General features: G+C 39.8%; 1 protein-coding gene across 1 annotated transcript; it reads right to left on the minus strand.

The window, feature by feature from the left end:
* Nucleotides 1–254: 254 nt before the first annotated feature.
* MBOAT2 (membrane bound glycerophospholipid O-acyltransferase 2) lies at nucleotides 255–93,038 on the minus strand. The gene is made up of 13 exons (XM_074153501.1): nucleotides 92,967–93,038; nucleotides 75,230–75,375; nucleotides 71,524–71,601; nucleotides 34,120–34,215; nucleotides 30,416–30,471; nucleotides 20,370–20,424; nucleotides 19,365–19,548; nucleotides 13,156–13,348; nucleotides 10,074–10,177; nucleotides 9,664–9,728; nucleotides 3,748–3,880; nucleotides 1,068–1,219; nucleotides 255–477 (listed from the first exon to the last, which is right to left on the minus strand). Exons 1-13 carry the CDS (start codon nucleotides 93,036–93,038, stop codon nucleotides 255–257), a joined length of 1,557 nt encoding a protein of 518 aa, XP_074009602.1.
* Nucleotides 93,039–136,404: the final 43,366 nt, after the last annotated feature.

Below are 136,404 nucleotides of genomic sequence, written 5' to 3' on the forward strand. Positions count from 1 at the left end.
TGGACATACGTTGCAAGTCCTGAGTGCCCATTGAAATAATGGTAACATCTTCATATAAGGCGTGACCCACAGGGACATGGCATGGGAGGGGTTAATTTGTTTTGTTTCCAGTCTTGCTATTGTATGTGATTTTCCTAGGTAATGCATTCTTTTCTTACTAAACATCTTTGCAAACAAATACAAACCCCTTTAAAAGGTGCTAAAAATGGGTTTCTGAAAACATACAAAATATATTCATCATAGTATTTCCTCAATCACTGTTTTAATGCTTGATATCTGCAGGTTACTTCTTCTTTCTGACTGAAACTATTATTTGTTGTGGAATAACTGTTCTTTTGCAAAAGATTTTCATCTTCTAGTTTTTTGGACCACACAGGCTGGATGCTTTCGTGCTTTTTACTTCCTTTTTGAGTTCTTTTCAATGGAAATACCAACAACACCAGGATGCTGGCAATATGAAGACAGAAATAGCAGGAGCTAAAAAACAAACAAAAAGAAGAATTCAGTAAAACTCTGTCCAGTCTTACAGGATGCTTAAGGAATAAACTATCAAAACCTACTCACAGTAGTACATAAGACTTTTAAGTCAGGAAAACATTAATTTTTCCTTTTTAAGAAAAGTAATAAAGGGGAAATTAGAAATGAAGTCTTCCCCCAGAGTACTCAGTGCTGTAACAGAGATGTAACGTGAAGAGAAGTCTGCTTTCAACTATTTTTCACAAAAGTTACTTCGGGCAAGTCATTATCTTATATAGCATTACTTGCTATAAAATAGTTCAAGTGCATTTAGTAATCTCAAAGATACCCTCTGGTTTTGTTGTTGTTTTTTTTTTTTCCCCCTGCCCCAGGAAAAAGAATTCTATTACAACAGGAAAACGAGATCCCTTTATGGTTTCTCATACACAACAGAAACTATGTTCAAGCACTAGAGTAGAAATACAGTTTGCCCAGCTAACAAATAAATCTTATAATTATCACTAAAATAGTCTGAGAAATCTTATGCCACAGAAAAATACTTCTATTCCAAGTTAAAGACAAGAAAAAGGGGACAGGTAGAACGTGCTTACCTGTAAAAGGTGACAGAGGGTTTTACGGAGAGCAGTACAAATGGCACGACTGTGTAACTTATTGCTATTTGAGTTGCCATCCATGTTATAATATCATAACATAGTTTAACAGCAGGAGATTCAACAAAATAGTGTCTGATATTGTTTCTTATCTGAAAAAGCAGATGATAGCAAGTTATCTTAGGAATAAACTTTGAGAGCTATCTTACAGTATGGAGTTTGTTGCACTTCCACAAAATTCATAGGATGTATTTAAAAGCTACAGTTTGGTTAAGTATCTTTGAACTATTCAAAATACCCATCAACTTCAACAGGAGTCAGTTCAAGTTCCCTGCTTTTTAGGGCAGTGTGCTTCAACCAGCAAGGGAATGAAAGCATTTAAAAACTTAAGCAGAATTTAAGTAAATGAATCCCCCTCTAAACCCAATGTGACGTTGGACTACTTGTCTGATTGAGGCAGACATTCTATTCTATCAAGCTATTCTGTAAACAGAGTCTTGGAGTAAATGAAAACCAGAATGCTTCTGTTGAAAGCTTCTATATGGTGAGCTGTTTTCATATACTTGCTAGTAAGATGTATTTTAGGACAAGAAGGATATAAACCAGAATACACAAAGTATCAGTTCCAGTAAGATATTTCAGGAGTCTTAATAACAGCTACTTTGAAGCAGGACTGTTATCAAAGGGCTCAGTTTTCTATGCTGAGTCTTCTTTTGCTTGTAAAATTCTGTTCAAACAATGCAATACCAAAGGTATTTAAATAAGTCCAAACCCCACACAGGTTTGGGTTCAGTTTTACAAATCTATAATTAAAGACACCAGTAGATCTTCTCCCCTCCGTCCTCTGACTGAACTGTCATGCTTGCTCACACTCTTATTTGCTGACAAGGGCTCGATTCAGCCCCTGTGTAGCTCAGTATTGCGTTTGCCACCTTCCAATCACCCGCACTGAGGTAGTCCTCTCTGAAAAGCTGCACACCAAAGGACAGTTTAGCTTCTTCATCCTTCAGTTCCCTTACAACTCCTGCTTCTACAGAACGCATGGAGGGCTAACTTGTGCTGATTTCATTCTTTACGTTAAAAACCATTCTTTACCTTTCTTGTCCTTCTTACCCAAACTCCCCTGTAGGTATCACATTCCCATTCAGCCTTTGCTTAGTCAAGCTATGTAAAACAAGTCATTCCAGCCATCTACCCTTCATCCCAGTGTCTGCCATCTCCCCGCAGTTTTCTCCTATGGTCACGTTCAATGGCTAGTTCCCGAGTTCCGTAAAACTTGGATGAGGTTTCACAGAACTTCTTGTATAGAAATCTAGCAATTTAGGACTTGAAGGACAACTTTCAAGATAAATCTATAACTGCCCCTAGTAAACACCTGATTATGAAATGTGTAATGATTAAAGGGAGTAAAACTAGTTGAATACATGCTTAGACATGACAGGAGAAGAAAGTGTGGGCCACAGCTGCCAAACTTTGTGGTCGTAATAAAGGCTAGTAGAGTTAAATAATAAACATGCTAAAGCACGTCTAACATATCTTATCAGTTAATATTAAGTAACTGTTCATAAAGAAACTAACAATACTTTTACCTTGTAGCCTATTGATTGATACATATGAAGTGTGAATACAACGCAGCTTATTAGCAAAGCCCAAAGTGCAGTGAGCACTCCGATTTACGGGACTCACCTTACTGAGAGAACACAACTTTTACCTGTGAACTGTCCCTGATCTTTGGCTTTTGCACCAGTCCCTGGCTGAGAAATGTGATAAATGTCAAAAGTTCACTGTGACACAGTCTGGAAAGGAGAAGGGAGCTATACCTATTGTAAAGAAAGGAGTCAGTTCTGTCAAACAAGGACTATACCCACATCTTTGTGAAGAAAGAGGAGCATCTGTTTTATTACTGTTAGTAACAATCTAAATCTGAAGTACCACTTTCTCCTAGCTATTACAGCAACAAAGAGCAGTCTGCTTCATTTCTCATTGTCCTGGTTCTTTCGACAGAAAAGCGGTCCGTTACGCTGCTCTGAGTTGACAGCTCATTCCCCTTGAGTAACTGATAAACCTGCCTCTGTTCTTCCTCAGTTTTCTCAAGCAGGACTGAGAGATTTCTCAGCAGATTTGCCATACGGTTCTGACAGCAGCTGTAAAAGCTTGTTAATGTGACTGCACTTCCGGCTGGCCAATTTTGAGCAGTAATAGTGATGTGTATCTGCTGGTTGACGGGGAGCATTCTTTAGTTACCATCTCTACAATAGTACTGGACAGAAATTAGGGAGGGGGACAAACTCAAATACATAGCACTGACACCCCCCCCCCCCCCAAATTTTAAGCTAATGATAATTAGTGATAAAGTTGTTTTTAAAATGGTCTTAGATAACATCATCTTGTTTAGCATGGCATGATAACACATGATCAGTTAATACAGAGGAAGGCCTTCCACAAAAGATATGCCATAAAGATGTTACAGGCTGTGTACAGTCTTGCTTGCTTCTACTGACCAACCCCCTCCTTATCAATAACCATTCCCACCGCTCTCATAACTAAAGAAGTAAACAAAAAACTGTCAGAAAGACTGGTTGTGTGTCAACTCTAAATCACATCTTTGGACTACAGAACATGATCAGTTTTCTTTTACAGAACTGCCTATTGTTTAAGAAGATGCTTGGTTGGTACTTACAGCTCTTGCTGCTAGTGTCATTAGTACTCCTGTTAGAAATGTTAAATAATATCCTGGGTAAACTCCATGCCAAATGGCAGAGAGGATGAAGGTTTGGATCATTGGGCTGAAGGTGGCTCGCTCGTAGCACACTCTAGCAAGTCAAAGACAATTCAAGATAAATAACATGAGACACAGATCACCAACAATCTACCCAGTTATCATTTATACTTTTATCAGTTTCATTTCCAACACATCATTTGCAATGCAATTGCAGTTTACTATTATTTAATAATGTTGCCACTATATCATGACTTACAGGAAATACTTAAAGCTATTCACCACTCTTGATTTAATCCCTCGGTGCTAACCTATGCTCAGTGCCACCACATACGGTACTTATCTAGAGTGAAGTGACACAGAAGCATCCGAAGACAGGCGTTGGTGTTAATAAGGGATCTCGAGCCATCCAAGAATGTGTTTGAAAAGTTAAACTGGAAGGCACAGACTATCCCACAAACTCTTGCGATGAGTCAGGTATATATTTTTCATGAGGTGAAAGCTGCTTATAGGAGAAAGAAAAAAGTAACAACTACCTTCAATTTTGAGTAATAGAGAGACTACAGTTGAAAATGTATCTGTGTATGGCAATTAAGTGAGCATGATGAAGAAATTTTAACTAATGACTCTAGGGATGCGAGAACATCAAATAAGGACAGTGCTGGACTCTGCTATTTGAAAACTGAGACTCCGAATTATTAGGCAAGGTCCTACAGTAAGGAATTCTAGAAAGAAGGGGACACTGGAATCCAAGAAAAGTAGTTTCTAGAAGACAACATTAAATGACACAGTGACAAACCATCATGATGTGGAAGAATGATAGGAAACATGGGAAGGTCCTGATATGGCTTCATCAAGAGTTCTTTAATGTCTTTAATGATCTGAAAACCAAAAGCAATAGGAAATATGGAAACAGATGCACACTAACATGAAGCAAAAATATACAGCACAAGCATGCATGAACACAAATCTAAGGCTAACATACAAAAATGAATTTTAATTAAAAAGGGCCATAGACACCAATATGTAAAGAGGTTTTATAAACACATAGCAAGTAACAGAGAAGAGAATTCAAAGAGGAAGACAAGCTAATGATAGAGGGCTGAGACGTTCACTACTAGTGTAACTGCTTTACTACAACTTCCGTATATACCAAAGATTGCCGAGACCAAATGATACAGCCGATGTTAAAGAGCAGAAGGTAAAAAAAGGCAGGATCTGAATAGTGAAAGATCAAAAATGTATTTTGCTAATTCAGTTTATTCCAGTCAAATAGATGTTGTACGTTTTATCTCATGAGGTCTTCAGTGCGGGGTACCAGCAGAGCCTCCTCCCCTTGCCAACAGGCTTCATTAACAATGCCCATTAAGATGAGAACATGGGCGTAAGGAGGGCACAGGGGCACCCATGCGTAATACACAAATCTCCCTGAGGACATTTGCCATAACAGATCACCTTAAAGAGGAAAGCAACACTGGCCAGACTGAACAGGAACCAGGGAATTTCAAAGAGACTTTTGAAACGAAGAAGGTATCCGCCTAGAAAGTAGAAAAGCACTGGGAAAATTTGGAACAAGTCAGGGAGACATCTTGGAGCAAAATACTAGTCATCACAACCTGATCTGACACTGCCAGAAGTAACCCTACCAGCATCTTGACCTCCATCTCAGCCAAGACAGAGGATACTCCCTGGTAGAAACCGAGCAGACCGCATCCAGCCAGGAGACTGTCACTGCAGTGTGCGATCCACAGGGAGCAGTACCTCAGCCCTGTCAGCTGCTTGCATGTGAACTCATTACATGCTTTCCTAATTGGCATGTCAATCAGCAGGTTCACATAGAGCTGGAGCACCCACACCTCCCACAGGTGATGTATACGGGCAGGGGGCCCACACTTCCTGAAGGAGGTGGTTTTGTAACCCACATGTCCTTGGGAGCAGAGGCACGGTTTGCATGTAGCCACGTGTGTGCATGTGCTTTTTTGAACTCTTTGGCATGAGTTCCAAAAGGGTGTTTAGAAATTTGTTTATTAAGTCACAACACTAAGCACTTAGAAAACATCATCTGTTCTAGTACTGAGATTAATTCTGAATGCATATTTCACTGACTGATGGTTAATTATGTCTTGTTAATAAATTGATAAATAGCTTAAATCTTTATTTGGTTTAAACTACTTCAGCTAAGCAGATTTTCCTCTGCAAAGCATTCAGGAGCTAACAAAACTACCTAAATTAACAAATCAAATTTCATCTATATCAATGCAAGTTAGCTAAGATACATACTAGAAAATAAATCATCAGGCTTCAATTTCAAAGAGTTAAAAGTAAGCTTAAAAAATCCTCTATGGATTTGTCAATAATAAATTGTGTTGAAATGCTTCACTTGACATTCCTAACAGCAAACCCACAAAATACGGTCATCACAACAGGCTGAGAAAATCTATTCAAATATGGGTGGTTCAGGTTATCTATGATTTGCTCTAGAAGGGGGAAGATGCGTCAGCTGTTTGGCAAGGTACTCCCCTTGCCCTGGTTCTATACTTTCATTACTAGCTTGGGTGGGAGACTGAGAAGTGTATTTTTCCATCCTGCCTTCCCTTCCTTTTTTGGAGAGCGTGCAGGGTGGGGGAAATGAAGGAGATTGGCGTTATTTTCTTAACAGATAGAGTACTAGAATCCAAAATTATCTTGACACTCGAACGGTGTTCTGAAATCAACAAGATGGAGTCCAAATTCTAAAACATCTAAGAAAAGTGGAAGACACAAAACAGCACCCGTCCCTTTAACATTGCTGAAGAAGGGCAGCTGAGCATGAAAATGAATCAACATCATGAAACACTGAGCATCAGCTGAGCATGAATCAACACTAGATTGCTGCAAAAAGAAAACCCGATGTAATACAGTGATGTATTAGCAAGAATTTTTTAAAGAAAAAAAAAAAGGTAATTAATCCACTCAATGCATTTGACTCTGCCTGCAACAAGCCAGGGGAAGACCTTGGAGGTCTTAGCAGAAGTACTGCATCCCCTGTAAGATGACAAGAAGCCAGAAGAGAGCAACAAGAACCACAGAGGTTTTGCAAACGTGACCAAAGAAAAAAGAACTGGATGTTTTCTTTGGAAAAAACATGAACAGGCTGAGGAGGAACATAACAGCTTCCCCAGTCAGGAAACATTATCATGATATATATTGTTGATATACGCTACTATGCGGATATCTACTTTAGCTTGCATGCTTGTAACAGTAATGCCTTTGAACTGCTGTATTTTGTGATCTACATTAAGCGTTTATTAAACTCCTTTATGATCTTCAGATATCGACATTGGGACTGGAACATTTTAACATCTTTGTTGGTGACATGGACAGTGGGATTGAGTGCACCCTCAGCAGGTTTGCTGACGACACCAAGCTGTGTGGTCCAGTCAACACACTGGAGGGAAGGGATGCCATCCAGAGGGACGTGGACAGGCTGGAGAGGTGGGCCCAGCTGAACCTCATGAAGTTCAACAAGGCCAAGTGCAAGGTCCTGCACATGGGTTGGCACAATCCCATGCAGAATTACAGGCTGGATGGAGAATGGATTGAAAGCAGCCCTGAGAAGGACTTGGGGGTGCTGGTGGATGAAAAGCTGGGCGTGAGCCAGCAATGTGCACTCACAGCCCAGAAAGCCAACAGTACCCTGAGCTGCATCAAAAAAAGCATGGCCAGCAGGGTGAGGGAGGTGATTATGCCCTTCTACCCTGCTCTCCTGAGTCCCCACATGGAGTACTGCATCCAGCTCTGGGGCCCTCAACATAAGAAGGACATGGACCTGTTGGAGTGAGTCCAGAGAAGGGCCACCAAGATGATCAGAGGGCTGGAGCACCTCCCCTATGAAGACAGGCTGAGAGAGTTGGGGTTGTTCTGCTTGAAGAAGAGAAGGCTCTGGGGAAACCTTATAGCAGCTTTCCAGTACCTGAAGGGCACCTACAAGGAAGCTGGAGAGGGACTTTTTACAAAGGCATGTAGTTATAGGACAAGGAGTAATGGCTTCATACTGGAAGAGGGTAGATTTAGATTAGATATTAGGAAAAAAATTTTCACTAGGAGGGTGGTGAGGCACTGGGGAAGTGCCAGTCCCCTGGGGTTGCCCAGAGAAGTTGTGGGTGCCCCATCCCTGGAAGTGTTCAAATCCAGGCTGGATGGGGCTTTAAGCAACCTGGTCTCGTGGGAGGTGTCCCTGCCACTAGAAAGTAGTTCCCTGAAAAGAACAGAATGAATGCTGGCATCTGATATTTCGGTAGTTCATGTGAGAAAAATGCCTAAGATTTTAGATGCTCCCATAAATAGTAAACAGGTGAGGTATTAAAAGTGGATGCTTAAAGCAATACATGAACTTGTCCTCTAGTCACACATTGCAACTAATCCAATTATTGGTAATATAATATACACCTGGGCCAATATTTATGCCTCATATATAAGTATTAAAACAATCTTTTACTTGCAACAGATCTTTAAAGAAAACATCCACCCTTCTCCCTTTCACTGTGGCAAAATCGACATGTATTTAGTCTACCCTCAGATTGTTCTACACTTGTTCTTAAAAAATTTAAGAGCAATTAATCATTCTTGAATTGGACTTATTTTTTTTAAGAATATTTATTAGAGGAGATGCTTTAATTTTTCTTCACATCTTCTTTTAACGTCACCCTCAACAATTGATTTCCATTGTTTTTCAATTCCTTGCAGAACTGGACTCCTCTCCAGCAAAAGGACTTTTAGTTTAACATCATTCAATTTAGAAGCTTTGAAAGTTTGTTGGAACACAACCTTCTGCTATTAAGTTTTAATACCAATATAATTTCTGTTCTTGAACTAAATTAAAATGCATTTTAAAATGGCTTATTTGCCATATTAAATGATACATTTCAATACCTGCAAGCATGCAATTCTTCTGTAATGACTGTCCTAGCAGTAGGTTCTATTGCCTATTGAGCCAACTAGAATAATCACATAAATTTCAATGTCTGTTTTAAACTGGGTCAGAAAAATATTTAGGGAAGAAATTATGGAAGAATACACTATAAAGAAATTTGATGGAAGCAACATCCTGATGCCATCCTAGAATAAGGGATAAAGTTCTCCGAGTGATCCCAAGATGAGGGGGTCTGTTATTGGTATTCATTCCATTATGCATGGTCGCACCCATTCATAAAAGATCATCTATACAGACACTGGGAGAAGGGCAACAACAGCCATGCGCTACTCAAGAACATTTTTTTACTTTCTAGTTACCACAAAGTAGTAGTAAAAGCAGTGCTTTAGTTGACTGGGCACCATACCTGCTGCCCAGACAAGGGAAAAAGCGCATCTGAGGGATACTCATTTGTAAGGTTTGGGGTTTTTTTTGCTAGCAACTTGTAGGGTTTGATATTTGCCACGCTCTCATCACAGAGGGAGTGCAGAAAGTTCTCTCATAGAACGTATGGAAGTTTGTGTATCATTATGGCATATGTGGCTAAAAAAAATAGTAAAATAAAATAGTTTAAAAAATACCCTTTTCCACAGGGTAGCCACCAAAGATGTGCGTTTTGCCTACTGCTCGCAGCAACACACGCTGCTTTGAATGCCGAGAGGGAAAGAGACACCTCCACAGACTAATTCTTTTAGGTTCCCTATGACCAGAGATAAAAAACACTTTGTCATTACCTGATACTTTACGCAGAGAGAAGTGCTACATTCAGTGGCTTTAATTCAAGTATTACAAGAAGAATGTCCCATGCAGTTGCTGAACAACCGTACTGTTTAGTGGGGTTTAGCTTTAAATGTTAAATTATCTTCAAAGACATATTTTTCTAAGAAACTTCATTGGAGAAAAGCTTTCCTTTAAGAAATAAATACCTTTTAAGCCAAAGCGCTGTTTGGATATTCCAGTTATCAAGAAACATCTTGAAACTTGTGGAAAACTATAAAGTAAAAACAAACTAATTATTTCCATAGTTGTAAAACGTTACAAAATATTTCCGAATTCTGACATATAAATCATTAAAAAAGTCCCTACTTTGTGATGAGTTGAATAACATCTTTACTGAACTACTTATAACCACAAAATATTTTGGAAGTCAGCTGACAAGTAGAACATATTCAAAACAGACTTTATTTTCCATCCTTTCCTAAAGATGTGAACACGTCGTTTCTGACTTAGAATATATTCACTGTCTCGAGGAACAAAACGTGTAGGAAGAGTTACTGAAATGACAAGCAACTACCTACATGGGCACGGATTTTATTTGAAAGAGCCATGAACAAACCTCTATTTGCTGGATTCTCAGATTTGATATTAAGTCCCAACGTGTAACTCCATTTTTGTCATAGCCTCTAAAACCAAACCCGGCTGCATTATTAATTGCATCTGCTGCAATGAAACAAAAAGAAACAAGTGAATTATCAACTGCCTGTATTACAAATTGTGCGTCACACATCATGTAGTTTGTTCAAAATATTTATCACATTTTAAAGGCTACATATTTATTGATTCATCACTGTGTTAGACACTTGAACAAACAAATTAATCCAAGCGACACACCAGCTTTCAATTAAAAACTTGTACAAAAGCAGAAGGAAAGGTAGCACTATCGACTGCACAGTACAAACGTCCCCCATCTCTCCCACCACCTACTTAGACTTGCTTGAGCAATTTGACAGAAAACCAAATTCAGTGAGATGCACCAAAACCAGGCAACAGTGGCTGGCTGTAACCATTTGAGATGGGAGCTCAGCACTCAGGTGTGCAGCAGCAGCCGCCACATTTAAAGCATAAAGATAAAATTGCACAGTTCACTCCAAGCGGGTGCACGTTCGCAGCACCACACACACTGCACTGCAAACCGAATGGAAGCAAACGGTAGTTTACTGAGCAATACAGAGTTTGTCAGATTTCCACTAATGGCACAAGGCCACGGCTAACAACACTTCTGAAAGCAAAGTGTTTACAACGCACATCGAAGGTCAGATAGTTCAAAGCAAACAGTATTTTTCTCTAGGAGAAAAAGCTGGTACCATCATCTGGACTACGTAGGAAAGTACAAGGGATCTCAGTCTGAACAGCGCCGGTCACTTGCAGTCATCACCTTTGCCTCAGCTCTATTAGCTCAGACACTACGGCCTCCTCAGCTGTGCTTCTCAAATTAGGATGGCCACTTAGAGGGAAATGAGGGGTTTTTTTCCAAATATTGCCTCTGCCAAGCCAGGTGCTTGGTTGTATGTGCCCAAACATGGACAACACATCCATGAGGCATGAACCCAACCATATACCCACTTAAGCGGACGAATAAGTGACCGTGGGGAGAAGAATGCCAGCTCCTTTCCCAGGTCTGAGGCATCCTGAAGGACTGGAAGCAAGGTAGACAAAAGGCTCTGCAGAAGCAATACAGATCTAGGTCTAGTTACAGAACACGAGCCCTCTCTGTTAGCTCACAATTCATCTAAAGCATTGTCATTAGATTGTCAACTTTCAGCAAGCAAGGCAAGAGAAATCGCTCAGTTTGTATTACCATACTTAAAAGAATTTACTTTATGCAATAGCGACATGTAAGAGAAATTCATATCTTCTGCATTTTCCTTTCCTCTTAAAAACTTTTTCAACATATTATTCCAGTGTATTTGGAAAGTAAAAGAAGCAATTGACTCAAACAGTTCCTTTCCTGAAGTTCAGTTTCTCCAGTTACCTACCAGTCTGGAAGAGGGCTTCTTGATATTTGACTTAATTATTTCATAATATTTTTATTTCCCCATCAACAACAATTTTAAAGAAAAGCTTTGAAAGCAACAAAATTTGCTGCAATACATCCAATGTCACTGATGTCGACTTCAAACATTAGACATTTATTTTATGCTCAATTAGAAACAGCTGAAGACATGAACTCCATAATCTCTTGCTAGAGTAGAAAGACTACGGCAAGAGTAAGTACACATTTTGTTAACTTGCATTTTAATAAGTATTAATTTTAAGTAATTCATTTTAGTAACAGATTTTTTTTCTTAAGTGCGAAGAATAGCACTGTACAACTCAACAGCATAATATCCAGTAAAACTTTTAAGGCCCCCTCATATTCTACTCATACCATCAGAAGTTTAGATGAGGTAAAGTGCAAGGAAGGTCCTAAAAAAAAAAGTTATTTAGCAAACTGAAAGTAGAGTTGATAGAGCTTATTTTCTTTGGTATTTTACCAAAGGAATGCTAGCTCTACACTGCTAGTAAGTGCATAAGGAGAAATCCATCTGAAGTATTAGAGGGAAAAAGAACAAGGAAGATTATTCATTTTTCAGACAACTCCTACTCTTTGCAGACAATGATACTGGTGCATAAGAGCACAATATTCTAAATTATTTCATTCCACAACAAGCCCCAGAATTACTATATCCAGACAAGCTGAAAGCACTTCATTCATTGACCAGGAATGAAACCAGCAGCTGTAAATGAGTCATGCTGCTCTGCTACACTAAGGCTTTCTTTATTGCATTGTTTCCCACAGATTCTCTCTCAAAAGAATTATGAAACAAATATGTAAAACTGGAAAAGAGGAGGAAGCTGATGAAATCTGTTTTGTGAGGCCCTTCCAAGATGTCAGCTTACACAGAACAGCAAATGCTTATCTATGTGTTGGATTTTTTGGTTTGTGTTTTTTTGTTTGTTTGTTTTTTTCCAAATAATGCAAATTGAAAAGCAAAACGTTCTATACCAACCATTCATGTGCCTTAAATCAGTGACTATAGGTGTTATCCTCTTGGTCAATTAGAACTTTTAAGTAAACAAAGACTAGAAACTCAAGTGTCAGCCATCAAACTCTGAAAACACTGCTGTGAATGCCATCTACTATCGACATCACTATGGTGCATCTGAAATTCAGTACATTTGTTTTTCCTTCCTGCTTGAATAACATCAAGCAAATTACTGATAGCTAACCACAGAAAAAGGCTTAGAATACCTTTTCAGATATGCCAGAATAAAAGTATCAAAAAAAAAAAATAATCAGGGATTGTACATCAGACTAGATTAACTGCAAATTTTAAAAAACCAAAAACGTCACTGCTTGTTAAAACATTATCACTCTCCAAAAAAACTTATGTTTCACTCAGATTTGTTCAGGAGACCATGATCTCATTTGCAACACTGTCACAACACCGTGCTTAGATTTATGGTAAGTTTTGTTTCTCAAAACAGAGACACCATTCAATATACTTTGACATTGACAATACTTTGTAATACTTAATAATGTTTTCCTAAGGCCTCAAGAGGGCACTGTCACTTTTTAATACATGCTTAGCGTGCAGCATCTCAAATGAAAGTCAATACATACGCTTTCTTTTATTTTTTTTAATATATGTACTTACCTAAAGTCCATGCAAAATAATACTTGGGTCTGGCAGCCATAAGAGACACGTATAGGTAAAAAAACCTTACAGGCCATGATGCTGTAGCTCTGAAGTTATCATCAATGTTGTATTCCACAGGCAAAGTCTTCGTAATAGTCATGTGGAAGAGTAAGGACAGTCCACAGATTAAGAGTTTCTGTGCCACAGCTATCTGAAAAGTTAAAGATGGGAGACTTTGTAAGCTTTGGTTTTTTGTTAATCTTCTGGAAACAAAGGCAAGTTATAATTGCCCTTCCCTAACAGCTGTGTATGTATGTCAAATTTTCAGTAATATATACTACCAACTGTAAAAGAGTTGGTAACATTTCATAGAGGCTCAAGGAATAATGTTATCTTGATTAAGTTGTGAGCACCACTTCTGGCAAACACAGCAAATTCAATCTGACTACAAGGAGCCTCTAAAAACCCTTCCAATAAATGGGAACATCTCTTGCAACTCCATATCCATCAACTCTTAGATTATTGCAATATCTGAATTATAAGACAACTAAAATACTGAAATAGTTTATGAATTTACAGCCAAAATACCTCAAGTTCTACATAGACCTGTTTTCCCAACTAGAGTGATCAAGCTATAAAGGTGTCAAATATTTTTACATCTCAGTGAGCAGACTATGTTGTTCAGGTTGGACATGGACTCACATTTTCTCAAAATTCATTTTGCCATAATCACCACATTAAAAAGTATGTATTTTTAGGAAAACATTTCTAAGGTTCCATTATAACACACACAGAGCAATAATGCATGACATTGAGTGCTTTAAGTCTGATCTACATCCCAAGGGCAGATACTACCTTCTATGCAAGCTCCTAAAGTACCACACTAACCAAGCACCTACAAAAGAGAAGTTTGAGAGCTCGTTTATTTAAATGTATTTTTCAAGTTTTGATTGTAAGTAATCTCGATATTTAAAGTTAAACATTACAATTTTAATTTATATTACAATTCTACAAACAAACTTGGCAAGAAAACAATCAACCTCGCTGTTTTTCCTCTGAAGCATCACAACAAAAAGATAACCAGAATCCTTTTTCTGTCCATCCTGCTTCCAGTATACCTGCCCAAACTTGCAAAGACAACGTCCTGCTTTAATCAGAGTGCAGCTTCACATACCTAGTTCCAAAATAAAGAGTAATTCTATTCCATGGTACAGAATGGAGCATTAAGCGCCTAACTGAAAATACAGATTTCTGCAAGATGCACAGTAGCAAAGATTCACCCAGTCACGCAGACGTAAGAGGCGGTTACAACCTGATAAAAAATTAAAACTTAGAAGAGTTGTAAAAAGGTGAGGGTAACTTTGGATATTGCGTATATTTCATGTGGTTCATCTCAGAAGATATTTCAGAGAGGATTAGAAAACTCAGCTAATTAAAACAAACCAGCTGGATAATTCAGGAGGCAACTACCTATTAACAGTTAAAGCTGGTGTTTAATTATTGGTTTCTACGTGCTTTCTAATAAACTTGATTTTAATACTTTATTCTACTACAAGAGTTTAAAGGGCATTAATTTTTTAAAAAGCATTCCTTTGTTTTTCTAGCAGCTATTAATCCTTCTCTCTCTTTGCCAGAGCTGAGGGAAAGTTCAGTTGGCTTAACTTCTTTAGGAATTTAAATAGAAATGAGAGTTCATTAAATGAGTTATTATTAATACTAATGAGTCTTTAAATTTGGTATGAAATACCTGATACACGCAAAACTTAGATATTTGTAAATACCAAAAGATATCACCCCAAGGTTCTGAAGACAGTTGCAAGGATTTAACTTCAAAGTCTAAGCACTAATTAAAAGTCATGTTCAATTTACCATGAGAAACAGCATTTACAGACTGGTAACATTAACAGGCAACTTGGAAATATAAGCATAAATGCATAAAATAGCTGTTTTCCATCTGAAGATCTCTACAAAGTCTCAAAATATGTATTGACAACTTATAAGTAATCTAATGTCTGTTTAAAGGCCTGGTTTTTGCCACTGCCACCAGTTTTTCCATTGGTAAATAGAAATCATTAATCTGCATATTCAACCCAAAATATGCTTAGTACCTCTTTGAAGGTTGTTAACAAAGTTCCAACTGGAATTGAAAGCCCTTTTTTTAAGGAAAAGCGTAAGAGTTTTATTAAAAATTTATCTTAAGAAAAAAATAATGAACTTATACAGGGCTCTGCCATAAACTGTACTTTTAAAAAAAGAAACTCTGCAGTTTTCAGTTTGTAGTTGTACAAAAAATATTGTAGGAGGAAGACTCTTATTTATTAAATATTTAAATGATGTATTTCTACAACTATTTTTAGCACCAACATTTAGGTGTAGGGACAAGCATAACTTGTCCGTAGCGTAGGACAAGCATACGTCCAGGAACAGCATTTCTGTTTGTTTTAATTATACTACTTCGCTTAGTAATTATAAATCTCAGAACCCCAACCAAGCTGGTATCACTTTTATGGGTTCAGTATCAGGTATATTAGTGTCCTTAGCAAACAGTGATGGAGATAATCTCCTGCCTCTACAGAGAGCGGGAGCTGCAGTTTCAGGACTGGTTTACACAGAGCTTCTGGAGGACAATCCAAACACAGGCTGCAGTGCAAAGCAGCAGCCCTGCCCTCCCTCCTCGCCTTGGCTGCAGGTTTTTGCTTTTTTCCTTCTAGTGAGTCAGATTCAAGAAGCAGATCAGGTGAAAAATCCAGCCTTTGAGGGTTTTGCCTTTTTTTTTTTTTTTTAATGATTAATTAGTTTTAAAGTGGATCGAGTGATCTGAATCAGACCACGATGCAGCACAATGCGTATCAGCACTGCTACAATAAGCAGAAGACCCAGAACCCACAGGACCTACCCTATTCAGCAAGAGTTTATACTTGGGTTGGCCTAAATTGATTATTAGATCAAAATTGTTAAATTATTAAAGTCTGAGGCATGTTTATAGTACTTAAGTTTTGAACACATTTACAGAGAAATAGAAGTCCTCACCTGAAACCAAAAAAATCTATAGTTCAATTACCTATAGAAATGCATTTGGTAAAACATTAATTCACTTCCTATTGCTTAATTAACTAGGTTATTGATATAAGCTTTTTTGCCAAGGCATAAATGGGTAATCGCTGGATTGCACATTCACAGGAGGGCTTTACAGGGATGAAGTAACTATTCAAAAATAAAAATTCAAAAGTTTGAAGTTTAATTTCATTCACTCTCTAAAGTGTACAGCGTATCAAAACAACTGTTCTGTTACAGAATTAAAAGATCATAAGCCACAGGATAACTGTGACCTCATATGAAGTAGAATATACAATTTCTTTTACAACAAAAAGGTAGAAAAGCCTGGCTCATTTAGTTTTGATGACTAAAACCTGGGCATACCTGTATAAAAATATCAAATATGGCCAACACTGGGAAGGTGAAAAGGTACTTAAGCTAAAAGTACCAGGACAAAAACAAAGCATGCTTTCATCAGATGGGAATATAATTAGTTTGAAAGCTATATTCCTAATCAGAGAATGGAATTCAGGAACAGCTTTCTAGTTGAAGCAATAAAGGTAACACACTCACTGAGCTCAGGAATTTTATAAATATATTATTGTATAAACTTGTATTATATATATAAATATATATATATATACTGAAAAGAAGAAAAGGACCTTTTAACCTTTTATTTGACTGAATCTGTTATTCTTCTTGGTTGAAAAACAATCAATAAGGCGCTCAATACAATATTGAACTATGGTAAAGCCTATTATTTTGGGGAGGTTAGCACCCCAGGTAAAAATTATAGGTAATTAGGCAAGAGCTTTATAACCTGTAGGAAGAGTCTGCATAATAAGCTAGAAAGCAGGTATCTGCTGACAGGAATCTTGTACTTTAAGGGTAGCCATAATAAAAAGAAACTTACAAAGACAGATATTAATTTCTGAGAGTTGACACCACTTTGAGCACCAACAATTGATAGCTTGCAAAAAGGCACAATAGGAGGGATGTAAGAAATAAGTTTTAATATGTTGACTTGATTCATTTAACATGCAATGAACACAGCAAAAATACTAAATCAAGTTAACATCATGCAGTCAACACGCAGTATAGAGGAGGAGGCCGGCATGAACTACTTTGGTTATATAGTTTATATTCAACAAGAAATGAAACTTACTGTAATTCAGCTGAAGGATTTTTTTCCTTTCATTTACTACATTAACATTTGCTGATCCTCATTACATTTCATTTTTTTGTTACCTAACAATTTAATCTTCTTGAAATAAGAACATAAGAATCAAGGAACAAATTTAAAGTATTAATATGAAGTTAATAGTATTTAAACTTTCTTCTGGAACAAGACAACGAATATTTTAATCGATGCAGCAAATGCAGTAAAATTCTATCATCCATATTTCTCCAAAAGCATTACTACTCGCTGGTGTTATAAAATGCAGCCAGATTTCTCTAACACCAGTTGGGAGATGAAGTATCAACAGCATAGACAGCTTCTCTTTATTTTTATTTCAAAAGCCAATGCAGCATAAATCGCAAAAAGTTCCAGGCATCTTAAGAGCAATTCATCTTAAGGAAAACTGCTTACCTGAAAGAAGAATCCATCATAGGTTTGCATTTATTTCTACTGACTGCTCAGATTGCTAGCAAGATTATGTGGTAAAAAGCCAGGAAGTCCTCCCAGGCAATCAGTAGATGCATGTCCAGAAGTACAGATTCCAGCAGATTTGGTTAGTTCCACTTATTTGCAATAATTTTTCTGCAGAAATAGAATTCTAGTACATAAGGTGTGATGCCTTTACTGAGCCAAAACGATGTTTAAAAATAAAAGAAATGTCTGCATCTCTGCCAATACAACCCACCAATGCAGACTACAGACTGAGTTGCCAGTCTAGGCAAGGAATTCTCCCGTGTCTCTTTTGCCCTTCCTAGCTACTTGCTCAAAAGCACACTTCTGTGAGTGGAGGTGCTTTGTAAAGAGTTTAAAGTGTTACCATCCTCCAGCCACCAGTTTACATTCCTGTGGTGCAAGTTACTACAACCACACAAGACGGGTAGACCAGAACGTGCGAAAGAGTCCTCATCCCCATTCAAAGGATGGAAGCGGTTGGAGATGACACAGCTGATTGGGAAGCGCTCCCTGTTAGCCCAGCTGCAGGGATGGCAACCTCTAGATGGTAGGACACGACAAGCAGCCCTGTGTGGGAATGCCTTCATCTGCTCCAGCAACAATTGGTCCACAAGATAAGCAGAAAAGAGGTAACGAGCTGGAATTAGCGAAAGCCATTTATCTGAAGTGTTCCAGTCGACTCCATGATAATTCTCCCTTGTGTGTGTGGTAATAATTATCTTAGGCACACACAAATTTAAAAGGCTGATACACTCCTATTTAAGAGAATGTGAAAAGAGTAAAAAGATAATATTCAGTACCCTGAGCATTAAACTAATTGGGTTAAATTGAAAAAGTTACAAGCTTCGGGAGCTTTTCATTTTAGTTCAGGCCATATAATCTCTCTTGTAATGTACGATCAACTGGACTTTCTTCTGTACACACTTGGTCTCTTCCACAACAGAGTAAAAGAAAAAAGAAATATGTTGTATGGATTACTAGCCATGGTGTTATGGCTAGTCCATCTTTTACTACACCTTCAGATCAAAATCCATCTTTAATAACTCTCTACGTGAATGAAAGCAAGGAAAAAAATGAAACTATTTCTATGAGTGTTTTTCAACTTGTTACATATGAATGTTTTCTACTTGCTGCAAGAAAACATTAAAAAACAGTATAATTTGAAGATGTTCATGAAACCTTGCTGGAACTTTATGTCATTTGAAAACTGATGAGACTTAAATGTGCACTTCATCCTTACCAGGACTTTTTTTGTGCAAGTATATGCTTTGAAGGAAACATGCATCAACTGTTTTAATTTATAGATGACTTTTTACCACATAAGCTTGTTAGGAAACCCCAATTTAATCTGCCTTTATCTGCAAGATCCAGACTGGAAAACACGGAGAACACCTGCCTTAAAAAAGTAAGTATTTAACTTTCTGAAGAGGGAACTATATTGTTGATGAATGACCTCCGGATACAGTTCCGAAGTTATGCCTGTAAGTGAACAGTGCAAACCAAGCTTTTCATGCAATGATTACGGAAGCACCGGCACTGCAAGAGTCATACATCTTACATTGGGAGAAGGATCCGTTTGTTCATATTTTGCGTCTTCCTTCCCATTTGCTTCAGACTGTTGCAGTTGGTATGATCTGCCTTCAATGAAAGTAATATAGTCTTTGTAAGAGCATAACGGGCCTGCCAGGATACCCATGAAATTACAGTTGTAACTTAAATACTCCAGTAGACTTGGCATGCGTCTGTAATTCAAAGACAAGCAACTCGTGAGATGGAATGTGTAGTTCTACAGAATTTCCACAGTAGGAAAAGTCATAATCCATGTCATTGCTTACTTTCTCTGCAGTAAAAACCTCATATAGAAAAGCAGTTTGTGTGTCTTTTGTAATCACAGCTTAAAACATTATACGCATAGTATTTCTTTCCAATCCATACTGAGCATTTCCAGATAGTTCTCCTGATCTCTAGTAATTTTCTCGTTGCCCAGGAGAGGTGTTTGAGCCTGGGGAAGGAGAAGGAAGGGTTTTTCCCCTACATGTTTGTACAACAGTTTACGTTTTCTTTTTTCCTTAATAACTGAGCCAGTAAACAAAGGTTTGTTTTAAGTGGTAATTTCAATCAAGGAAAATGCCTCAAGTCAAGACTGTTCTGTCCAGGATAACATTCTATTTTCAAGTCTCTTGAATAAAAAAAGGAGAAAAGGTAAGCTAAATACTGAAAAACAGAATTAATCAAGCGTGTTCCTTCAGCAGCTTCTTTGTATGTGTCCTAAATGTTAAGGAGTCTCCTGTCTCATATGGCATTAATTTGCATAGACTGCATAGAACTTAGAATGTTTTTCTTAAATAAGTATAAACCTCTTTCTAATGATATCTTCCAGGAGAATAGATCTATGAATTAAGCTACAAATATAAAAAGGATAGATCTGGTTTAGATGACTTTGTAAACTCTCTATATCTTGAGCGTGAACTGTCACAATTCCACAGAGCATTAATAAAGCACACAAAACACCAGCTTCTCCCCGGTCCCAAAACTAGACTCTCAGAGATGTCTGAAAGCCTACCTTACAGCCAAGCACCTCTGTGATGGAGTCAAATCTTCATTTTTCCGAAACATTCCTAGGGAAGACGACAGGAAAAAGGAATAAATAAAGAAAAGCCGAACTTCCACACATTAATAAGCATTTTCTTTACTCGGTAGAGCAAGCCTCATGCTGCAACATAATTTCTTAAGTCCTCATGTGAAATTTCAGAGGTATTATGTCACAAAATTTTTGCTGGAGTTGGATCAAGTGCTTTTTACTGTTGACAGAATTAAACTCTCATATCCTCAGTTATATCCAACAGCACCTAAACTTGAAATCACATGCATTTCAGGAAAGCATTAAGGTGGCTTCTAATAAGTGTTGACAAATACAATTCCCCTACATTGGTTAAGATTTCAAAGTCTGCAGGTTTTAAAATCCTTTATGTCCAGTCCTGAAAACTGGACAAGCCCCAAACCTTTTTCAACATTGCAGTAACCCAGGGACATTACACTAGTCATTGTGCTTCTGATGTATAGTATGAACACAGTCCAAGACAAATTTAAGCAATTCAAGACTTAAGGCAGACCTCAAGAGCACCTTCAGGCTGCAAGTAAAGGTTGTAAACAAGGTCCAGTGAAGCAGGCACAATAGCAAAGGGTGCTGAAATCTTTTTTTCATAAGGGCTAACAAGCAGCCCTAAGCCCTGCTAGCAGAAGGGGGCAGGCCAAGGCTAAGTTCAGCAGCAAGACTGCATTTACCTTCTTGCTACATAACACTTTCTGAAATGCTGGTGGCCTACCTCTGAAAAATAGGCTTCAAAATTTGTACTCCCATAAAAGAGAAAAGAAATAAACATGACCTTCAACACTAGATCATTATAAAATACACTAATTCAAGGGCACGGAAGCAGCAGAGCTCCTTCCTTCAAACAGCCCTGGTTTATACCAGCCAGCACCACTTGCCAAAACGACTGCTTCAGCTACTTCTGCAGCCGCTCCACTGGTTCAGGCATTAGCACATACATCCACTCCCTGCTATTCACATTTGCAAGTTTTCTTTGCCATCACAAGCACTAAAAAAAAAATATATATTATTTTTATGAGCATAGCTTCCTAACGAAAATAAAGTTTATGGAATCTCCCTTCAATTATCTTCCTCCCTAGCAGTGCCTAAACCCAACAGCCAATTTCTAACCAAGTTTGATGAGAGATTAGAGGTAATATAGATATGAAATCCTAATATGCTTTATGAAAACAGGTGATTCTGTAGAAGATCCTCCTCACAGAAAGGTTGCCTTCAAGGGTTGCCATCCCTTGATGCCAGTAAATCCACAGAGGGGAGCCCTTATATTTGATTCAAGCATAAGGAAAGTTTTAACTGGAGCCAATTTTTTTTAGATATCTAAATCAGTCAGGCTTAAAACAAAGATTGGGGAGGGCGAAGTCAAACCTCATTTAATTGTATGACTCATGGAAATATTTGCTATCTAAAGAGAAGATAACTCTGTTGTCTTCATGCAACTCCAGGAACTGTGACCTATACAAACTTACGACTTTAAAACTGCACTTTTAGTCTTCAACAAAGCAGAGAATACAGAGGGGTCTGCAACTTCCCATCTTGTCTCTTCCAATATGACCTGGAAAAATACCTTTTTCGGTCCTGATCCTTCGCAGTGGAAAGTCACCTCCATTTATATCCACCCAAGGCAAGAAACTGAAGGACAAAGCATCACCCCTAACTTAATGCACTTTCTCTTCCCCATCATTACATTTGCACATCTTCTCCTTGGTGCTACAGCAACGATTTCTATGCTGATAACTGTACTGAATAAAAAATGTGGGAGAAGCATTTTGGAAGATCCTTTAACCTTTAAGCCCATAAGATTACAGCATTCAGATAGTAAATCTTGAATTTAACACAAACTTAAATAGAAATTTAACACAAAGACTCCTACGGCTAGATGTAGATCACACACCATGACTAGTGGAGGGAAGTAGCCTTTTGAGAGCCTTCAGTCTCTCATAGCGCATACGATGCAAACTGACCGGCGCAGGAGCCTCCTTCGCTGTCATGTTTCAGATGTGTATTTACCCTTAAGTCAGAAAGTGGAAGCAGTTACCAAGTGTGTCCAAATGAGCTTGCATAAAGCTAGGTCCCTAAGCACTAAAGGTAATCAGTCAAATGAAAGATTTCACATCATTTATGTGGTAATAAAAAGGAGGAAAAACCCTCAAACCTGAAATAGAGGAATCTAACCATTGAAATATGACCTATACTTTTGTAGGGGAGAGGAAGAAAGAATTGGCATATTTAAAATGGTTCAAGTTATACTCATACATACATGAGAAGTCACTTAAGGCCTAAATAACCTGGTGAGCAATACACCTGCTGTCTCAAACACACCGCCCACAAGTAAGCCTCCATTAATTTTTCATTTCCCTATCTCCCTCCAGCCAGCAGCTTCCTTGAGGTTGGTTCAGTGGCTTTACCCGTTTGTTTGGGGTTTTTTTTTTTGTGTCTTCTCAGTGCCTTAAAGGCCCAATTATCATCTTTGCACAGCACACTAGAACAAGGAAACGATCTCTGCCTCTGTCATACTCTTGAAATCTTTCAGGAAGCTACTATTAACTTTTTAATTCACAGAAAATACATATGGATAAGGTGCTCTTACACTGATGCTTATCTGAGATGAATGAATATATATACACAGTCAGTATTTCCCAGGCAGCGTATCTGCCCATGGGAACAGAGGCCTCGCAAACCATAGCTGTTCCCTACCTACTACACATGGGAGATGAAGAAAACCCACTTGAGCAGCACGTAGCTGCCAGGGAACTCGTGAAGTTTGGTAACCTTTCTCTGGGGATTATGAGAATTGTTTTCTCCTGTCCTAAAGCAGGAGACTACTGCAATGGCTGCAGCTTTTAGTTGCTACCAAATCACACACAGTGGGGATTACAGAAAATGGGTTTTATCGAACACCTGTTAGAGAGGTGAAATCATTTGGTCACTCTAACTATAACTCAGTTTTCTCATCTGTAAAGGAAGAAATACTCCTGTGTTCCTTCCTTGCTAAAAGAATTTTGTAAATTACCAGTAACAAAATTTATCCCTAGTGGTATAAGATCATGAGGAAGTTGCATCTTTTCATTCCTTCTCAGGAGACCACATCCTAATGGTAACTAAATCAACATCTTTAGGTACACACCAATATTCTGCCATATAGGCTTTATTAAGGCATACTATGACTCTTACTGTGATAACACAATGTTTACAACGATATCATGCACCACCCCAGCTTTGGAACCTTTGTATTTGCATGAAATCCGGCTAATCAGTAACTCATTAATAATGCTTAGACATAAGATTATATTATATTAATAATACTTAACATGGAGATCATATCACAGGCTCTGTTGTAATTACCGCAAAATTTAATTTGAGGTTCTGAAATGGATCACCAGCTGAGCCCAAATGCATCTTAAACTATTTTAAGAGCTGAAGAAGACAGACAGACAATAACAGTTTCAGTTGTTACTAGCACATCATCAGCAACAAAAGCAAACAGACAGGGATGCCAGCTGAGTAAAATCACAAAGAAACTACAAAAAGCAAGGAAAAAAATCAGAAGTCTTGATATCAAGAGAGCTGCGCAAGCAAACACAGGCCCAGAACAACACTTGAAGACTTAGGAGGGAAGAAATACAATATAATTGCTTTAAACACTAATGACATGTACTGTAATCAAAGTGATTTGGTAACTGATGCTGAAACAATAATGACCATGCTGTCACTAGCACAAGAGGGAGCACTCAAAAAATAATACAGATAGATCAAGAGACAGTTGGAGAGAGAGCATTAAAAGAAACTCCCAGGCACAAGAAGAAAGCATCAAGTTACCAGAAAACTCAAATATACACACGCCCACAAACCACTACACTGTGGCAGTTTCGCTGATATAATTAACAGAGGAAATAGAAAACAACATTCCTGGTTAAACAGCTGCAACTTTTTTGCTTTCAACATTTATATAGTGGAACTGGGTCATGATGACTTATCAAAAATCCTTAAGAGTATTTAGTTCTACATACGTAAGTGCACAATTCTCCATCTCAAGAGCTGTTCAGTTTTCTCTTGCTTATACTTTCACAACTGCAAACGTCAAAATATACTTTTTGACATAATAATAATACCACCTACTTGAAATCAGAAAAGCACACTGATTTATGAGACCATTATTTTCATAAACGTAAGAACGTTCTTAACTGACCACCTCTCACTAGAACAAAAACCACAAACCAAAACCACACTTAATCACAAAAGTAATTTGCCAAAACACAGCACGTTCCCTTTTCCCATGGGGTCACATTGTGACAATCAGTAATTCAGCCTGGTAATCCCGTTCTGGTTTTGTAGGTATTTTTTTAAAATAAATTTGAAACATCACACCTAATGTACAGAAATATGTAAACTGTTCATCACTTCTGTACATCTATATTTCCACCCTTTAAGCAAAAGCAGAGCAATACTAAAGTTGTCTGCAAGCCTTTAGAAAGATGTAGTGTCTTTCTGCTGAATATGGGAATTATTTGCCTTGAGAAAACTAAAAGGCAAAGAAACTAGTTAACTGAAAATAAAGAAGAAATGTTTATATCAACTAAATCGAGAAACATTCTTCAACACTTCTGATACTGTTACATTGTTCAAGAACAGCTAACACCGCTACTATTAAGGTAAGAGCAGGAACTGCAGTTTGGAGATGGGACTGCTCATGAACTGCAAACCAACAAGAAATTTACTTTCTTATTCAAAAACAAACAAACAACATAACAAAAAGCAGCATTGTCAGAAAAACCTCCCAAGTGTTCGGTGTAGTATCACAACCAGGTAGCAATAGATAATAACGACCATAGCAACCAATACAGCGTTTGTGCATAAGTTTCTCCAACATCACCTTTATTTCTTTTTCCTCATCTCCATTTTCCATGCATTTCATCCATCCATTGAAATATCTCTCCTCTCGGGGGCCATTCTGGACAGAGACTGTACTTTCATTATTTTGCAGGGCAAAATAGACTCTAATAGCCTATTTGGAAACCTTACAACTTTGTAATGGTACAGTAACAATTTGAGGAAAAAAGCATAAAATAATTCAGCCATTGCCTAATAGCCTGCTGTTGGAGCAAAGTAAATGAGATCTAAAATACTGGTGTAAGACAAGCCTTTAACTATATTTCACTAATATAATCACTCAAACTAAAAGGCAGAGGTAAAAAAAAAATAAAATAAAATTCCTTCGAGTTGCATATTCACTGTACTCTTTATATCATTTTAGTTCTCACAGTAAATTCAGTGCCTTACCAGATCAGCATCAATGTCTACTCTATTGCTTTTAAAAATGGAGAGCTCCAGATATATAGGAAGAAGTAATAATTAAGAAAAAAAAAAAAGCCAAGCAGCATTCCAGGAAAAGCACATTTAGAAATTAGCAACTACGAGGCTGAAACCCAAGGTATAAGGGATGGGAGATGGGTACACACAGGAACAAAGTTTACTTCTTTGTGGTCAGAAAGCAAGTGAGATAAGCCCCTGGGAACCAAGCAGCAGCTGACAGAAGAGTGTTGTGGTTCTGGTTTCTTACCTGTATCTAGTCACACATTTTTATGGACAATTGCAACGTAGTAATATTAAGAAAGAATTAGATTTTGTTTAGTAGACAGTTATTACATTTTAAAAATGACTTTTTTTTTCTTTAAGTTGTAATGTATTATTTAGTTTATATTAGAGAAAAGAAATAAGAACAAGGTTGGAAGAAGCTGCAAGAATTATTTTTATTTTCCTTTAAAATATCAAATATCAAGTCTAACATTCCCTAGTTTTGCTGGCTGAATCTCTTGGAGATTTAAAAATAAATACATTGTGAGTTCCAGAACTTCAATGGGTTATGAACATAAACATTTGAAGAGACTCTTTCTTTAAGATTCACTAAGCACCAGAATTAAAAACAAGCTGCCAAAGCGCATACAAATTAGTGAGGTTAGATTTGGGTACGGGTCTTTCCTGTGAAGATCCCTGATCTCATACAGAATTGAAGTAAAACGAGTGAGGCTCTGTGGGGATGAGTGGGTTATAAGCAAAAAAAAAAAAAAATGGAGAACGCTATATGAACTCATTGCAAGATATAGAATTAAGCAGTGACAGTATTCCTCTTCCTCTCCCCTGCTTAACTTTTAGTACCTTATAAATATAATTGCAAACACTTCTCTACTTGCCACCATCTCTTATCTAGAAATTTCTCATGTAAGTACAATCCTCTATTTCACAGCCCTTCTAAACCGCACCTGTAGACAAGTCCCCTGCTTCTTGAACAACTGCAGTGCACCTTTCCTTCTCCAAAATATGCTAGCTTTAAATTTGATTATAAAAAGGTACTCCACAGTATAGGATCTGAGGTACAAAAAATTCCTTTTCTCCCTTAACTCCGTCATTAACCCAAAGTGTTGCATAAATAAATCTAAATTTTGCCATAAAGAATGAATATGGACACAAGCAGTCTCCAAATCACGTAAAAACACTTCTACCTTTAGAATATACATGTGTGATGCCAAAGGTAATCAGCAAGAAATACAAAGCAAATCTTAGCATACTGACTACTCATTTCCAGCAGTGCTCATTTGAGTAACGAGGCAAGAACTATCAAGGGCTTAAGTTCAAAATGTAAATCAGCTGTAAATTTGTGATCCATGCAACCTTCTGAAAAATCAGGGTTATACAGCAAGCTTAAGTTAATTCTATGCAGCTTGCATAGAATTTTCCTGCTTAAAAAAGCCCACACTAAGTGCACAGGGTTGTAACAGTTATAGGGGTAGTCGTTATTTATTTATGGGATTCTGTGCTCGTGTTCAACTTGGAACCAAGCATATCTGCTTAGCTAGACAGACTCTTTATAACACGTAGCATGAGTGCATGGCCTTAATGGCATGCAAGCCTCTACAGGACCTTCAAATGTAACACTGAAACCACAGCAAACAGGCTGCCAGGAAAAGATCAGGTCCAGAAGACTTGCCTTTACCACAAAACCAACCTAACTATAACTAGAGTCTTGAAGCTTACCAAGATCTTCTAACACACCAACACCTTCCTTTCAGCTATTTTCATTACCTCTCCTTGGATGTACTGGTAAAAAATGAGCTGGGAGGAATAAAGTAATTGGTGATTAAGATAGCCAAGCTGATGTGACTAGAGGCTCAGAGTGTCATTAACCAGTACAATCAGGGGGCAGTGAGGTGGATTGAGAGCTGGCTGTGTGACAGAACTCAGAGGGTTGCAATTAATGGAGCGGGGTCAATTTGGAGGCCTGTAACCAGTGGTGTCCCCCAGGGGTCAATACTCGGCCCAGTCCTGTTCAACATATTCATCAATGACCTGCACGAGGGGACAGAGTGTATTCTCAGCAAGTTCGCTGATGATACCAAACTGGGAGGGCTGGCCGACACTGCAGAGGGCTGTGCCGCCATCCAGCGTGACCTGGACAGGCTGGAGAGCTCAGCAGAGAAGAACCTAATGAGGTTCAACAAGGGCAAGTATAGGGTCCTGCACCTGGGGAGGAAGAACCCCAGGCACCAATATAGGTTAGGGGTGGATCTTCTGGAAAGCACTACTGAGGAGAAGGATCTGGGAGTCCTGGTGGATAGCAAACTTTCCATGAGCCAGCAATGTGCCCTTGTTGCCAAGAGGGCCAATGGGATCCTGGGCTGCGTAGGGAACAGCATGGCCAGTAGGTCGAGGGAGGTCATTCTCCCCCTCTACTCTGCACTGGTGAGGCCACAACTGGAATACTGCATCCAGTTCTGGGCTCCCCAGTTCAAGGGAGACAGGGAACTACTGGAGAGAGTCCAACGTAGGGCAACTAAGACGATTAAGGGATTGGAGCATCTCCCTTACGAGGAAAGGCTCAAAGAGCTGGAGCTCTTTAGCCTGGAGAAGAGAAGGCTGAGGGGAGACCTTATCTATGTTTACAAGTACCTAAAGGGTGGGTTGAAGGAGGAGGGAGCCGGAATCTTTTCAGTGGTTCCCAGCAATAGGACGAGGAGTAACAGGCACAAGCTGGAACATAGGAAGTTCCATTCAAATATAAGGCAGAACTTCTTTACGGTGAGGGTGACAGAGCACTGCAACAGGCTGCCCAGCGAAGTTGTGGAGTCCCCTTCTTTGGAGATTTTCAAGACCCGCCTTGATGCAGTCCTGAGTAATGTGCTATAGGCAATCCTGCTTCAGCAGGGGAGTTGGACTAGATGATCTCTAGAAGGTCCCTTCCAACTCTGACAATTCCGTGATTCCGTGAATTTTCAACATTATCTCCTCTCCCATCAGTATATCTCAAAGTATTTTCCAGTGAAAGCATGGACCTTTGCACAGTGAACAAGAGCCCATTGACAGCAGCCTTGTTTTCATTAATTTCTGGTGACGGACTCCTTTTAAATTGTATATGGTTAAAAAAAAAAAATCATTGCTTTAATACAATCTGTTTCCCCTGCACATCTTTTCTTAGCATCTCCTGACGCCAGACTAGCAGTTGCTCCTGAATTCACATTGGTCATATCAACTTTTGAGAGTCATGTTCACACTGTGCTCCCAGCAACAGTGATCATCCAACTCAAGTCAAGGACTCTGCTAAACTGCAAATGCCACCAGAGACAAAGTTCTCAAATATATTATCAGCTACCCGCCACGGGCTAACAAAGACTCTAAATGATCTCTTATATGATGTCAACACGGAACAAAATTTCAAGACTGATACTCAGAATTCAATGACACCTACAGACAGAAATTAAGACGGGCTTATGAGGAAAATACAAGTTTTCTGAATTAATTTAAGTAGGAAAAAGATCTGGTTTAGTTTGTGATGAAAGAATAGCGCTGACTAAACAAAACATTTGTTTCAAGATTTCCAGGAACGCTCACATGCTTGTCCCATACCACAACTCCAGTATTTGTGCAAGATGCCAGCAAATGGAGAATAGCTCTTTCCCCTAGCAAAAAGATAGTAGGAGGAAGCATTTATCTTTGATACTGGAATTATTACTTCCTTATAATAAGCTGTTTCCTCTAACTTGTGTACTCTGTACTCTAATGATATTCATGAATGTTGTTGCCTACAGGCTTCTCTAGACAGCGTAACTTAACAAGAATGGAAACCAATGCAACACCAACAGCACTAAAGCTAGGACGCATGTCAGACAAAAGCATATTGAGCTCCATACATAATGTTACTAAAGAAATTTCAGAGAAACAAGTGGCTTGATCCAGGTGTCTGGAGGGCTACACTCCCAAATCTTCAACAGACAGCTGTAGCTCCAAGTGATTCAAGGTAATTGGCTATGTTTATTGGATAATATTTTCAAACCTTAAAAATGAAAATTACTCCTTTGAATTTAAAGGTAACTTAAAATCCAGATATCCCACCCACAAAAGCCAACATTAGGATTCATTTCTGTCACAACTAGGGCCCACTTATCTGATGGATAAATCCGACAGGAGAAGAGACAGAAACATAATTAGATAATCCCCTACTTCACACTGATATGTTAGCAGCAAGTGTAATTATGATAATAAAAGAAATTAAGTGTATACAAAGGTGTTCTAAAAATCAGTATACGTGGCACAAATCAGGGGGAGATTAACAGCATTTTAAAATGAGAGTTGCTCAACAACTGAAATTACATATACTTGGTTCTGTCAGCAACAGTGATCTCTGAATTTGGGAATTACCTAGCTAACTCTCAGGATCAATACCCCAACCCCAAAAAACATCAGTGGTCTTTGGTCACTGGCCCCAGAAGTGTCATTGGTCTTCTGATAAGTAGTATCTTCTGCACAGTGTAAGCATTTTCAGAGCTTTTGCAGTGTCTGAACAACGCTTCTCGGTACTTCCGTTGGTAAGCATCAAAACAATCAACTGAGACACAAAATTATATTTTGTTTTAAAACACAAGCTGGACTAAACTAACTAATTGACTCATGAATAATCGTCCTTCAACTTATTTGGATGGAAAATTAAACACAGTTTAAAGAAATCTTACCATCATGAATCTCAAAAGCCAAACTAGTGATCTTCTGTGTGATTATCATCATTGGACTGTTACAAAAAAAAAAAAGGAAGAAAGAATAATTTAGACAAAAAGTTTAGTATTTTCTTTCACATGTAAATATCAGGGAAAGTTTACACTAAGAGTCCGGGTTAATTATTCTCAACTGGAACACATTTAGTACAATGGCAAAGCGATTAGTTTTTGGAGCTCAAACCACTACAGTCTTCAATACAATGAAAAGCATTTAATCCTTAGTTATAGTATTTGATGACCCATGCCTTTTATTGCTGCATTAGGCTCCACAAACAGTCAAAGTGTTTCACATTTATTTTCTACTAACATAGTTTTTTTGTTGCCTTTTTTTTTTTTTTACAGTCGGAAGAATAAAGAAAAAAGGGTAGTAAGAGCAATTTTGTGCATTGCAAATTACAGCAGCAGTAAGCGAAAGACAATAAAAATACACCAAAGTTGAACAGTACTATTATTTATTTAGATATGCAGACCACTTTCACTGTTTCTACTAACACCTGATCCTATGCTTAATTTTTCCATCTAGAATTATTACTTGCTTCAGGTAAACATATCAGGCAAAACAAGAACCCAGCATAATTATGTTGGCTCCAACAGAGTTTAGTTTGCTAACCCCCTAACTGCGGGGAGGGAGGGGATGGGGGAGAGCATAAAGTAGGCTGCCAGAATTTAGAAGTTTAACTTCAAAAATCAGATCTCAAAAATATATCAGGGACTGCATTTACCTAGTAGTGTCTGAGCTGGAGACAAAAATAAAAATCACAACAAAATAATCATACTATAAGTTGGACACACAGTTTTGTTTAAGTCTTTTGACTACACTTGCCTTTTTTCAACATATTTAAGTTGGCATAGAAAAACAATTCCAAGAGCCATCAAGTCCTCCTCCATTGACAGTACTACACCAGTATTTTGCCAGATGGCTCAGTCTGTCAAATTAATTTTTTTTAGGTTCTTGTTATTTCAAAGCACACAATATTTCCAGTACTTAAAATGCAACCAGGGAAAAAGTTTTTTCTACAATATCAGTGACCCAAAGTCTTGATATCAAGACTAGAGTGAGAGGCAAGAGTCAAGGAGGAAGAAAACTAAACAAGAACAGACAATCTGGGAAATCCCTCATACCTTTCTAGCATTTAATCTGTAGACCTGCCTGGTGCTGGCAGAAATCCCCAAATGAATCTGAAAATAATGGATTTTTCTTCTGTAAGTGGATATGTGACAGCATGGATCCTGCCTGGTGGAAGGATGGAGCCCAGGAGGAGCTCAGTCAGACCTTACATTAATTCTAGCTGATACATCTGTCATTGTTATCATCACAGACCCTGGTATTTTTCTCTCCCCCCCCCCCCCCCCCCCCCCCCCGCCCCCAAGTTGCTAATCCAGTATCTTCAGAGATTTGGCTGAGGAGCAACAATCTAGAGATGAGAAGAGTCCCTTCCTGGATCAGTAAGGCTGTGAACCAGGATTTTAATGATCCCTGTTAGGTGCTGGCAGAGAGGCAAAGGAGGCGGTGGAAGGCTCGCTGGCAGCTGGGATCTGTTAGTACTGAAGCCAGGACCACACAGCTCTGCACAAGCAATTGCCACTCCAGCATGAGGTTTCCTCAGCTTTCTCCACTGTCAGTACATCGATACCTTTCTTCAACACTTTTTACAGATTCCCTGGCCTTGGCTGCTTCAGATGGGCATGGCACACATAGCAGAAATATCTAGATAAACAGATATTCGAAGCTTTTTTGGGGCTAACCACTATATGAATCCATGCCAATGTCTTGGAAAGAACTAGCTGGTGCTGGTGTTCAACAGCTAGTTAGGCAAATGTTGTTATTTTCTTGAGCTTACTCTCTTCCCCTGGAACTAGAGAAAATTGACAGAAAACAGCCCCCTTTGGTGCATTATCTTTCTCCTCCTGTTTTGGAAGTAACCTGTGTCTGAGGCCTCAAGGGAGCAGATGTAGCGTATGCTGGAGATTTAATGCAAAATGCATATATCAAGCTCCCAAACAGGTACATGAAAAGGATGGTTTCAATCAGGCAGCTCAAACATACCATAAGAGAAGTTGGATCTAGTCTTTGGAACAGTTCTATCGAGGGCACAGATCTCCCCAATCTTTGGATGTATTTACACCCAGCAGATATCTCTGAGCTAACACCAAACCAACAGAGCCCCAAAGACAGCTGCTATGCGAGAGCAGAGCAGTCACATTTGTGCAATGCTCAAGCTCTATTAATAGTTTGAGAGCAACAACAAACGAGTACAATTATACTGTTTCCAGAATCATCTCAGAGCTTTGATCACTGTCAAGGTTCTACACCCTGGCCCTACAGTGAACTGGAAGGGACACCATTTGCACTACAGTTCCACTTGTAAAGGTGAAATTTAATTCAACATCAGTAAACCTAGTTTTAAAGTGTCTTTATGCATGTGTCCATGTTGCAAGCTCTCATTATAACCAGTGGGGATCTAGTCAATACAGTCAGGGGCATCTGGCAAGCGACCCAGTTCATGCTAAGGTAGATACTTTGCGGTGGGTCAGCTGAAACGTCCTCCAGGCTCTACTGTCTACTTCCATCAGATCTCCACCGACTACAATCAGAATTCCGATATCTGGCTTGAAGGCAGACACTTGGATGTAGACATAAATGTAAAAAGATGTTTCAGAAGGTAAGACCCAGCTAAAAATGACAGAAAAGATGAACTTAACCATAAAAGCTTTTGGCTTCAGCCTACAAGCCAAGTTTCTGTAATACGTGCTTGTTACCAATGAAGACTAACAAACACCAAGGCTAACAAGCACAACTCTACTACACAACACAGGGAATATTAAACTACAAAGACCACTACCAGTCATAGGATTCCAGAAAAGCATTTAATGCATTCTTTTGAGCAGACTAGGAAACGCTCCCTCGTCTCTTTCTTCCAAAATACATACTCTGCTTTAAATTAAAAAAAAAGCACCATCAGCAGCAAACTTATTTATAGGAGATGTTGTGCCTCGCTTCTGTGTCTGTAGTCCAAAGAAGAATCACCAATTTTTACTTTGCCTGTTTAATTCTGTTTTGCTCCTATAGAGCTTAAGTCAAATACAGGTTTAAGTTCATTATATAAAATGAAAACACACAGACAAAACTTTCTATTTCCGAGGGCTGTGTGACTATTCCACCACACAGGTGCCTCTATCCTTTGCTGCTTCTTCTGGAAGATTTTACATAAAACCAAAAAAGAAAGAAGCCAGAAGATAAATTCCATAAAACATTCAGATTTTCCTCAAAAAGTGATATCAGACTGTGGGAGGCTGGCAAGTACATCATATACAATTCAAGTTTCATCATGTCATCATGGATGGTAACAGAGATTTTAGGGGAAAAAGCAAAAGCAAAAAAATCCCACAGCCACCAAATCCTTTATGCCCTTCAGACAGGAACAGGAGGCAGGAGATAACTCAGTCATGGTTCTAACAGCCACAACTGTTCCTAAAATTCTCAGTTTACATGATTAAGGCATAGGTACGTATGTATTTGTACGTGTGCCAATATGCACACACATGCCCAGCTTTCTGCCAAAATTTAAAAGGTTGACACACTTAACTTGGAAAAAAAAACAACAATAACCGAAACAGTATCACTTAGGAGGAAAAGATGGAAAGATTATTTTTCTCCTTACCCAGAAAAATCAGCAGAATACTGTCCATAATCAAAGATATAGACTCTAGTAATTTGGCACACAGTGAGGTATCCCAAAGCAAAAACAAAGCAATACCTGGAAGGAAAATGGAAAAATAAAAGCTTTTCAATTAAAAGCCATAAACATTTCTCCACTGAATAAACTCCCTTATGTAGAGTTTAATCTCCAGTTATCTCTAGTGAATATTACATAATTGGAGTGTGTAATAACACCTTCATTCTGACTATTTTTTTGGTAATATTTATTCTATGCAAGCACATAGACATATGTTTTTAGAAGTGTGCAGTGCTAACTTACAAATTCTATTGTCATGAGCCAAAATATTTATTCACATTAATAGAGCACAGGATTTATAATTTCAAGCACCACTGTAGAAAACAGAAGTCCTATAAAGAGAAAATGAATCTTTTATGGTGGGTTTTTTTTTTTCACTTCAATGTTAATTTTTGTCTACATGAGTATAGAAATTTGGAAAATTATACATCAAACATAATTTCCACTGCATGTATTTCTATACATTTAAAATTCAGCACCACGAATCCCACTGTTGCTGTTTTCAAAGGAACTGGAAAAGGCAATTAATTTTCATATATACACATTAAAACATATCTGAATGAAAAGGGAACAAGATGCCTTTACACCTCCTGTTAAAGCTGGCCCTCAGCAATTGTAAGAAAAACACCGAAAAGAACCACCTTGTATAAGTATTATAAATTTAATTTCACATATAATTTTTTCAGGTCAGGGTTGGGATTTCCCCCCTCTTTTTAAGATGTACAACAGTAGAATAGTGAGAATGGATTTGCCAATGCACCTCACAAAGTCTGTCAAATATTTGTTGCAATCAAAAAGGATGTTGAATGCCAGCAGGAGCTTAACTAACCCTTCAGGACTTTACATATAAACTTCACAGTCTTGAACATTTCCACATAACTTCGGAAACACTTATGGGAATGAAATTAAGCACTTGTTTCATGTTCACAAGACTAATGTGCAACCCCTACAGCAGGTCATGTTATACATTCAAAATCCAGTTAGAATGAAAATATTCATACACCAAATTGAAAATCATGACTAGGATAGGATTTAGGTGAAACAGCGAGGGACACTACAGGAAGACCTCGCAGCATACTCTTCCTTTCTTTTCCAAATATTGTTGCAAAAAAAGTGTTAACATAATAAATTCTATAGTCTCAGAAAATATTCTTCAATCTGAAAGCGATATCTATTTTTGCCACACAGAACACTTACAGTTTAACCTTTAATTAAGAATTGTGCTAGATATAAACCATTTAATATTTTAAAACACCCAACTTCCAAATTATAGATTACCTTATGTATCAGTAGCTACATTGAACCACACTTGTTACTTTTTAAAAAAAAGGTTTAGGGCACCTGTTTTGGCAATAGTTTATTTTCTGTTTTCATGAATATTAATAATCCAGAAACAATATTATATTGCGTGGCTAATTGGTACAAAAGTGATTATAATAAGAATCAAACAAAATTATTGTATAATTGACTCATAATTATACCAAATTATTTCAGCAAGAAAAACAATTTAACACAATTAAGTAGCATGTAGTGGACTGCAGATATCAAGATTATGATATAATGTAGAACCCATTTTAAGAAGTTTGGAATTAAAATTTTCCTGAGATATTTTAAGAAAAACCACCCACCCACCCCCAAATAAACAAACATCCAGGTTTCACATGAATGAGCAGTATGTGGGTTTAGTTTGCCCATGCTGAGATCAGTCCCAGTTCTTCCATTTACTAAACAGTCAGTATGATTTTCAGCTTTAACAGCCTCTTGATTTACGTACTAAACAATCCCAAATCAAAAGTATCATACCCACCCATAGAAACTACACTAAAAAGCCACGAAAAATTACAAGACTGTAGTTTTATTTAAGAGAATCTCATCTTATCCCCACTGGCAAGATTATGTATTTATCAACAACAGTCTATTCACAGGATATTGGATAGGTCTAGCGAAACAGAATTACAAAACTGGCACTAAATACAGCTTTCATAACTTCAAATGCTCTCCATAGCAGCAATACATACTTTGTTAGGACACGAGACACAATACATTTGTGGATTAGGTACACACCCTCAGATGGAAGAAAACACACCAGTTTCTACTTCATATAGTTTATGTTGTAAAATATTTTAGCATCAGGGAATGTGATAACCAGGGCTGTCTGTAAAGCCCTGCTGCAGAGTCTCGTCTACGTACATTAATGCAAATTTATGATTGGATTATGTAAGGATTGCAAAGAATAGTAACCTGGATGTTGATCAACATTTAAGAATGTGAAAGGTGAGAAGTACTGTTGTCACCGGACACTTGTTTAAGAGACTCACAGAACGGTTGAGATGGGGAGGGACCTCTGGAGGTCACGGGATCCATCCCCCCTGCTCAAGCAGGGCCATGTCTTCGTGCATCTCCAAGGAGGGAGACTCCACAGCCTCTCTGGGCAAGCAGTGCCACTGCCCGGTCACCCTCACAGTAACCAAGTGTTTCCTGCTGTTCGGACAGTTTGATGCTGCATTAAGTGAAACTCACTGTTTCAAAATCATATTTGCTTTATGTACAGGTGAGAAATACGCCTTTCTAACATGACACAACCTGGTATTATTACGTCAAAGCTTGACGTTCAAATCTAAGTAGGATAATTATACGTTGCCATGTGGAAGATCAACGAGTCGATGTCAAACAGGAAAACACTATTATACTCTTTGCAAAGGCAGAGCAACAATTAAGTACAGCTTGACATGGCTCACAATAAAACTAGGCTTGTTTCTGGACTGAGATACAGCTGTTTTTACCACTAGCAATGTCAGTAAAATAAATCACAAGAAACATATGGCAAAACTTAGGAAGTAAGTGGCCAAAGTAAATATAAATAATTACCTAAAAGTTTACTACAACAATAAAAATTAAAATCGGCATCAGGTCAGGGTAGGAGAACCACAGCAGTATGGTAGATCAGGTGGTATTTTCAAAACAACACCAAATGAACGCAGATGTTTGTCCACCTTTAAAAAATACCAAACCCCACAGAACTTTTGCTTTCGCTTCCTTTACGCATTTTGAAAATACCCCCAGTCTACAATATGTAACGTACTATCATTTTGTAATAGGATTTTACCTGACAGTTAACTTCTGATTATTTCTAAAATATTTTATGATTTTTCATCTTATCAATGAATCAACTTTAATTCCCCTGTTAGTACTTGAGAAGAGTTTGGGGGGTGAGGGTAGGAAGTTTTAAAAGTGTTCAATCCTTTTAACAGAATAATAGATGACATCTTGTTTGGGGTGAGACAGAGCTTTCCCAACATCTTTAAAAGGAGAAAACATCATTTGCTATGACACTTGAGGAGGAGCCCACTGGCACCTTGCCTTGAGGAAAGCCAGAAACATCTATCAGATCCAGCATCTGCTATCCTTCCCAATACTCCCTTCCAAACCCAAAACTTTACTATGAAAAGTCCATTTAGAAAGAACAGCAACAAAACAAAAGACATCCTTTCTTGCCTTCATGTTTATACAGCATTTCTCTGGTTTAGGTATCTGTTGGCCAAACTGTCAGTCACCTGGGTACTTCCAGATACCCTTCAAAATAGATGTTAATCATCACGACCTAGATGAGTGGATTTCTCACAACATTCAGTTAATATCCACACTGAGGTTACAGTGCAGAAATGGAAGAAAAAACCCCACCTTAAAGTTCTTGCTGCGATTCCAGATTCCATTCTACAATCTAAACCAAAAGCTGTCTTCCCACAGAGCAGTGAAACTCACTGATATGTTGCGTTTAAACACAACTATGAATTTTAACTGTCTTCCAACTATGTCATTCACCAGCTCCAAGTTACACACAGCTTGGAAGACTTCAAATTTTTAACTGATGAGGAAAACACAGGAACTTGCGACTTCCAAGTGCATCTCTGCACATTAGCTGTGCCACATCACATTCCCTGCTGGTGAGAAACATCATTTAAGCAGGGGAAGTACAGCAGCATGTTCTCTCTGAAGGAGATTCAAAAGGTTTATGACAGCTTGCCTCATTCCTGTTGTTACTCCTGCAGGTTTGTGGTGCAACTTCTGATCATCTTGACTCTTGTACAAATCCAGATTTGCTTTAAAAAATTTGAGAGAGCTGAAAATGCTTTGAAAACTTTCTAAAAGTACTCTTACTGCATGTTTCCTACCCTCTTCAAATGCTCATTCACCAAAACACCCCTTTGATCAGAAAAATGAGTAAGATTTTACAGAGCTCAACCACATGAAGTTTTACCCAACTACAACAAAATGAGATGCAGGCTGTACGTGAATGCAACAGCTTTACCCAAGGCTAAATTTTCTCCTCCAGTAGAAAAGCAATTAGTCTTAAAAGTCAATGTTACTCTATACCTGCTACTTAGTGAATAATGTTCTTGTGAGCAGAATGACAGAAGTATTTCACACTGGACATGAACAACCAGAAGCAAGTCACAATATTGTTATTATTACAAATACCTTTAAGACAAACTGACCTGTAATGAACATTGTACTATATACAATAAAAAGACAGAAAGACATTCATTGAGAATATATTTGAGTCTAATTCACAGGATCTTTGTCAAAATGACCTTACTTTATCTATCAACAAATGCAAAGTCAGACATGTCTGGGAGACACTGCAGTAAAAAAGTAGCAGAAAGCAGAACGGATTGTCTGATGTGTCTAAATTCTGCATTAAAGTTTAAAAAAAAACAAACAAAACAAAAAACAAAAAAAACCCACACAAACAAAAAAAAAAACCAGCAAACAAAATCCAACCCAAAATAGATTTTAAGCAAACAATACTGGATAATTATACAGGAGGGCTTTTCTTGTAGAAGTCTACCATATTATGTTTCAATTCCTTACTAATTTGAACTTCCCAGAGCACTAATATTAAACATATATTCTATCCATAAAATTCTACCATTCCTTTAAAAAGAAATGCATCAAGTAAACTAACCAAAAAGTTTTTAAAAAAAAGTATATTCTAACCTATTATACATAAAATATAACATACTATACACACATATATAATATACAGAACACACTAAGTAAGCAGTCCCTCAAAGTAGTACTCTACAGAATGTGCATATCAAGAGAACTTTTGTTTAATTATATTTTAAAAAATGCAAAAGAATCTCATGTTAGCAAAGAAAATACATTGTCCTATATCATTATTTCTTGTCCAGTCATTTTTGTAAAGTAACATTAACTAAATAGGTAGGAAAACCTAACACGTCGATTAAAGCTAAAAAGCTTCCCTCTACCTGTATGTATACATATATATACGCATATACACATGTACAGACATAGAGGCTTCCGTTCCTTAACATTACATAAAGTTTCTTTTGGTTCCAAACATGTTGATGGAATTCGATATACATTTTCTGTTACACTTTCTACTGCTAAACTGGAGTAGGTACATTAAATAGACTTCTGAAGTACCATTTCTGCTAACGCAGAAAGCCATCAGTCTCATCCCTGTACTACCCCCCTTTTTTATCATCCTCACAAGTTTAGCAGAGCTAACAGAACATTCTCACCAGCGCTGCTCATCTACTTCAGTGCAAAGAACAGCTGATTTATTTTTTTCCCTACAGGCAAAGTCTCTTTATCCAGTGTTGCCTTATAAACGCATTTCACATGATACACCTACTGCTCTGCCCACCACAACATGTATATCAGAGAAGGACATAAAGGCCTCACACAAGTGGCAGCGCTACATCAGGTGAAGTCTCCATCTAGCCCAGGATCCAGGACTGTGTTCCTCCCAAAAGCAGCAACTAAAACACAGATGCCCAGGAAAGCAGATGAGCAGAACAAGCACAGAAACTACTTCCCAGCACTCCCCTCGACTCAAATCATAAGCACCTTAAAGACCTAGGTTCAAACATGGCACCCACACATTTAATAGCCCTCAGCATACTGCTCCTCTGTCAACTTTTTGCTCCAAAGCACACCCACATCTTTACCACCCTCTCTTGCTCCAAATACACTTAAGTCCTGGTAATTTCTGCATTTTCAGCATAAATTTGATATTCAGTACAAATTTGATAGCACAGAATGAACTAGCATGAGCTGTTTATATAAAGCTTCCATAGCTTTATATTCTGTGGTTGAACGGCAGAACCCCCAGCTTTTAACTGTGTCCCTCAGAAATTTTGGGATGCTGGCTAAGAAAAAGCAAGAACATCCATAGGTTAATTCTAGAGCTTTGTACCCACGGATGGCCAAGCTGAGCAGCACATAGGCCCAGGGTAACCATAACATACATTAGCTGACTGCGTTTGCATAACCAGAGGTAGGAGTTGCAATTTTGTTTGATTTTACATTTTTGGGGGGCTCAGCTTCTTAGTTATAAAATATTTGGTCAAGTACCTACCATACCTATTTCTGTTAGCACATAACACAGCAAAAATAGAACTGCGACCTTGACAAAGGCAGGCTTTGGGAGATGTCATAACAGCTTCTGTTATTTTAGGCTCTTCCCATGCAGTGGAAGGACACCACCACAGTACGCTATTTTGCTGGAAGAAAGTTAAATAAACCAATCAATGCAGGGCAATTTTTCACCAGTTAGTCGGCACATACTATGGATTTAGCCTTGAAATAAAGGTTTCATATCCAGTCAAGATTCACTCCTTCCATTATGTTAAGAAATAAGTTAAAAACAGAAATGTGTAATTATTCAGTTTCAAACAGCAGGCCTGACCACCATGTAACATTATACTGCTTTGATTTTTAGAAAAGGTGACAGAATAGCCTCCGAGTCTTCCCATGCCTTGTTCTGAAAGCTGCTGCCTGGGTTTGTTTGTTTGTTTTTCCTCCTGCTTGTGCCAACCCAAAAAAAACTAAAAAAAGAAAAATATTAAATTCTTGTTTCTAGGGTCAGAACTGAATTCTTATCAAAATGCAGCTATATTAGTTGTTTTAATTCTAATGAGCATAATTAGTTTTCACTGTTCATATGAAAAAAAATTCAACTCTATGCAGATAGAACAAACAATATTTGTTTGCAAAGCTTCAGAAGGAAAAATACATGTCAAGCAAAAAGGTCCAAAGTGCTAAAGCTAAACATCTATCTAATTCTGTAATCATCAAGTACAAGCCAATAAAAATACTGATTAGAATCAGCTTAGTTTTGACTAACAGTCACAAGGTAAGCTAGCCTGCCCCAACCTGTTGTTTAACACCAAGAAGAGATTCTTATTTACACAATTCCAGTTCAAACTATAGATGCTCTATTGATATGTATCAATATGTCAGCATGCTGAGCTGGTCAGCATGTGTTGACCACACGTCAGGCCCACACCTCCAGATGTCTATAGTGTGTTTGTTGGGTTTTGCTCAGCCAGTAGAGAAAAAGCCACCCAGGCCCATCCAGTTCCTGCATACAACCAGACACACAAAGCCATAGGACACGAGGCTTCGTTAGCTCAAGTGCACCCAGAACCACTTGTGATGGTTTTGCTAGTTTTGTTTACTAGAGATTCCCTGTAGATATTATCACTTGCCTAATGTATTTTGATGTTTTGCTACATAATGGCAACATAATGACTTGGTAAAGTAAATCTTGAAGGAAGCTAAATTAAATGATCATTCCATTTATAGCTACAGGCCATATTCCAACTGCAACATTGATATACGACAAATACAACACAAATATTCTTGTCAAGATTCGTACTAAAAACTTGGTATTTTCCACACGCTGCCTAAAGTTCATATTCTCTCCCTTTCCGACCTCTTGATTTGCTCCCTCCAAATCTGGAGCATCTCAGAATCAGAATCGTAGTGGTTGGAAGGGACCTCAGAGATCATCGAGTCCAACCAACAGTAAAAAAAAAAAAAAAAAAAAAAAACACACACCACAAACAAAACCACCACCCACCACCTGAACACACAACAACAACAACCAAACCAAAAACCATCACCCACCCACACAGCACCCCACCACAAACCAGTAATCTTGGACACTAGAGCATGCCCTGAAGAACCATGTCTACACGTTTCTTAAATACCTCCAGGGATGGTGACTCCACCACCTCCCTGGGCAGCCCATTCCAATGCCTGATAACCCTTTCAGTAAAGAAATGTTTCCTAATATCCAACCTGAACTTCCCCTGGCGCAACTTGAAGCCATTACCCCTTGTCCTATCATCTGTGACTTGGGAGAAGAGACCGACCCCCGTCTCTCTACAGCCTCCTTTCAGGTACTTGTACAGAACAATAAGGTCTCCCCTCAGTCTCCTCTTCCCCAGACTGAACAACCCCAGCTCCCTCAGCCTCTCCTCGTAAGACTTGTGCTCCAGACCCCTCACCAGCTTCGTTGCCCTTCTCTGGACCCGCTCCAGCACCTCAATGTCCCTCTTGTGGTAGGGGGCCCAAAACTGGACACAGTACTCGAGGTGGGGTCTCACCAGTGCCGAGTACAGGGGGACGATCACCTCTCGGTCCCTACTTGCCACACTGTTCTTGATACAGGCCAGGATGCTGTTGGCCTTCTTAGCCACCTGGGCACACTGCCGGCTCATGTTCAGCCGACAGTCGACCAACACCCCCAGGTCCTTTTCTGCCAGGCAGCTCTCCAGCCACTCTGCCCCCAGCCTATAGCGCTGCCTGGGGTTGTTGTGACCGAAGTGCAGGACCCGGCACTTGGCCTTGTTAAACCTCATCCCGTTGGTCTCGGCCCATCGATCCAGCCTGCCGAGATCTCTCTGCAAAGCCTCTCTACCCTCCAGCAGATCAACACTGCCACCCAGCTTGGTGTCGTCTGCGAACTTACTGAGGGTGCACTCGATCCCCTCGTCCAGATCATTGATAAAGATGTTGAAGAGAATTGGCCCCAGTACCGAGCCCTGCGGGACACCACTCGTGACTGGACGCCAGCTGGATTTAACTCCATTCACCACCACTCTCTGGGTCCGGCCCTCCAGCCAGTTTTTAACCCAGCAGAGGGTATTCCCATCCAAGCCATGGGCAGCCAGTTTCTCCAGGAGGATACTGTGGGAGACTGTATCAAAGGCTTTGCTGAAGTCCAGATAAACAACGTCCACTGCCTTTCCTTCATCTCAAGGACGAGGAGATGAGCTTTAGGCTCTCATACAAAGCAGAAACATCATCTACAGCTAAAAGGGAGGCAGGGGGGAAGGTGCTTTCATTTCTTCCACCCCAGGGAAGAAATAGGTTGTGCACTTCATTTTTCCTGTAAGTCTCCAAAGGAACATGGAACCAGGAAGGGTGGGAATAGAAAAATTGATTTTATCCCTTATCAGACTCAGAGCTGAGAGCTGAAGTTGACCCTGTCCAAAATCTTAATGTTAAACTGGGATGAGACACAAGAGGTCACCTAAATTCTCTCTCACCTGAAAAACCGTAGCATCAACCCCTATTTCTGCAATTGCTTGAAAGTATAACAGTAAACAATGCAGAAAAGAGCACCAGATCTGACCTTTTTATTTTAAGAAATAGACAATAGTACATAGCACTTAAAAACACACAAATAAGAAAGCCTAACAGCTTCGCAACACAAAATATGTAAAGGTAGAACTCCCCGATGCTGGAATCCGCCTTATGAAGCCCAGATGAAGGAAGAACATTCCTTCAAATCAGCTGCTTTACTCCACAAACACTTCTATTCTGCTGCTGTGAATTTTCATCTGTTCAGCCATTTTTCTATATATTTGCCTATCTGTATGATGTTTCAGCATCACAGCATGCAAGCAATTTTTATCCTTCCTCTTTCATGTGATACTAAGTAACCTTCTTTCAAACACTAGAACCCTGCCCAATATCTTTACTTTTGCAAACCAGCAGAAATGCATAGAGCACAGCACCAGAAAATGGGTCTCCTTTTAGGAGCTAGGCAGCAACACAACTTCTGTAGAATATTTTTAAGGAAATAAAAATACTATTACGGAACATAGACAATAATAGGATTATTGAAAGTACTATTTTGAAGTACAGCCCTACTAGCCATAATAGTTTAGCAACTGTAAACTAGAACTGCTAAATAAAAAATATTTTGCAAGAGTTTTGTTTCAGTGGACACAAGGCTTCATCCAAGAACTCACAGCCAGTAAAACAGAACAAGTTCTCTGCTGGCAAAAACCATGGTCAGATCAATCATTAAACCCGATACTGCCATAAACTCGGTACTTGGCAAGTATCATCTTGGATAAAGATAAGAGCGAGCTGTTATTTTCATTCATCCACTCATCACCCTGCTCTAGATACACACCCCCCTCATGCCCCACATCCCCAGCTGTGGCTCCTTCCTGGCTGCAGAGCAGAAGACATTCCCAGCTGTCTCAGCCCCCCAAGCTCCGCTGTGACCCCCCCATCCTTGCCTGGAGACACAACACCTGAGACAGAGAAAACAGCGCGACTGCAACACCGCCGGGAGAGGCGGGGGCCAGGGGGGGCGTGATGCCAGCTGGAATTTGTGTTCAGCCAGGCAGGAGACATTTTCTGCATGTGTTAGGGATGGCAGCAGCTGGGAAACATACGGGACGTGATTTGCTGAGAAGGTGGTTGTGCAGCCGGAATCAGCACACGGGGCAGCTAGCAGATTAATCAACAACCCAAACCCCTGCAAGGTGCAATACGCAAAGTGAAAGTCCACAGGAATCAAATTTAGTTACAGGAACGGATATTTGAATGATGCCAATATCAAAGGAAAGCCAGGAGTTTGTGTTAACAACCTAACACATCCGGCAGACAGCTGCATTTCCTTTTAAACATTTCTCCGAACGAAATGCCCTCTTTTACAGAGGTACTTAGCAGAGGGGGTGATAGTACCGTATTTCCCAATCTATTTCTTCTTTTCAAACAATTCTCTGATTTCAACTGGCCACGGAGTCGACTGCAAGACCCACAGCTTGTCTGACCTGCCCCAAAGCTGCAGCCCTATTCCTTCCCGAGCTGCTCACATCATCTTGCAATCAGACACGCAGCTCAAGTGGCACATTTGGAAACAAGCTTTTCTGAAAAAAAAATATCTGATTTTCTTAAAATATAGCTTAAACAAAATGCCTGCTTTGCTTCAACATTTAACATTCCTCTAACCTGGAAAGACCTAGCTTTTCAGATGACTTGTTCACTTCTGTCCAATTTTCTCTCCTCCTCAACTCCCCCTCCCCAAGCTAAGTTAAAGAACCACAATCACACAACAATTTCATATCTTCTACATGCTTTAATTAATGCATTGCACTTGACATTCACATGATGCATCAACTCACCACTGTCACCGTATTTGTCATATGCTCTGGCAGAATCACATGTAGAGATCCAAGTCAGCTGTTTACTGCTCCCAGCCTAGAGAAAAACTGTCGATAGCTCCATTTTCTCTGCTCCATGGCGATTCCTGACACAGGTTACTCCTGACTACAGGATGGCAACTTTTATTTTCATGCAGATTTATTTCCTTCCTCATAACAGAAACACTACCGAGTATTTCCAGGGGTGAATTTGAGATGGTCCATGAAAAGAGTGATACGCAATAGAAATGGCATGGCAAGAAACCAATTCTCAGCAAAAGTGAGCTCTCTGCTTAATGGTTATTTGTGGCATACAATAATCCTACTGTACACTCACAAGGAAGTGCTTTAGTTTGATGGTTGTGAAGAATCAGTACCTGTAGACTATTGCATGCAAGTACACAAGGAACTCATTATGAAAAAAAGCCTTGTATTCTTGTATTTATTTATGGAAATTGTTTCCTTCTTCCAGTTAACAATGGGAAACCAAATAAAGAAATTTAACTACTCAATGACAGCCCAAGTCATGGCACAATCACCTATGGAAATGTCATACATTAACCCCAGGCAAACAATAATTATTCAAAGCTGCATTTATGATCTCTAAGTTAGCAAATAACTGTATTCTCAGAGTATATATTTACATATCACACATATAATTATATAAACTGCATCTTTTTTTAGTTTCTGTTTCCTTGGATACTGTCTTGACCCTGTCTCCGTACACATATGAACTTCCCTGCACTAGCTGCTGAACTGCTTGCACTCTGCTTTGTAGTCTCCCTGCTCTTCAGTAAAGATGTACAAACGCACTGGTGTTTGTGATCTTCTAATGCCCTTGAAAATTTTCCCTCTAAATGCCTAGAGCCATCAAAAGCACTTCTGAGAAGAAGTATCTGGGAGTCCTGGTGGACAGCAAACTTTCCACGAGCCAGCAATGTGCCCTTGTTGCCAAGAGGGCCAATGGGATCCTGGGCTGCATAGGGAACAGCATGGCCAGTAGGTCGAGGGAGGTCATTCTCCCCCTCTACTCTGCACTGGTGAGGCCACAACTGGAATACTGCGTCCAGTTCTGGGCTCCCCAGTTCAAGGGAGACAGGGAACTACTGGAGAGAGTCCAACATAGGGCAACTAAGATGATTAAGGGATTGGAGTATCTCCCTTATGAGGAAAGGCTCAAAGGGCTGGGGCTCTTTTTTAGCCTGGAGAAGAGAAGGCTGAGGGGAGACCTTATTAATGCTTATAAGTATCTAAAGGGCAGTTTGCGGGAGGGGATGAAGTCGGACTCTTTTCAGTGGTTCCCAGCAATAGGACGAGGAGTAACAGGCACAAGCTGGAACATAGGAAGTTCCACTCAAATATGAGGAAGAACTTCTTCACAGTGAAGGTGACAGAGCACTGGAACAGGCTGCCCAGGGAGGTTGCGGAGTCTCCTTCTTTGGAGATCTTCAAGACCTGCCTGGATGCAGTCCTGAGTAATGTGCTCTAGGCAATCCTGCTTTGACAGGGGAGTTGGACTAGATGATCTCTAGAAGGTCCCTTCCAACTCCAACAATTCCGTGATTCCGTGAATTAACTTAAAATTTTTATTTTTTTTTTTAAAATCAGAACTGCTCAGTTTCTTCCAGCCAAAATAACCACATGACCTGTCCCAAACAACGTACTGTACAGTGAACTAGCAGACACTTTTGGGTAGGTTTAATCACAATATATGCTAGCAGAAGAGGCTACATTTCTGTATAAACACAGTTTTCGTGTCAATGCTAAGAAGCATAATGAATGTCAGGTTGTACATCAATTATCCTTTGAGATATGAAATCAAAATCATGAATTATTCACCTATACATACACCCATATTAGTGCCATTTGCCTATCACTCCTCATCAAGGCGTTCCATTACCTTCTCAAATTATCTTCTCTCTCGTATTTCCCAAAACTCACTACAGACCTCAACTTTCAATTCACTGAATTTATATAATTGAAGGAAGTCACTTAAAATTCTCTCAAGGAAATAAATAATAATCTCACTTCATCAATTTCATTCTTCCAGTATTCAAGCCCTTCTCATACAATCTGGAAGTTTCCTCATACTACTGGTTTATTGCAGTTTGTACAAATAGGGATATGACCAAACACAAGGAGCCATTCTTTATGCAAGCTAAGACCGTTTTGTTTTTTTTCTTGTCACAAACAGAGTGCCCAAGCAAATGAACTTCTTGCTCCCACTGACTTATCGATGTACAAAATCTTTTGCTGCCAGCAGGATTGTCTGAAGGCTGCAAGTGACATGCAAGGAAGGTATCTGCAATCATTTCACCAGCTCAAAGCTTCTTTTGTGAAAGTTTTAATTACTTAAATTCCTTTATCTACAGGTAACACAAAAGTCACAAGAGACAGTTCTAGAGAGACACTTAGGAATTTTAAACCTGAACTACAAAAAAAAAAAAAAGAGACTGAGAAGAGAGTTTGTCTTGATTTGTATTTTTCATACTAGTACTAGTCTGAATTAGAAAATATGCTCAAATATCTTTTTAATCAGAATTCTAGACATTATGCAGTGAAAACCTCTGGATTTAGACTATTAAAAGCCAAATATTATCACCTAGAAGTAAGTTTGTTAAACTCACAGCAACAGTCAAAAAAGCAATTTACATGAAATAGCTTATACCTATTTGTTCATAGCAGGAAGTACACCTTACATACATGTAAAAGCAGATTACTATTATTACGGTGGCAAGGGTCCCACTGCACATTAAATGGTTCACCATAACACCGCTCAACAGTCAGCACAGACAGGCAGAACGATCCTGGAAGAGAATTGAACTCTAGCAGCCCGGGAGACCCATCACAGACTCATCATACAATTACAAAAACCAAGATCCACAAATGCAAGTGTTCCTATTTATATAGTTGTTCTTTAGCCGTTCAAATTCCCATTGTATAAATCCACAGAACCCTGCTATTTAGAGCTAAATTTCCAGAGCTGTTTCAATCCTTCTGACTGCCCCATCTATAAAACATGAATAGAAACACTTACCTAGTTCACAAGAGCATTCTATGAGTAAGCGCGTTAAGGATTAGGACTCACTGAACTATTTTATGGTCACTATTACAGGAACACCTAAACACTGAACTTGCCTACTCTCCAAAACAAGTTTCATTAGAAAGCATTCAACATATGTATAAACTCTGTTCAAGTTAATTAAAATCACTATTTTTCAGATAGAAGAGAACTTTAAATTTCATTCTAAGCATGTTATACTCCACACTGTAACCCTTCAAGACTAAAAATAGCGTGATTGCCAGTCAGCCAGAAATTTAGCATGCATCCAGAAGCTCCTACACTGCACTTGCCAGGAATGTCAAGACTTTGAAAAATCACATATATTATAACAATCAAGACAAACTAATCTGTAATACAAGCACACAGTGCATGCTCTCTGATTATTCATTACTGTGATGCCTGGCAGTGTCATTGCAGTTAAGCTTCCTTCTGTGTTTTCATTATAAACAAAATTTGAAGAAAAGTTTCAGCTAAATGTGTATGCCCTGTTCCACGTGCCTTAAGAAAAACAGTTTACCATGTTTGGGGTTTATGACACTTATTAGTGATTAAAGAATGTGAGAAGTGGACTGTATCTTTTAAATGAACAGAATTTCATACTGTTTTGGCCACCAAAATCCATAGGTATCTATATAGTCGCAGACTGGAGTAATGAGAACTACCTCGTAAGGGGTCTGAATCAGTTGTATTCTATTCATGAGGAATATAAACACAATGTGTTTTATTTCAGTTTTTTTGCCTTAGTTATTTGATTATCAATTATGCTTTTGGAATGTGACTAAATGTCATTGCTTGATCTTAAGACCACCAGGCATCCCTCCAGCCAGGACTAAATTTATATTACCACTCAATACTCAAAGTCCTAGCTCTGCAACCATTTATAATGCTCTTGCTCTATTAGTAATCGCTCTCCTCCCACCTTTAGTTGTTGGAATAGCTGAGAAAGCATTATGTAAAGACAGTATTAGCCTGAAAACATATTCTGTTCAGGCCTTTTTGTTACTTAGAAAATTTAAGTGGCATTAGTTTGAGAAAAAAAAAAAGTCAAGATGGAATGTTCTTCAAACTTCTGCTAGGTGTTAGGGGCAAATATGGTTTGCTATAACACCGTTTCACATAGTCTTACACCAGCACACACATTCAAACTAGAAAGTGGCAAGAGGGGAAAAAAAAAAAACAAAAACAACAAACATTGGTGGCAGCTTTGTGAGAAGAGCAGAGAATCAAAAACAAGCAAACAGATTTTAAGATTCATATTTTGCTTTGGTGAGTTCAGCCGAATGCCAGAACCTTGTCATGCTTCATCGCTGGAGATGCAAAGATAACAAGGAAAATGGAGAATGAAAAAGGACGGGGAAAAAAGAATCAACAGAAGTTGTCATGGGAGAAAGCATTCTACTTCAAGCAGCATCGACTGTAAATGACACCTACAAGCTTTATTCAAGGTCCACTTTGATCTTTTATAGCTCTACTCCTAGCTGATTAGAAGCTTGAAGAAGAGCATGGGAATGGGGATGGTTATTCAGACCCAACAGAATAAAGTCTTGAGTAACCTCATCTGACCCCATTGCTTTAGCAGGAGGATGGATCAGAGACCTCTTGAGCTCCCTTCCACCTGCAACTTCTCATTCTATGAATTTATTCAGTTTATTTAACAGTTAATTAAACCGTTAATTTTCTAAGATGAAATGTGGTAAAGAAAATGAGCAACTTCTACTAAAGTTTGCCATCAAATAAGAACATAGCTGCATTCCAAGCATAAAATATCAGTGTCAATAGTAGCAATGAACATAAAATACTAATGTCAAAAACAAGTTAATTTTCCTTAAATAATCAAAATGCTTCATAGCACTTGTGAGAGAGGAGAGCTGCACGAGAAGAGTACCACAGGATGCAGGGTGAAGCAGACCTCACTGAAAGAAGTTGCACTGCAGTGATCAACACTGGAGCACAACCGAGATGTTGCCACATGGGATAAATGCAACAACGATAATGCTTTTGCACATAGTTTCATCTGTATAGTGTCTATACTTCACCATATAGTAAGTTATAAAATATTGCTGTATTTATGGAACTGTACTACAAGCACTGGGCTTTAAAAACCCAGTATTTTAATTTATGTAATAGTAGAAACGTGTACCTCCTATACAAACTTGTAAATTCTTAAAGTGTGAATTTAAATAGAAGATTCTATTGCACAGTAAGCATCACAGTTAAATCTCAGATTTCTCCTACTGCCCTAACTACCACACTATTTACTCCCAAATACACATTTTTAAGTTGCAGAAGTCTGTAACTATGAGAGAAAATGTGTCATTCCAACTTTTAGTATAGGTGGCAGAGATTGTAGAAATATCCACGTTTTCATTAAAGATGCCAAATATTTGTAAAGATACTTTGAAAGAAATAACTGGGGAAGTGACAGGGGAGCATCTGAGAAGCAAGGACTCAAAAAAATTGTTTACTTTAACAATCATATGTTCCACCAGTCACTATGATTTGCTGTGGGAAATTACCATTAAAGAAATCTCTGCATGTGCATGCTCCAAACAACTTTGAGAAGGACAGGAGTTATGCAAAGCACCCAGAATTAGCCACAGTTTTAAGATTACATGTCTGGATCCTCCTCCCATCCCCAACAAAAAGCTTTCCAGAAGTGCTAAAAATGTGCTTTTTATTTGGGGCGGGGGGAACACAACACACAACAAAACAAAACCAATGCACGCGCACGTATTACTAAAACAAGAACTAGAAGTTTAAATTTTAAACAGAAAAATCTGAGAGCAAGTAGGGCAGACAGAACAAAAAGCACATCCCTCCCTCTGTTCATTGTGTCCTTGGCAGACGGATCTGTACTTCCAGCCAATTCTACTATTTTCTGAACGGTGGCAGATTCTGCTCAATTACCCCAGTCCCTCAGAGGCTTTCCCTGTCCCCTCTGAGGTCCAGTCGCCCAGTCCTGGCCCCTCACTGAAGCCTCGCAATTTCTAGATGAGCCGTGGGCATCAGCAGCTCCCTCTGCAACTCTCCTTTCACCACACTTCAGCAATTTCTCAGTCCCTTAATCCCTAAGCAAGCTCTTGAAGGAAGAGGCAATTTCCCTCTCCATACAAAAGATCCACCTATCCTTCTCTTAAAAGGGAGAAACGAGTCATGATGCATTTCGTTCACTGCAATTTATTTTGGTACCTCTTAGGCAATTTTTGTTTTACATAAAGGACCAAACCAATCACTCACTTGACTCAGTATCCTTGTCAGAAGCAGATAAATCAGGAGCAGTTACAAGAACCACATGACGCAGCAGTTCAGACTAGAAAATACCTGGTTAGAAGACAAATGTTACTTTCACAGTGAAAGAATGGGAGGTCCATCAGGAGACCTATTAAAAAGGCGAAAAACAGGTGGGCATAACAAGAAATAATGCCAGGAATATATTGGCAATTTAGAATCATAGAATGGTTAGAGTTGGAAGGGACCTTAAAGATCATTGCCTTCCAACCCCCCTGCCATGGGCAGGGACACCTCCCACTAGAGCAGGTTGCTCAAACCCCCATTTCTTACGGTCTTGGCCCCCAGAACATCCCGGGAAATTAAAATATAGATTTTCACTATGGACTGAGATAGAAGCAAACCCTTGCACCTTTTGGAAGCGGAATTTTAAAAGCAATTTGGTTTTACATTCTTCATGAGAGAAAAGTCAACTTAATATCTAAGTTAAATGCAGCTTAGTCATGTTTAATAATTATCCACTGAGAAAAAAAAAATTTGCATGGATAAGATTTCCTCAAAACTGGAAAAAAAGGGCTAAGGTTCTTTAGAACCTTGTCTTTAAAAGCAGAAAGGGGAGCTCAGAAAATCATAGACCTGGGGCTAAGGTTCTTTAGAACCTTGTCTTTAAAAGCAGAAAGGGGAGCTCAGAAAATCATAGACCTGTAAACTTCATACCAGATACTATAAATGGTTTTATTGTTTTGGTTTTTTTTTTTTACCCAGTATATATTATAAACACCCAGAAGGTAAACAGTGCAGAGTCAAAGGCTCATCCAGAACTAGTACTATCAAAATAGCCTATTTCTAATGACTTGATTAGATGACTACAATTAACAGCCATGATCTGCTGTATGAGGCCACCATGCACACCCAAAGCCTAATGACTGCCGTGATCAAACGCAGCCTATTAGCGGAGGCAGCGCGAGGCAGGGCTACGCACACAGCCAGTTGCGCTGTCTTAACCCTCACCTTCGAGTCGCTGGAGACTACCTGCCAGTATCCAGATTGTACAAAAAAAAAAAAAGGTATTAATGAAACACCATCAAATTATAAGGATGTATCAGATACAGTTCTACTAACTCTAACTTATCAAAACAGCAGGAAATATTTATTATTTTGGTAACAGTAAGTGCACTAATTAAATCTGCAGGTAGACGTTAAATTATAAAAAACGCAAACACTTAGTTAATCAGAAAACCAAGTTACCTGGAAAAAAAATATTAAGAAGGGCTTAAAAGCATCAGATGGCGTTGAATTAAATTGTGTAAAGCACAATTTTGGCTGTAAATAATCAACCATACAAATCTGTAATGGAAACCAACTATTAGGTAGCATTAGAGCAGAAAAGGATCTGTGGAAAGTCACAGCATCGCAGAACAGACAGAATAAGCCTTTTACTCTGCTTCGCATTACAAATACCTCAACCTGTTTTGAAAAGCACATCTCCAAATGATATAGAACAACTGAAAGAAGTCCAAATGCAGCTACATAAAAAATGGAAAGAGGCCTTGAAAACACAACCTGAGGAGAGATTTAAATAGACCTGTTCCGGCTCTACCAGACTGAAAGGAGACAATTTAAATAGAAGACTGCTGCAAAAAGCAAGAGAATACACTTCCCTACACAGATGAATGGGCTCAAACTACAGAAGGCTTAGGCTAAATTTAGGCTAATTTCTAGGACAACCTAACCACAAGTACAGTTAAGCACCTATACAGATTGCCTAACAAGACTGGAAACTCTTTGTGGATTTTTTTTAAATTTTTATTATTATTTTTAAAAGATCTCAAACTGCCTTTGATTAAAGGTCCAGATAAACTCCCAAATCCCTTCCGGCCTCCTCTTCCAGAATGCTATTATCATGTTTTGTTTCCCAAATAAACATTTTTAGAAATGAGAAAAGGAATCTGCCTAAAATATGATCCGGTATGTAGACTTGAAAAGACAGCTGTATTTAAAGTATTTATAATTTAGAGTCTGTTAAGAGCTCAGATGCAATAAAGAGGAAAAACAGCTGTGGGAGCCAGTCAAGATGCTGATGATCTGGCAAGATAAACTGAAGAACAGGAATGAGAGAGACACACCCCTGGGAGTTGTCTGTGTCCCCTAACATATTTTAGTACTCCTCAGATTTCTTTTAAATGTTTCCAACCTTGTCAAACCAAGGTTGCCTTTGCTGCAAAGATGCCACACTTTGCATTATTAGTCACATCTCTTTTTTACCGCATATTCCATACTCTAAACGTTGTTTAAGGAGCTCAGCTGTGCTGTGAGAGCTGGCAGTCTACACCTCTTATCTCCTGATCAATGCCAACAAATATTTTCAAGTGAGAATGAGGCTTTAGCCCAAGTAATTTCAGAAACACTTGTTTGGTAAGAGGGAGGTAATCCACCACCGTTTTTTTTTTTTTTTTTATCTTCTACTCTACAGATTGTTCAAATACTTTGTGTATCAAATTTCTTTGCAATGAGCCACAGAACACATCATGAAATGCAAAAATAAGATGGAAGCAATGTAGAAAACTGAACTGAGCTGAAGTTCTTTCTCACACACTTTTTTCCTTCTATATCTACCTCATGTACTTTACATGCTTTTCTCCTGGAAAAGCCAGATGGAACACTTCTTATTAATACCTTTGGGAAAGCAAGGACTGCAAGAAAAAGGACAAAATCTCTGAAGAAATTAAGAAATCCAAATTCTATGCTTAGAATACTGGATTCCTTAATTTCCTTAAAATTAATAAAAAGGGCAGAAAATATTGAGCAAGATGCAAACATAGTAATAGAACTATGGCATTTGAGTCAATACCATCCTAAATGAGGATATAAAGCTTGTGGCCAAAGTGACATTGACCACAGTCCTCCATGAGGCAAGTTATTCCTAAAACTTTCATAAGAAAAAAAAAAAACAACAAATATGCATATTTACCTCAGGAACAGATGTAAAGAAGTTGTGGAATAAAAACTTGAAAGTTACATTCCATCAAAAACTTTGCTTCTCCTCCTTGAGCAGAGATCTTGGAGTCTGCAGCCGAACTGCACCCACACGTTGATTCTCACAAGACATGCCCTGATCAACACAGTAAGAAGGAAGCAGCCAGAGAATCCCGAAGAAAGGTGAAGGCTTCTTCCTTCAAAAATGGCACTTCCAGGAGTGTTCATCTGTTGACAAGTTTTACTGTTTTTTCTTTTTCAGCAACTGGGAGAAGACAGTGTAGGAAGAAATGAAATATTGTTTCTGGTCTACTGCTGCCTATTTCTGTCGGTCTCCACATCTTCAGACTAGATAGGGTATCCAGTCTGCCAAAGGGTATAAAAATCAAAACTACAGTAATTCACTTAAATACAGAGGCTTTCTTTGCTTTTAAGAAAAAACAAAAACAAAAACAAAAACAACAATCCAAAACAAAACAAAAAAATGAAAAAAGAAAACTCAAAACACACTAAGTTTAAAGTACTTGTAATATTCTTTAGAATATTACAGAAAAAGTAATAATATAGAAAAAGTCTTTGGTTTCCAATTAACATTTTCACAGTGACAAATCATCAAGAAGCAATCTCTTTCTAAAAGTCTAAGCTCATCTGAAAGGAAGGTTTTTACTTGTTTCTTTTAAATGGTAAGCTGCACACTAGTAGCTGGTCGGTAGACTTTCTGCACCCTGAATTTTAGTCAGCTTTGTGTCCTACTGGAATACCCAGGAATAGGACAGCCAGATGTCTGTAATCATTTCTAGGTCATCAAGGAAGTCCAGAAATGCTCTCTTGCTATCAAGAAACATTTCCTATGGATTTGGAGCTCTATATATGCCACATCTAGAAATCATATTTCATTGTATTTATCTAGTTCAAGTAGCAGGGAGATCTGAAGTTTCGTGAATGATACAATATCTTTCATTACCGCAGCCAAATAATCTCTAAAATAGCCTATGACATTTAAACGGTAAAGCTGCTGGTCTCCTTTTAGAACTTAAATCACCCCCTCCCCAAGGTTTAGCTGGAAAACATGATGCAAAGATTATTTTTTTAAAAACCCACAAAGTATATTTGTAGAAAAAAGTAACAGCTACCGAAGCCCATATGTAAACTAAGTAAGACAGAGGACCTTCTCCCAACACTCTCACCTTTCATGTTGTACCTCCCTCTTCTTAGCTTCTGCTGTGCTGAACTATGTCAGACTAAAATGACAAACACACACCCAAGGATTTGTGGGGGTTTATTTTCTTGTTGTTGTTTGTTTTGGGGTTGGTGGTGGTTTTTTTTTTGTTGGGATTTTTTTGGTTTGGTTTTTGAAGGGTTGTGAGATTTTTTTGTTTGTCTGGGTTGTAAAAAAAAAAAAGAAAACAAAAACCATAAACAACTAAGACATCCTAGCAAGGAAGATTATCTCAAAATGATCTGTTAAAAGAACTCTAAAGGGAATGAGATTCTGGTACATACTCTGATAGCATCATGTATTTGGGAGAATAGTTAATCCCTTCGAAAAGAAGAACTGGAGCACTAAAATAATCTGGAAGCAGTTGGTTCTCTAACTAATACTGTCCTACACTTATCACCACAAAAGCCTGGAAAAGACACACAATAACTTCTTTCCTGCCTGAAGCCAAAAAGGCCTTTCCTCTGCCCAAACTTAGGTCAGAGATTGACCTGCAGAAAATGTTTCTAACAGATGTGGATACAAGAAAACACAAGAGCACTAAGTACATACCAGTCAGATAAATATCATCAGTTCGAATTCAAGAAAAATGAACGCACCACACATGAACTGAAGAGCACGGAAAGGCACGGGAGTTCAACAGACAAAAGGTGGAGGCACCACACAGTGTTCTACAGAAGGAGGGGAGAGGCAGGCAGCAGGTGGAAGGAAAACAGCATGGAGCTGCGGAGGTTTACATGAATGGAATGATTAGTATTTCCATTCTGAGAACCCGCCAAAATGAGGACCTGATCCTTGGAATTCTGCAACTGTCTTAAGGTATCGCTCTAGAACTAAAAAGTTAAAACGTAAAAATTGAACATGTAATAAAATAAACCAGTATGGCCACAGATACAGTAAACAGGCAAATAAATGCTGTGGCTAGAAAGATTTGTACAAAAGCAAGTTGGGATTGTTTCAAAACTTTAAGACTTTGGTATCTTAATAGGTTTTCTTAAGTGAAAACAATCGAGCATTTGTTTTCACAAAAGAAAAGTTCCTTCTGCTTAGATAACAGCCCACTTCAGACACGAGCCAGTAGTGTGCCCTTACCACAAACGGTATCCCGGGCTGCATGAGGCACAGCACTGCCAGCAGGTCAAGGGAGGTGGCCCGTCCCCTCTGCTCAGCACTGGTGAGGCCACACCTGGGGGTGCTGAGTCCAGTGCTGGGTTTTCCAGTACAAAGGAGACATGGACATCCCGGAGAAAGTTCAACAAATGGCCATTAAGATAAGGGACTGGAGCATCCATTTTATGAGAATAGGCTGAGAGAGCTGGGACTGCTCAGCCTGGAGAAGAGAAGGCTCAGGGGACCCCACCAACATACAAAAATACCTGAAGGGAGGGTGAAAACACGACAGAGCCAAGCTCTTTCAGTGGTGCCCAGTGACAGGACCAGAGGCAATGGGCACAAACTGAAATACAGGAGGTGCTGTCTGAACCGCAGGAAACACCTTTTTACTGTGAAGGTGACCAAACACAGGTTCCCTAGGGACATTGTGGAGTGTCCCTCCTCAGAGATATTCAAAAGCTATCCACACATGGTCCTGGACAAGTGGCTGTAGGTGGCCATGCTTGAGCAGAGCAGTGACCTCCTGAATTTCCTTCCAAACTCAACCGTTCTCTGATTCTGCAAAGACTTTTCAGCCTATTACAACTAATAAAACAGATTGTTTCAGGTAAGCATCAGAAAATTAGGACTTGCTCTTGTATGAGTCAGTCGTGGAACCCCAAGCACAAAATTTTGCTGTTAGCAAATAAGATGCTGGCAGAACAGACAAAGCAACCAGTTGCTTCAGGGGAAGGTTCACTGTTGAGCCTTTAGCGAGAACTGTCTGGCTTTTGTTGAGGCTACCATTCATTTACTCCCTCTGCCTCCTCAGATCTCTTGGCATCTAAAACATCCAGCAAACAGCATCCATCTGGCAGGAGTCCCATTCTGGAATCTTTCAGGCTCCCTTTAAGAGATGGGGTACTCTGAACTTCTCCGGGAAAACTAATCAATGTTTGCATTTGTAAAAGACTCCCTTTGACAAAGAATCCATAACTGACCACACTAATAGTTCAAGGATTGTCCGCTGAAGTTACGCAATGACTCAAAGATAAGAGACCAACAGGTCAGAACAACAATAAATACACAAAGTCCATAATTCAAGTACTAATTATTCTGTTCAGATTGTTTGGTCCCCTCCTTCCCATCCCATTTTCACTCAACAGCTGAGTGAACCACAGGTTGCAGTAGTTAATCACTCCCTACTGCAACTCCTGAGCACACCTGCACACAGGGACAGGAACACTGCAAGAATCTCACTGCCAAATGACATAAGGAAAGTGACCTATACAGGTTGGTCAGGTATCTGCTCAGTGACTTGATCAGATGCCATTTCAAACATATGTCATCACTGTAAGTGTCCTGCAACATGGAAACTGAGGCAACGTACCCAAAACAAACCAGACAGAACAATTAAGACACAGGAACTTTCTCCTTCACCATCTGCAAATGCACAGGAACATTGTGGCAGACTATCTGCTCATTGCTCACATATTTTCACTTACTATGAAAAAATAAGGAAAGAAAATAAGATACGTGATTATGCAACACTAGAGAAATACACTATGGATAATCAGATAATGGTTTCATTTCACAATGAACACAAGTACGCAGCAGGTCATTACCGTTCTGATAAACAAATACTTTAAACAACTGACTCCCACTGCTGATCCGAAGAGTAAGTTTCCAAAAATCATCTTGGATAATAGCTGTTCCTACATCTGGTTTACGCTTACAGCGGCAGATTCAAAAGATTATGAATTATTTGACTTCTTCATTGATTCTGCTCATAAACACAAGAAGGCGATGCTTGTGAGGAACGGATGTATTAGCCAACACTGGTATTACTTCTACCATTGCCCATTTCACCAATTTTAGAAAGCATCGCTTCCGTCATAATCCAGTGCATTAACTGCTAAAATATGGGGTTTACTAATTCCAGCAAAATGATCTCTTCTACCATAAGAACTGGACAGGGACTATATCTAGAATTCTCGTCTAGAACAGACTAGAATTTCAGTTGAAAGGGACCTACAATGATCATCTAGCCCAACTGCCTGACCAATTCAGGGCTGACCAAAAAGTTAAATCATGTTGTTAAGAGTATTGTCCAAATGCCTCTCAAATACTGATAGGCTTGGGGCATTGACCACCTCTCTAGAAAGCCTGTTCCAGTGTTCGACCACCCTCTCAGTAAAGAAATGCTTCCTAATGTCCAGTCTAAACCTCCCCAGCACAGTTTTTAACCATTCCCATATGTCCTACCACTGGATACCAGGGAAAAGAGATCAGCACCTCGGCCTTCCCAGGAAGCCAGAGTAAGCAATGAGGTTGCCCGTCAGCCTCCTTTTGTCCGAACCAGACAAACCCAGAGTCCTTAGACACTCCTCCTAGGACATTCCTTCCAGGCCTTCAGAAGTTCTGATTTCTGTGTATGTTTTAGATGACTGATGTTGTACTTTCTATCTCAATCCTCATTCATTAGAGGATAGGGTTGAAAAGCAGAAATCATTTCATAGTCTTGAGGTACTTGCAATTCTACACTGCAAAGGGAATATCTTTGCGGGATCTTTGAAAAATGCAGAGTGGCTATAGGAATAGCAAAGCATAGCTGGCACAACAAATTAAACCCAATCTGCTTCTAGGTGCTTTAGGCTCCTTTATTTAGACCCTTCTACTGTTTATACAGATTGTGTCACATACACTAATTGCTCAAACATGAAGTGTGGAAAAATGCCAGAGAAACCAAGCAGCTTCCAAACCAACATCAGAACAAAGCTTTATTTAACTCACTTTTCAGAAGCCACCTATGAACCAAGTTTTGCTTCCACAGCCTTTTGAAAGGTTTAGAAGCTTAGCTACTTCAGTTTGGAGATACCCTGCCTGGATACAGATGTTGTTGCTTCAGATATTTATATAAAACACAGCAAAATCTGCTATTTTGCTCTCCAGAAGCTAGGAAGGACGAAGAAGCCACCAGAGCTCTGACAACAGTCCTCCCATTCTTCTGGAAAGCCCCCTCAGGCCCAGTAACATAACATACCACATGACATTCATGTAGACCCATTCTAATTTTGTTACCATATAAAGTGGTAAGAAGTTACCGTGGGGACAATTCTTAAGAAACTGCAACTACATTGCTTACATGAGTATCTGAGGCAAACCTTCCAGTGAAACTACTGCAGTCAAGACAACTGAGAAACAACACTGTCAAGATCACAGTTTTAGATGAATGTCCTCTGCCTGCAGAAGAATGTGCCCACGGCATTTACTGATCAGCCTTCCAGAGCACCAGGGTCACACAGAGAAAGCAGGACAGAGGAGCCTGAACTTGGAGACAAAAAGTGAATACTGCTCAATGAGATCTACCTCCATCTTGTAGAAAAAAAAGATGGCTCTATAGGTTTTTCTTTTGATTCATTGAAATACATTTACTAAGTTTTAGCTGGCATCTGTATACCTTATATAGGGAAATTACAGAATCTTACTAATTCTCACTATACACATACCACCTCATTCATACCTCACAAGCTATCCTTAAAGCCCTCAATAGATTGTGGGCTGCTTTGAAGATGAAAAGCTTTCTACAGAAGCAATAATACAAATCACAAAAAATTAGCACTTGATATCAAAGCCAGAAGACAGTGAGTTTCCAGGATAAGGGATTTAAAACATCACAGGCACTCCTAGAAAGGGCGGAATACCAAGAAAAAGAAAGCCAGTTACACGACTTTTGTTTAAACATAATTTGTTTAAAATTATGCGTTGCTTGTAGGCATTGTGCATTTCCATGTGATATGATCTATTAATAAAACAGATTATTCACTCTAAGTAACCATAGACTAAAATACCCAGAGCCTTCTTTTGCAAGCCTACTGACTTCACAGTTCCTGTTGTGCCTGTGATTAGTAATGACTGTGCAAACCACTTAGCACTTGGCTATACTAAGCATTTTTCGTTTCATCCCCAGTTTTGAAGATTAACACCACACTACATTGTACAAGCCACTTGCCTCTTTTTACCAGACATAGACACAGCAAACAAGTTACAGTACCATATAGCCAAAATTTCCCAGAAAAAAGAACACCAAAAGCTCCACTATCACTTAAGTCATATTTAAGATGGGAATCATAGAGTCACTTACAGCATCTTTTTTTATTTACCCACTTCTCTTTCAACATAATCAAGTGCAACTTTTAAATAGCAAAGTTTGAAATTTACTGTCATAAAACAGTAAGCTTCATTTACAAGGAAATAGGACTTCTTATACATAGCCCTCTTAAAACTTCCAGGCAATTCATCCACACTGAAGAAAGTATAAGTAAATCCCTTACATATCTTCCCATGGCATGGAAGAAAAGAATGGATTTCCTGTTTGAATACTGGAAACACGTTTGTTTTCAAATGCAATTGAGAAGTGAATTGAAAGTAAAACCAAACTTGAAGTATCAAATACTCCGTTATTTATTACTCACCTGGCTTCCACCTGTTTCTACGTAAAGACACAAGAGTTACATACTTTCTCTTGGCATAGTCTTTGTGTGTTTCACCCCTACGGCCCTTTTTATTATTGATACTATCTCTTATAAAAAAGAAGGGCAGGAAGACAGACTACTACTATTTGTTGCTACCAAAATAATTGTCTCTATTTCACTTTAACTTAAATATATTAGACTCATTTCAATTTAACATTGAAATTTGACAATACCGTGCAGTTATTGGGTGGGGAGATATTAAAGAATAATAAAAGCTTTTGTAGCAAGTCCAGATCAGAAAAATAAGCTGCATGAAGTCACCTCAAATAAATTTCAAGCTATAATAGACACTGAACCAAGACACCGAAAGGAAATGGCTAGCGTGCTTATGACAACTGGAGCTATCCAGGATCATGTTCACATTAAGGAAGACTTGGATTTCACAGAGCAACCTGCTCCGGTTGATCCTGCTTTGAACAAGGAGGGGGGTTGAACTCGGAAACGCTTCCCTCAGTTATTCTGTAATCTCATCTTTGACTTCTAGAAAAGGCATTTGACCTGCAAACCCAATCAGCTTAAAAAGCTATACAAAACTTATTAACATGTTTAACTGAGACACCGGATTTCAAACTGAAGCAGCTTGCATTTTTTAATTATCAATGCTTTTTACTTACATCCACCTTCCCTTAAAGGAAACAAAATACAAACAGATTTGTTTCTGTAACAAAAAGGGTTGTCATCTTCTACTTCAAATATCTTTTAGCTCCAACCCAGACACTTTATACACCCCCTTTCATAATTTATAGCCAACATAGAATCATAGAATGGTTAGAGTTGGAAGGGACCTTAAAGATCATCAAGTTCCAGCCCCCCTGCCGTGGGCAGGGACATCTCCCACTAGAGCAGGTTGCCCAAAGGCCCATCCAGCCTGGCCTTAAACGCTTCCAGGGATGGGGCATCCACAACTTCCCTGGGCAACCTGTTCCAGTGCTTTACCACCCTCACAGTAAAGAATTTCCTCCTAATATCTAATCTAAATCTCCCCTCTTCCAGTTTAAAACCATTATCCCTTGTCCTGTCACTACACTTCCTGACAAAGAGTCCCTGCTATGAGGTCTCCCCGGAGCCTTCTCTTCTCCAGGCTGAACAACCCCAGCTCTCTCAGCCTGTCTTCATAGGGGAGGTGCTCCATCCCTCTGATCATCTTCGTGGCCCTCCGCTGGACCAGTTCCAACAGGTCCATGTCCTTCCTGTGTTGAGGACTCCAAAGCTGGACACAGTATTCCAGGTGGGGTCTCACAAGCACAGAGTTCCATTAAGAACAATGTTTAATTAAGAACAGTTCCATTAACAACAATGAAATGATCGTTTGCCGAGCTTGTCATAATTACTCAAATGAGATTTGTCTCAAATACAAGATATTTCACCAAAGAATAAAAAAAACGGTGCAGAAGCATGCACTCAGAGAAGAAAGTTGACCATATTATACAGAATCTTTGCGTCTAATCTCTCTATCACAAACACCACTGGTTCAGTTCAGTCAAAGCCACGCAACCAGGATTTTTCATCAACTCTTATTAGCAGCAGTCTTTTCCAGGAGCTGAAGAAGAACACGGCTTTCACTGAACTCTTCTAGGTACAATTTATTCTGCCACTTCATTTTGTAGGGAGCCTGATTTATTTGACATCAATAGTTTGTTGAGGTAATAAACCATGCAGCGATGATACCAGGACTCAGAGCTCATTTGCTAGCAGTCAAGTTGCTTGGCAGCATGACAGGCAGAGTAATGTGCCTTGAAGAAATATCTATATAGATGCTACAGTTTCAGAGATTACCAAACAAATACAGAGCCCAGAAAACATGACTTTACTCTCACTATCAATTTTCTTTTGCTAGATTGATTGTGCTCAGCTTCATTTTGAGCACAGAGATTAAAAAATATTGAGATCTGTGGAAGCCAAAAAGCAATAGCTACTCAGTCCCAACAGATACCTAACACACCCAACCATTTTGCACTGCTGCTTCTTTCCCAGACAAGGTTGTCCTCTATATACTTATAGAAACCAAGTACACAGCGTGAAAAGACTACCTATCAATTTAAAGTTTAAGGAAGTAAGAGAACTCTCAGGAAAACATCAATATTCAATAACGTATAGCTACTTCATGAAACAGAAGTCCAGAAATTTTTTCACCTGAGTTCTCAAGTGTGATGATAGAGGTTTTACATGCCAACAACACTGTCAAAATGCCTGTTCTTCTGAGAAGTCCGTTCTTTGACTAACACCAGCAATCAAGTCAATAATAAAATAACATTAAAAAAAAAAAAGGAAGGAGGAAATTTGAAACCAGACTAATTTAGACTCTTCTCCCTGGAAATACAAAATATACACTCTAGTTGTATTAAGACAGCACGTCTCACCTGTACTAAAGCAACTGAAGTGGCTACACTTAAAAAAAAATCCTTATTTTGCATTACTATCAGCCTTCTCTACTTAAGTTCCAGCCTTCACAAAGCTGCAGACACTACATGATTCCTGTCCTTCCTTCTTTATCCCTTTCTTCTTTCTCCACAAGGAGGAGGGAGAGGAAAAAAGGATTAAATAAATGTATTTAACCTTTATTTTAAAATAAGGCAAAAATGAGAGGTACTAAAGATAAGAAAACTCCAGTTTTATTTTCACTCCATTTCTGTAATTACAAAAATTATGATCAGTAAAGGTCTTTAAATTCAAACATTCCAATTTTATGAAGGATAATATATCAAGTTATTTCTCAGCTTATACCTTTATTGTTTTAAGGAATGTATTGAGTTCTATCCAAACACAGCCAAGAGAGTTGCAGGAAGTTATCAAAGTGGATGAACTTACAATAGCTATCTAAAACAAATACTTTCAAAAGAAATTCATAAGGATTACTAGGAAATTCTTTCACAGCTGTTTACTTCAACAAGTGCTCACTTTTCAAGTCACTGAAGACAGCCATTCATATATGTGGCTATTTTTGTAATGGTGAAGTTTTCAGCACACAGAGAACCACTGCCTGGTGCTAGTCAGTGTTTCCATGCACAATCTTCAGTTTACAAAAGTCTGATCTCTAGGTAAGCATCAGAGAAATCAAATATGTAACAAATTATGAAGATAAATAAGTCAATAAAGCACACTGAAGAAAAAAAACCAGAAAGCCTCTAGCACTATTAATCTCAATTTTCAAGCTCCACAGAAGTAAACAGGGATATAGCGGGGTTTGTTGTTGTTTTGTTTTTTAAATTTGGTAGGTCAGTTTTAAACTATATGTGGTTTTGATGAGCAATATGATATAGAAGTGATGCAAAGAGCATGTGGGAGGCAGCTATTAAACTTCAAAGAACTATAGCTTATGCCCCATGCAAGTCCTATCCCCACACATTGCCAAGGTACCAGCAGCAAGATACAAGAATCTGAGTTACACAGAGCTCTCATCTGCACAGTTAACTCAAGACATTCAAGTAGATCATCTGATTTAACCACATAAAGAAGAAACATGGCAGTTAAGGACAAAATTAACCACCATGAGAAATTGTAATGAAAACATGAAGCCTATTTCAGATCACAAGCTTCAGTTATCTGTGATAGTTCTATATTTTAACTCTGGTTTCCCCTTTTTAATATACGTAAATAAGACAAACTACACTCTTGAAGAAAAAAAATTAATGTTCACCTCTGCAAACAAACAAGGAAAGCCTTTGTCATTACTCAAGCAAAACATCAAAAATTTTATTTAACTAGGAAGACCACCTAGCAGCTAGGCCATATGCTTTGCTATTCAAAAAAACAAACCAACTAACCAATTCAACAAGAGAGGTGAAGCACCCTTCTGCATAGAGCCATGCTAGTATTTCTGACAGCAGAAAATGCCATTAACTTTTTGTAATGCTCTGTCTGCTAAAACAGAAGTCCTCTGCACTTTTATCTCCAATATAAATACTTTACTGTCTTGCAGTTCCTTGATAACCCAATAAGGTTCCTAACAATATACTTGGTTTCAGTCCCCAAAATCACTGCTGTGGCTCTTCACATGAGATTCAGTATTTCCAAATCATTCCTCAATCCTGGCTACTAGAATGGGACAAAATTCTGCAGTGTCATCACTACTTTTAGAAATAAAAAGAACATGATGATCTTTTTTATATATTGAAGATTTGCATTAGCTATTTTAGCTACAACACTGCTCATGCTGAGGCAGATACATGTAATGACCATCTACCCTTTCTTAAAGGGAGATCAACAAGCGCAATCCCTTTTCTTTGGGAAAAGACATACCACTTCAAAATACAAAACTGATTCTGTTTAGTTGATAACTATTGAAATATGCTCCTAAATACAGCCATCCATTAGCCTTGGTGTATATTTCTAAAAGGGAAGGATGAGATTTCTATGCATACTGTAGAAATTATACTCCTTAATATGTATTTGATTCTCATCTATACAAAAATTGCTTTTTAATAAAATACAAAGTTTATAATTATACAATTTTAACAAGGGGGTGGTGGTTTGCATTTAACATACATCTGATACAACAACAAAAACTGCTTGCAGTGACAGAACAGTACTTGCTTTTTCAGTCTTTCTGTTATTTAAGGCTATAGAACCAGTAGATCTCATCTTCCTCCATCTTGAATTTATCCTTGGCTGAATGATAAAAGCACACTTAATATTTTTCAGCTCATAATTAGTTTCTTAACTTCAAAGAAGTTTTTTATTTACACTAACTGCAGAAGCAGAAACTCAGAAAAAATGTGTTTGCATATGCAGAACAGTTCACAGTTACTAATACTTCAAATTCTGAATCCAGGTATTGTCAGTGCTATGCCCACTGTCCTTTGGCAGCTACCTATGAACCAGACATTTATTCAAGTTACATAAACAAATTACAGATTTGTAACTGAGCAGTTATATCAGATAGTTTACAGTTGCCTGGATGCCCTTGCGCCTTCAAAGGACTGTAATTATACTGACAGGCTTCCAATCCTAGATTTGCTAAAAATTGTTATTAGAAATTGATAGCATTTCTTAGTCAAACTCTTGACAATTGTTAGATATTCTAATTTCAGTCTGTTGACCGGAGGATGACTAATTTTAGATGTTGCTTCAGATCCTCTTTTGCAGATTAGAAAAAAATGGTTTTTCGTCCCCATCTTGTATGCTCTTACCTTGATCGGGGGCCTCTGGAAAAGACAGAAGTTGAAAAAGCAGCCTAACCCCCATTTTGAAAAATCATTTCAGCTTATGAATGCTCTCACTTCTGAGGATACAAAGATGCTTATGAAAACCTGGCCCGTAACTCACGGGATAAGTGAGAGTAGTTTGCTTGATACACTTTTTATTTCACTGAAACCATAACTTTTAAACAATTTTCACAGCAATCTAAGTTGTAGGCTAACTAGCAGTCAAACTTGTCTATCAACAAGTCATGACATTCAGCGTTATTAAACACCTGACGGACAAATTAAGTGCCTCAATTACATGCTGTCAATTAGTTCACTCAGATGAACAAGATTTATCTGTCTCTTAATCTGAGATTTCTAAGATCAAACCATCAAGTCTCCTCTACCCCTCCTTTGCCAGATTTCCCACTGCTTGTCAAAACCACGGCAAGGAGTGAGGAAAAGGGGAGCAAAGCATTGCTCTGTCCAGGCTCTAGCTGGGACGGGGAAGGGAACTTAACAAGGATTAACATTCCCAAATCTCAAGGAAAAGGACGACCAGGAAGCATCTCCACAGGGCCCAGACCAGTTACAAACACACAAAGTTTATTTACTCAAATTCAAATATCTCTTTACACATTCAAACAGCTCCCGTGCATGACCGTAGGTACAATACAAAGAATTGTATGTGTATCAAAATAGAATAGAACCACAGAACATCTGAGGCTGGGAAGTGCCTCCAGAGATCACCTGGTCCAACCCTCCCCCTGGTTCAAGCAGGGCCATCCAGAGGCAGCTGCCCAGGACCATGTCCAGGCAGCCTTTGAATATCTCTAAGGAGGGAGACTCCACAACATCTCGCACAGTAAAAAAGTGTTTCCTGCTGTTCAGAAAGCACCTCTGTGTTTCAGTTTGTGCCCAGTGCCTCTGGTCCTGTCACCGGGCACCACTGAGAGTCTGGCTCCCTCCCTGCAGGTCTTTATATGCATTGATAAGATCCCCCAGAGCCTTCTCCAAGCTGGACAGTCCCAGCTCTCTCAGCCTCTCCTCATAGAAGACATGCTCCAGTCCCTTCATCATCTTTGTGGCCCTTGTGGCACACAGACATCAGCTCATTATGTATTTACTGCTATTAGTTATCTCAGATCTCTGGGTCCTTCATTAATTTACTTTTCATAACTTAAATATGCCAGAAAACAGTGAAGTGACTTTTTTTTTTTTCTTGTCTAAAGCCAGAAATAACCTCAAGTCTCAGTAGTTCAGCTCCAGACTTCTGGAAGAAGAAAAGTATCATCCTGCAACTTTAAGTGTAAAACAGAAGATACCAGATAGCATGGACATAGATAGCATGTCTATCACTTGATTTTACATTTGTACATTTAAGAAATTTAAGTGAACAGTTTAGAAAATAAATCTGTTATACTGACACAGCTAGGACTTCTAAATTTTGTCAGAAGTCACCGAGGAAACTACTGACTTCAGTGAAGCAGGTGTAATCCCTATAATTAACTTTCCTTTCCCCACAGGCTGAGGGACATTATTTACCAACCATAAAATCAACCATCAAGTCAAAAGAGAAAGAGTTACCTAGAAACCTTAAAAACCTTGTCATCAAATCACCCATGCAAGCACTGCTAACATCGCTCTTAGCTACCAGTAGCCATATGCTTTAAGGAAAAACCTTGTGGTGTTTGGGCTTTTGAGATAAGTAGCAATTTCACAACCATATAAGAAACAGGAACTTCCAAGGGGAAAAAAATAAATAATAAATTAGCACCACATCAGTTACCAAATGCAAATTCACTGGAATCGAGAACTTGTTTAAACACATTTTTCAGTTTCATAATTAATTGAGCCATGAAAGCATTGAATAAATATTAAGATATCTTAGTCACAAATTAAAAGATAAGAGCTTTTGAATCATTCAGGAGAGCTAGTGTTACCACGCCATCTTTCATTTAAAGTACTATCATTTAAGAAAGACTTAAGTATAAAAAAAATAATTCATCAGTTTTAGTTAAACCCAAGGCTCAGGTAACTCATTTTCTGCTAAGTAACTTTATTCTAAAAGTTGCTAAAATAAAAAGATAACATTTCTTTCCTTTTTAATATGGTCAGTTCTTCCTGCTCCCGCCCAAGTTTTACCCCTCAAGGTTTTTTATCTTTTTACCTTTTTCTTTCCCCCCTCTCCCTTAACATATCATGTATTGCCAAGACCAACCCAGAAACAACAGCTGCACAAGCTTCAGTTCCCTCAGGAAAAACACAAAGGTAGGAACCTTGTAGAGCAAAGACTTTTACTATCCAGTGGAAATACATTAAGAAACCGACGGAGGTTTAGATGAGTACCAGCATCAGGCTTGAAAGTCTGATGGAAAGTCTGCTTTGGAAAAGGTAGAAGTTTATCAAAAACCTTTGCTTGCTTCAGATGGTAAGGAAAGCCGGTATACCCAGTGCACAACAGCTGAACTGATAAGCAGCCTAAGAACTTCAGTTGCCTTTTATTTGTTTAAACAATTTTAAGAGAGGCTGAAGAGACTGAGGAACTGTATTAGGGGGTGGGGGAAGCAGGAAGGAGAAGGATAATTGTTTTCCTAATCCATACTTTTATGAAGTCTGCAGTACACCAAGCAGGGCAGAGAAAAGAAGAGGGAAACTTAATTCAGTGAATTAATTTAGATAATAGACAGAAATATTTTGTACAATACACAAGTGCTTTTCCAATACAAAAATCACTTGATTCCATATTTACATAATGTATAAGTATTTGATGTTCTATAGCCTCCAAGTTTAAGAAGCTTATGAAGAATGCAGGTAACCTCTACCTAGGACTGCCAGCCAATGGGTCCTTCTATGACATACAAAGCACATCCCAAAACCTGGGATATACAGGTATATATAAGTACTCTGATTAGCTACACACACAGCGCCTAGTAAAACGTTGATGGGGCCCTTCTCCAGTCCTGAGGCCAGTTAGTACCAGCTGCATCCTACTACACTGCACTTACCGCTAAATCTCCCCTGGGCCCCATGAGACATGTTGGTAGCCTAAAGACAAACATTTAGGTGGGGAGAGGAGTCATTCACATTTGTTTCTGTTCAGACTGCCGAACATAAAGCTGTAAGTGGCATTTTCATAGCAGAAAACTAAGAGTACGTGTGCATTCCTTCAGTAAAAGGTACAGACATACAGGGACGCCAAGAGGCATCACCACTTCTGGGATACTGTGGCAATGGAGGGAGCAAACCTTGTACAGTCTTGCCTGTATCACCCACTAGGAATGGCTCCTCAAGCTTCCCACACAGCACCCAAGCATTGTCTACAACTTGAAGTACCAAATTACTCCATTTGCTACTTTTTTCCTCCGTTGAAAGAAGAGCTTTCTATTTCTGTCCAATGGTACATTCATTCATATTGTGACAGAGCAATATAAGCCCAGTAGTCAAATCTAGGTTTTACCCTCCCACCTGCACGGTAACTAAGAGAAACAGAGAACATACATAGACAGTTGTGTACAGCACAGCGAACATTTTGGCAGATCAGTTGTTAAACCTGCTGGTATGAACTGGGAGGATCAGGAACTGGCAAGTTCCCTTGCTCCAATGCAGGAATGTTAAATACATGCATGTCAACATACCTCTCACTATTAGGAAGTAAACCGCTGCTAAATTTCCTTTTACAAGAAATCTGCATATTTTTTTAAGACCAAAGTATTCCTGCCTGGTACCTCCCTTTGCAGCATTTAACATTAATAATTCCTTTTAAAATACTAAGCCACGTAAGTTATAACTTACATTGTTACATGTCTAAAGAGAAATTGATATGGACAAGTTACTTAAAAGAACTTCTAATCAAATAAGCCATCAGAATATAAACCAGCCATCCAACCAAATGAAGTTCTTTCACATCTGCAGTAGTTTGAATAAATCAGGTTTTGTAAGAAATCCTGTAAATAAGAGCCTAAAATGGCATATTTCAAAAGACAATAAAATTATATTCAGTAACAGAGCATAAAGAAGCAGAGTGTTCTAATAGGCAGGATCGTGAAGTAAGGCCACCCTGGCTTTGCACTTTCGATGTAAAGCAATCTTCCATTTTGGTTCTTTTACCAGCATCCTTTCTGACAGCCCCACATACTTCAGGAACCTATTCAAGCAAGGATTTGCTATTTTACTGAACATTTATGCAGGAATTAACACAGTGGGAACCTAATTTGGTTCTGATGTGGAATAGTAAAACATATGCATATAGTAATAAAATAAATGTCTTTCCCGCTTTTAAGCATGATTGAAAAAGAGAAACAAGTGCCATTCTGTATGGATTCAGATACTGCTAATCTAATCATGCATTCAAGCAAACCTAAAATAATGTCCTATATATGTAATTTTACAACAGTATTTTTAACCTAAGACAGCATTCACACTGCACTATTCTTACAAAACAAACAACAAAAAAGAGGAAATGACAAACAGTACCTAAAAACATTTCTCTCTCAAATTCTGTTCCCTTCAGACACCTTCCTTCTACCAGCACTGGCTATTATCGAATTCCATTGAGTTAACTCATTTGTGAGACACACAGAATTATTTATGATTAAGTAATGACAGAAAAATCAGAACGCTGAAAACACAAAAATATTCCAAAAAGCTGGTAAAATTAGCCAAATAAGCCATTTTCTCTCCTGGAAATAAAATCATGGTTAGCAGAATTCAAATAATGAAATATTATGACACAACCAGAAACATGGCATATGCGCACAGTTACCAAAAAAACTCTAAACAGTAACATTCTTGTAAAAGCAAAAAAAAATATTTTACAATAGAAACTTACTTGTGCATATTTTCCACTCCTATTACGATCATGATATAGTAGGAAATTCCACTTTGTATAACAAAATGTAAGGCATACCTAGGAGGGGGGAAAAAAAAAAAGTAAACCCTCATGGCATTTTCATTAATGACAACAAACTGTATGCATTTAGTTATTTAACATGGATTAAATAGGTTGTCAAATTTTAACTCCATCACTGCTTCCAAAAAACCTTTTGCTCTATTTAGGTTTTCTGCAGCTCTCCCTGCTGTTGAGAGCTTCGCCCTTTAGCACAGCACAGACAGAAATAATGAACAAAAACTACAGACTTAATTAGAATTCTCCAGCTCATAAACAAGAATACAAAGAATATGTCTCATAATACTTCCACTTGGCATTATTTCATATGTAAATAACATGAGTATTTTGTGGTTCAAATTCCATATTCATCTTCTAACCTGTTTGCAACAATAGGTAACTGAGGTAAGACCCAAAATATCTTAGTATCCACAATATTAGTATATGGGAAGATTTCCCAGTCAATAGAAATGGTAACTGTGTCCAGCCAGTCTCTTTGCCCCAGGTCCTCAATAGCTGATAAAGGGATGGTGGTGATGACGGTCTCAAAAACACAAACAAAAAAAGCTACACATCAAGAACCCACAGAGTTATTTCACAAAGGTGCTCTAACCTCTTCTCCTTCCCCCCCCCCGCCCCCAACCCCAGCTCACCACCCAAGCTACCAACCCCACTGTTGGTTTGGGTTTTTTAGCATTTGTTTTGTTTTTTTAAAGGAGTTATATTTTAGTAAGGTAGTAGAGCACTGGTGGCAAAACATTGCCAGTGACTGGGGAAAAGCAGCTGATCTTCAGTAAGTTGATTCTCTTTCACTCTGGTCGTTTAAGTGCCTCAGTAGCATACTTACACGAGCTCAAATGACACACTGATCTAGTTTTGGAGTTTTTCGCATAAAAAGCAGCCTAAAAAGCAGCTACTATTTTGTTACACTGATACTGTTTTCTTTCAGCTTACCAGCAGTTTCCTAATTTCACTCCCATCTATTCATGAGGAAATGTCTTCAGAGACTGTCAAAAAGAAACCCAGTTCTATCCAGCTGAAATCCTACAAAGTCTACACGAGATCAGCTGAGGGAAAACTATTCACTTGGATATTAAATGATCTTGAAAATCTTGTCATTTTATGGAAGATCCAATCTGCACGCGCTCCCATGCTTCACCACTAGCTAGCCTCATCTAAGATACGACTACCTAAAATTCAAATGCACATTTAATATAAACAATTGCCAATTAAAAAAAATATTAACCTTTTCATATTAGTTGTGTATCAGCAACACTGTGTTGCAAAGACAGGCATTAGTGAAATGACACAAAAATTTAAGTTTAAGAGGTTTGTTTCTTAAACATACAGGGACATAATAAGATATCAAAGTCTGAAAACAATCTGGGTTGACGCAGAGTACCATATCAAGATTACAGTCTCTGAAAATATTTCTCTTTCCGAGTTGTTAACACTAGCAATATGATTGATCTCTGTTTCAAAAATTAAAAGGGATTCATTTAAATACAACCTGAAGTAGTAAATTTTAGCTACATACCAAAGGCTGTTCTAGGCCTTTTATGCTATTAATATCAAATAGCGTAAAGAGAATCCCAAGGGAATTATCCCTTCTCTTCCTGTCCCACATCATCATAAGCACTACAAAGGTGACTGACAACTAACATAACCGAAATTGAAAAGCACAACATAATGACTGATAAATATTCTTAAAAGGGTGCAGATTTTAAACTACTGCCCACATTTAGGTATGCATGAGATTTTCTGCAAATCTATAAACACTATATAAGAAAACAGGAACACACATTATAACACAACTGAAGAGTCGCTGAAGGTATGCCAGGAATCATAATCTATACATACACTTGATTCCTTGGGGAGGGGTGAGGGGTATCAAAGAAAACAAAGCCCTCAGAAAACATGCTTGTATTATACATACTTCAGCAACAGGAAAAAGAGTTGGCACAAGTGCAACAGAAGTATCAGCTTTCTGAAGAATGTGTACTTTTTAACATCTCAAATTATGTTTTTCCTTTTGGGCATTTTTAAAAAGCTCTTAGTTCCATAATTGTAAGAAAAAAACCCAAACCTTTTAGTAAAACAGAAATTCATTGCTAAAATAATTGCTTTAAGTATGATCCAAAGCAAGCTAGAATAATCCGGATTTCTACTATGGCATAAAATTTCTCTCCAATTTCTTTTCCAGGGCATATTGCCAATGAAAGGCTTCCACAAATCTTTATGCCTGTTAGGAGTGGAGGTTGTTTCTTTCTAAAGTCTCCCATCCCCAAATTTCAGATATTAATATATCGTCAACACTTCCTAATTACAAGCTACAATTAACGATTTCTGTTTCCAAAGCAATGGATACAGAATGTGCTTTTAAAGCTTACACAGCTCTCACAAAGACCACACAGAGTAGCTCCCATCTCCCCCATCCTCCTCCTCATTTGGTGCTAAGACTTGAGGCCTTTGACATCAGGTCATTCTCTCAAAGTAGAAAACCATGGCCAAAAGTTTAAGAAATACATGGGAGTTATGGAATCATAAATACAAGTGAACTGCATATGTAAATCCAATGATTAAAACTCACTGATTTACCTTTTCCTAGATTTAAGTATTACATATCAAGTAATGTCGAAAAGCCCCTGCAACATGCCAACATAGAAGCCAAACCTGTGGTTTGGAATTTGAAGATTTATTTATACACGCTCTGTGTGTGCAGACACATGCGTGCACATACAGTGTGCATCTTCCCACCTGCACAACAGCTTGATTAATTCCCCCTAGTTCAGTAATACTCTACAACAGTCAGTATAAATAAGTCTTGTATATACTTAAAGCTGAGCAAGCACTTTGTTTACCATGCAGTAAAACAAAACTTGCACTTAATTAATCTTAAACCAGCTTGGGAAGATGAGAGCCATTGAGTAAGCTAGTTTTGATGGGGAAAAAAAAAATTCACCAAACTAAATGCATACCCTTTATTAGCCCTGCTAACATTCTGGCTTGCTGCACTGTGAAAAGATCAAGATGTGAAAACAGCAGACACAGAAAACTTGTGTTTAAAAAAAAAAACAAACACACAACCCCCCCCAAAAAAACCCCTCACACACCACAAACAATCCAAAACATAAAAGAAACACCCCGCCCCACCCCCCCAAAACTCTCAAATCAAGGCCAGGTCCTTTCGAGGTGTTTTGTACTACTAGGAGCATCACCAGTACTGCAGTTCAGGCTACTCTTCCTACAAAAAGTCAGATTATATTCAATATTCAGAAAAAAGATATAGCAAGTTATCTCATGCAGCAAATATTTAAGAGAAATTATCTTAGTCATCACACCTGTGCTGTGCTCAAGAGAATACTTCTCAAGCAAGTTTACAGAAAAACTGGTAAGAGTTAAACAAACTGCACCTGCTCCATTCTCCCAAAACCACAGGAAGACAGTATGTTAGTTACCAGTTTGCCAATGGAAGGTCTTTCAAAATTTGGGCACCGCATAAGCAAATTTAAGCTGATTTCTGTACATTTGCAGCAGCTAAAAGCCACAGAATTAGGTAATAAGGTTCTTTATAACAAAACTTTGCTTCCCTGCAAACAAGAAATAAAAATCTACAAGCCCCTGAGAAGTGAATTTAAGTGCAACTTACCATCCAAAACAAAAAAGTGCAAGATAAAGGCCCAAGAGGGTTGCAACAACATGTCTTATAAATGGGCTAGTTTTGCTTGAATGAAGGTATGTTCGAAACCAAACAGCCGCAAGCAAGGCAAACAGTTGGCACACTACAAAGTTGACCTGCATAAAAAGAAAAGAAAAGAAGCTTCTTACACACTTGTGTATTAAAAATTAACATAAATATCCACACATCATTAGCAATTTACAGAACCTTTGGCTCTACTATGGCTCTTACCACGGCATCTCAGCCTCAAAGAGCTTCTCCTGGGAACTTCTCCCCTCCTAAAGCACAAAACAGTGCTCCCCCGAGCAGCTAAGAAGAAAAGATACACCAGAGTAGAGGCAATCTGTGCATCAATCTAGAAAAAACAATATTTTAAAAAAATATTTTTTCCTCTAAATTGTCTATATACCAAACCACTCTATCAATCATGGAGTCATTTATACTCTCCTAGTAATGTGAAGATCTGGGTTGGGTTTTTACTTGTTTCTTAAGTGAGCATGACTTGGAAATACGTATGAGCTACACAGATCACTGCAATGGCCTGTGCAGAAGCAGGGCTCAACAATGTGCACTTCAGTGGTGAGGATCAGATAAACAGCTTGGCTGCACACTGGATTTTCTTCTTTTACTTTCAAGTAGGATAGTTTCAGAAATTCCTTTTCCCTTCAGGTCATTTATTCTAGAAGATAGAAAAATCTCTCTCGTATATTAAATATTTAAAGACATGAGGGCACTGAAAGGAAAAGTGGAATTTAAAAAAACGGTGAGTAAAAAGAATCATTCTGACTGCGGCCTGAAAATAAATTAACAGTAAGGGCATGATAAAGAAATTTCCTCAAATACAGCAACTGATACTAAAACTGGCTTAAGCTACAAAAGGCAGATGAATTCCTTTTTTTAGAAAAGAACATTTCCCACTACATAGATTTTTTTTTTTTTCTTCCATAGAAAACTGCCAAACAATTGTCTGTGTCTAACAGCAGCATCCCAAGTCATCACAAGCAACAGCTTGGGGACCACTCCTTCAGGCCATAAGCACTCCAACACAAGAAACTTGCACTTACTGCATGCTTGACTAGTCTTTAGCACAACAGCGTTTTAGCCCGTTTGATGTCACTTAACTGAAATATATACTTAATCCTAATACCACAGGGTACAGTGACAACACTATTTTTATGTTGATGACAGCAAGCCTAATATTGATGGTTGCAGCAACACAGTGCACGCCTCCAGTACTATAATTCAGCCAGCCCATTCCTTCCTCATTTTTCAGCCAAGCTTCAGGCAACAACATGTAAGGGTGTGAGAGTATGCAAGTATGGATATATTTAAAGAAGCTAAATAACACCAATCACCTACAGAACTCTCATCTTTGTAACAATTGCGTAGATTCCCTATTTCCAAATCCAAGGATAACTCTTCTTTTTCCGAACCGCCCTAAAGCCTTCCATAACGCCAAGCTACAGAAGCATTAAGTGCCAGCAGGGAAAGAGGCTCAGAAGACAAGGCTGCTCTTTTTAACAGAAGCAGTTCCCTAAACTAAACCATCGTGTACACTTTGCCATCCATTCTCTTACTCCCACATTTACATTATGCTTTTAACAGTATTTGGAAAATCCTAAATGAATGAGGAGATACTCTTTCAGGGCATAACTTGACCTGTTTTCTCTTCCTTTTATAAGCAATGATGCAAATGAAACAGAGCGAGGTTTATAACTCAGGATGAGTCTGTGGATTTAGCGGAAAAGTTCCTACAAAACCATCAAGTTTAATGAAACACTGAAAGGGAAACAAACTGATAGTTTTTTTAAAAAGAGGGCAAGAAATAAAATTTAAAAAAGCCAAGGTAATTAACTATGAATCCAGTATCAACATTTGGTTTTAATATTTATTACAGAAACTATGCTACAAATTCATTAAGCTCCACGGAGTATAGTCCTGACACAAAGAACTCGCAGCCTTTACGGACTAGGAGGAGAGGGAGACAGGAGAAAATTGGGACAAATATGCAGTGAAGCTGAGGTGAGGAGACAGAGAGAAGAAACAGGCATGAAGTGATAGTAGACAAGTTCTCATTGCTGGTTTTACCAGATGTCCCAACACTGCTGCTGTGGCTGCACTACAGATGATTTGCCCATCGGTGCCTCATGATGCCCCTTCTTTGAGATTATCTCTCACAGCAAGCTAGCAAGACATGGGGAAGAAGAATACTCATCACTTGGTTCCTACTATTACCATGGCAAAGGGCAGAAGTGTTTGGCATCTTTGACTTGTACCATCATCTCTATAGGAGCAGACACAAGTTAAACAACAAACCTCGAATTTCACAATTCAGGATGAGCCTGCAGGTTTAGGAAAAAGCAAAAGCCTCATAAAAAACATGCAAAGAGAATCTAAGGAAGGTGCCCTCTCTTCACTCCCTACCTGCTGACTCCTTTCCTGGGTACTTGCTTTTGCTGTAGCTACTTACCTAAATGACCAAATCCATAGCTGAAAAGCAATATCCCATAAAAATAAATTAAAAAAAAAAAAACAAACATAAAAAAAACCCCACACAAAACCCCCACATCAATAAACAAAAAAAACAAACAACGACCAACCACAAACTAAAACATAAAAAAACCCACAAAACACCTTCCCCAATAAGAATATTTGGAGAACAGCAGTAAAATGCAGGTTATCATACCTTTAGACTGACCCCACAAGCAAAACTTCCAGAGATGTCAATTAATGGTACAACTAAATGACTCAAGCAACACAATCTTGTTCTGAAAGTCTTCCTCACAAGTGACTCTGAAAATACCCACTGGTAATTGTGGGCTGCTCTTGCCAAAAAGCGCACAAACGTGTGAGTACTTGGATACATAAAAGACATCACTGCAATGTTCACACACCACCCTGCATTCCTTCTCTTACCAATCCAATCCTTACCCTTGCCTCACAGTGCACCAAAATGCAGACTACAAAGCACCAACGGTTTCACAATTTGTATCACATCAAATCCTCCTAAAGCTTTAAATACATATTTGTAAAACCAAGCTCTGCAGCGGTTAAGATCTGAAAGCTGTGCACCTTCAGTTTAGCCTTTATACTTACCTACTTCTAATAATATTCTTTCTGCTGCTTTATTCCATTTTCCCCAGCAGGATTTCTGCTTCATTCAGCAAATGGACAACTGCTCAGTTTTCACCCTCATCCTTTGACCCGTTAAACGTTTACCATCTGCATCCTACACTGAATACAAAAATCTTACATTTCCCCATAGACGTGTTTATGCAGATCTTTCCATAACATGGGAAGGCTAAATAAAATAAATGTAAGCTTTGCAATAACTTTGAGATATCAGTATTCCTATTCTTGTTCTAGAGGTGGGTGACTGGCATGCAATGATGAAAGCCCAAATGCCCACTAACTTTGGTTGCCCAATTTCAGACACTCAGTGCCTGGTTTTCCAGTCAGGAAACTGACTTTTAACAGAACTTTGACTGGAGCTACACTTTGAAAATATAATTTCAGCTGCTATTTTGAATATCCAGCATGCCTATAAATTAGGCCCAAAGAATCTCAAAATGCAAGCAAAATTGAAAGCCATCACTACAACATATTTTCATTATATTGTTTCTCCAGGTCACCAAAACTCTGTTTACTAGTGATTTGTATTCTGAATAAGGGAGGGAGCTCATATCAAAGAGTTTGTGGCCATTTCTGGGCTGTGTTCAGTCACACAGGTAATCTTCATCTGACACTTCGCACTCTTGAGTGTCTGCTAAGACAGGCTATATATTCACTTAGTAAACATTTTGAATATTTCATTTCCTACATTTTAAAAAGAAATGGAAAACACAACATTTCTACTGCTAAATCAAAGGTTATCCGTTTGCAATTGCCTGTGGCTGCTTCAGCCCAAAGCACAGATTTTACCATTCCAGCTATCAGAAATATGTTCTTTCTACAAGAATTAAAATTAATCCCTTGCCGATACTACAGGAGGGAGAAACAGACTCTCTCAGCTACCAGATTCTATCCCATTCACTTCCAATTCCACCAGTGAGAAAACGCCTGTGTCTACACAGCATTTTAGTTCAGATAAGGAGAAGGCTTCTGGAGCAAGCCTCCCAGTCGTCCCCACTTCAGATGCTTTGGCGTGCATCGTACAGTGGTGTCCAGATACACAAACCTGATTTCTTTTAAGCAAAAATGAACTAGAAGATCTGTTCCAAAGCTAAGTGGACATTTAGCCCATGGACTGACCTAGGCAAAAAGCAGTATTTCCCAAAATTATTACAGCATCAATGTTGGATCCTCACTGCCAACCACTTCATTCCACAGAAACATCCTCCTGTACTGCACTACTTCCCAAAGCAAAGCCAATAAATAATATTCAGCATTTTCCTAATTGCTCTCCCATCTTTACCCACATTGACCATGTATCTCCACACACTGAGATACATGAAGAACTGAAGATACAGAACTTGCCTTAAAATAGAGCACAAAAAATATCTGGCTTCCCTAGAAGACAAACTGAACAGCCATTCAGATAGCAAGTGAGCAGGAACAAGGACAGAGCTGGACATCATCATTATGAAAGCTTCCACAAAAACCAGGCGCTTCACCAAGTGGTTATTTTGTTGGCAAATGTTATATACAGTAACTTCAACATCTGGGAGTGGTATACTTAAGTACTTTTTCAAAGCGTATGTCAAGCTCTTATAACATTGTGAGTACAGGCAAAATACAACTTTTAAACACCTCATGCCTTGGTCAGATGTGAGAACACCACCCACAAAGAACAAAGACGACACATTCCCAAAAGCAGCATGATTCATTCCTCAAACCAAATTCTAGCTTGCCTCCCCGAAGTCATAAAACCTGTTCCAATAAGCAGCTCCAGTTTTATAGAAGAAATAAAAAAAAACCAAACCCAATCCACTTAAAGCTGAGACTTCCTAGGGGAAAAAAATTCTGATGCAGATGCATGGAATGGCAAGTTTCACCCTGAATAGTTATAATTTAGCACACGTATAAGAAAACTAACACAGAATTTTTTGCCTCCTTGGGTACAGGTCATATCAACAGCTCAGCTTTTAATGAGTGTAACACCTCAAAGTCCCATATAGAGAGCAATGTGTAATGGAAAGTTATGTGCACATAAGAATAAAAAACTTAGAATGACAATGCAAATTATCAGCACTGGTTATTTAGCAATGATCAATGCAGATGTGTGTTAAATACCACTTAGACTATGCTATTACAAAACCTGCTGTATGTATTTTAGAAATTTAAAAATTAAATCCACTATTTTGGTGCAAGACCAGTCATACAGGTAGTGCAATTTACAGGCACACTTTGTGCCAAACATAACAGTAAAACATGAGCACAAATTCACAGTTTCAGAGTAGCTACATAAAATGCAAATCCATCATATCATTAACTATGTTAAGCTATCTACATAACAAATTTTCCATTGGCATGACCTGTGAAAAAGTCAATGGAAAGTTTATGACAAAACTTTTAAAAATACATTTATTTTAGACTTTTAAAAATTTAAATGTTATTTATACCATACATTTGCAAAAACAAAGTTGTTTTTTCGGGAAAAAAAAAAAGCTATTTAAGAGATCAAGTCTTTACACAAAGCAAAAGAAAAGGAGGAAAAAGGTCACAGACTGCTACAAGGATTTTCATCATCAAGAGGAAATTTTGGCAAAATATATGATTTGAACAGCTAGAAATCTCCAGTGTTCTGACACAGGCAGCATCTTTAATAAAAAAATTCTTTAATGCTTTAAGTCCATGTTAAAAAGAAATATAGAAGAAAAGACTACTTCTCCTGTGAAACAAATTTTTAATATACTGTTGTGCAATTTTATCCACTAATTCAGATTTTAGGCTAAGCTTCCTCTTCATATCATCTATATTTTAATATCAAAAGCCAATCGTTGCAGCCAAGCCCTCCAGAATCCAGCTACTTCACAGCACAGAAGGCATTTGCTTCTTTCAGTAAAGCAGCCAAAGCAGGAAGGGAATTTTGCTGATATAGATAATTCCTACCTGGATGGCAAAACTTAATCACAGTGGCCCACACAGCCTACCATCCACTGAGAAACAGCAATATTACTGTACATAGTTTTGCTTACTAGCCCTAGCAAGGCACCGAGAGGCACTTTAGAAGTACAACAGGGACAATAAATTACCTTACAAAAGAAACAGCGGTCTGGCAGGTGGAGCACCAAATTAAGATTCAGGAAAACAGTATTTTACAATCTCTTCTGCAGTGACATACACAAACTCTTTGGAAGTCACCTCCTCTTTGTGCATCTCAGTTTTAACAAACCTTCTCAGATCAGAAGACAAAAAAAGTATTCAAACCTGTTAACTGCACTGAATGCCTGTGGCCTCAATAACATGCTTTTGAGGAATGAAAGTGGGTTTGGTTTGGTTTGACTAGTTGGGTTTGTGTGGGTTTTTTGTTGGTTTCGGTTTTTTAAGTCATTCATAAAAAAAACAAAACAAACCACCACAACAAAAAACCACCTGGCATTTTAGTTCTTATTGCTGATGCAATAGGCTTTGGATAAAGGTCACCAAAATATAAGCAGAAGCACTGAAGCCTAATTGATGCACAGAGCCTAAAACAACAGTTTTAAGATGCAAGATGCTTCATATGTAACAGTCACGAACCTTTGGAGACAATCATTCTGCAGGCAGAAATTTAGTGGGTTTTCCCCATCTTGCCACACCATGGTATGTTTCCTCCATGGAATTCAATTTTTCTGAGCTGCAAGATACCAGCATTACTTGTTTCCCTGTCCACAGCTATTTTTGGTCCACCACTCTACCACAGAAATGAAGTTATCACACACGCTTCCTCCCTTCCTGACAAGGGCTAGTGAGCAAGGTGCATTGAGCAGCATTCCTATTCTCTCATCTTACGGCCCTATTTTCAACAGCTATTGTTCTTAGAGAGAAAAGACACTTTTAAAAAAAAAAAAAAAAAAGAATACGAACTGAAAAACCTCTTTGAAAAGAGCTCTTGCAAGAACTATGAGATCAAGACAAAATAATGTACATTTTTCCTTAAAAAGAAACACTGATCTTAAAGCTGAGACTTTGATATTTTTCTTCCTAAATGTATAGGGCTATTTTATTAGCAGTAACACTGTAAAAACACAAACCTCTTCAAGCATATTTGTTGACACATGCTTGTCAAAAATTGCCAAACCTTATCACAATTAATGAAGCCTCAGTTATGTGTTGTTTCTCAAACATCAGTATTTTCTTGTTCTTGATGCCAGTTAGGTCAAAACCATTTCCCTTTTCCACCAAAACAGTCAGTTGAGGAATTAAAAACATCTACAGATGTTCACAAAAAGCTGTGTATAACACAGGAAAGCTGATGCTTCTCCACAGCAACCAGAAGCAGTACAGATGGATCTTCTTCTGTCCAATTTCTAACCTCCATCCAGTACAAAAGAAAAGGAACAAACAGCTTGCAAAATTATCCAATAATTGCCTACTGCAAAACCACTTAGAACTGAAGAGTGAGAATAACTAGTATTTTAAACCAATGATCAATTTTCCAACTATTTCCTGAAGATTGCTGCACTGATATTAAAAATAATAATAATAAAAAAAACAATTTCCACACTGAAGCTGAAAAAAGCAATTCCATGACAAGAAACAAAATCAAAGTGTTTGGTAATTTTCTTCAATTTATTGGGAAATGTCAGAAAGAGGAGTCCGGAGACAGTGACACAGGTATCTGGTAAAGCTGAAGGACTCAAGAGATCAATTCAAAGAACTTTTCTTCTCCAGATGACAGGAAGAAATGGGCATTAATGTCATAAATCTCGTGGCAATGCTTTCAAATGCATTTTTGGTTCAAATAATAACATGATGAAAATGTAACTAATTAACACTCTTGCCAGGAAGTCTCAACCTCCGTTCACAGGTGAAATACGAAGAAATGAAGGATAAGCAGCAGTGGTTATTTTGGGGCAGTATCGGTATGGGAGATGTTTTTATGTTAAGGCAGTGTGCTCCTTGTAGCAACGACCATGTTACTGCATGTTTATACAGTACCTAAGCGTGAAGGGACACTTGTTTTCAGATGAGACTTCCAAGCACAGCCTCTCTAATGGCAGCCACTCCCTTGAAGTCCATACTCTAGCCATTTGTGTTAATCAGCTATAACAACAATGGCAAAAGCTTTTTAATGTTGCATGAATATACTTCATCTGTGTTTGAACTTATTGGCAACTGTAAGGACCTACTCACCAGATCCTGAATGCTTTCTTTCCAAGCTCAGTCCAAAACAAAGACAGTCATGACATACATTAATAATAGTATTTCTATTTCCAGTATTAACTTCCAATTTCTAGCTTGTAATTCTTAAGTACGCTGGAGAGAGTGAAGAACATCATGAAGAACATGATGTAGGCACTCGTAATCTGGTTTGTGCAATAAATGAGCATCAAATCCAATAAGCTTTTTCAAACAGGGCTTACAAAGTCATTACTCAGAATTACTCTACAAAAAACTGTATGACTAAAGATGTAAAATGAAACATCAATGTACACATTTTATAGTGAAAACAACCAAAACTAATTCATTAAGGACCGGAAGATGTCAGCTGAAGGGTGTTCTCCCTGATCAGCTCTTAAGGATTCAGCATTATAGATACTGAGCTGTCACACGTAACAGCTATTTTTCTCACAGGAATAGCCAAAATCTAGGAAGCAAGATTGGTTCAAAGGTAAAATTGGACTAAGAATGCTGGCTTGGGGTTTTTGCTTGTGTGTTTTGTTTTGTTTTCTTCTCTCCTCAAAAACAATAAGGACTAAAACCCTTGCTTCTGTGGAGCAAAAACTGGTTTGGCCAGTTAGGGGTTGCAGAACTCAGACTGCCAGGAAAAAAGGGTTTACAACATCAAAACACAACAGCCTGGCATTATGTTGGCAAAACACAGTTCCAAACAAAGCTCAACTCAGCTACGGCTTTGAGATGTGTGGCTTTTTATCACACACACCCAGTGCACATGCACATAGCGATTAACCTCAAAATCTCTAACTCTTCATCACATGAGTATCAGCAGCGTACAAGATGTTCAAAAGCGTATTTGAACAGCAAGTCTTTATTTTAATGCTCAGAGAACCACCACAGTGACTGAAATTTTGTACGAACTTTACAAGTTACTCACTTTGCTAGCCATTTAAAAATAAAGCAAAATAACTAACATCTTCTGAGGTATCTTTCCTCAAAGGCAATCAGGAACACTTTCTCCATTAAGATCTACCTCAGTACTATAGTACTATTGTATTCTGCTGATATGTGAGATGCTGAAATTCATCTTAAAATAAGCAACAAAACATAGGAAGTAACACTCTTGTCCATATTGCCTGCAGAAATCCAGTAACAGCAGTAGTCAATTTAATTAGTAAGTAAAACAAATATTCTCCATCTTTAAAACAGTCAGGTTCTCAGTGTTCTCCATGGAGGGGAAAAAAAAAAGAAAAAAGAAAAAGGAAATGTGAAGGATTTCACCATGCTCTCCCTTGAACGAGCTACTGTTCACCTCAGACAGTCCCTACTCCTCCATGTCTATTATCCTCCTGCTCCTCCCAATTTGGGAGCCCTCTGAATGAAATCAGCCACCTACAAAGTCTCCAAGCACCACCACAACAGCCCTGTAAACATTTGCAACACATAGCAACCTGCAGAAGTAATGGACACTACTTCAAGCTGTTAAAGCTTTTCAAATTAGTTCCATTTTCTTTTATAATATTTCAGTAACATTTAGAATTAGTCTTCTGTATTAAAATATTTTATCTAAATTTTTACATTCAATCCCATTCCAGATAATCATTTGTTAACATATTCAAAAGCTAGACCTTCTACAGATCTGGTAGCCATCACTGGGCTTCCAACAAACTCCTACAAGTTCATGGTGGCCTTAACTTCTTTCTAGCTTTTCCACTGTGAAGAGTAAAAAAAAACATTCATTATGCCTTGGACTGTCAGTGCACTTTTTGAGTGACATGTTTAGTCTTCATTGAATTTTTATATATATACATGTATGAATGATTGACAGGAAGCAGTAGAATCAAGACCACTGCTCAGCCAGAAGGCAGGTCAGAAAGATTAAGGATCTATACAGGTAGCATTACCAGTATAGAATATACCACTGTAGTTATACAACCAGTGTGCTCACAAGCCGTGTTTCAGCACAAGAGTACCTTCTTCTTCAGCTTAGGCCACTTCAACTAGAAGTAAAAGGAAACAACCCAACTACAGCAAATCACACCATTACAGCCAAACCAAAACAGCTTCTTCACTTTTGGATATATTATTCCAGAATAGAAGGTGGAGCTATGGATGCTTTCCTTTGCAAAAGATGGCTTAGATGCCGACAACATCACTTAAAACAAGCAGGCATAACTAGCATTTATCTAAATTTGCAGACAAATTGAAACTGCCAAACAGCTCTGTTCACTTGGATGAGTGCTAAAAGACTAATAACAATAACTAATGTTGAATTTAAAGTACTTCCCAAAGGAAAGAAGGAACATGAAATATCCGTACTGAAGAACTGTATCAACATTCTTTGTAAAATAAATACTGTAAAGATGCACACATTAAGTAAACACGTCTTCCCCTGGCTATGTGTAGCTTTTCTCACCTTATAGGAGAAAATAAAAGTCCACAGTCTAGTCTCCCTCTTTCAAAGACTCGGAAAACAAGAAAAAAACCCAACATCTGAGCAACTGTTACTCGGGAAAAGTGCACATTAGTCAAAATAATAAATGTGAAGACGAGGTGCCATAATCAAGGCTGCAAAGGATGTATCATAGTGCTTCATTAGGTCAACACAGGAACAGGTAAACGGGAGCTAAAGTCAACAAATATCACGGCTAATGCATGATAAAGATGACTCGTTTATTTCAGTTTTATCCGTTTTCAGAACTCTTGTTTTAAGTCAGTACTATACCCAAGAAAAAGCCCACAGAGGGAAAAGATGTACATAGCTGTGGTACAACAGATTTACAGCAGTAACACTTCAAGAGCAGAAAGCAACACAGTGGTAACCATGTACTCAGTAAACGAGTGACTCGTCATCTTCCCTATGCTTTACTGTTTTTTTTCTTTATTAGCCTGTTCTTTGGGCACCCCAGTATTTCTTTTCAACATCCCATGACTGCAGTATTTCTGTAGTAATTTATGAACCACACTTTGAATTCAGAAGTGGCTTGTACTGTGGTGAACATAGGTCAGTAAGTGTTCACACTTACACCATCCAAATGAATTGCCCAAGGATGGGAAAAACAATTTGACAAAACAAAGCTGTTTTGTATAGGCTGTTCAGGTAGACTGTTTATTTTAGATGTTTACTGCAGAAACCTTGGGCTGCAATTATATTTTGAGTTTTCCACTGCTTCACAATAACCTGAAGAAAACATACCCAGTATGAAAGTGAGAGTATCAGAATGAAAATTCACTGCCGACTCCCTAAAAATTAAAGAATTAAAGTAGCTCTATGATGTACATCCCCCCAACAATATTCATGAACCTGAATTAAATAACAGTATTTCTTTCGTGAACTAAATCTTTCTACCAGTTAATAGATGGCTCTTTTCCAACACTGTAACCAGTGTCTGCTTGTTTGTTTGTTGCTTTTTTTTTCCCTTCTCCAACTCTGTTCGTTAAAGCTTCCACACCTCTCTTTAAGACAGTCCCTTTCTCTTGCCAATTTTTTTCTCTTATCCCAACAGTTTCATCCTTTTCTACATATTTTTCATTGCAGAGTAATTTCAACAAACAATACCTGGAGAGTTAATTCAACACCTAAACACTAATACCAAAATCTGGGAAAGGTGTCACTGCAGAGACTAGGATCCTTCTGATGACAATGACCCTCCCTTCCACTAGTTCAAAGAGAAGTTAAGGAACCAGTAAAACCTTGCTAGCAAATCCAAACAATTCAAAACATCACTGAGAATAGCACATACAGAATGGAGGACTTTTTTTTCAGCTTCTTTTCACCCACTACAGTCTCCATCTATTGTCATGGGAGATCACGCTTTGCTATCCACCCTTCGTTCTTCTGGCCGCTGCTAGCAGCAGATAAGGAACACACAGGGCAAGGTAGGGGCGTAATTTTCTTATCCTACCACTCCCTTATCTTCAGTGTTTGGATTTCACACACCCATAAATTCTGCTTTTACTCACTTCTATTACTCATAAGCTTCCTGGGTCACATCAGAAAAATCAGAAACATGCTGCTCTGTATTTCCCAGCTGCACACCAGGGTCTAAGAATCAATGGTGAAAGAGAATAAAACTTGGGACACTCTTTATCCTTTTTTATAGTTTCATAATGCTTAAGACAAATATTAAGCCATCTAAATTCTGGAGAGCTATACAGGACAAACTTTTTGATTACCACTCCATGTTTAGACAAAAAGGTTTTTATCAGACTAAAACATTTTGGTCCTAAGGAAGCTACATTAGGTTGCCTGGGCAGAAAATAAGGGAGGCTAAAGCATCACTAACACCCAAAACTTCGTGAAATAACAGATCTAATCAGAAGACACATCCAAATGTTCCCTGTAGGCAAATCAGGCACATACTGCTTCTCAGCAAAATGATTCCCTACGCCACCTCCAAGCCTGGTCTTTTACTTAGGCTCCAGCTGTGGCCCATCTCCAAAGCATCAAAATAAAGTAAAAAAATTTGCAGATACATCTTGCCAGTCACATGCGTGTAAGAAGTAAACATTTCCTACATATATACGAGAAAAAAAAATCCTGCACGCTCTCCTTTAAGGCAACAAGGTGAAACATGAAGGTTCAACATAGGTCAAAGATGATTGTTTTTATGTGGAACTGAGTGCATTAAGGGCATGTTAAAAGCAACTCGGGTAACCCTCTGCACAAGGAAGCGTATGCAGAAAATTATGCAAAGATGTAGATGCAGCAGACTGGCCTGTGATCACTAAATGAAGGAAGTTCATATGGTTTATACAGCTCACGTTTAGAAGGACTTAAATTTTTGTGCCTAATCTTATTCTAAAAAGGTAGGTTTAGATTCTTTGAAGGGTGACGGCACTCATGTAGAAAATTCTATTTATTCTACACAAATGAGCAAGTTTATTCAAATAAAAGCTAAAATTAGGCTGTGAAAAAAAAAAGGTGTGGAAATAGCAAGGGTTTTTTTTTTTACTTTTGTTGAAAAAACGCTGCTTATCTTTACATCCTGGATTTTAAGTGAAGTGCATAATCATAAGCATGACATTTTATTCAGTCCAGACATCTTCATATAGCTATACTGTTAGCAGTTGGAGCCATACTCTTTCTTTTCTTATCTAGAAGATAACCACTGAAGTTATCCTAGTTGATCCAGCTGTTCAGACCATATTTCAGGATCTCAAGACCAATCTCTTCGACAATCCACGCAAAAAGTTGACTCTCACATACTGTCATAGTCAATCTTTTGTCTCCCCTGCTCATCTATTCCCCTACTACAGTTATCTGTTTCTATGGCAAATGAAGGGCAGTAATAACTCACGTAACTTTTTGCCTATTTTTGGATAAAAAATTTGCTCCCTTTTGTGGAAACAGTGAAAGCAAATATTATTCTCTGAACTCCCCATACCCCACTGAGACTTAAAGCCAAGAAGAGAGCTTTGGTCTCCTAGAACCATTCTCATCTCACAGCAAATTTAAATAGCTCCAGTCTAAAGGCAGGTAACCTGACATGTCATCAAGAGAAGTCATTTGTCAATAGATAATCAGCAAGATAGTGCCAGAACTAGAAATGGACCAAGGTCCAACACACTAATTTGTCAGGCTTCACCTCTGAGAAAGAAGAAAGTGGCAGAGACACAAATACGACATGAGTAAAGACAGAAAAAACATACAGCTATGCGAGAGACATAACTATAATAAAATCATTCAAGTTGCAACCTCGATGTATTATGCAACACACGATCCTCTAGCAGCCAAGTTTTTATGGTAATCCTTCCCATACTTGTCTTTAACTGTCAGGGCTGGGAAGGACATAACTACTTTTATTCTCTCTCTCCCCTAACAATACAGAAGGAATACTGTGGTACAGTAACATTAATTCACTCATTCATTAATTTTAAGGACCCAAGACGGCACATCTGTCAATAGGATGCTTCCCTGGCCGAGTAGCAAACTTAGGTTCTCAAAGAAGTGAAAAAATATAGTTCTTACAAGGCTTTTCACCCTGAAGGAGTGATTGTTTTTTTCTTCCCTATTATAAAATACAAAAGAAAGGTGTGAAAATTTGCTTTCCCAAATCTACAATCATAGGTTCTTGTTCAACCAAGCATCTTCCCTTGCCCCAAACAACTGAAAATAACAACAGAAAAATTGGAACAAGAAGTCTATCAAATACGCATTAGCTTTTCAAGTAGCCATTTCAGTTAACTTGGTACAAGACAAAGTAAGAATCAAAGGAAGGGTTAACATAGCAACAAGTTATCACATACTACCTTGTTGGGGGATATACACAGAGGCAGAAAACAAGTTCTTCTCCATTCCTATAGCTAACTAGCACTGTAGTATCAAGAAGAAAGATCTAGAATAGCAGTCTGCTAAAGCAACAAAGCTTTTCCCTTGTAACACAGTTAGACACATAGAGGAGATTGGTCTTGGTTATATGCTCACTGGAGATCAGTGTAAAGGATGGAGGATGACAGCTTGACCAGAGCCATTTGACAAACGTGTAAGATGAACATTCTCAAACAAATCTGTGCCTCTAGTTCTACCAAGCATCAGGTCAAAAAATAATCAATTTCTCACACTCAATCCACACACAGATGTGGATCTGATTAAATAGTTCAATCTTAGAGATAGCAGCTTCACCTTTAACAGAAATTTCCATTTCCATTCACTACCAAAAAGGCAAGGTTCTTGCATCCATTTGTTTGAACACCCAGACAGCAGAGTAACATTGATACATGCTACCTGGATTTGCCCTCCCAGAGTTACATGCCTTTGCCTTCACTAAAACTTTAGAGCAGGGTAATTAGATAGTAATGGCTTAAACGTAAATCACAATGGCAACATTTTGGATATAAGGATTAGTAACTATTCGTAGCCAAAACTGAAACACAGAAGTGGAGAAACAAACCCCATTCATCTCCATCGGCTCCGACTGCCCATTTCAAGTACCTGCTGTAGTGGTATGACTGTAGTCACAGCACAGATTTGGATCAAGTAGCAGAAACAACCTACCCATCAAAAAACTTTTATTCTTTCATTAATACAGCACTGCTATCAAGTATGCATATAGTATCTCTGAATGTCACACATACTTTTTGGTACGTGTGCTCAAAGATTATCAGCACTTCCTTTTCCTTCTCTGCCCTCCTACTCTCCTTTACTACCTTTGATTTGATTACACTGAACACATTTCACATTCCTTCTGTATTACAAACTTACTATCAAGATAGACTCTTAAGCTGAGAGGTTACAAAAATCTAAATTTATTTTTTTTTGATCAGTTATAGATGCATTCTCCTCAGTGCAGCACAATTTTCACTGAATTTCACTGAATTTTGTAGAGTTGGAAGGGACCACAGAGATTATCTAGTCCAACTCCCCTGCTGAAGCAGGATTGCTCAGAGCATGTCAGAGCATGTTACTCAGGACTGCATCCAGGCGGATCTTGAAAATCTCCAAAGAAGGGGACTCCACAACCTCCCTGGGCAGCCTGTTCCAGGGCTCTATCACCCAGAGCTCTTCAATTCATACTCCAGCCATAATCAGTGCTCTTCATACTCAACCGGACCTATATTATGGATATGGTCCACTGATATCTAAACAAAAAGTATGTATGATTTTTAACTGCTTATAACAAATCTTTTAAAGCATGTGTTTAGCCACCGTCCATTGTGATTATCCCCAAAAGCTTCAACAAAGCTCAAACAGTATTTTATAAAAACATCTTGGCTTTACAGGAACATCTGTTGCGAAACATTCAATACAGGGAAGTCTTCCAGGCTTTGATAAAAAGTAACTTTGTTATCATCAAAATGCCATACCCACAACATTTAAATAAAATAAATTTGGTAGAAGCTGCACTATGTCATAAAGCAATTAAATTTATGACTACTGTTATGAATAGATAATTACACAAGGCCAGCATCATTCCATAAAAAGATGGTCATCTCTTATTGATTTACAGTCCCCTGTAAAAGCTACACACTTTATGGAAATAAATACACAGCACCTTCCAAAAAGAGCCTACAGTCTGCATGTATGAGGTGCCGAGCCATGTGGTGCCATTGATCCCAGACACAGGTACCACTGCAAGTTGCGCGCGGTATCTATTCCATCACAGCAAGCTTAATTTAAACTTGTCTACTTTTGTCAGTTTTCTAGAAGATACTTTTACGTATGCGTCCTTAACCTAAGGTTCTGTGACTTCCATTCAAACAAACGTGTGGGGAAAGGGAGGGGAAGAGCGCGCAGTTCAGTCACTGCCAGAATTCTGTCACTGGACATGCTCCTTCCTCTGTATTTTGTTTCCAGCTACTTTTTTCACTTATTAGGTGTATTTTATAAAACCAAACCATCAAAACCTCCCTCTGCACATGCACAGACTGTTCGCCTTGATGTGTTTAATTCATTCATACGTTAATGGAGATATTAATTTTTTTTTAATAAGAACTCCTCACATGAGATTTCCTGAGTCTACAAAATGTATAGGGACTTACTTATGGTTACTCGTGTACTCATAAACAAATAAATGTTCTGTAGATTTAGGTCTAGACCACTTCCTCTATAAACAAACATTCTGTACAACTTCAGTCATTAAACTCTGCACACCTCCGTTTCCCAATCTCATTTTGTAACCCTCTGATGTTTTTGGGCAGACGACAGGATTAACAGCCTTCTTCGTATCGCTTGGACAAAAGATGCCACAGAAGCGCTCTGCCTACCAAGTACATCGGGATTCCCAACGGCATTATGCGCAGCACACATCCTTATTTAACGCCGCATTTAAAAATCCCTGGCAGAGGCGCCCAGGCACAGCGCGCTGCTACACGTTTGCGATTATTCCCCAACCTTTGCATTGCTGAGCCGACACCGGCCCCGTTCCCAGCTGTGCGGCCACATCTGCCCAAAGAGGGGGGTGAGATGCCAACAAGTTGCCCAGCCCGGAGCAGCGACGGCCCGACCCAGGCCGCCCACCGGCGGGGAGGGAGGGGTGGGGTGGGATGCGAGCGAGGCGGGCCCTGCCCGGGATGCGGCCCCGCGGCTGGACCAGGCGGCGGCGGCGGCCCGACCCCGGCCCGCCCAGCGGCCGCGCACCGGCGGGGCGAGGCGGGCCCTGCCCGGGATGCGGCCGCTCTGCTGGACCGGCCGCCGGCGGGCGGGAGGGAGGCGGCGCGAGCGCACCTGCACGCGCCGGTGCCCCCCCGCCCCCCGACTCCTCTCAGACGCCGCTGCGTGAGGGGGAACCGCTGCCGCCGCCCCGCCGGGCGCTGCCCGCCCCCGGCCCCCCGCCCGGCGGAGGCGGGGAGGATGGAGGGGCGGCGGGGGGGATTGGGGCGGGGCGGGACAGCGCGGAGCGGAGACGGGGGGCGCTCGCCCAGCGCGGCACCGCCCCTCCCCGGCGATTCTCTCCCCCCCGCCCCGGGAGGCAGCGTCGGAGCGGGCGCCTTCTCCCATCCTCACCTGGTCGACGGGCAGCCGCACGGCGTTGCTGAGGGGCTGCAGGAGCGTGGAGCCCGTGGTGCTGGTGGCCATGGCGGGGGCGCTTCCTCCCGCGCCGGGAGAGCGAGCGACGAGGCCGGGGAACCGCTCCCCGCCCGGGCTCCCGCGGCGGCGGCAACAACGGCGGCGGCGGCGGCGGCGCGAAGAGCCCCAGCCCCTCACGGCGCCGTGACAACAAGGGGCCGGGCGCGGCCCCCGCCGCTGACTGACAGCGCCAGCGGCCAACCCTCGCGCCGCGGCGCCGCGGAGTGACAGGCGGGCTCGCCCAATCCCCGCCCCCTCGGCGGGGGTGGGCGGGACGAGGCGACTCCCCTCGGCCCGGGGCGGGGGTCGGGAAGGGGGAGATGGTGCCCGGGCGGGCGGGGGTCGGTGAGGTAAATTACGGGGCGGCCTGGACGGCAGGGGGAAGGAGGCGGCCCGGCGGCGGCCGCTCCGTGCTGAGGCGGGGCAGCCGCTGCGCGCAGCGCGCAGGTTACCGCACAGGGCCCAGGCGCGGCCTCGCCCTGCGCCAGGCGGCGCTGCGGGGCTGTGGGGGCCCGCCCGCGCCGCTCCTCGCCTGGCCGCGGCGTTGAGGTGTGAGGGCGCGGGGGGAAGCGCGGATGGTGGGCACCTGGGGGAAAATGGCACCTTCCTTGGCGGGGTGGGGAGGCGGGGACAGCCTGACAGGAGAGCTCCGTGAGGCAGCGGGGTGCTGGTAGCGCTGGCGGGGTTGGTGCCGGGCAGCGGTCGGTCCAGGCCACAGCTGTGGAGGTGTCTGTCACTGAGGATGGCGCGAAACCGTGTGGGCGCAGGTAACGAAGAGGTTGAGGTAAGGAAGAGATCAGCCCCCCGTTCTGCTCATAACCATCTCCCCTCCGGCAGAACAGAGGCGTTCAGCCTACGCAAAGGTGGATGAGGGATGGATACACACAGGGCATGAGGGTGGCCCGCCACCCTGAAGAAGTCAAAAAAAAAAAGGATAAAAAACTGTTCCTCCAGCCACCCATTGACAAGGAAGTTTGTCTATCGTGGCTATAACCCATAGTTTTTAGTTTATTGATGGCCTGTTTCTTAAATACAGAAACCTGAAATGGTACAAGCGTGTGTGCTCTTTCAGTGGGTTCAGCCTAGCAGCAGTTTCCTTAAAGAAAGCAAGAAGTGATGTGGTGATGCTGATGGTAATAAACTGATAGGCAGCACAACTCTTCCACCTGCCCAGTCAACACTACCCAACGTGAAACAGAGTGGAGTCTTGAGTGAAGGCTTCACATTAGGAAGTGCAGCAAACTCTGCCAGGCGAACTTGTGCAATAGGCTACTTATTAAATCATTCTGGCTTAGTGCCCTGCCTGCCTCTTTTACGTTAGAGCTTTCTGTTGTGCTAGTTTTTTGTTTTATCTTATGAAATAAATGTAACTTTAGTTGTTCTAAATGATGCGATGAAGGAGCCCCCAAAGGAATATACTGTTCTTATCTATAAAACTGCTGGAGAATCTTGGGTCTCTTGAGAGAAAACTGCAGGTTTTTCCTTGCAGTTTAATATTTTTTTTAATAATTGTTGTATATTTACCTCTAAGCCATGCTGTGATCAGTAATTTACCCTCAACACAAAAATTTCACCATTTTAAGTATGTGAAAGATGAAGTGTCTTGTCCAATATCTTGCTAACAGTCTGAACCATGCCTGGAGTAGTGGCGAGGTATAGTGATTTACATAGCCATTTAAGTTCACGGTTAATGCTAATTGGTAGTAGCAGGGAAATGGAGGTAAGTGTAATTAGCCGAAAACATCCGTTGTTTCTCTTATTGAATTGCAGACCACACTCTGTACTTATGTTTTAGCTTGTGGTAAGGTCTTTTGTCTGCATTTAAAGAGACTGGTTAATAGGTACAAATAAGTGGTTTTAATTAGATTTCTTCACTGCATGACAGGCAATTACAATTGTGGTAGCATCTGCAGCTTCTGAAGCAATAGCATGATGTTTTTGTAGTAAAGCAGAGAGCTGCTTTCAGAAAGGGAGAAAAAAGAAACCTATTCCCAATTAATTCTGAATCAGCCCCTTAAATCTAAACCTGCAAATTACATATATATGTGAGTAACTTCATAGGAGTGCCGTGCCACTCAGCTCAGTACAGTCTGCATTACTGTATACATATGTATATATGTATAAAGAGACTAAGCTCATTTTATCTGATTTTCTTTTAGTGAGGAGACATGTACCTTCACACAAATCTTTGGGAATCTGAACCTAAACATTCTCAAATGAAGCCACAAAGGAGCTGCTTTAGAAAAGGCCAGTAGCTAATTCTGAATCATAGTCTAGTCACAAGAAATGCTTCTGGTGCATCTATATAAATCCATGGAGGTGGTGTTACTGAGACTTCCATGAAATATTCGCAGCAAATAATTGACCTACTGAAGGAACTCCTTACTTTCAGTTAACCAAATGCCCGAGAACAAGCTCATGATATCACTGTGTAAATGTCAGTTGGTTTTCGAACACAGCCCTTGATTTTCTGGTATTTTTTATTCTTTTTTTCAGTCTATGTGTTCATGCAGTGCTCAGAACGTACAAAAATATGCTTCCCCACATGGCTTCTAGGATCTTAGGAGTTCATACTTGAAAGGTACATTGATCTATAGTGTAAATCACAGTATCATTATAAATAGTTTGCAGCTATGGCATTAAGTTACATAATTACATCTTTCACAAGCTTCCATTGGAGAAATGTGGTGTTTTGGGAAGATGTTCTTGTGCTCTTATTTAGGAAGGCGTGTGTTGGGGAAGACAACATCACAGAAAGAGATCTTGAAAATAGTCACAAAATAGTAGTCCTTTTGTAGTGACAGGGGATATTAGTTACATGAAAGAACGAAAGGGGTCCTGCCCCACAGAGCTCAAAATCTATGTTCACAATTAAAACTGAAGCATACAAATGTCGGTCGAGAAGAAAGTAACTGGAAAATAAGCAATTTCTGCCAGAGAAAAAGTAGTCTGTCTTTGATGTCTGCTGTAAAATGTATGGTAAGGGCTTTCACGGGCACTGCAGTAAAACTAAGTCATCTGCTTTTCCTGTTTTTCTTTGAAAGAAGATGTCATTACATTTGTTTTCACATTTCTTCCTGCCAGTGTGAGAATACTATGTTGTGTGGGGGAAGATGAAGCATTGGCTGGCAACAGGTAGCATTTCACATCCCATGGACAGGGTAACAGTGCAATTAGTCCTGAAAGTTAAATGATACTGTGGAAAAGAAGGCTGGCGAGTGATACAAAAGAAGGTAATGTATCCGGAGTAGTGAATCTATAAAATTTCATGTAAGTGGGACAGTTTTCAATAAACATCAGTTACTTTCCTACTGCTTTTAATATTTGCATGTAAGTGAACAAGAAGTGGTACTTCCACAAGGAAATTCTTTCCACCAAAGGCTGTCAGTCAAAATGCAGGAGGACATGTTGATTTAAATAATCCCTGGAGAGTGGCTTAGCATAGCATGAACTTCTCCTGATGTTCTGCAATTAAGTTTTTATGGTCCCATAAGTGCTCATAGTTCTTAGGTATAAAAATAATCACAAAGACATCTCTCAGCCCTACAGAGATGACTTAATCTGTCAGAATGATTTAACAACCACTAGAGGTTTCCTGTGAACTTTGTTTATTTGAATGACAATTTAAGATATTCAGGTGTTTACAATACCAGTCTTCCCATATGACATTATTCAGTAAAGAATAAAAAGAGAAGAGCTGTGGCAGAGGACAGGAAGGGACAATGGGACAGAGTTACTAGATGCACCATTGTATACAGTTCTTGTTCCTCTATTTGTTTGATAAGGTTGTTTTGGGAACACATTCACAGACAGAAAATAGGAACAATTACTGAAACTTCTTTTAGCAAAATAGATGGAAAGGAAAATGGGTTTCAGTATTAGCTGTAGAGAGGTGATCACTTTTCGACAGTAAAGTTTTATTTGAGCCTTACCTTTTTTTATTTAGACTTTGCTTAGCCTAAAATATTTGTGACTTCATTCCAAAGAGAAAAAAAGCTGGTGCCAGTCAAACTGAATTACTTTCATAAAAAATCTACTATTGAAATGTTGGCATTTGTTTGTATCTTTATCTAATCCTTCCTCCAAAGCAGTCTTTTGCCATCCCTTCAAATATTCTGTACAGCACAGTAAGCCTCACATTCATCAGCTGTTTTCTGAATTAATAAAATCTTTAATTAGTCAATTCTGCTATATTAGTAATCTAGTGCCCAGTGTGATTCCTGTTTATATTAGTAGGAATTCTTCATGATGATACTGTTGATTGGCAGCTCAAGGAACATTTATTTGGTGCTCTACTTATTAGGAAAAATATAAATAACTTTCTACAGGTTCACTAGAATCTCCCTGGGCTCTTTTAGGAGAACACTTTGGCTTTAGATATTTCACTTATTCTTTTGTGTCAGTCTTAGAGCTGCTCTGAGAGCACCCAAGCTTCTCCGTTTTTAAGGCAGCAAATGATTTCTATCGTAAAACTGATTTGGACGAACTTTCTTCCCTCTAAGCACTTATAAATTCTGTGATGGGGAAATGCATTGGTGTTTCTCAGAAACATGGACTCATGTTCAGCTCAGACCACTTTTTTTTTTTCAATTATAACACAATGTTAACAAAATCAGGCAGAGCTTGTAAAGAAGGATGATTGAAAGTTCACTTTACTGTTCAGCTGTAAATATCAACTCTCAGGTACAGATCTTAGAAATGATAATTTCCTTGCTAAAGGAACTTCCTGCTTTCATGACAAGGACAAACCAACTGACTTCAACAAGAAGAAGTTACTCTTAATAAATGAGTGAGTTGGCTTTTCAAAGCAAATTCTACTCTAAAATTCTTTAAAGGAAACAGTGCAAACTGACAGTGTACAGCATTTCAAAGTGGAATAACTAGTGCCACATGCCATTGGAGTATCGCTGTCACTCTGAAAAGTTTGGGGAATAGAAGCCCTTTTTTCAGAACTGAAACAAAAGCAGTGAACTTCAAAGCTAAGTTATGAGTTTAAGAACAGTTGTTTTGAGCTTAATTATTTACCAGACTATGGGAAATACAGTGGATGGGAGAGGCTGGTGATAACCTCGCAAGGAACCTACTACTATAAAACAGTAGTAAAGAACTCTACCTTTTTATTGATTTAACTATAAAAGAAAAGCACATTCATATTAAACGCATTTGAATAAATGTACAGTGAATACATCATGTAGTTTAATCTCCTGTCATACTGTAACAGCAGGGCATGGAAATAACTGCTTTTAAGAAGTTTCTCAGGTTTCTGGGCTGTCTTTGTATTGTGTCTCCTTGGCTGAAAGGGGAGACCTGACTTTTCTCGATATCTGATGTTACAGGTTCTCAAACTGATCCTTGCCTCTTAGAGAGCTCAGTTCCCAAGGTTCCTCCCACTTGCCTTAGGTGAGTGCAACAAGATAGGACTAAGACTCTTCTTTATTTGGATTGTTTCTGAAATAATAATACGCCTTATTCATCCCAGAGTTGCTTAAGAGTTGCTTTTAATGCCAAGATAAGCTTCCAGAGTAAAGTGAGTTTATTCTAAGAGCAAAGGTTGAAGTGTAGGAGGGGGTGCAAAGTAAATAACAAAAATGCAATTTAAAATTAAGCTTCCCAAATAAGTTTTCCTTTCAGTTGCTTCAGGTTCACAGTTAACTTAAGGGAGAGAAAGGGAGGACTATGGAATTTTCTTTTTCTGTTCCCCAGGACTGGCTCGCCCTAAATAGCTTTCTCAGTCCATATGGTCATTGCTACTTAGTTTTGGATTGTTCTCCCTCTTCTTATGAATTATCGTGTTCAATCCTGATCCTTTCTGTTGAGTAAGAAGTAGGAGTTTTCCCTTTACAGGTTTCTGGAGTTAGTCTTCGTGCGTTCATTTGAGCTTAATTGCCCTCCTATTTTTGGGACATTTTGTGAGTTTTTGTCATAAGATGTCTTCAGTGCCTGTGCATCTTCTTAGCTTTATTGTCTACCTTTCATTTTAAATTCTTTATAAAAATTGCGCATACCAACACTAGAAAGGATAGGGTTGGTCGTATGACACCTCATTCCCACCCCTCTTACCATTCCCATTATCTCCTTCTCCACACACAGTTCTGAGAATCCTGTTCTTAAAATTCCTCCCTTGCTACTTCCAACTCCAACAGCATCGGTGAGCACAGCCTGAGGTACCTCCTCGCTGCCAGCCAGTAAGTCATGCCAGACCGTTTTGTGGCCAAAACTGGTGGTGTGTGTCGAGTGAATGGGGCTGAGTGTCAGGTTATGAATGGGAAGCAGGTACTTGGGATGTCAGACCTGTCAGCCGCAGCCCAGAACAGCCCAGTGCAATTGAACTTGTCACTGGGTCAGAGCCTGAACGTTTCTGCAATTGTTCCAGGACCCCCCTGCTTCCCCAGTGCCTTCCTCTGGCTTGGTATGACAAGCAAGAAACTGTTGCTGTCTGTTCTAGTGGGTAAAAAACTTCGCTTTTGTGAGCAGCAGCATAGGGGAAGCTGTGCTCAACTTGAACGTCTAGAGACCTGAGAGCAAATGGTCCTGGAGCCTCACACTGGTCAGCCACCGAGCGTAAAAGTACTTCATTGAGATGGATTTTTTTAATTGCATCTTAGCTTGATGTCCCATCTGCTAAGTCCCTCTGCAAGCATGTAAGCATTGTCCAAATACAAATTTGTGAGATAGTGTGCTGGTTTGGGCTCAGATACAGTTAATTTTCTTCATAGTAGCTAGTATGGGGCCGTGTTTTGGATCTGCACTGAAAACAGTGTTGATAATACAGGGGTGTTTTAGTTGCTGCTGAGCAGGGCTTACACAGACTCAAGGCCTTTTCTGCTCCTCACCAGCGAGTAGGCTGGGGGTGCACAAGAGGTTGGGAGGGGACACAGCTGGGACAGCTGACCCCAGCTGACCAAAGGGCTATTCCATACAATGTGAGGTCATGCTCAGCAATATACAGCTGGGGAAAGAAGGAGGAAAGGGGAGACGTGGAGTTATGGTATTTATCTTCCCAAGTAACCATTAGGCGTGATGGAGCCGTGCTTTCCTGGAGATGGCCGAACACCTGCCTGCTGAGGGGAAGCAGCGAAGGAATTCCTTATTTTGCTTTGCTTTGCTTGTGTGCGCGGCTTTTGCTTTACCTATTAAACTGTCTTTATCTCAACCCACAAGTTTTCTCGCTTTCACCTTTCCAATTCTCCCCCCCATCCCAGCAGGGGGACCGAGCGAGCAGCTGTGTGGTGCCCAGTTGCCAGCTGGGGTTAAACCACGACAGATAATAGTCATAATAACGTAATCCTCAGCACAACACGCCCAAAGCTTGAATGAGTAACATTCTGGGAACGGTAGCCAAAGATTCCTATCAGTATTCATGTTTCTGAGAGTTACTTCAAGTCATATGCAAGCTCAGATACATGTTCCATTTATGTAAGCAATGTTATTGCATAAGTAAAGCCATGAGTTTGTTCATCCGTTCAGTCAAACAGCAGTGTCTCTAAAATTGCACTATATGAACCTGAAATGCTCTAGGATATAAATTTCTTTTTTTCAGAAAACCCATCTAGGAAACTGAAGAAGCATTTCAGTAAATTGAGTATACAAATTGATACATATAAATTCAAATATTTTCCTTGTCAGTTCAGTTAAATGATTATCACATTAGATAAATTTATCCTGCTGTATTTTATATGGTGCTTCATTCTTTTGACCCCCTAAACTATACGTAAGTGCAGAGTTTGGCTATTATGGCCTCCATAATTTTTGAAATTGATATTTATGATGGTAGTAAATTTAACATGTTTCTAAACTGTACTTTAATTGGGGGGGGATATTTAGAGCCGTGAAAGATTAAACAGCCTGAAGGAATAGGCAGTATTCCATCTCTTGCTTTAAGCTGGTAACACCTTCAGCACTTCTATGAAGACGAAGATACATGTCTGCACAGAGCAAAAACTGTTCAGAACATCAACTGACTCTACTGTGTTACAGAGATCAGAATAGTCCAGTTCATAACATTTTGTCCACACGGCTTTCTTGTAGAGAGCATATCTGTCTGATGTGTTGCTGTTTGGTTTGTTTCATCCCACTCCTAGTTCGGACTTTTTTATTGACAAATTAGGATTATGTTTACTTTTAATAAGGAATTGTCAGTATTAAAGATTTCATAGGAGCACTGGCTATATCTCCTTGTCTTGTTTAAATGTGAAGTATAATTATTACAAAATTGAGAGAACAATGAAGAGCTTAACTGTTCCTGGTTTTCTTCTAAAAGTACCACATTAAAGTGAAAATCCATGAAAGAATGTAGCTCAGACAACAAATTTAGAAATACAAAGTTGCTCTGTGAAAATCACTACCAGAAAATAAAAACCATTAAAAAAAATACCAGCAGCAGTAGACATAGTTTAAAATTACAAGGGATATAAATCCTTAAGCCTTGGACTTTTAGTTATTAAGTCAAGCAATTGCTGTCTCTTCTGTGGAAGAAACTTATGTGTAGGTTATGATGTCATTGATTTCTCAGATTTTTTGCACCTTTTGTGCAGATGGGAGAGAGGAGGACAGACCACTGGTGTCATTCCCCAGCACTGTAAAGTGCCATCTCTTCCTAACTCTACCTCTTTCTATTAGAGACTTACTGTGTCGCAGTGAAGAAATACTAACTTTGGGATCCTGCAGTATATAACATTGCAGGGGACCCTTGAAGCTGAATGGAGCCCTGTTCCTGTGGTGCTCCAGTCGAGTTAGTATCATGAGCCGTGTGATTGATGTTCTCGGGGCTGCACTCCCTGCTGCTTTAAACAGGAAGCTCTACCAGTATCGCTTCAGTTCAGCGAACAAGGCCACTTCCTTAACAATACAATAACAGGAATTTGATCAGAAACTTCAAAATTCAGTTCTCGAAGGCATGAAGATGATTGCTTCCATTCTTGCATTATCTCCAGTATTTAGGTATAAAAGTTACGGGTTTTGTTTGGAAAAAAATGCTTTCCTCATATTCTTTTCACAAGGAGGAATCTGTCTTTTTTATAATTGTTAAAATATCATTCCAGTTTTGCAAGAGATTTGTCATTCTTCTTTCTTTCCCTAGACCAGATTTATGTTGCCAATATCACAATATGATTCTGCAGGAAAATGCCCTCAGCTACTTCTAACGTTTTTTTATCTTTTAATATCCATATGTGGTTCACCACTAAGAACAGTAGTTTTGGATAGATATTGTTCGGGTGCAGGTTGCTCAAGAGGCAACACGCAGTCACTGCCTCTATTCATTTGCTACTTCTTGTACAGATCGAAGAAATATTACGGCAAAATAAAACTGAATTATTTATGCTGCAGAACTAAATTATTTGCCTTGGTTTTTACTGGTGAGATTTGCTTTGAGGGATCCCAGGCCGTGGAGATCAGTGGAAAAATCTGGAGCTCTGAAGACAACCTCAGTCGAGAAGGATCGAGTTTGGAAACATTTAAACAAATAGAGCATACACAAGTCCGTAGGATTTGGTGGGATTCATCCATGCGTGCAGGGCTGCTCTCAGTGACATCATCTGGAAGGTCATGGCAATTGGATGAGATTCCTGGGGACTGTAAGAAAGCAAATATCCCATCTGCCTTCCAGAAGGACAAGAAGGAGAATTCAGGGAACAACAAGCCTGTCAGCCTCACCTCAACCCCTGAGAGGGTAATAGAGCAACTCTTCATGGAAGCTATTTTCATATATATCATGGACAAGATGATTAGGAGTTGTCAGCTTGGATATAAGCGGGGGAAATCATGCCTGACCAATCTGGTAGCCTTCTGTGCTGAAACCACTGGCTTTGCGGATGAGAGGAGAAAGTGGATGTTGTTTATCTTGACTTTAGCAAGGCTTTTGACATTGTCTCCCATATTACCCGCATCAACAAACTAATGAAGTACAGACTAGATAAATGAAGAGTGAGGTGGACTGAAAACTGGCTGAACTGTTGGGCTCAAAGGGTTGGGCTGGGCACGAAGTCCAGCTGGAGGCCAGTCCCTAGGGCAGTACCACAGGGGTTGATGCTGGGATTAGTACTGTTTAACCTCTTCATTGAGGACCTGGATGATGGGGACAGAGTGCATCCTCAGCAAGTTTGCAGACAGTACAAAGTTGAGAGGAGCAGTTGATAGACCAGATAGATGTGCTGCCATTCAGACAGACCTCAAGAGGCTGGAGAAATGGGCCAACTCCTGTTCGCGAACCTCACAAAGGGAAATGCCAAGTTCTGCAGCAGATGAGCATTAACCCCATGGACTAGTACACATTGATGCTGGAAATAGCACTGCAGAAAAGGACCCGGGGCTCCTGGTGGGTGAAAAGTTGACCATGAGCCAACAATCTTACATCAAAGAAGGCCAACAACATCCCAGGCATTGCCAGCAGGGGATTCTTTCTCTCTAGTGAAGCACTGGTGAGACTGCACCTCAAGTGCTGTGTCCAATTCTGGGCTCCCCGGAACAGGAGAGACATGCACGTACTGGAGTAAGTTCATTGAAGGGTCACAAAGATAATTAAGAGAATGGAGCGTGTGTCATACAAGGAGAGGCTGAGAGAGCTGGTATTGTTTAACCTGGAGGAGAGAAGGCTCAGAAGATCTTATCAATGTTTGTAAATACCAAAAGCGAAGTAGCGAAAGACAACAGAACCAGCATCTTTCCACTGCTGCCCAGAAAGGACAAGTGGAAATGGGTACAAATTGAAAGATGGGAAATTTCTCTTAAATACAAGAAATAATTTCTTAACAGTGAAGGGGGTCAAACACCGAAACAGGTTTCCCAGAGGCGTGGAGTCTTCAGCCTTGGAGGTCCCTGAAACCCAAGTGGATCCAGTCCTGAGCAACCTGCTGTAGTTGACCTGTCTTTGAGCAGGGTGGGGCCTGAACTAGACAATCTGATGAGGTCCCTTCGTGCCTCAACTATTACTGTTCTGTGATTCTATCAAATTAGGGTAGCCAGAAAGGTTTGAGATAAATTCCATCATTTACAAGCGGAGCATAAGAGTATGAGAAACCAGGCGGAGCTTCGAGGTACATTGTTGGCCGGGAGTTTCTATACAAGAAATCAGGATTTGTCGATATCAGGAGTGAAATACACATAAAGGGACAAATGCTTGCAGAAGAAACTTCAACAGTTCCCTTTGGCACTCTATGCTAAGTTGCAAATAGACATCCTCCAGATTGGAATTTCCAATAGTAGAGGGACCTTTGACTGAAAATGTAATTTAAACTCCTTTTCAATTTCTGTTGAAATCTGTTAATTCAAGGAACCTGCTGGGAAACCACATGATTCAATGATGCACAGACTTGTATTTTTAATGTGTGTTTGAAGAACTCGATTAAACTTCCAACTCCAAGAAATTGCATGTGGTGGCTTTTATGTATATGTGCAACAATGTCACTAAATAAAGGGGGAATGGCATAAAGATGCTTCTCTCCACCCTTTTACTGAGTCTTTGTATAGTAGCTCACGTACACTTTCTGGCTTTTGGAATTGTCTGGGCTGATGCCATGTTTTGGATAGTGCTAGGGATGGTGCTTGGGTAAATCACTCCTTTTCCCGCAGTTTATTCCTAGCTGTGGTTATACCTACTCTGAATTAAGTTCTCTTCCCTTTTATTCTTTTTTTTTGGTGTCCTTTATTTTCCCTCCCATCTCCTAGTGGGGCATGGCACAGCACGTACCTGGAGGCACACCACACTTAAGCTTGGATGAGACATTCCACAGCCGTTCTTCAACTAGGCAGACGTTTCTCTTGGATCCATGTTGTCAGCTGTGCGGGCCTTACCAGAGATTCAACAACTTCCTTTTTCTTTAATGATAGGCTCCAATAGTCTCTTTTTGGCCACCGTGTAATTAGTCCATCCAGAACAACTGCAAAGGCTTTCCCTTTTCTCTTCAATAACAGACGGGTTCTTGCATGTTTGGGAAAGAAGATAAAGTCTGGACTTGTATTTCTCAGCCGTCTCCATCCTTGACGACCTCTTTCTTTAAACTGTGTTAAGGAAGAGGACTAGCAGGGTCTCCAGCATGATGGTTCTACATAAACAAATAAAAAGACATATTTCTGCTTGAGAATTTTACTGTAAAAAGAGAGAAATTCCATAAAAATCAGTTAAAAATTATTGGGGGTTGACGTTAGCACATAAGTTTAACAGGGATAAAGCTGCATCACATAAGAGAAAGTATTCATCAGTTAAATCTTTGCAATACATATTTATCTCATGTATAAAATTCCACCCTTAGATCCTAAAAAGAAGTGCCAAAATTTCATATGTTAAATCTTGCAGCACTATAGAATAGAAGTATATGTATGTGGTTTATACCTGACATGAAAAAGCCTGTTGGCAGATGTACTCTTGTTGAGGGGATTACAAGGTCTACGCTGCTTAATTGCATCATTCTCCCACTTGTTTATGTCAATACTTGGGTTTATCCTGTAAGTTGGGAAGCGCAAAGTTCTTTTTTATTTTTTTTTATCCCACGCTGCTTTCTGAAACCTTGGTGAGATCATAATACCCATGTGCATGCTGTGCTGCTTGGAACTGTATTATTGGGCTGTATTATCCTGGGAGGAGCACTGCAGGTTTCCTACAGGACCCAATAAAACAGTCTTTTCCCTTTGGGAAATTGACTTGTGTTTCTTTATTAGCCCAAAGCTAGAGGCTGTTTTAATCATCCAGAGTCTGTACTTTACTGATCTAGACTCAGACTTCCATGCTTCCTGCTGAGGAGAAAAAAAAAGGAAAAAAAGAAAAAGCATGGATCTGAACCTGTTACCTTCTGAGATGGTCTGAAAGCAACCTCACACAATAGGGACACGCAGAACATTTTGTTCTTCGTTGCTCAAAGGTAGTAGAGTTCCACAGTCATAAAGCAGTCACGTAAGCAATGTTGATCTAGGCCAAGAGAGGCTAGTGAAATTAATGTTGAACATGTTTACTTCCCTGCTCATTACAGGTACTTTAATAAGTAATTGCCTGCAACCATGTACAGTGTTAAGTTGCAAAATACCTTGCTAGACGTCCTCATTTCTTGCAGGCTGTGTGGTCTATATTTGCTTAAGCTTCTAGTGTCTGGGGCAGTTCTTCTGCCTGGGGTGTTTTGTCACAGAGTAATTTTTGGACTTTCTTAGGCAAGCATTTAATTACTGTGGGGAACAATATGACATGTTTAAACAGAGAACCATATTAAGTTCACAAAGGGTACAAGAAGGTATTTAAGAAGCCCCGTCAGATTGCTAAGAAAAAGTAAATGTACTTTTTAACTGTGGGAATGTATGCAAACAAGCCAAAATTCAACTTCTGAAATGCTAGGACTGGGGCTCGGTTGTGATTTCTTCTGCATTTGAGGGTTTTCTTTTCCCCTCACATCTTCTTTATTTGGCATTTACTAAAGAGGTTGCCTGACCACTATGTGAGGCCACACAAGCATCTCATAAAATGCTCATCTTTGCCTTTTTTGTTCTATGGGAACCAACAGACAAAAGATTCAGAGGAGTTTGGGATGCCCGCCTTCAAACCTGGAGGGGAACTTGTGATCCATGTGTCCTTGTGTCCGTCGGAGCTGTTTCTCAGAGCCCTGGCAAAAGTGCGAGCGCTGGGACTTGCATATACTCTTGTTCCTGCATGAGTGTTTATGGACCTTCATCACTGAACCAATGCTCAAAGTGTTTGTGGTCTACCTCTACCAAAGACTTTTTCTTTCAAGAACCCAGCCAGCGTGTGCGGTTCCCACATGCCTGCAATAACTTTTGTGATGTTTTGCCTCTCAATTTGAGTATAGAGGTGCATTTTCTCCAGGCCTGACGCTCCGGTGACCATGTGCTCCTGCTCCTCTCTGTCTACAATGGGAAAAACCAGTGCCTTTAGTATTCTTTTTCAGATAGAAAGACACGGATTTTCAGTGTGAGAATTAATTACTTCTACGTTACAGGTTCGCAGTTTGCAGATTTAATTTTATTTTGTGTCATTTCACCTTTGAGCTCAGCAGTCCTCAGAGGTTTCCGGTAAAAGGTATCAAGGCGACAACAGGCCGTATTGCGAGAAGGTGGTTTTCATTTGTTGCTTCGTTTAAAGTACTTTTACAAGCTTACTGACTTCCAATGGAGAGTGATTTGCCTCTCAGCATTAATGTGGCTAAACAGATAATTAGAGCCTCAGCCTTCGGCCTGTTTGACCTTCTTAGAGCCTGGGCAACCCACTGGGGATATAAATATCTTAGAGATCCCTGAACGGGGAAAATAAGAAATCTCCGAGGCCAGCACACCCTGAGTGTTCTCCTCAGGCTGTGTAAAGTGTTTTAAAAGCCTTGTGAACACTTAATATGTAAGTAAAATGAGAAATATTGAACACAAATTGCACTATTAATTGACTAAACTCATTGGCTAAAATGCCTTCTCCCTTAAATATTGTCAATGGTTACTTCATATGTGGATCTGAAAGAGCGCTGAACTGAAGAGCCTACTTTTTGAATGATACCTGTCAGCCAGCCTTCCCCCAAGGACAGCTCATCTGCCACAGCAGAGGGAGAGTCAGCGGTTTGCAGTTTATCGTCATCAGGATCTCCCATGGTGTAGCTCTACAATTGTGAATCCTCAAAGGAACCCTTGCCAAAAAACATTGGCTGCTGCTCTGCCTGGGACGGCTTCCACCTAAACCAGACCAGCAGTACGGGCCTCTGGTGACTTTTAACATTTACAAATGTCACCCACTAAAGCAGCCTCACAACTGAAAAGCTAAATCACAACTTAACTTTGCTAAGGCTTTTCCTTAGACAAATTCATAAGCACTATGCTTAAGCAGATGATGAAGATTGTTATTATGATTAGTGAAGTACAGGTTGCAGCATTTCCCACACACCACAAACCATCTTCGCTTAGGGGACAACCCACCATCAAAACAGATGTCATTAGTGTAAGTGAACCAAGAGAAAGAAGTTGAAGGGGATGGTTGACTTAACGGTTCTGCAGCGCTGGTGCTGTTGCGTGACTTTGGGTTGGGTCGTTGAGACAGTGTTGGAGAAGCTGCTCTGCCGTTCTCATGAGTTCTGAAACAGCAGATCCATTCAAGGTTTTTCAGTGTGAAGAAATTGGCCAAAAAGTATTCAAAGTGGTTTCTTTTGGGGCAAAACCACCAAACTAGACAGTTGCTTTTGCAGATCACCGTACCACGCCTGGCTGGAGGCAGCAGCCAAACCAAGTAACGCAGCGCAAGCTGTCAGCTGCTTCTGAAGGTTATTTCCATGTGAGCTGACCATACTTGTGTATAAGTGCTGTGGCCATGACAAAACCAGCTATTTTTTTGTTTGTTATTAGAATATTTATGCACATAATTGCATATTTTAAAATATTTTAGCTTTTGTGCAGCAATTGCTGAGACGTGTTTCATTACATTTTACTTTTTAAAAAACCCAACACTATGGCAATTGGAGGTGATGTAATTGCTTAGTTTACATATATAAAAATACCTCTGGTTGGCGATCATCCAGGCAAGTACCAGGCATAAACCTATTCCTTGATTTCTTCCATAGGTCAAACCCTGTCTGTCTGTGAGGAGGAGAGAATCCTTTCTACCAGCAAGGCTCCACGTAGCTGTCTATCCAGAAATCTCCTCCCCGTTGTAGAGAAATCTTCCTCAAACAATACCGAAGGTGTAAATCAGTGCTTACCGCTTTGGGGGTCTCATTCAGAGCACAAAAGGATCTCTTCTGGTGCACCAGGTGCCCCGATAATTCTTCTAGGATCTGGGAAAATTGTTTAAGGAGGTTGCTTCAGATCATGTACTGGGAAATGTGGCCACATTTGTGTCATGGTAGCACTTAAAGGCATGCCCTTCGACTCTTCTCCCTCTTTTCTGCTCTGAGAAAGGGACTTGTGAAAAAAAAAACACAGGGTTGTGGAAACCTCAGTGCTGAAGGCAATATGAGCACTTTACTGGGCTCTACATAGCAAAGGCTTGAAGCCAGGGCATGTCCAGGCACGGTTCAGCCCCGTTGCCTTTCAGGAAGCTAGTGTCATGCGTCTGATGCTCTCCTCGGATTGCTATGCGCAACCTCCCTCAAAATGGCATCGCTGCAATCTGCTTAATGTATCAGCTGATGTCACAAGGCCTGGCGTGTCCCTGCCGGGATCTGACCAGGATTTGATTGCGCTCTTCCTACCAACCAGCTGGATGTCAGGAACGCGTATGACTTGGGCTGGCAGCCTGGAGCAGCCCACGGGAATGAGAGGCTGAAGGCCAAACACGGCGTTGTCCAATACTGCCTCAGTGAAGCAGCGGGATGGGAAAGTTTGTCCAAAGGGTAGAAGAGCAGGAGATTCGGGGATGGCGAGCAAAGGATGGACTGGCTTAAATCCCAGCAGCTCGTGGTTCTGCTGCAGCCCTGGTGCAAAGGAGTGGGATGAAGCAGGGGCAGCAGCTGAAGCAGGCGCAGGAGTGAAATCTGAGCTGCCCGAGTCAGGCTGCCCTTACGCCACGGAGCAAATATAGGAGCACGGAGGGGGCTGCTCCCCAGGCGGTACGGACGGAAGGGCGCGCGGGAGCCGGGCACGCAGTTACCCGTGTGTGCTCCAGGAGCCCAGACACAGCAACGCTTGCAGAGCTGCTGGAGCGCTCTGATTTGTGACTGAGCAGCCCTGCAACACGGCATCGCCATGGCCAGTAACAGGCCACCAGCTTTGTCTCGAGTTTGCAAGGTCTCAGGCTCTGCCTGAACTTTTCTTGACCCGCCTGCAGCTTTGTTATACTTGGTTTAGCCGCGGCAGCAATTCCTGTCACTGACCAGGTGTCTGTATCTAATGCGTTTTACTTTATCTTTGTGTGGTAGACCAATAGAATCACAGAATCATAGAATCATCTAGGTTGGAAGGGACCTTCAAGATCATCTAGTCCAACCATCAACCTAACTCTGACCAAAAAACCATCACCAAACCATGTCCCCCAGCACTACTTCAACCTGTCTTTTGAATGCCTCCAGGGATGGTGCCTCAACCACTTCCCTGGGCAGCCCATTCCAATGCTTGATAACCCTCGGTAAGATGAACAGTATCATTCAACCAAATCAATTTTTAAATGCAGGTTTAAATGCTGAGTTCTTTTAAGCAGAGACACTTGGATAGCGACCTTATTATGTGAGCTAAAGGTCACTAGGGATTTGACTAACACTTGCAAACATACAGTATTGCATTCGACATGTCTCTACACAGAATCCGCCACACCATTTGGAATCCACTTCTTTGAACCTAGGTATGTGCAGTAAATGTTTAAATAAGCTTCTTGAAGCACCTTCGCAAAACACCCAAATCTGTGATCAATATATTGGATTAAAACAACATCCAGCGAAAGGATAAACATTTTAATTACATTTTCAAACGTGGGTGTTTAAGGTTACTTTCACACCAGTAACTACCATTGGCCAGCTTTCCTCTGGGAGCAGCATCTGCTGGTCCAATTGACTTCAAGTGACCGGCAGGTGCTCGGCTGCCCAGAAGAATATGATTTATCAGCCTAGATTTATACAGACAACAGGAACAAGCAGTTGTTCTGGGTAGAAAGAGGTCTTTACAACTCTAACACGCCGATGTTGTGTAGAGCAATACAGGGCTGCTATGCTGGTGGAGGCATTGAAAAGTGGAGACACGGGGTGCAGCGTAGAGGCGTGCAGGGTGGGGTGGGTGGTTAGAGATGGGGCGCAGGCTGGCACTGGAGACCCCACAGCCATAAACAGCTCTGTAATTGTCAGTCAGAAGAACCTGCAGACCTGGAGCTGGACAAAGCTGGTTTTAGGAGTAACAAAGAAAACAAAGAAATATTGTCTAATATACATAAACGGGGCCATATATAGTAAATTCAGACGTTACCTGGACCTGCAGACCAGTTAAGAAAGACAAAGGTGTAAACGTGTGGTAGCAAACATACATACATACATGACCCTAAGTAGAAGAAGAAAGATTGCTATTACTGTAACTTTTTCCTATATATAAATATCCTACCTGCATCATTATTCTTTGTTTTTCTGTAATAATTAGATCTAGACTAGTGATGACTCCTGAATTAAACTGTGAAGATTCACATTATACTAAGTTCTTGCCTTAACTTCTATATATATGCGTGTGTGTGTATGTAAGGAAAGCTTCTTTTTTGCCCACAGGCAAGATTTGGAACGTAACAAATCTGACCACACCTTTTCGTTATTTGTACAGCTCTTGCAGTGCCCCGGGAAGAGGGGCACTATCCTGAGCGGGCTGTCTGTGGAGCAGCCCAGGTACCTTCTCAAGGTATGGCTAAGAGGGCAGCTCAGCCAATGCATGGCAGAGGGGAACCAAGTACCTACATCTTCTCGATTCGTGCAGGACATGTTTTCAGTATGTGACTACGCCCTCGTTTCCCACAGATTTTGAGCTTGAGATTTCTTAATTTAACATATGATCTAATTATGTGCTTTTGACACTACCATGAATCCATTGTCCTCAATATTATTTTTTCTCTTCTTTTCAGTGTTCTGAAGTAAACCTCTAGATTGAACACAAGATTACTCAGGAGTTCAGATTTAAATGCTATTTTTTGTTTAAAGATAAACAACAGTAATTACTATTAATTGAATGTGTAGAGTTTTTCTTACCCAGCAAGTGCATGGCACTTTACAAGTACTGATGGAGCCAGTCTTGTAGTGCCAAGAAAATGTAAGTAACCATAAATTTGGGCACTCAGCATGAAACAAATCTGGTGATAGATGCGTGTAATGAAAGCATGTAATGGTTTATGCTGATTTACTGAGCCCGTTGACTCACTGTGTAACCAAAACCCGGTTAAAGGAACTGGGGAGTGGCTGTGTAGGACAAGGGGCAAGGACTGTTCAGCCTGGGAGGGTTTGCTAGGGCGGGACACTGTAAACACAAGGCAGAGAGCTTGAATTGACATTTATTTCCTTACTTCATTTCTTTTTTTATGGTTGTCAAATTCCTGAAAGGGACAAGTTACATTGAAAGTGTCATTGAGCAGGTTGGGCTCAACATCTGTTCGTATTAGAACCGCATCTGCTTTGAGATGGGAGATTTGAGGAAAAAAGCATAAGAGGAATGCTGGAACAGCAAGAATTGCCTCAGCCGAGCCAATCTCTGGCTTTATTTGACAACCACCTCACATATTTCCTTTTATAAATTAATCAGTCCATTTATAAGCACTGTTACATTGTTTGCCCTTATAACTCCCATTGGAAAGTTTTTTTCAGAAACTCGCCAATTTGTTCTAATGTGAATAAAAATCAACTTGTGTACCTTAATGCCCACTGTGTGCTTTAATTTGAAGAGCACACTTCCCTTCATGTGCTTCCTTAGCTCAAAATTTACTTTAAAGTCCCATTCTCACTGATGGTCCTGCACTGGGAGCTGCCCTTATGGAGCACCTGGCATTGTTGCTGCTTCCAGTGGTTTAAGTCATCCATGTGTTGTTTTCTTCACTCATTGCCAGTGCCCTAAAGTAATCAAAGTAACTTGCTCTAAGTGCAACGATTTTACTACAGTGGATTGCACTTGCTGTCACTTTGCTATGTATGTTTAAGGTGTTTTCCTTAATTATTCCATTCATACATGATTTTGAGTCAGCCACTCGGTGTGCTGGATTGGACTGACAGCCCAGAACCCAGTGTTCGCTTGTCCTGCCCTGCGTTACGAGATTTGTTTCTTTTCCATTGGCAATGTTCATGGACTCCTAGCAGAAGGAATGGAGATCAAATTAACAAAGCTTTATGCTTCCTTTGCTGACATTAAATAAATCCTGTACATTTTGAGTCATTTCAGCCATTCAATCCATTTTAAGCCATTTTCAAACCACTGTCAGACAGCCAGGGGAATCTACTGCTGAGCTCTGCTATTCTTAAAAAGAAAATGTTGCACTTGCATTTGGAGTAGCTTATTAATTTTGCTTTCTAAGTAAACCTAAAAATCAAGCGTAAAATGTGATTGAAAAACAAGCCAAGAGTTTCCAGTGCCACCTGACAGAAACCACAACCTGTCACCAGCCAGTGACCAGCTCCATCCCACTAGGCAGCTAAGTCCTACACTTAACAGACTCCAAAGTCTGCCTCATGCAGTTCAGATGGTTTTTAACTATTAACACTATTATCATCTTCCAATATAGCTCCAATGCTTGAATGATTTTATTCTAGAATTTATTAATACTTTCTTTATTAAGCAAGAATGCATGTTGCGTAGTAGACAGTTTTTGCCATGCAGCAAAGTGGCCCCTTCTTAGGCTGGTGATATAGTTATGACAAATTGTTCTGAGAAAAGTGCATTGCAAGTCAGTAATTAATCTAGTAACAAATTGCCTTTAGCTGCAGTCACTAAACTTTGTTGTGGAAAAATAAGAAAAGTTGCTACAAAGAATTGGCCAAAATATTCAAGAATTTGTACTTGCAAAAATACTTAAAGAACTGTAAGTCAGTTGTGATTTTATCAAGATGTTCTGCCTGAGTGCAATTAAAGATGAACCATTTCAAGCGAAAGAGGTTTCTTATAGCAAATGATATAGTCTGTTTATAGGTTTGTTACAGCAGAGGAAAACACTCTGTCCTATGCAAGGTTTCTCCCCAGAATGGCAAGACACCAGCCACCAGTTTGGCCGCTTTAAAGTGCCACCACCGCGGGGCACTTTAATAATCTGTTGTGTGAGGCAGAGGTCAAAATCTCCAAAGCTCCTTGCTATAGAGTAAAAGCCAATGCCTCCAAGTTCTTACGTTTTTCTTCTTTCACCGACTGCTGTTTTCCAGCACATTCTCTCCTAACTGACCAGATGCTGAATTTCATCTTTGAACATATTGAGGATGAAGCTGTACAACTTTTTTTCTTGAGCTTATTAGAAAACGAGGTTATGTTTGTGGAGTAGGTCCAACGTAATAGCTTTAATGAGCGTATGAAGTTGGCAGCTTGTAGCATTCACGTTGAGTCCAAAGTCATTCTGCAGATAAATTTCCTTCAAACTTACATACTGCCGGGATATCATCGTCTTGTGCGATCAAATGTCTGCTGAGAAGCCCTATTGAGATAGACATTAAATTACATTGCTGTAGCTTCAGTTGACAAATACTCACTGGTAACTTGGAACTGGTTTTAGCACAGCCAGCAGGCTTTCCAGAACCTGCTTTCACGTCTGGTCTGGGACCTTCTGCATTTTCAATGACATTTGCTTTGTGCAGAACGAGTGCTGTGAGCCATCCCACTTCCAAGCGTCTGGTCAGTGTCTTACAAAACATTGCACATCCTTGCTTTGCAGTGCTGCCTGGGACCGTGGTGTGTCAGCAGCCTTGTCACCATCACCTGTGGTCAGGGAGAGGTGAACTCTGGTTTGGGGAGAACTGATGGGCAGGTGAAAGCCTCAGCTGCAAAAAACTCATATTTGCAACAGTTTTTATCCTGTGTTCAATAGGGCCTTGCACCATCGTGACAACTGAAGTGCTGAGGTTCCATTCAGAGGTTCTGAAGAAATTCTGGCTTTACCTGGTTTTGGCCAGATTTGTCACTGTTCTGACATTCTCTGGAAGTGCTCCAATGTGGGCAGTTGTACTGATATTTTGACCCAGAGTGCTGAGCTCTTTGTGGCCGTTAAAGTAGTGCTGCACCAGCTTTCCCCACCTTAATAAAACACCCACAGGCAACTGGCTAGTTTTCCTGATTGCTGTTATAAGCTTCCCTTTGTGTCAAGTAAAAAGACAAATAAAAGGATGGGCTGAACAAAGAAGCCTCCAGCTGTTAAGACTGTGGCTACGGAGTGATCCTATGTGTGAGTGTTACTTCTTTGTGTCGCCAGTGAGCTTGGCTGGCAGGAAAATTGGATTCTTCAGCAGGAGTAGTGTGAACCTCGGTTGTGATTTCAAAATGTATTACTGTTTTCCAAATAGAGAAAAATACCAAATTTCAGTGAAAAATAATAGAGAAACGTTGTATAATTTTATGTTCTAGCATGCCACAAAGGTGCTAGGAAGAGCCTACTGTGTTTGTAGAAGGAAAAGTAGATAATCTTTTTAAAACTTATTTGATTTAGTAACTTTAATGTCAACCTTTGTTACATGATCCGTTATGGATTAAGAGCCCGCGTTTTGTCTCACGCACACAAACAGTTCTGTCCCTGCATCTTCTGTTCTACAAGGAACAGGAAAAGGTAATGAAGGAGTCATTTCTGGAAAGAGTATACCTGGAGCATCTTGTTGATTATCAGTCCTTGATGCTGGCCAGCCTGCAGTGGTCAGTGCATGAAGGCAATGAGTGACGTAGTCAAGAGACAACCGGGAAGTTTGGGTGATAAAAACAATCTTCCCAGCAATAAGCAGAGAGCTGCAGTGACAGACCCGCCCGATGGGTCCCGTTGATGTGGAAGTGGGTGCCGATAGCACGACCCATCATGGCTGACTGCTTCTGTTGGTACTTAAGTTCCCTCATGCTAAATCAGCGGCCAGGGCGGTACGGTACAGGTTTGCAGCACAGTTTGCCTGTCACCAAACTGGGAAACCCACGGCAGGAGGCTCCTGATCGGCTGTGCTGGAAGACAGACCCAATACTGAAGTGGGAATGATATCTAAAGAACCCTGGTAACAAGTTGCATGGGAACATGGGCCCATTTACCCAAATGAGCAAGAGAGGAAAGAGCTGCTCCTTAGACTATTGGGGATGCTCATGGAATATACTCTTATTTTGAAAGATTTTCTTTAGTTCATGACAGTTGTTAGCTCATGAGAAAAGAGTTTATCCACAACCTAAGGGACTGTTGCATGTCTGCGGGATGTTATTTTGAAAAGCTGAATGAGAAATGATGTCTCTTACGACAAGAGATTGACTTTCGCCTGTGCATCGTGTGCTCCGGAGAGAAACGCCCGCTATTGTACAACATTGGGGAGAGCAAAGGATTATCTCTGGGAGGGGGGTAAACGCCAGGTACAGTCTGAACATCTCAAAACTATGCAGCCAAGGAAACAGATCCTCCCACTTGCTGCCCAAAGAAAGCCGCGGTGAAGGACTACGCTGCAAGCAAGGAAACATGCTTGTGTCTCATTTTACTAGGGATAATTGTACGGAGTCCTTATGCTGACATGCGTAGGTTAAACTGTATTTTAATAACATTTTCCAGAAACACCGTAGCAATAAATTTAAATAAGACAATGCATCTGTCATAGAAATAAAGCTATCAAAGATTGTTATAAAAGACCAATAATCATAAAGAATGGACAAAATAAAGTTCTCCTGATCCATTGGTCCTGTAGTTAGGCAGAGAGAAATTGTAGTTGTTAGCAGTGGGTTCTTTATGCATTGGGGGGGTAGAAGATGGCAGGACAACACTTCAGTCAGCTGAACAACCGATTCTGTTTGCCATTTTCGCCGTCTGCTTCATCCCCAGTTAAGGCCACCACCTCTCTGCTTCAGGTACCATGGCTAAGATGAATTCTGCCCTCACAAAACTTCTGTAGCTTTTAGAAATTTGTCAGGTTCTCTGAGAGAAGTAAAGTTCTTTCCCTCGTGATTGTAAGTGCTACGGAAAATCAGAAACTGAGGTTTCAGAAGATAAATAGCCAGGAATATATGAATTCTTCAAGATCTCAGCGGTCCAATTAAACCATTTTCTTTATGAAGACTCAGCTCATGAAAAACTGAGTGTACTAATAAAACTGTGAGTCATCGTGTCTTTCTTATTGATTCTAGTTATCTTTCTGTATCCGAGGCAACAATAAACATGATTTATATGCACTGTGTTTAATTTCCCGTGGTGGTCTAATCTCGCAGTGGTGTGGGGAAAAAGTCAATGAAGATGGATGGTGAGCAGCGTGCGAACTGGGAGGCAGGCAGCAAATGTGGCCAGGAATTGGGGGGCGCGTCATATTGCAGAGATAAGCAACACTTTTATGTCTCTAAAGCTGATGCCATTTAGAGTATATTAAAAGAAAAGGAAGATGGCCCTGTCTGTACCTACAAAAAATGCCTATTTAAATCCCCATGTGCAGATGAATCATAATGAGGTGCTTAATACTTGGGAGCGTTGCTTCCCTCCACAGCACTGCTGAGCAGGGACAAGTTTCTGTGAGGATGCCTTCCGTGAAGTCCAGATAATCTAATCTGTATTAGTCCTACTTGCTGCAGCAGTTCTCCTCACTCAGCCATGTGGACCATACGACACACACGGCATCCCAGGAACTTCCAGTGTCTTCATGTGCGTTTCCTGTGTCGCACGGGTGTTTGATGGATGACGCCTGGAAATAGGCCGTAGGCTCCTTGGTGACACCATTCACAAAAAATTAATTCGATCTTCTAAAGTATAGGCAGACTAGAGGAAAATTACTACAGGCTATTTTCTGGTTCCTTATTTCCAGATACATTGTTGGGATTTTTTTGTTTTGAAACAACGCTGAAATTGGCTCTGATAATATCCTCTTACGTGACTGCGTTCCTGTCGAAACAGTGCTATATAACTAAATGCTCTTTATCTTTGCACAAGGGACAATTAAGCCTAGAGCTTCTGGCAGAGCCGGGGCCCTCGTGCCTCCATGTGGACCTCTGTATGGAGGTACGTGATGCAGAAGAGGCACCACTGGGCGCCTGTGAGAATTTGAATGAAGACGAGATGCCAGAGCAGTTGATTGAAATGGGAATCGGTGCCGAGCACGGCTACCGGGAAAATGCTTAGGAGCGAAAGTGCAAATACATATTGACTTCTGTTCCTCATAAGTTTACTTACCATGGTTCAGGAAGCCAAGAGCATCGATTTAAAAACATGTTGGCCGTGGAGACAGAAAACTTAGAGGCAAAGTAACTGCATTTGTGGAAATGTCCTTTACCTCTGTAGAGAAAGCCTCAGAGAGAAAGAAAAATGCCTTTGCAAGGAGCAGCTATTTGTAGGGCCATGGCAGCCACTGGAGAGGGACATCCCAGGAAGCCCAGCTTTGTCTCCGGGTGTTGTTTTTGGAATAAGAAAAAGGTCACATTCTGAGGCAACAATAGTTTAAGTCTTTGTGAACAGCCCCTTCTTTGTGGTTCATTTTGTGGTCTCACAGTAAATTATATTACTTTTTCTTCCAGGGAAAGGCAGCCCCACAGTTAGAGAAAAGCCTTTTTGGGTTCTGTTCCTCAGCTCCGCTATCCCTCCCTTCTCCAGTGAACACAGAGATCCTTAACCTACTTTTCCGTCATTATGAGGCTCAGAGCCTGTGCCTGCTCCCTTTGAGGACAACTGGAATGCTGCCATTGACTTCAAAAAGAGCATGGGCAGGCCTCTCGTTAGTTAACATTCGCTAAGTGTTTGGAGGTACTTGGGCAACAGATGTTACATAAATGCGATTAATATTGGAACTTTGCTACCAGTTCGGCGATGCCACGCTGCAGCTTGGTCAGCGGGCATCTCAGTTCACACAAGCGCCGCGCGTTTGCAGGATTAGGGTTTAGTTAAATGCAGATAAAGAATCTTTCCAAATTAAAGGAAACTATTCCTCTACATAGATAAAGCTTCTACCTTAGTCTCCTTAAATAAGGAAGACTCTTGTTTGTGTGTTTCTGTTTGTGTGAAAACTCTCTTAGAAGTATGTATTAACACGAGCTCTTTATTTCTGGTACGACTATAAAACATAGCTGTTTAGATGTCGTATGCTTGAATCATCACAGATGTCCAGGGGATAGCAATATAATAATAGATACAGAAGGCAAATGCTATTTAATACTGATCATTCAACCGTTCATGTTAGCTTTTTCCAGTTAATTGTCAAAGTTTAGTTTTATCTTCCAGTGATACAGAAAATTCCACTGACACTGATGACTTACGCAGGTTACGTTAATACTCTGGTGTAGTTTTTTAATTCGCATTCCATGAGAACCAAGTTATTTCATTATCATTTTACAGAGTTTACATTAATGTTTCAGAATCTACAGGCATTTTTTGGCTATTTGAAACAGGATTCTTCAAATTAACTCTGGGCAGCATTGCTGAACTCTACCAGCTTGAGGCCACTACAGCCAGAGATTTGAAAAAGAAGTTAAGATTCTCTTGAAAAGACAGTCGGATGAATGCGAGCCCTTGAAATCACCTACCGGTGTGTAATGGCAGGCGGCGCAGGTAGCAAAAGGTGGATGGAACGTGCTCCCCTGGGAAGGATCGCCGGCAGAGAGCTGGCAGGAGCAGGCGGATTTCATGTAAGTCACAGTTCGTCACGGCAGCAATGCAATGGGCTGGACACTGAAATCCAGCGGCTGGAAGGGAGTAACAAGCACAAATCCCTGTCCTGTGTAGACATGTCCCCTACATGACGTACGCTTTATGTTGTACAAGCAAAGCCGTCATCCATTATGAAAGCTAAATATTCATTAACTGATTGATTTAATGATGTTCCATGAACCATTGACTTGTTTCCAAAAATTCAATCCTCAAGATAAAATCCAGCATCAAAAGTCTTTTGATAGGTTTTCTAATAAGATGGAAAATTCCCCTTTTGCATCGCACCCCTGCCATCCTCCATCTACATGCTTTATGCAGTTCTGTTGCTCAGAGACTAAAATGAATATTTTATAGTAGCTCCTTTGTGTATTGTAAGCACTTTGTTGTCATGTGCTGCAAGGATTAAGCAATTCGGTTAACCTTAATAAAAATAATGTAATGCAAATCATTAACATGACTATGTATCTACCATTGCAGACACTAGTTTACTTGGTTGAGATCATAATCAATGGAATTTGCAGACCATCCATGGATAATACACTTGAAGAGCAAAGCAATCTTGTAAAAATGAACATGAGTTCAATGACAAAATTAAAATATAGAGACTACAAAGGAAACCTACCCTGTATTTGAAGGGGAAAACATAACGCACCTTATCAAATCAACTATTCAGCACTTGTATTCCCACATTTCTTCCATGTCAAATACATGAAGAAAGCAGTTTTTGATATCGACAGGTGTTTTACTAATCTTTAACTGATGGAGAACCTGAGGTACATGGATAGTTAGGGCAGATACTTGCAAGCAGTGCAACTGATCTGAGTTTTTCATTTCTTAGACGCATAACGTCAGGCACTTGGAGTGTGATGTGAAGAAGTATTTAGTTCCTTCTTCCAGTCATGGCCTAGTAAATACAATGCCAGTTCATGCATTAGATACATGGGGTGTTTGAATGCTCTTGAGTCACAGTGTCTCCACCGAAGAGGATGTTCAACTGTTATGCACTGTAGCTGCTGCTTTGCAGGCACTCTCAAGATTAGCATTTTCAAGACCTCTGCTCCCTACTCTACAAGTATGACCTTTCATTCTCTTAAATTATTTGTCAACGTTAAAATGTGGGATGATGCTTTGCACTCTGCCCACCAAGGGATACAGATCTTTTCCTATAAATGTTAGGTTTGCATTCTTAATTTCCATTCCACCAGCCTTTGTGCTGCATAGGGATAGTCAAGCTAACTCTAAAGGAGCTCACTACACACTCGTGTTGCTGAACTGCTCCATGCTCCCAGCTGTCTCCAGGCTTGACCAGTTCCCTTCAGCCATGTACCAGCTCTGAAGTGCATTTCTCATCCAGTGCAATGACTGGCGAGGAGCGGATCTGGATAGAGAAGTGACATTTGGCTGCAGTTTGTGGGTCACAACCCCAGACGTGCTGTTCTGTGGGTTGGCTGAGCTGGCTGAGTCAGAGAGAGGTTGGGAAGCTTCTCACAAAACTTCATTGCACTATGTGGATATAATCTTTTTGCTTTCTCTAAAGGTTATGAGAAACTATTTTATATAGTCTTCAATGTGATTGATTTAAGTTTTATTTTAACATATAGCTGCTTAAATAATTTAAATTCTGTAGTGGAGTTAAATCGGCAAACTGAGTAATAAGGATGGGTATTTCCTCTACCCCACCTCCATTCAAATTCAGCCAACTCAGTATTTTATGCCCGTAAAATCTTTATACTGAAGTTTGGAGAGAAATGTTGCATACAGGTTCCTTGTTAAAAAATTGTCAAGTGATAAGGTCAATGATAGGCACTGGCTGATATATATAACACTCTGAACCCAAAGATCCTTCAGACTGGGCTTCCGTTTTGCAGGGGGAAGACAGGGAAAGCAGTTCCCTCATCTCTGGATGTCTAGGGAAGGGATGATTCCATTCTCCCTATGCAGCTCTAGCCTCTGTCACTTGTAGATGTCTATATTCTTCATTCACAAGGCTGGAGAGAACCATTTTGTCATGCCTGCACAAAGCACCACCAGGCTGCCCAGCATCAGCTGTTGTCTAAACTAGAGCCCAAATATCCTGTCTTGATGTTAAAATCAACAGAAACGAGCAAGGAATTGCAACCAGTGCAGTGCTCTCAGTGGTAAAAAACTGTGCCTTGTTGATAGTCAGAATATCTCTAGCATCAGTGTTAGTTACATGGAACGAATTTCTGCCCTGTGCTTAGCACAGCCATTTATTAAGGCAGACCCATTCCTGCCTAGAAGGTACCAGTCACAGTCATCCCTTGTGCAGCTCCACTGAAACAAATGGAGTTTGCCTCAGAGACTCTGCTAAATGTCATCTACTCTTTAAAATACTTCTACAATGACATTTGGATCATCCACCTGGTGCATCTTTTCTTCAGTTTTTGAAATAAGATTTGTTCCCAATTAGGTAGCTTCTTTTTCTCTTCAGTGTTTCACATGAGCGGACAATTGTTGACTAGGAAGTGGTGTGCACCTTACAACAAGGTCACTGGTTTCATACTTGGAAAAACTACATGGACTCGTCATTTAACAACTTGATTTTTTTCTTCAAATGAATATACTCATGAACTGAAGCAAGAAAAGTAGAATATCGGCCAGCACAGAGACAAAACCAGCAGCTTATTGCACAATACGGAAAGCTGTAGATCTGTTTTATGCTTTCTCTGAACATTCAGGAAATATTTTGTTATATTTGCTACTCACAGCCTTTTAATTCAAAGAGAATCTAATCTAATCAAATAAATATTGTAGCAGTGAGAGTCCTTATATCAAGCACAGGAAGTTTTGTGGTCAAACAAGAAACACAAAGAGTCACCCAACTAACACAATAGACCTGATTTATTAATGAGAATGTCTACCTGTCTATACAGACTGTTATTTGTCTTCATTTTAAGAAGGATCTTAAATACATGTAAAGTTCACCCAAATGCTGAATATTCTCTTTCTGCTCCTGCAGCCTCTCTCGCTACGGAACAACAGCTCCAGCTTGTTGAGAGAGTCCCCTGTGCTATGGTGGGCAGAGTCTGATGTGACCGCCACGGAAGACATTAAATCTTGGGGTTTTCTTCTGGGGTTGGACACCTCTCCCACAGGTGAACTAAATTGTTAGTATCGATGCTCAGGTTTTCCTTCCTTGAGCTCTTAAAACCACTTGACCTGCATCATTCTTGCTCTAGTACTAACGATCTGATTAATGATGCGCCTACCAAGATTTTTTTTATGTGAACCTTTTTTGTTCATTCTTTGCTCATTTCGAACTTAGCTGCGGTCCTGAATAAATCCATTCAGCCATAAGCAAGCTTGGAACAATACTTAGCAAATGTTGGGATTTGTGTGAATATCCATATTCATTTCAAAGCATGCCTTGTTTGGCAATCATACGGGTGCACTACTTGTAATTCACCAACATTCTGTTGTTATTCACCACATGATGCAGTTTATTGCTGAACAGTTTACTATTTCGTAGTTTATTTTTAACCAGTTCACTGTTAAACAGTTGAGCAAGGACATACGTATGTGGACACTGAGAGAAGCCTGACTCTGGGCTGTAAAAAGGAGCCAACATTTTCAATTACGTGGTCAGTTTACCATTTCTGCCCTCCAGCAGAAAGTTAGCATCCAGACTCCAAAATAAGATACTAGCATTTTATTGCTAATGCTGGGCTGGCTATGGATAATAGATTTAAACTGTTATAGCCCTAATGAGTTCACTACAGTAACTTAATTAAGCAATTGAACATGACAGGCAGTGCATTGTAGGGGGATTATTGCATGCCTTTAGTAGAGCATAAAATAAAAGGCAAGAGATTTCAGCTACCAAGAAAGCTTTGAAAACAAACCTCCTGTCCACCTTGTTGAAACACAAGAAACTAATGGAATTTTAAGAAAGCAGAGAAGAAAATAGATGAGTCTTGCATTTAGCAGTCTGAGGATATTTGTCACCACTCAGAAAAATCTGCCCAGAATACTGTGTTTATTTCTCATAACACATTGCATGGTGATTTTTACCCTGGAATGACAAAATGATGCAAGCAATGGTTTAATGTTAGGACCCTTCTCCATGTCCTCTGATCAAGAGAATGAATCATTAGGGAACTGCCCTCAAGGTGTCCTTCTGAGAAGTGAGCAGAGATGGAGACAACCTTCTTTCACGGAGGTTTGTCTCCTTTTCTGGACACAACTGCAGAGGCAGTGCAAAGAAATAGTATTACTAGTTAGGAGTTAGTGGGACGGAGCCCAGTTTACTTGAGCCAAGCCCTTATATTATTGGCAGGACTTTGCCAGACCAAAGTGATGATATGAAATGCAGCAGAGAAATTTGTACTGACTAAAGACTTGGGTCTAGATCCAGTTAGATAATATCGAAATGCTCAAATCACTTATTTCACTAAAATGATGAGAAGAGCTGAAATTCTGCCATGTTAATAAAAATAATTTTACCTGCAAAAGCCAGGTACTTATCACAAGCACCCTACTGACAGGGGCTGCCAGCAGAGTTGTACTGGGAATGCCTTCCAAGTTAAGCATTACCTTCAGGCTTTCTTACCTAAATGTACTATGTCAGGAAAGGAATTGAAAAGGTTAAGCCAGTCAGAGCCAAACCAGGAGGATATGAAGCTACTCTCCTTTTTAGAGTTTTTGAGATTAGTATGCTGCAGACTGCAAGGCAAAATAATATAGATTTTGATTAAATCTGTTTCAGTCTGGAGCAATGAAACAAAGAAAAATGTGGAGGGTACTGTGTTTCAGCCTGTCTTTGCAAAAGGGTTTGGCTTTCTTCTGATCCCTGCTTTTCTACTTGAGCTCTACTATGAGGTCTCACTGGGCTATATTCAGTTCTCAGTATTTGAAGGGCACTGATTTGTCCCTGTTGGATACCTGATCAGTGACAAGTGTAGGCAGCAGTTCGATACCAACATATTCATTTAACATAGGCTTTTTTACTGTATTGGTATTGTACTGTATTTTGAAGGCTATTCAAAAACCAAACTATGAACTTTATCTTCGGCTTTCTCCCCACATAATCCTTGGACTTACCACTGGCATCAAATATATCAAATATCCCCCTCCCGTCTTATATCTGATGTCAGTGATAAACTGTGTCTTCACAGAAGCATGTGATGTCCATTGAAGAACAGCAGATCAAAAGATGCTGCTGCTCAGCCTATCCTGGAGTTAGCAAGTGGTCAAAGTGAGGAAGATGCTGTTTCTACTTAGTTCACTAACACTTGAACAACTACTGAGTTGAGCCCCTGCTGGTGAAGGAGAAAGAGAGCTGTGAAAGTGCCTGATGCACTCCTCATCCCAGTCCTCGCCTAAATGCCACGGAGGCATTTCTGCCACTCTGGCACCAGAGCGAGGGCTGACATTCCCTTTGTTTCCCTTTCCTGTTATCTCTCTGTTATGCTCTCTTCCTTGAGCTGAGGATAATCACATTAGGAACTTACTGTGCTTTCTATGTTTAGATCTCTAATTAGTTTACTCAATAGGGTAAGTGTAATTATCCTCATTTTGAACCATCATAAGAAGATGAAACAATTTGCTCAACATCTCACCCCAAATCATTTATATATATGCTTTTATACCTATGAAAATCCTACTAATGTGCACCTTTTAGTAATAACTAGTTGCAAACTAGTTCCACGTGCTGACTGTGCCCCACATCTCACTTTCAAGCATTTATCTCCAAGCAAACTCCATACTAGACTTCTGCCCCCCTGGCACCAGGCAACTCGCTGCAGAGGCCGAGATGCGCAGCCACACAGCGACAGCAGCGAAGCAATCTGCCCCCCAGGGCACCGCATCCGCTGGAAGGGAAACAATGAAAACTTCAAAATTTTCCCTGTTTACACTGATAATCCAGGGGGGAGAAAACCCTAAAGATGTATGTTGACATTTAGTTTCTCCCAGTCAGTTATTTGTAAGCACACCACTCCTCAGAGCAAATATAAAGGGGTGCATATAGAGGTTAAGTAGTTTTAAAAAGACAGACCGTGGCTGATGAATCCCAACCCAGTGACCACTCTTTGTTATAACGAAGGACTGAAAAGTTGCATTCAATAAGCCACAGTCATTCAGAAAGCTCATGTTTCTTTTTTTGTCAGCTCTGGTTTATTTGATTTTTTTTTTTTTTTTTTAAAGAAGAGAAAGTTTAAAGGAACCTAGAAAAAAGTTTTTGGCAATGCCCTCCGCAGTGGCACATGTATTCTGTTCAGTGTGGCCATTGCGCTGGAGCATACAAAACCTCAGCTTTCATTTGTCCAGACTGACTTTTAAGAAGCCTTTTCACCAGTGCATACAATTTGGTCTGTGTGTCCTCTTTTGTAGCCATTATAAGCCCACAGGGTGGGCTATAAAACCCAAGCCTCCTCATCTGGTGCCAACTGGCATCTGTTACCACCCTCCTTATCTGCTACCTCTGTCAGTGCCCAGTGTTAAATGAGGCCAGGCCACGCCAGCGCCGGGATTAGACCTAATGCACCGAGTTCTGTCTGCCCTGTTTATTTTTACCAACTTATTTAGATTTCCAGTCTGGGCATCCGAGCTCCAGAAATGCTGGTGTTTCAATAAGCAGTAAATCCACACAGATGGAAAGCCTGGCTATTTTCTCTCGCGTTTGTCTGTGTGTTCTTAGGGAGCATGGAGGAGACGCAAAAATCCTACAGCACAGGAAGCTCTGCAAAGGTTACTCCCATGCCATTGCCATGTGTGTGTCCAGGGGCTAGAAGAGCCAGGGGACACAAAGAAGGACAGTTGCCCGCCTGTGACGGGAAGCACCTGGAGCAGATTCAGCCAATGCTCTGCAGCTATTGACCAGAGAATTGTACTCCTACTATTTCCTAAACTAGCTATGTCTTTATTAGATACCGGGAGATAAAATGGAGGAGCAGATAAATGAGTTTATAACTTCCTCTTCTAACATATAATGATGGTTAGATAAAAACATAGTATGATCCGTTTATAACCCTGGTCTGAAACTGGCGGAGCAAAGTCCAAACTAGATCAGAAGCCAAAGCACGAAGAGCAGCGACACAGACATGAGACCTACAGTTTGGTCGCCAGGTACGGAAGAAAGTAAAGGAACTCACTGCAGAGAGAGCGAGCTATTCAATGCCAGTGCAGAAGTATCCTTACTATTTCGTAAGGCTCCAGGTCCAATCCATTTCAACCAATCTCTTGTTAGATATTTCAGATAGGAATACATTGCACTGATGGAAAATATTTTCCTTCACAGTCAAAACAGAGTTCTCCTCAGTTTCCTCCCTTCATGTCTTTTCGTATTACTGCTTAAAATGTTTCAGCAACATGGGTGTTTACACCTGTTCTAATACTTAGAATAGAAAATAGACTATTTCAGTTTGAAGGGACCTACAACAATCATCTAGTCCAACTGCCTGACCACTTCAGGGCTGACCAAAAGTTAAAGCATTGACCACCTCTCTAGGGAGCCTGTTCCAGTGTTTGACCACCCTCTTGGTAACGAAATGATTCCTAATGCCCAGTCTAAACCTCCCCTGGCGCAGTTTTGAACCATTCCCACCTGGCCTACTGCTGGATACCAGGGAGAAGAGATATTATTTGCTTGTTAAATCCCTCAGTACCCTCTTTACCTTCCTTAAATTCCACACCATAACTTTTTGATTTATCAACTCTCTAGTCAGAAAGTAATAAAAACATCGGGCTTACAAATAAGAAAACAAGGCTAGTAAGGTTAAGAAGAAAATGGAAATTAAGCAAGCCTCCAAAGCAAGAAGCTGTGGAACACTTTCAGAGGATATTACATCCAAGAAGCAATTAAGACTTATGAAAGAAAAACACTTCAAGTGCTGTGAAAGAGAAAGATGTCACCTTTCAGCAAGTCAGTCAGTTGCAGATCACTGAAGGATGGGCGGTGAACTGGGGAAGAGTCACCACATGCTTTCCTCGCTTGTCCGCTGCTTCCCAAGCATCTTGTGTCAGCACTTTCAAGGCAAGACTAATGAGCTAGATGGACCTCTGGCCTGATTCGATACATCAGTTCTTACGTTTTTTTATTATCCATTTGGGATGGGTGGATTGCTTGTTTGATTGATTTAATTTATCTACTGCATCACATAGAAACCGTGCCAAGAAAACAAATTGCTATATTCATCATAATGCTGCCGGGACAGAGGTCAACAGCACAGAGTAGCACTTCTGGGCTGATAAAGGGACAGCTTGACAGCCTCGGAAAGGAGCTTCAGAAAGAGGTGCTCAAGGTGCGTGCTTGTGCAGGTAGGAGATAAGGAGTGGGCAAGTCGCACAAAATAAGAAGCAACACTCGGATTTTGCTCTTTACGCAACATAGATAAGTGAAACTCTCGTGACAGATGATAGATACATCTCTGTGCACCTTCCGTGAGAACCTGCGGGAACATGGAAACCAAGTAGCACTGCATTGACAGAGGCCACGTGAGGCCCAGGGACCATGAGGCGCTGCCCGCAGAGCCGCGAGGTGACGCTGGCGAGGAGCTGGAAGCAACAAGCATAATTCAGCTCCATCAGCGCCTGTGCCAGCAGGACGCCCTGCTTACCAAAGCCCAGGACAGTGCTCCTTACCAGCAAAACATCAGCCCCCTGCAGTGCAACACTGCTTTAAGCTGCAGAGGAATCATGTTTTCCCTGCGTGAAGTTCGTCAGGATGAGCTCCAGGTCATTGGCTGAGGTTTCACTAACTGAAACTTGTGGTTTTGGGCCATTACAGTCGCAGGACCGTGTTTTCCTATCCACAGATTCCCCCTTCCCCACTTTCTTCTTTCTTTGTTTCACTCAACGGTGATGCTTGGCTTGTATCATTCTTGGCACAAGGCAATCGAGGGGAAGTGCCCTGAGCTTAGTGACTGTACGTGGGTCAGAAGAAGGTGAGACATTTGATGGAGACTCACGGACACAAATGAGAATGGGGTTCAGGTCTCTGTTTTCTTATCACTTCATAGAAAATTACATTTATTTAGTCCAAGAAAGTGAAATTCAATATTGGAATTAATATTTTTTATTTTCCTCAGTTGAGTAATTAAAAAAATCAGACTGCTGAAGTTTCAAAAATAAATTACAGTTTACAACACTTGATTGTTCCTGTAAGCTTAAATGCAGTGATTTATTTAGGAATATTAAGCCCAAACACTTGATATACACCATGTGCTACTGGGAGAAATGTCCAAACCAGTCAACATTCAGCTTGATTCATTACCACCTGGCAAAATGGACCTCTGTCACAAGCAAGGCATTGCAATTTACAGTCCTTACCAGTCTAACGTAGCCTCTGACTACATTTTCCAATAAACAGATCTAGAAATTGCAGCCCCAATAATTATTAAATACTTGGAGTTTATTTGTTTTTATCTATGTGTCTACCAACATAAGAAAAGTAGGATTTGTAGATCAATTACTTACTGTTGTCTTGGTCATTTAATGTATTCTGTTATTGCCTAACTTGGGCTAGGATGGTGCCAATGTTTGTGGTTTTCTGTTCAGTTCAGGCTATTTTTTGTATTTGGGGAAGGGAGACAAATATTATCTCTGTATCTATCAGCTTCAGTGCTCTGATGCACCTCACTCCTGGTTTTCTGTACTTCACTTCCCTTTCCAACCTATAAAATCCTTGGGCCAGGTACCCCACTCTAAACAGATTCATACATGCTGAGGACAGTTTTCAAGAGCTCATGAATAAAAGAACCTTGTTCGTCTCTTTGTTTTCACCTTATTAAAGCAAAGCCAGATTTTATTAAATTATGTATTCAATTGTATTAGAATCATCCTGGTACGTGTGTCTGCAGTAGTCAGCAATTTCCAAACACATGTTTATATAAATAGCTTTATGCTTGAGATATTTACAGTGGTTTTGGGAGTTATTCAAGTATCGATGTCCTCGTGTGTGTGTGTATATGCAGGACCAGGGCCAAAACTTTCTGGGAAGTCATTTCTAGACAGGAACATGATACGCTTTGTTTCACACTGTGACAGATCTTGTAGCAATACTAAAATCTTCAGGAAAGATTCTCACAAGAGTGTGACTCAAACCGGCCTCGACTGTCAGCAGGAGTAAGGGATCAAATGCTCAGAAAAAAAAAAAAAAAAAGCAGCATCAGAGGAAAAAGCCAAAGCAGTGTAACTATTCTCTGGTGCAAGAAGCGGCTGATGAGCAAAACCCCGCTGCAGACTGGCTGACATAAAGATGGTGGTTGCCAATTAAAAGGAAAAATACAGATAATGAAGAATGTTAGATGGAGGACTACTTAAGGAGTTTACATAACCTGACTTTGCCTTAAACCAGATGATCAAAGATAAACTAATAAACCAGAATAACTCATGAAGAACATATCTGATGTGTTCAATCTTTGCAGAGATCAGAAAAGCCTTATTTTGGGGTTGGGTGTTTCTACTACAAGAGCATAGCTGTGATTTGCAGGGTAATATCCATAGAAAATATTTTTAATGGTAAAAACTATTGAAAGCAGATATTTTCACAAAGCAGAACTTTCTTAAAACATTTAATAATCAATACTTTTAATTTTCTATTTCCAATCCCAACTTTATAATTATTTACCAAACTGCATTCCACTTTTGTGTGTGTGTGTGTGTGTGAATGTAGCAGATTTTCTACATTATTTTGACTTGCTAATTGAAAATTCTATTTCTCTCTGAGGTGCCTTATGCTGCCTAATGTGGTTTTGTATTAGATAAATGAAAAATGTTTTTAATGGAGTCAGTGTAGCCATATGAAGTCACAAGCTCCTAATGACTGAGCAATACATTATCGGTGTACTTGCATAGTTACGTATTTATACTAGAGATACATTTTTCTACAGAAATCTCAAACAGAAGTTGGTCTGAAATTGGACGGAAGTTGGTCTGTGTGTATGCTGTAACCTCGGGGATATGCTGGTTCTTCCTATTTAGAGTGTGTTATGGCTGGCCATCTGATGCTAGACCTACTGCCTCGGTTCGGTGACCACAGAGGACTTCACATGCGGTTCATAGCCATTTGCCTTCATTCTCTCTCTTTCCCACTGAGTTTACCCTTCTATCCATTCTTGTCAGCAAGGCTCCTCTCACCAGGTGAAACAAGTGGAGCTCCCTCGACCCTTCCTTGTAGGCCATATGCTCTAGAGCCCCTGGCACCCCCTTCCACTTTCTCAGCATCCATCCTAACTGGACAACCCCCTTAACACACCTCATTGGTGACAAATGTGAACAACTACCAAATATGTTAAATTAATTCTGTCTACAGGAAAACGTAGCTACTGTTCCGTGAGATTTGATCAGCTCTTGTCCATCTCTCAGGGACTCTGAGTTTTTGTGTTGCCTCGTACAGCTCTTTGATATAGAAGAGTTGTTGGCTATGTTTATTGTCATCCTTGAGGATATTTGGTCAGGACTGTCTTTTCTGATGTTTTCTGCTCCATAATCACTGAGGTGTTACGCAGAGCTATGGTTCTGCCCAGTCAGGGCCTTCAGCACATCTGTCATGGGCAACCAACCCTCCTCAATGTCCCCTCCTACTTGTGGTCTTCAAACTGCTGCAATTTATGCCTTTATTAAGCCCATTCAGTACAAGTAGCATTCTGGACAAGATGTAGTTTTTTACCAGCTCACCCAAGGGAACAGCGTGTCAGAAACATTGTTGTAATGTATTTTCATTTAAATAGGTATAACCACACTCTGGTGAATTTAACTCCCTGAATTCAAAACACATCCATTTCTGGCTTTCCCAGGGATTTGTTCTGGTTTGTACCATCTCTCAGTGACCACAGCTGTTCCTCCATGTCTCTGTATGCTGCTTTGAGCTATGTAAAGAATTCCTAACACTCAGTAAGGTCTATATATGTAGCCTGCTAATTCAATATTGCTTTCTCATGTAATGAACGATTACTGGACCTAATGAAGGGTTCTCCAGATGAGTGGGGTTACAGGGTCTGTGAACTCTGGTTACAGCTTTTCCCACACCCAGAGGGATTAGGATGTTTTTTTCCAATTCAGATTCTCTGTCGCCACTGATTACAGGTGAACTCATGATGCAGCTGCTCCTTCAGCCACGGTATTTATAGCTTCCCTCTCCACACCCTGGCCATCTAGTTTCATGAAACTTTCAGGAATTCAGGGTGGAATTAAGGAGCTGCTTTTAGGCACTCGGGTTTAGATGGGCAGGGTCTCCCTCTGGAGGCCTTCAGCAGGAATTGCTTCCCTCCCTCGGTTCAGAGAGACCTGTAGAAGAGCTTTGGTAGAGCCAAAATGCTGCTGCAAATCAGATACCTTATGCTGGACTGAATGTCCTTGCTTTCTGATTTGCCTCACAACCCCAATCCTTCCGCCAACGTGGCTGCCATTTGCCAGCAGCTTCAAAAGCTCACGGACAGGCACCTGTACCCCCCCCATACAAACATGTAGACCCTTTGGAAAAGCATGGAGAAGAGCTGAGGGTGTTTCTGAGCGCTGGACGTGGGGCCAGGGGCTGCCAAGCAAGCAGGGGGGGCTGCTCCCTCGGTTTTGCTCAGGAGGACACAACCCCAGCTCATCTGCTGAGTAGCCCCAATGTTAGAATGGGAATAAAGAAATCTGATGGATAGAAAATTAATCTCACAAAGACAAGAAACCAGAGGAAACTCTAAATCAATCCGTAATGAAGCTTCTAATATAAATGTTTGAAACGCATAAAAGAAATCCAGAATTAACTACTTAGGTCTTCAGATATGTTGAGGATTAGTGCCACATGTATTACAGAATTATATATAGAAATATATATACTATATATAGAGACTTATCATAGTCCCCCATCTGACCCGTTGAGTCACTTTTTTTTTTCAAATACCCTTGGCATACATTATTTCTGGACATAGGAAGACAGGTACATAGACTACTGGTGTTTTTTTTCCAAAAAAATATTCTGGATGTTATAAAAGGTTTTCAGTTGTGAGCTTAAAAGTAATCAACGTCTTTTTTCTGGTAACTGGGGTAATTTGTATCAAGAACTTAGAGTCAATCTTTATTGTAGAGACCATGTTGGATTAAATGAGTTTCCACTTAGTACCTTCCACTCTTCTTGTACTCCTTTTTCTTTTTTAATTTTCACATCCAAATAACTAATTTTGTCTAAGTCTTTTGAACTCATGCTGATCAAGTATTCCACTAATTAGCTGCCTCTGTTACACTTTTAAAGAATATCATCGCACTGAAACCCAGTGAGTTGCAAAAGTTTTTAAAAAGTTATACCATAATATCAATACCTGTGAACAAATAAAAGGCTCCCATTGAATTTTAGCCAGTTTGGCTGGTATAAAATTCCCAACTAAAGAAGAATTCAATCTCTTTTGAAATTCTAGTGGTCAGGAGATGGAATGTCTCATAATCAAAAAGCATCTTTAATACATTGAAGATATTTTTTAAGCAACATAATAGATTTTTCTCAGGCTTTAAAAGTATATCTAAGCGAAAGAAATATGATAAATGCCAACCCATGAGCTGAAGGGGAGATTGCAGAGCAAGTCCACGCATAGCCATAAATGTAACAAGAACTATGGGTGGAATAGTAAGAATAATTCTCAGATATAAGTCATTGGAAGTTAAAATGTTTGTCTGCTGCGTTAGTGACTTTGGAATCAAGTGAAGGGAAAGACAAGCAAAAAGATTTCTGCTCTAACTAAACTCATGCTAACTAAACGCAGCATTTCCTTCTATCACTAAGAGGCGCTGCTGCATAAGGTCCATGGGCTACGCTTGCCCACACGCTGTCAGGTGTAGCCAAGACTAAACACCTGCAATACACAGATGTGGAGTTATTTTATACTGGAAGCTGTATGTATTATCTATCTATCTATCTATCTATCTATCTATCTATCTATCTATCTATCTATCTACCTACCTACCTACATACCTATGTCTGAATTAATATTGTTCTTTCAACGAACAAAAAAATCTTTCACCTTAAAAAATGCATTTTACTGTGTGGCTCCTGTACCTTCCTTCAGAAATATCTCATATTTTCATTCAGTTACAGCAGGTTTGGTCCTGGACTTGCAATCTCAAAAATTGTTCTGAAAGTTATGATGATACAGACAGCAAATTCTTTGTGTCTGAGGCTGCTAATTTACATTAAAGGGAATTTTAGACCTATACAGTCAACTCCATTTTCATGAGAGGATCTAGGAACAGAGTCACAGTGCTTTTACACTATGATACATGAGCACGTCAAGCAATTATTTTACTCCTGCATTTGTAAAGATGGAGTTTCAGGAAGGTGCATAGCTAAGTTAGAAAAACACATAAATACTGTTAGAATTGTTTATCCAGGTAAGGTAACTGTTACCAGCTGGTACAGCGTGTTCTAACTTGGCAAGGAGGTTTCTCAGCAGAGTTCACAGCAAGCTGGATGTGGACTGGGATGGAGCAGGGTAGGAATCTCAGAGGGGCTTTGCAGGTGAGGAGAGTGAATGCACCTTCAAAACTCATTTTCAGTTCAAGAGTAGAACAACCATGACTTTATTGCCTTTTCACTAAATTTCAAGACCCTTCTCTTCAATCTGTTTTTAGCAGACCAGCCGTTGCTTTTGTAAAGAAACAATTAAATCAATAGCAGGTAGAAAAAGAAAAGGGACCTAACCTTCAACCATTTGATACTTAGGAGAAAAGAAAGAATCCTACCCACCACTGACTTCACGTAACAGGGTAAAGGGTGCATATTTTGCAGCCCTAAACAGAGGATTAAGTCAGTAGTTTCAAAACACTGTCACTAAAGAAAGCTGCTGCCCCCATTTTATTTTACTTCTTTTTTTTTTTTACCTAGCTGGGATTAACATCATTAGAAGATAAATATCTTTCCTAAACAACTTTTTTTCAAATTAAAAAACACCCTAATTTCCACAGTCATTTGGTGATTAAGAGAACTGCTCAAGAGAACTAGTTGATCATAAATGGGAGGCGGGAATGGTGCTCACACATCAAATCCATTAGGAGGGCGCTTCTGAGGCTTTGACACTTGTGTCAGGTAAAATTCACCTTAGATGAGTATTTTTGAAGGCATTGATTCCTACAGGATACCCCAGCTAAAAGGTAAATTTTTTCACAATGAGGGTGGTGAAACACTGGAACAGGTTGCCCCAAGAGGCTGTAGATGCCCCATCTACAATTCAAGGAACATTCAGGGTAAGATTGGACGAGGCATTGAGCAACCTGATCTAGTTGAAGATGTCCCTGCTCATTGCAGGGGGCTTGGCTAGATGACCTTTAAGGGTCCCCTCCCTTCCAACCCAAACCATTCTATGATTCTACAAGTACTACTATTTGTCTGTACCAGCACTACTGTGTTGCTATCCTTTTTTGCCCATGTTCTCCTCTGTGATTTCTGTATGTATAACAGCTTTATTCTTGATCAAAGCCCTGGCACTATTGCATATGCACATGACTGACAGTACATCCAGAGTACATTCTCTGTCAGTGAGTACAGATGCCAGCACAGACTTTTCACAAACTTTTTGAAAAATGTTGGAATCACCACATAGCTCCAGGGCTCAGCCAGCCGTGCATCGTCTAGAATGACACTTGATTTGTTTTTGCTCTTTCCATCCTTGCTGGGGACATTCTAGTAATCCCAAAGATAAAAATATTAGATAATAAAATAAGTGGCCCTTATGGCTCTTCCAAGATGGTTTTTAAGAAGAGGAAGGGAAACACAGAGACAAGCAGTACTTCTCGAAGAACTGGGGAGAAAAATTTATGGCTGTAAGCACTGATGTAAGCAACACACTATCCACCTCCTTAAAAAAGTGTATGACGTGTAAAAATATGACAACCTGAATTAAATCGATTTACAGTTTGTCACAATTGCTCTGTATACCATTCTCCTGTTAAAAAGCCAACTTAACAGCCGTGTCTTTTGAAACTGTTTTTGTTCCATTATTTTTAAAAAAGCACAAACCATAATAAAGAAAAAGGAGATAAAATGCATTTGTAAAGGCTCTTGTAGCCACAGGTTCTTTGCATCATTTGCTTCAGGAAGAAAGAAAGCAAAATAACACAGGAGAAAGCAGTAGTTGCAACCACAACATTTACTGCTTCCCACTCCTTGCACATTATTTAACAACTAAATTAGAGGAGGGACGTTCTTCACTTGTGATTGGTGAAGCTGGAACTAGAAAGCAAAACACTTTCCAAAGAGGGTTTGGTTTTAAACACAGCAAAGTAATTCCAATGGCAAGCTGCTGCTAAAATGCAGCCCCCCTCCCCTTCCCCACCCTTTGCCTTAGCCCTTGTACTGATGCTTGCCTGATCCTACCACAGGCCAGTTAAAAAAATCTAAACTAACAGAAAACATGCTACCAATTAAAAAAATACAAGTCAATAAATTTTTGGTAGTTTAACTCTCTTAGCTCATGCAGTAGGTGGTCAGACAAGCCCCAGCGCAAGGGAGGGCATGGGAACAGGCGGCTGAAGCACAGGGATGGGGACAAGTAGAGGTGTCCATTTTGGCTGCAATTGTTTCAGCTTACGTGGATCATCCCATTGAGACCTACCCCTTTCTGCCTTCTATTTCCCATTCATGACTGATTTTTGCATTGTCTTTCTCCTGTGGATGAAGAGTCTTTAAAGCTTTGTCTCTATGAGTAAGGTCCTCCTTAGTCAGTGCAAGCCACCTTTCCCCCAGGTAAAATTAAGTACTGCTTTAAGCCTTGCAGATCACAGATTTTCTTTAATGCCTTTGGCTTCCTTCATCAACTTTGCACATTTCCTTTTTTTTTTTTTTTTTTTTATTTTACATTTCTCATGAACAACTCTTCTATTGTTAATTTTTGTCTTCCCTGAACCAGGATGGGATGTTAGTCAAGGTTGTCTTTTCTCTCAACTGAGGAATTACAACTTTCTGGCTATTTAATAAATTCACCAAAAGGTCTCTAAAGCATTTCTTAGTTCTTTCTCCTTACCAAATTTTATTTATAATTTCTTCTTTGGGAAAGCTATTGTCTTTGAAATACCCCCAAAAATGAGGCAGACATTAGCTATTGCACCATCTGGCTATACTCAGCTGCCTTCATTTGGAAGATTATTGTTGTTTCCAATTCAACTTTTTCCTAGCTAACTTGAAGAAAAAAATCAGCTTCAACCAAATGCCTTTGAGAATTTTTATATATATCTCCTTCCCAGTTCTTTTCCTAC

This window comes from Numenius arquata, chromosome 9 (assembly GCF_964106895.1).
Source record: "Numenius arquata chromosome 9, bNumArq3.hap1.1, whole genome shotgun sequence".
Taxonomy (NCBI): Eukaryota; Metazoa; Chordata; class Aves; order Charadriiformes; family Scolopacidae; genus Numenius; species Numenius arquata.

Coding starts and splice junctions, on each gene's coding strand:
- MBOAT2 (XM_074153501.1), bottom strand. CDS start 93,038: ATGGCCACCAGCACCACGGGCTCCACGCTCCTGCAGCCCCTCAGCAAC. Junction 34,216..71,523: donor GGAGTGGAAAATATGCACAA/GTAAGTTTCTAT, acceptor TTTTCCTTCCAG/GTATTGCTTTGTTTTTGCTT. Junction 10,178..13,155: donor TTATTTTGCATGGACTTTAG/GTAAGTACATAT, acceptor GTTTCATTGCAG/CAGATGCAATTAATAATGCA.